The 144,179-nt window shown below is 37.4% G+C and overlaps 1 protein-coding gene and 1 pseudogene across 3 annotated transcripts; one reads left to right on the plus strand and one right to left on the minus strand.

Annotated features, from left to right (window-relative positions):
- Window positions 1-37,747: 37,747 nt before the first annotated feature.
- On the plus strand, window positions 37,748-117,718 carry UACA (uveal autoantigen with coiled-coil domains and ankyrin repeats). 3 transcript variants are annotated; one of them, XM_039856768.1, is made up of 19 exons: window positions 37,749-37,997; window positions 76,476-76,609; window positions 80,578-80,666; window positions 83,698-83,762; window positions 84,576-84,633; window positions 89,675-89,745; window positions 89,849-89,955; window positions 92,142-92,323; window positions 93,473-93,510; window positions 96,308-96,376; window positions 97,432-97,539; window positions 98,082-98,114; window positions 98,627-98,725; window positions 104,512-104,548; window positions 105,398-105,450; window positions 107,183-109,921; window positions 111,574-111,726; window positions 113,582-113,647; window positions 116,017-117,718. In XM_039856768.1, exons 1-19 carry the CDS (start codon window positions 37,917-37,919, stop codon window positions 116,086-116,088), a joined length of 4,254 nt encoding a protein of 1,417 aa, XP_039712702.1. In that variant the 5' UTR covers window positions 37,749-37,916; the 3' UTR covers window positions 116,089-117,718. The 3 variants fall into 3 exon arrangements, with proteins under 3 accessions (XP_039712703.1, XP_039712702.1, XP_039712704.1); XM_039856770.1 differs by lacking the exon at window positions 37,749-37,997 and adding an exon at window positions 73,857-74,352; XM_039856769.1 differs by lacking the exon at window positions 98,082-98,114 and having other exon boundaries at window positions 37,748-37,997.
- Window positions 43,497-43,615, minus strand: LOC120597982 (uncharacterized; annotated as a pseudogene).
- Window positions 117,719-144,179: the final 26,461 nt, after the last annotated feature.

Raw genomic sequence — 144,179 nt, forward strand, 5'->3', positions numbered from 1 at the left:
AGGGAGAGACAAGAAACCAGTTTGCTTTTACAATGTGGCGTCGTCTTATGGTTAGAATTTCCGTGTCTGACTGACTCCAGTGAAGAAAGGACAGGGCTTCTTTCCAATGTGTTTTCTTGGCCTTCTGCCTCAGAATAAACAAATGTGGTGTCTCCAAGCTTTTCAGAGGGTCCCAAACACAGGGTGACCCAATCCAGACCACAGAAGTTTTATTGCCAACTCCCCCCAGCTCACAGCTTGGGCCCTGTTGCTATAAACATAGCACTCAGGAGGCCTGGGCAAGTTTGAACACCTCCTGGAGCTACTTTCTATGCCATCCCAACTTCTCAGGGACAAGTGCGGATTCAACCATGAAGAAGAGAACATCGTGAGAAGGGCTAGCACCTCGGACCTAAGAAAACACTGGAAAATGTGGATGGTAATGGTTGTTGGGAGGCCCGTGAGTCACCACTTGAAGCATCTTCTCATTTAATGCAGAAATGAGATGATACTTGAGTGCCAGTATAGGTCTTTATTCGCCGGACCCTCTTACCAGCAGCAAAAATGCCAACCCAGCAGATAAAAGGCACAGTGTAGTGGTCGCCATGGGACTGTGGACCATCACCCCAGGGGCAGTGTCCCACAGTCAGTGTTGAGACAGAGTGACGTGTGCTGGCCACTCTGGGGCGTCCAGTGCAAGAGAACTGAGAGGACAAAGTCCTCCAGGCTCGGCTAGCCACACAGAGAGCCCCCAGGAGAGGGCGCGTGGCCCTGGGCAGAATGCGTGGCCAGAGATGATGCGCCTGCGCCGTCCTGGCAGGCCTGGGCCACAGAAGGCACAATTGTAGTGTCTGGGGGAGGTCAAGGCTACGCAGACACATTCATGTTCCTGAGAGCGATGGTAGTGTTGGGGAACTTGTCCTGGAGCAGCAGGGCTGGTGTGTCAGCATCTGTGGCTGCTCTGGCGACACCCCGCCCTGCACCCGGTTCTGCTCAGGGGCCCAGGGACAGGATCTGCTGGATGGTCCAGCGCTGGTTGAGGTGCCCAAATCTCCAAGTTCAGTTGACAACATGGCTATACGGACGATTGTCGGGAGAGGGAGAGGGAGAGGGCAAAGGCGAAGAGGAGGAGGAAGGAGAGATTTAAGCCTAAATTCTAAGAATGGTTGACACCTCACTCCCAAGGGGGCTTTTCATTTGGTTCCCAAGATGTTTCTGCACCTCTTTCCTGCTTTGTTTCTCTGCTTCAAAGCCCTGATCACCTTGGTCCTAAGCAAATGTCTCCTCCAGGAAAGGGTTAGGCCTACCCCTGTTGGAATCACTTAGCATGGGGACTGCAGCCAAGCTCTATGGCTTGATTTCAAGTTTCCTTTTGAAAGGAAACCATTTGATACACTTTGCCTGTGCAGTCCTAAAGTCCTTGAGTACACTGAAAACAAAAGGGAGAGTGCTGGCTCAGATATTTAACTCCCTGCCTACACAAACATTGGTAATTACTAAAAACAAAACACTGGAGGAAAAAAAAGCCTGAATATAAAACTTACCTTTAATTGGCACCAGACAAACCAATGGAAGAGTTTGGTTGGTGAGTTCCCCAGAATATTCCACTCATTGCCTCATGTGTTCACCAAAGTCAATGTTCAAATTACTGGGATCAAGATGACACTTGGGAAACAAGAAAAGAAAAGACCTAAACTGGGAGTCAGGAATAGAGTCGAGCCAAGGATCTGAGGTCTCTGTAGCCTTGGGGACATCAATGACTCTGTCCTCTCTCAGAGTCTCAGTTTCTTCATGTGGAACATAAAGGGCGAGGATTTGGCTTGTGTCTCCAAAACCTATTATACCTGGAAAATTTTCATACTGCTTAGACTCTTCAATTTTTATCTCTGGTCTTAAATTTTCACCTCTTCTTTACCACCTATATCTTCATTTATGGGATGTCTCCCTTTGAATATCCTGCTGCTATCCCAAACTAATTAAGTAAAAATTACATCTCTAGATTAGCCCTCTCAGTCACTCACCTTTCTCTTCTCCCCTTTATCTCAATAATGAAGGAATATATGGTGTAATCTAATGACATCATTCCCTTCCTTCTTAAGGGTCACCTCCCTCTATATTTGGGAGAGAAGTGGGGATTGTCACCTTCCCCCCATGTCTGAGGTTTCCTGATCTTTGCCCCTCTGAGTCCTGTTCTCCTCCTGGTGGCTCTGGGTTCTGTGTGTGTCAACTCAACATTAAGAAATCAAATATCCTGCTGCTTCCTGAATCTTGAATGGCCTTCGTACGTGCAGGGGAAGGCAGTTCTCACTTCATAAAACATCACACAAATGTGAATAAATGTATTAGCCTTAAATAAAGGTTGAAAAATTAAAGTAAGAGAGAAAATTTTTAAGTCACCAGTACCATTTTTTTGTGGAAAAACATCCAAGAAATGAAATGGTTCACAGGAAGAGCCTCTTTAGGTGGGTGCTCTCCAGAACCCGATAATGTTCCCATGACCTGCTTCCTTTTGGAGAGACAGCCTCTCTCTCCAAGCCTCCCCACTCTAGAATGGGCATCTCCTCCTGTGTTTGAGAAACTCCACCTCCAGCCTATAGGGACTGGTCTGTCACATGAGGATATCCACTACCCCCACACCCCCATCCAATGCTCAGAAGTTCATTTAGCTGATTCTTCTTTATTCCATCCAGAATAACTCAGCAAATGGTCCAAGATGAACTTGGGCTCCCCAAGTCTTTCAAAGCCAGATAACCTGTGGAGGGCGTGGGGACGTCAGAGCCGGTTCTCTTTAAGGTGTCCCACCAATGTGAATTGAAAATGGACTTCTTTTTCTTTGCAAATATCCATGGGCTAACAGTTAATGCACGCACACACAAACCCCTCCCAAGGACGAACATTAATTCCCAGAGATAGCACAGACTAACTTTAGACCCTGAAAGCGAAAACAAGACAAAATTTTCCCCCACCCAACTTCCTATATTTTTCAAGGCTGCCGCTTGGACTTTTACTTTATTTCCTTTTGGTGACCAGAATATGTTTATTTGCTCAGCTCAGTTCATTTCCCCATCCATTCTACTCAGACTGTGCTCCCTTAGTCTGGACAAGAATAAGAGAAAAGGCCTAACGGTCATATATCCTTTAATAGTAGCTTGTGGAGCTTCTCAAAGACCCCTGGAAACTTGGAAAATACTCCTTGGAATGTGAGAGACAGATGAAATTCTTTGATGATGGGGCCATGCTGCTCCCCAATTTCTGTCTGAGTGTAAGGAGTGAGGAGAGGTGTGTGAATTCGAGAGAGTAATTCTTCTAGTTAAAATAGCAATTAAAAGGGTGATGTCTTACCCAAGCTTACCAATTCTTGCAGCATCTCTCAATGCTGACTGCACATTAGAATCACCTGGAGAACTTTAAAAATACCAATGACTCACGCCTGAACTATTAAATCAGAATCTCTGAGGGTGAAATCTGGGCACTGCTGTTTTTAAAAGCCTGTGGGTGATTCCAGTGTGCAGCCAAGGCTGAGAACCAGTGATGTGTACGGACAGGAAATTACCATCGCTGGAAAAGGTCATATTTTGTTGCACCTGAAACGAATTCTGCAGCCCTGGGCAGCCTCATTCTACTGGGTTCCCTCAGCATTCAACATTCTGGGTGAAATCTCAAATAGAGTGGTGGCTGAGGCTATTGGATGTAGCTGCTGCGGAAGGTGTGGAATGGCGGTTACCTCCAATCCCAGAGGCGGGTTCCGACTATATAGGCAGGCTCTTATTTTTAATGTAAAGAAGTGAAGGCAATATGCCTGACCCTCAACAAGTACAGTACTTTTTGAAATAATGGCGACAACCCCAGAGCACAGATAGGCAGTTACCCTCTTCCACCACAAGATGGCAACACACCAAGCATCACCGTAGAACAAAGTTTTAACTTTGCCAAAATGAGAAAGAATGAACAGTTGAACCTGAAGATTTTATACAACTTTATGTAGCATAGGTAGGTTTTTCTTTTTTGGAGCCGGGGCTCTTTATTCTTTTACATAAGTGAATCAACAAAACTGAAAGTTAAAAATAAAGTGATACATATAGCTCATCTCTCTCCTAGACAGTCAAGCCATTTAATTGACATTTGTGTGTTCGCAGCATCTCAGGAAGGTAGGCCAGGGATGAGCACTAAGCTATTTTATATATAAGGACAATTAGTGGCACCTATTTTGTTGCTCTGCCAAAAAAAATTCTCTGCTAGGAAACATATTTCTAAGTCACACTAGTCCCTAGCTCTTCCTACCCACAATGGGGAGTTTGGGGAAATAACTAATCCATGGAAACACAGAAAGAGTCAGTTATAATAAAATCTCTGAGAACAGCCCCTCTTAATAAAGCTGGCCTTGGCACCAGGGCAAGTGGATCGGATTTCTTGTCCATGTGTTGGGTCCTAGGAACAGAGGCAGAGTGACATCTCATGAGCAGTTTTTGATTGATAGGCTGACATCTAGGCCTATAGTCCCAGTATTTAAAGAGCCTGTATACCCCAGGGAATCAGAGTCCCACCCTGTCTTGGCTGTGTGCTGCCTCTGGGACCGCGGGCACAGGGAGATCAATTGTTACCAGAAGGGCAGGATACCTACCTGGTCATCTGCTCCTGTAGCACCTGAGCTGTCCCCAAGGCCAGTCCCTTGACTCTAGAGGGTGAGGAGGGGGAGAAAGCACACAGGGTGGTGATAGGATGGCCCGATGGTGACTAAAACCTCTCCGAGCCACTTACTTTTCGACTGCTCTCAGGAGAAGGACAAGGTAAGCTGTAGGATTAATAACTATTCAGATTCCAGGCATTGGACTAAATGCTTTCCATAATGACATCCTTTACTCTCATTCAAAGGCAGTGATCTGGGACTAACCCCACCTCCACTCTCTTGGACCCTGGGTCTGTACTGCTGGATGCTGCTGAAGAGGAAATCATAAATTCAGTCTTCAGCATCTCTGAGCTATCCTTTGCCATGTCTCTAGAAAGCACCCTGTCCTTTCCCCATGGTGGCTATTCCGGATCTTAACCACCACTCTCTAATTCCACCCTTACTTCAATTGCCCTCTCAACAGATTGCTTTGCTTCCCAGTGCCAGAGAATATTAAGACCACCTGGCATGAAATCCCTCGACTTCCAGGCTCCTTCCTACAAACTTATTTGTGTCTGCTGCCCCTCAAATCTACCCGCCAATGTTAGAGAGCAGAGGTGTCCCCCTGGTAGACAGACTAGAATCTCCTTACCTGGGTCCTAGATTCCACAGCTTTCAACCCATTTCAGATTTCTCCTGGGTCTTTGCTCTACTAACTTTCATCTCTCTCTCTTTCTGGCTCTTTCTATGTACAAACTCCTTCATCATCGAAAATGAAACAGAACAAAACAAAACCTTCCCTTAACCCTTTGTGAGACCTATAGTAGCACAAGCCTGCCTCAGTTGCCTCAGACCTAAGGGCTCAGCTTCAGATATGGGGCAGGTGTAGAGGCATGAAGGGGATGAGAAAGGGGTAGAAGCCCCTTCCCTTCTTCTTTCCAGTCTGCCCCACTAGTGGTCTGTTACCACTCAGAAGTGAAACAGTGAAAGTAAACCCAGGGCCCCTGCAGCAGTCTGTTGAGCAAATATGACAATGACCTTGAGGTCGAGTCACTGACATCCAAGCTGGCATCAGAGGCTTCCGCAGGCTGCTAAGGCTGTGGGCAGTAAGAACTTCATCCTAGGCTGACCTAGTCCTCACCTTCCGCCAAATTGCACCTTCAGTCTCCAAGACCAAGGTCAGAGTGGACATGAGCCAGGCAAGAATCCTGTCCTTTCTGAGGATGAAACAAGGGCAGGAGCAGCAGCAGAAATAGCACTCACAGGTGAGGGGTGGAAAACATCCGGGCTAAGACCAGAGTGGGCGGCTGAGTGGGCCTGTAGATGAAATGAGTGGCTGGGGTGGGAGGGGTGGATGGGGGGCATTGGGAGGGGGGACCTAGATTAATGTTTATGTCACTCTCCATATTCAAGCTATAGAAAACCTCCACGCTCAGAATCTAGTCTGGGAAATCTTCCAGACTGCCTCAGCCATCACAGTCACGGCCCTCCTGCAGGCCGCAAATGTCCCTCTCAGCAGTTGCTATTACAAGGCGCCGACTCAATGACCTCCTGGGTGCCTACTCAGCAGTTTTCCTAATCATTACAACAAAACAGCATTGTCCGAGCTCATCCTACGGGTCCAGCAATCTGCTAAATATTCTACATAATCCTCTTATTTTATTTGATCATCACCCGCTCCATGAGGTAAGTTTTATTATCGCTACCTCACAGGAGAAACCAAAACTTAGAGAAGTCAAGTCATCGCTCAAGTTTAAGCACCTAGTGAGCAACGGAGCCAGGATTTTAGCCCTGGTCTGTTTGATTCCATGCCCTCTTGATCAAACTGCCTAATGTCTGTGACAAGTATGAGTTTGTTCCAACACACTCAGGAGCAAGAAAAGTTCTATTACTAAAGTGGCAAGCCCTCACTTGCCAGGGTCAGCAGGTTGGCCAGTATCAGCTGTTACCGAGAACCCTATCTTAGCCCAGTTTCCCCCAAAGACAAGAGGGAACACTTATACTATGCTAAAGCTTTATGAGGAAGGGGAGTTAATTCCAGGGCAGTGACAGTGAGAGAAAGGAGAAGTGAGTGAGGCTGGCCAAAATTTACCCCGTGGGACATTTACTCTCTCAAACTTCTGGGTATACCTGGGCCCTCTGGCCCGCCTCAGTGGGTCAAGGTCAGGTTTGACGTAGTGCTCCTCCTATCAGAGCGGGCATAATCAAGGCCATGCCAAAACCAAGTGCTCACCCCCAGGGTGGCTGAGGCAGCTTCTGTGTTAGGAGGAGGTGACAGTGGCAGCAGAGGCTTTCCATTGAGCAGGGCCAGGAAGAGAGCATGGGTGGAGGCAAGTGGGCGCAAGCATGTGTGGCTTTCCTTTTCTTTCAAGATCAAGTCCAAGTTTCTTAGCTTGGCATCCAAGACTGTTCAAGCCTGTTTTTCCAGCCTAGTCCACTGCATCTCCACATCCTCCACCCCATGTCTTTCAGGGTCACCATTAGTCCATGGAGCTCCTACATATGAATGAGAAAAATGCACCACTCTAGCTGGGCACGGCCCTGTGGGCTGAGTTTGGCTGGCAGAACAATGTTTTGGTGTAAATTAAAAAAATAAAACACTCTTTCTTCCTAGTCATTGCTCATGCCAGAGTGCACAGCTGGATTTTGATATGCCCCTTGGCCACCTGTGCCCAGAGGCATGGCCAAGCACACTAAATCCCAGATGGGGAAACAGCCCCAGAGAGGTAGAGGGCCTTACCCAGAGTCAGGACCCAAACAAGGACCCAGTTTCTGACTTGAGTTTAGTTGCTGCCTCCTACTTCACCCCCAAGGCCCAGTTGGGCAGCTGAAAGACTATCCCTCCTCTATCCATATGGAAATAGTTTTTGAAGTTTTCTAGATATATCTGGCATTGACCCCATGTTTTGGCCTGTTCTGGTGCCCGAGGCTGTACCCCAGCTTTCCCTTTCCCACCCTCATGACCTGCAGAGAATCTGCTGCTGGGTCCTTTGCCAGTGACCTCATAGAGAACTGCTGCCTGCTGACTTCCTGTTTTTATATTCTTTCTTCCAATGCTTGTTTTTTCTACTTTGTTGTTCTTTGGTCATTTTTGGTTCTCCTCCCTTGGTCCACCCTGCAAAAATGAAACTTTATTTTTTGTGATTATTTTAAATCCATGTTTAGATAGGGAGATGTTATACCTCTTTTTTCCATTCCTCCTCCTCTTTCTCTCCCTCCTCCTTCCCCATGGTTTATTTCCCAAATGATAGTCTTCAGGTTCCACAGTTTAGAAGAAACAAACTCAAAAAAAGCTGGGTCTGCAAATACCGTGTGAATTCAGGGTTCTGTCTCTACTAGAGCTCTGCCATCTGTTGAATGCTATGGAAGGCTGAAGGGGAGAAATCTGCTAGCTTCCCCACTGTGATATCCTAGGCTTCCTAAAACAAAAGGCACAGTCTCCACTTAAAAACCATGTGGGCTCTCCATTTGTTCAAGATCAAGTCCAAGTCCGAAAGGTGGCCCAGTGCAGCTTTCAAACATAGTTCATTGTTATTTCATCTGCTTCTACCTCCCTATACCCTGCTTCCTTTATTCCAGCCCCGAAATATCTGTCTTGGAAACACCAAGCTCCTTTGTGCCTCCCTACTTTTACATCGGCCGTTTTTCTGCCTGAAATTCATTTCTCTTTCTCTCCCTCAGGAACTCTTACTGGTGAATAATTCAAATGTCACTTCTCATCGATGCCTTCACCAACTCCTCCATGCTGAATGTTACTCTTTCTGTGTTCTTTTGCACTTTTTCCCTCAGTATAAATACAGTGTATTTATATTTACTCTTAATAGTTAAGAACTTCACTTGTGTGCTCTCGTTAGTTGTATTTGACTCACTCGAGCAATGCCTCCTTTTGTATTATTCCAGTCTCCTTCTTCTCCTTCTCTGGATTAGTAACACGTATTTATATTTATCTGCTTTATAGGTGTTTATCTATGGCATATAAATGGCTTTCTCTCCTGTGTATGAATGTTTTGCTAATTGTAGCATTAAAATATGATTAGACCACTAGGACCTGAGGGGCAAGTTCCCTGTGGGGAAGTGTGAACTGAAAAGGTTGGCCACTCTCAATGTGGATCTCTCCCTGGGACGTTGTGGATCACAGAACAGGAAACCAGAACCTGGGGCAAGTGGGAAAGGAAATGCTTGCTGTGTCTTCAGGGCAGTGCTTATCAAAATATAGTTTGTGAAACAACCGCATCAGAATCACCTACGTGAAGGGGGTAGGCTTAAAAATTCAGGTTCCTGGGCCTCAACTTTAGCATTATGAATCCAAGTTTCTGGAGGCAGTCCCAGAAATCTGCTTTTTAATAAACTACCAGGAGATTCTTTTGTACCAGACTTTGAGAACCACTGATCCAGGTACTTCAAGAGCTAGAGTTCATGCCACTGAAACTGTTCTGGTCACTGGCTGTCAAACCTCCTGAATGTCTAATTCAAGGCTGTTGTTCAGGCCTGGTTAGTGTGCTCTCTTTGGTAGTAAGTGACCCATTGGAACAGTGCCTCCTTTTTGAAACTCTTCACTCTCTCCCTCTCCATGACAACCCCTGTTCCTGGCTTATATCCTAACTTTAATCATTCATTTCTATACTTCTTACCTGGCTCCTCTTACTCCAAATGCCCCACACTCTTGGGTGTTCTTCCAGGTCCTGACCTTGGCCTTGTCCTTGACATTCCACACCAGACCTATGGCTTCCACCGCTACAGGCAGACAGATACTGATGGTGTCTAAATTGATGTTTCCTGCACAGATGCTCTCCTTGGCTTCCACCCCATAAATACAGCTCCCTCTTGGAGCTCTCCACTGGGATGGTTTCAAGCATTCCTAATTGTATATTTCTAAAACCATACTGTGTATTTTCTTTCTATATTTCCTATCTTTGTGGAAGGTACCCACTTAAACACTGGACACCTGAGTGTCAACCATTCCTGTCACTTACTAGCTGCGTCACCTTGGGCAAGTTACTTATCTCTCTATACCTCCACTTTCTCACCTAAAATATGAATGTAATGGCAGTACCAGTCTTGCTGGGTTGTGAGGATTAAATGAATTCAGGCATAGAACAGTACCTGACATGGTGGAAGTGCTCAATAAATGCATGCTACTAATAATAATGGTGATGACACTAATAAATACTTAGTAGTTAACAATCATTTTTCTTTCTCCCTCACAGCCCACCCAATAAGCAATCACAATCCATTTTCTCTCTTTAACACTCTTTCTCTGCTATCTGTACCTTCTTCCCTATCACCTCTGCTCAATCTTAGTCAGAACATTCTTATTTCTCCCCTGGACTTGTCCCATCTAGACTCCTGTCTTCTCATTCACCTTTGAGGTTCCTTAAAGGCAGGGCCTATGTGTTATTTCTTTTTGTGTCCTCCAGCACCAATTGAGTGCAAATTATTTAAAGGATAAATAAATAAGTGAAATGATAGATGGATGGATGGATGGATAGGTGATGGAAGGGTGAATGGACAAAATCGATGCAATATGTAGAAATCTTTGAAGGGGTAAATGCCTTAACTCAAGGTGGCAATGGACAGTGAGGAACTTGGAAAAGCAAACCCTAATTAAGTTGGAAATTCCAGAAAGTGCTTCTGAAAAGTAACAATGGCCCAATCAATTACATTAATACATCTGAGGAAGCATGTCTCCCAAAGGAATGAGGTCTGCAGATATTAGAAGAGGAATCAATATCCATAAGTGATCAGTATTCCTTCAGTTCAGTTGATAGAAGGTACTATGGTCCAACAGAGATATTTTATCTGCCTTTCCTGACTCATGTGAAATATTCTCTTCGAACCTTTCCACTTCTCTTCTATCTATTCCATCCTCTTCATGGGAGTGGGCCTTTTTAATGACTAATTTAGTCTGGGGACCAGATAAACGTTGTCGTATCCTTGGAAAGTCCTCACATTTTATTTTGTGTTCAGTACCTCATGAATGTGGTTCTTGTAGCTCTGCCCTCAAGAGCCCAGTAAGTTCTGAATGCATCAACACTGAGTTTCTGGACCTATGAAGCTGATGACCAGATATGTGACCATAGCAAACCCACTTGCGTACTGACCCAGGCAAGCCCGGGTAGCCAACTGGAGTCCCAAGTTGTGGATTTCCTCAGTCATAGAACTGTATTTTCCAATGACATAAATAACGTCTGGGTGAGTTCATTCAAGGAGTCTTGCCTTCAGCATCTCTGTTTCTGGGAAATGTTACCTAATTCATTGGAAAACTCCTTCACCAATTGGACCACTTAACATTATTTTTGATGGTTCTGCTTTCCTTATTTATTGACCTCTGATTGATAATATGCAATAAAGATGGCAAATATAAGGCAGATATATTGCCACTATTCCCCTCTGTGTTCTTTGCAAGCATTGCTAATGAACCATGGCTTTTTTTTCCATTAATTTGGTTTTCAAATTCTTTCAACACAGCCTTCCAGGAAGACACTACCGATCAATTAAAGTTGATAGATGAGAAGTAACATATTTATTATTCCCGATCTAGAGGAGTCTATATATGTTTTTTAAAAAGTAATATCTCAATTATTTATTACTGTTAAACATGCCACCCCCAAATCCAGTGGCTTAACAAATACAATTATATTTTCTCATGATTCTATGGGTCAACAACTTGGGCTGAGCTCAGCTGGACAATTCTTCTGCTGACTTTGTCTGGCACCTGGTGGCTTTATGAGGACTGGAGGATCTAAAATGGCCTCACTCACAGGACTGGTAGTTGGAATCAGCTGTTGACCGAACCACATATCTCCAGTAGGCTGGCTCAGGCTTCTACATGTGGTGTGCTTGTTCTTATGTGCTTTTCAAGCCTCTGCTAATGTCCCATTGGCCAAAGCAAATCATGTGACCAAGCCCAACGTCAATGTGGAAGGGGCTTCACAAGGATGTGGATTCGCAGAAGCATAATTTACTGAGGGCCATTTCTGTAGCAATATACTCCAGGTGTGGTGGTATTTCATTGATCAGAAACTTATTGAATGCCTACTATGAGCCAGATACTGTGCCTGGCACTGAGTATAAAATGGCAAAAGAATTGGGAAGAATTCTGAACACTGGAAAGGCCCTGACTAGATGCAAAGAGGGAAGAATTGAAACCAGTATCTGAGTCATTGGATGAAATAATCCACATATGTGTGTTTGTGTGTGTGTATGTGTGTGTGTACATGTAAGAAGGAAGAAGTGTGTTGAATTACTTATATAATTTCTTCTATTCTCCATTTTATGTATATTTGTACAACTTAGATTGAATGAGTAACTCTACTGTTATCCATTGTGATGTGTCCCTTAAAGCTTTTCTTCAGACTCTAAAAAATTTAAAACAATCACATAAGTGTATTCTTCAAGACCACAAAGAGCTGCTCGAGATTTTTTTCACTTAGAAACCGGGCCAACTCTGAGGCTGAGGCCCATTTTTGCTAACTCTGATATTCTCTCCCTCCCTGCATTCCTGCCGCCCACAACTGCTCCAGTCCAGAGTGAAAGTTCAAAGGCCAAATGCTTATGGTCCAAACAGCCTCTCCAGCAGTGATGGCAAAGAGACAACTCCACTTATGAAAACAAATGATCATTCCTTCTATTTACATAGCTCTTAAGCCTTCTTTTCCAAGCATATTCATATCCTTTCTCTCATCTGGTTGATTATACCCAAAACCTTTCGAGGTGGGCAAGGCAGGTAACGGATTGAGAAACCGAGGCCTGGACAGGGGACGTGACTTTCTCAGTGAGTGACAAGGATTAAAATAAAGCTCCAGCTTCTTGCTTTCAGCTCTCGGCTTGTCCAGTAGATCGCACAGCCATAAATAGGGCTGCATGATGTCCCCCAGTTCTATGAAATCTGCTTTTAAAACCCCTCTGGGGTTTTCTATTCCACACCTTACAGTTCCACTAAGAACCATTTTAAACTTGCTTTACTTTGCATTCGCTTGGGAAGAATGAAGGGAACCATCAAACATTTCCCCAGATGTTGGCTTCTAAATCTTTTGTCGTCTAGAGAAGATAGTGGATTCTCTTTGAAGCTCTAACTTCCAGCCCATAAATGATCCAGTATCCACCTGATGGAAAACAGAGGCCCAGAGGCAATTTCACTGTGAGTACCCAATATACCTCCTCAGAAAAACATGTGATACGGAAAGAAAATTAAAGTTAACATCAAGAGAAGGCTTGGAGAGGATAAGCCACCGCTAGAGAGAAGAATGCAACTGAAGGAAGTCCAGTGTACGAGTGATAGTAGACTCCTTGCCTTCACACTGCTAGAAAGTTTTGGGTGAGATGCAGAATGCACCAGGAACCTCCTTCTCCCTGGCTCATCTTCCTTGAGAGTGTTGATTTTCTGTATCACCACCCTGGAGCACAGGAACCCACTGGAAAGCTGGGATGAGAGCAAATATCCTGATTCTCATAGTTTAGGTCATGGAGAGTGAGAAGTGGTGATGCCACTGCTATCTTACATTCCTTGCTCATGGCAGACCTGACGAACTTTTTGGTTGAGATTGGAAATGGCTTAGAGTCTTTTTTAATATAACCTTTGTGGCATCTACCACCACTTGATTAGACTGGCATGCTGGATAAAATCTCTCTGCCAACTCTACAGTTTTTGGTGACCCAAAGGCCTTGCAGAAAGGAGGCAGAAGTGCAGAATTATTCAGGTATGCATAAGGTGGACGTTCTTAGCTCCTAGGGGTCCACATCTTCTAGGCTTTAAATACAAGGGGTATGGTCAACTCTAAACAAGAGCTTGTTGCTACAAGAGAGGGGACCAAATGCCTTTGACACTGGCCTCAGTACTTCAAAACTTGCCTTGGAGTTTTTCCATGGCATCAACATAGGATCAGTACTGGCAACTCATGTACAAGATTAAAAAACACAAGAACATCAAAAGCCAGCAAAATGAATGCTCTGAATAATGTTGCTAAACAAATTTATCAAATGAGTGAGGAAAACAGCAGAGCAGCTAAAGCAGAAAGGGATAGTAGAGCACCTCTGGTTCGATACCTCTGGTTAACCAGTGAAGAAGCAGGACCAGATTAGGAAAGCAGCTTCCTCAATGCCACACAGCAGAGCTAGAGCCCAGTCTCCTTACTCCCAGGCCAATATTCTTTCTATTTCACTGTACACCCTACCCGCCACCCCCACCCCCTTGGTTCTACATCCTGATTTGTATTCCTCCATAAATCTGTTGTCTGCCCCGGCACCCTTTCCCCATGCAGCCACCTCCTTTCTTAGGGGAAGATTATCAGTATACAGATTCAGTCACTAAGCAGCTTAATTTAAATTGTACTAAAAAGCTCGGTAAGGTATGAAAGGTGAGAAAAATTTCACCCTGCTTTCTAATAAATATGACAATTAGTGTTTCTGTTCCAAGGTCTCTGGATTGTTCTTCAAATTCCCTCAGGGAAGAGATGTTAAGCGAGGAGTAAGCACTGTGTAATAATGGGCTGGCAGATTCTTACAAAACTCAAAAAAACATTTATATCTCAATTCACCTGTCTGTGGCCAGAAGGCAAAAAAGATGGCATAGAGATGTAATGCCCAAGTATGCGAAAGGCAGGTACATACCATCAGGGCTGATGCACATAACACACATTCTAGGAGAATCCCAGATCTGAGGCTCTAGGAGATAAGTAACTCCCACAGATGACTTTGAATTAAGAGCCCTTGCTTTTACAAGAAGTTATATTGTAATTGTGGCCTCCATTTTCACAGCTGGTGTTTCTGTCAGAGGAATCTGGCTAGTCTCTTCTTCATCTTATGCAGTGAAAACAGCATTGCACCTGAGCCAATAGGCCTAGGCTCTGGTTTTCGGTTATCCATTCCCTTGCCCCACCAGCTTTTACTGTTTGTGTAGTACTTTAGGCCAGCCTCTGGATTTCATTTTCCTAACATGTGAAAATCCAGAAGCTGCAAGCAATTTGACTTCTGGGAATGTATGCCCCACGAATAGTTAAGAATTTATGCAAATATTTAGCTGCATGAATGCTCATTACGATGTTGCTATTGATAGAGGAAAAGTCGTAATAACCTAAGGGTCCAGCAACAGGGGACTGGTTAAATAAACTTAGTACTCCAAGTAATAAGGTAACATGCAGGCATTAAAATGATGTTGAGAAATGTATCTACAGCCACAAAAAATGTCAGGTAAAAGAAGGAAAGAAATCACAACAGTATATACAGGATTAAGTCATTTTTGTTGAAAAAGATACATTCGGGTGTTTGTAATATATATTGTATGTATAACGTGCATTACATTATGTGCAATATATTGTATAGGTATAATAATACAAATATATATTTACTTAAGAGGGTATTCTAATTTTCTAACATGGTGTTACTAGTGATTATTTAAAGTAGATGAAATAATGAACATTTTACCGTTTGCTCTTTTTACTTACCTATATTTTCTAATGTTTCTATAATGAACGGTGGTGCTTTTAATAAGAAAAAGCAATAAAATAAACTTTATTTTGAAAAAGAGTGGGGTTGACTGTGATTATCCAAGTTCAATCATGCTGAAGAATTCTGTAAGGAAAAACTGCTCCCTTTAGAACAGAGAGCGGAAGCCTACGCCCTGGGGTGAGAGCTAGGGCAGCAGCTTCTCCCTTTTACTTGGCCGGTGTGAGCTACATAAATATCCTCTTAGCCCAGCTCATGCTCTGGCCTGGAGTTACTCATCTCTAGCTTTCTGGCCTCATTTGGACTCACTCTTCAGACATCATTTAAAAAGAATTTCTGTTTAACCACAGCGCCCACATGAAGAATCCTACTAAAACTTTATTTTAACTAAGTTCTAGCAGACAGATGTCTTAAATTAGCTCCACCAGCCTCAGAGGACACCTCCAAATCCCCAACTTCCAGAGCAGTTGTTGCTGGTGGGCCTGACCAGCTGGGAGAAAAACTCCATTTTATACACACACAATAACTCACTCACTCACTCACTCACTCACTCACTTACTCACTCACTGACTCACTCACTCACGCATGTATATACACACATACACATGCACGCGCACCTACATCCACAGGGTCCAGTCATCAATTGACTACATGTCCCTTCCTCTGCTTGAATTCCCAGTGTGGATTGGAGGCCACAGAAGGACTCAGTCTGACTGAGCTGTGGATAAACCGCACTGTCTCGTTGGACACTCTAACATTCTTACTGCATTTATGGTGGCCTCCACTCTCTCTTTCTTTCCTCTGAATGCTGATTTTTCTTTCCGGTTATCTTTTCCCTCAGACCCATCCAAGGGAAGCTCCCCCACCCCTCTCAGCACTAAGAGACTTTTGCATGGGCTTTGACGTTCACTTGGCTAGCCCCTTGGGGACGCCTTCATGTGCTGTTATTTTTCCTTTTATGTTTAAGGTCCCTTGGGGCCCCCTTGACCCTTGTGGGCTGGTTACACTGGCTCCAGCCTGGACTCCACTGTGTGTGACCACAGCAGTACAGCAGGGTACGGGTGGTGGGAAATGGGGATGGGGGGCTTTCCCGCATTTTTTAAGATAATATAATAAGGTCATGGTTAAGACTAACATGGAAGTATGTTAGAGGAAGCTGGTTTGTGAGACAGATAGAGAAAAACAGCTCCCACTACCCCACCAACCAATGGTGGAATGCTGCTGTCCCCAAGCCCTGCCACTAGGCATGCTCCCGCACTTTAGCTCTGGACCACCCCTCTGCCTGTGACAATGAAGGTCTCCCTTTGATTTCCTGAGTCCCCAGGCTTATTTCCCACAGATTCCCTCTGCTCCCGGCACCTACAGTCTTTCTTTCATTGTGTCCCTGTTTAACCCATGGCAAATCAGAGTCTAACCTCAGCCCTCTGTTGATTTCCAAATAGCACCTCTGCATCATGAGCTCAGTAGCTCCCATGCCTGGCTTCCTGGGCAAGTGCTTGAACTCCTTCCCCGCTACCACACACTGTCTTTCTGACATTTAAGATCTCTCCCACTTCCTGCCTCCACATCTCTTTGCTCTCTCGTTTCTTAATCACAACATTTACATTCACCCCTTTCTCTGAAGGGCAGGCACCTGTTCTTCTTCCTTCAGCTCTCACTCAACTGTGAATGCCTACCATCCATCAGGCAAATCATTCTTCCTGAGCATCAGTTCAAAGGTGAAGGTTTGTGTCACCCTTCCCATCATCTTCCTGGCCCTCACAATATGAGGCTTGAGGGAGCACTTGATACAGGCTTCTAATTTACACCTAGCATTTTGAATCATAATTAGTTGTCTCTCCTCTGGCCAAAAATGAGCTTGGCGAGGGCCAGGAGTCGGTCTTCCATGTCTGTTTCCAGCTCCACTTATTACTTATTTCTTTAACATGAGTTTGAACAGATGTTGAATGAACTTGTGCTGGATGACACTGGAGATAAGACTGAGTAACGCCTAATAGTGGACTGGTTTATAGATTCGTGTCCCCAGTCAAGAGGAAAGCTGAAAAAAAGACTGCATTGGGCAGAAAGGAATTCATCTGAGGTAAGCGGGGTGTGGGTATGATAGGTCAGGAAACACCTTCCAAAAGGGGAGAAGTCCCTGTGAGCTTTCCCCAGGGGCCTGCTTGATGAGGCCTACCCTATCTTACTCTCTGTTCTTCATTCAACACCATTTATCCAGCATTGACTATGTATACAAGGTCCTGAATAGGGAACCTGAGGCACAAATCAAACAGCTTGTCCAAGGTCCCCCAGCTAGTTAGTGGAAGAACTGGAAGACAAACGTGATTCTCACTCCAGAACCCTCACTCTTCATCTTGATGCCAAATGTTTGAGATGAAGGACTTCTAGTTGCTTTATCCAGCCTGTAATCTTTTGGGAATCTGAATTCCTAGCAGCTGGAGTTTGTCAGCCTTTAGAGCAGCAGAGAGAAGGAACAAAACGCGCTCCAAAGTCTCTAGTGGGGTTACCTGTCTAGTTGGTTCCCAGTCTCGGCTGATTCCTGCTGGTGGTGCACAGGCTGGGCATTCGTGGGGACAAGTGCATCTACCTCCAGTTCTTAGGACAAACAATGCAGCAATGCTTGGCTGAAATGTTTGGAAGTGGTGTTAGCAACCCAGACTTGGGTTTCTGAGACTTCCTAGGCAGCTGCTCCCTTGGATCATTCTCCTTCCTCCTGCCACCTGTAGTCTAAATTTAGTGATAACCATGGTAAAGTCACTTTGGCAAGTCACTAAACTATACCATCTCATCAGGGCCACTGTGGGGTTGGGGGGTGGGTTGGGAGCCCCATGATAATTGTCTTGGTACGGTCTCCTGCACTATGGGCTTTAAAAAATGTCTTTCTTTGCCTATATGAATAATATACAATTTGGAAAATGCAGAACATAAAGAAAATAAATAATGTCTGCATTCCCTTCGCTAAGAGGTTTTATTGTTAGTATTTGAATCAAATTTTTTTCTGATAATGATATAATCTTATCAATTAAAAAACAGACAAATATGAGCAACAAAGAATACCAGCATTCAGAAATACCACATTTTAGTGTATTTCTTTTCAATGTTTTTCTATTTACATTTTGTTTACAAAGTTAAAATCATACCACACAACCAATTTTGTATCTCGCTTTCTCCACTTCCCATTTTGCAAAATAAGCAGTCTCCAAGTTGTTATTTTAAACTCTTTAAGACCATTTGTTAACACGATATTTCACTGTTCCCAAAAACCATGACTTACTTAACCATTCCCTTATTCTGGAATGGTTGCTTCTTTTTTTTTTTTTTTTTGCAATTACAAATTACGCAACTTGATGGTGAACATCTTTATGCCTGAATTTTAATGACATTTAGAATTACTTCCCTCAGATAGATTTCTACAAGGAGGGTTATAAGGTAAAAGGCTATGAATATTTTTAAACGTTGTGATCCTTATGCCAAAATGTTTTCCGAAAGAGCTAGGTCATCTTACATGATCTCCCCCCAAAAGTGCAGGGGAGTGAATAGGCAGCATTTTTTGTGTAAGTGGAACAAAGCTCAAAGAAAGACAGACAGAAATTGGATTCACGGGCAAATTTTAGCCTAAAGGGAAAGATCAGAATGGGAGAGAGTGAAGTGTCAGCTCTTACAGGGAACTTTTACAAAAAGATTATGGAAATGAGAGCCTATAAGGACTTCTTCCAGGTAAAATGGGGAAGTCACCAGCTTTTCCTCTGCTTATCTCCTGGGGCAATTCTCTGTCCAATTCTAGGTCAGAGGGCTGAGCAGTGGCACCAGCCAGCTTCCCTGGGGACAGAGAGCTTGCCCTATCACAGTCACCTTCCAAAAAGTAGAAACACACCAGTAGGAAGAGATCTTAAAGATTCTTTGTTCCAACACCTCATTTATCAGATTAAAGCCTAGAAAAATAAAGTGACTTGCTGAAGAAGAGGTTCAGAGCTAGTTTGTGGCAAATCTTAGTCTAATATCCATATTTCCCTCCACGTTTGATGACAAATAAAGACCTTTGCATGTCACTTAAAGTCACAATCCTTGTTACATGATTTCTTGTACACATGTATCCCTCTACACATTTCCTTCATTAAGTTTTGAGGGTATTACTAATGTCACACAGTTGATTATAGTGCTTAGAAGGTATTTTTTTAAAAACCGATAAGTGTCAGAGTTTCTTGACTGATTGGTATATATCACTAAGGTAAATGGTTTCTCAAGTCTTTGCTAAATTTCTGGATGCACTTAAAGGAAGCTAATTAACCTGAGGTCTCCATCCACCTGTGCTCTAATTCATCCATGTACCTTCTGCTCTTGAAGCATCATGGCACGTCATAAAGAGAATTATAGCATGTTGGTATGAGTCTTATGGCCTTTCTCCTTTGATATACATTGAAACACCTGAAATAGGTTGAACTTCAGCTATGACCCTGCTGTTAAGAACTTATTCAATGCTGAATTCAAATCTTATTTCTTTCAAGAAAAAGAACAATCCTTTCACCTGCATAGGCTAAAGTGTTCACTTTCTTTTCTAAATTTCGGTTGTTTATACCAGTGGTTTGAATAACCCTATTTGAGTATGATAATTCTTTTTAACTTAAAAAAATGTTCACGGAACTCACATGACAATAATTGTTCTTTTAGCACTGATTTTAAAAGTTCAGGATGATCAAAAAATAACATGAAATCCTAGCCTTTAAGTGGCTACATATTCTGCCAATCACCATGTAAAATTGAAAAATAAAGTATATGCACCTTCTGGATTGGCTGAGTCATTTTACAGATATAAGGATTTGTGATGCTTAGTACAAATCATGGACTACAAGGGATCCAAAGTCCAAAATTTGCGAACCACTGGCCTATTGCATTTATTTATAATGAATCACAAGCCAAAGGATGTTGCTTGTGTTGTCCCGTAACTCTTCAGGATAGATTATATCCTTCATTTAGATTGAATACTTCCTGAGGACAAGAACTTCCACTTACATGCATTTGAACATCCACAATGCTAATAGTACAATCAATTAAGAACTATTAATTGAGCACTAGCAATGTGCAGGACATTGAACTTGACTCTGTGGAAGATACAAAGTGTAAGATCCAGTTCTTACAGCCTCATTATAGAGACATGACAAATGGATGAATTTGCCTATATATTTGTAGGTAATAAATGAATTGATTAATGGGTTTAAGAATTAATTCTCTGAGAGCAAGGCTTGAGAAATAAAGTAACAAATTACTGGTTAAACCCTATAGGTTACAGAATTAATTATGAAATTAATTGAACAGACCCTAAATGCTGAGACTGCAGGAAAAAAGAGTGTGCTGGTGAGGAGGAAAGCTTTGTAGAGAAAAGCTTTGAGTGTGAACCTGAAAGATGGTTAGAACGTGGCTGCTTCCTTCGGACATGGCAGGGGCTCAGAGAATAACTGAATGAATGCATGCATAAGAAAAGCACTTTGTGCCAGATAGGCACAAAGCGAAATTCTCATTCTTTTAAAGAATAACATATATATATATTTTTTTTTCTGAAACACATAGGAGTCAATTTCTTGAAGGGAGCAGTGAATGAAGAGGGGAGGTGTTTTTTTTATTTTCTACTGAGAGTCTCGAATCCCATAATTTTTTAGAATGTAATTACTGGGGTCCAGAGGTTAGAGTATTGAGGTTCCAATGGTAAAGTGACTTGTCCTGGATTGTAACAACCATTAGTAGCAGAGCTGGGACTTAAACTCTGGGTGCTGGGCTTTAAGTCCAGCATCTTTCCTCTCTGTCTTGCTACCCCTGGAATTTCTTCTCTTTCACTGAACTTGTTAAAACAACTTGTCTAAAATAACTTTGCCTGAGGCTAACTCTTCCCACCACCTTCTTATTCTAATTACAATGCTGGACTGGCCTTTTTTTTTTTTTTTTTTTTTTCTTGCTATATAAGCATGCCCTAATTAGAAATTAGAAGCCACTGCTGGGTGGCTTTAAAGAGACTGTATTGGCACCCACTGTTCCAAAACCATACTTGTAAAAGAAAAACTTAGTTACAAAATCCAAACTGTGGCTTTGTGGAGTGTGATCTTGTGCGCGTGGATGGGTGATAGGGATAGTTCTGGAGAGGCCCTCTCCACTGCCATTAGTTTTCACATACCAGAGAGAGCTGCCTACTCTGGATACCACAAACCAATTAGGCTGAGACCCTTCCAGGAAGTTGCCACCATCTGGGTGGTCTGAAGAGTTGGTTGGTGGGCACTGGGATCCTTCTGGCCAAGGATGCTCAAAGCTCAGAAACCTGAGAGAAAAATTAACTCCAAATTCCTTGGCTGTCTGTGGGCTGAAGTCAAGCTATTGGTACAGCCTGTTCCATTGTGAAGTAACTGGCAAATTCTTTGCCAAGAGGTCTTGGGTTCTCCTAACTGTGGATTTTTTTTTTAATCTCAGTGATAATTTTCTTCATCACTATCAAAGATTCCTGGGCCTTCATGCTTTCTCTTATCTGATCTTCACTAATAAAACCTTGCTCTCAGAGGCTTAATTCATTAATCTATTCACTCGACACCTATCTACTGTTCAGGATTAACATAGTGTTAATTAACTGGGCCGTTATGTGATGTGACTTCTACCTCTGAGTCTACTGCTCCCTAGCTGTGTGACTTGGGCAAGGCATTTACTTCTCAGGTTCCTCTCCTGGTCTCTCTGGTCCAATCTCACTTGCAAAGTGAGAGAGTTGTATGAAATGATCCCCTTGCATTCTATCGGTATTATTCAGGTTTCAAGTAGGAGACAGAAACCACACAGTACTTAGAACAAGAGACATTTAATATAAGGATTTATTAACTAACAACAGAGAACTAGGTATTCAGGGTAAAGTAAACTCTGAAGAACATTGGAATAGCAGATAGAAGGAGCAGCTTAAGGCCTACTCTAGGGCCGAGGCAGAGTACCCAAGGAAGGGACAAATTTAGAGAGTCCGCACCCCCAAGACTGAGATAAAGATCTTACAACTGTAACCCAATGAGTGGAGCAAAAATTCTTTGAGGTGTAACAGGCTGGGGCTGCCACCAGGGTGCTAGAAAAACGTATTGAGAAACTACCTGTGGGAGTACTGCTGAAGCTTACTTGAGGTGAGTGTGCTTCCCACATTGGCCTCTGCCATAGCAAAGCCACAGGAGTAAGAAGAAAAGAAAGCACACCAGACCCAGGAAGAGAATATCCTTTTCCCCTTGTGTCCTGCAGTATCCCTCCAGAACCCTCTGCTGATAGCGCTTAACATCAAGCCATAAGGTAAAGAGAAATGTTTACAGCATCCAGCTTTACTACCACACACTGGAGGTGAGAAGCAATATATCAATAACTGGTACATTAGCATTCTATAATATATGATTCTTCAAGTTATTCAATTTTAACATTAAAATTTAAATAAATATATATGAAATAAATGAATCGCTTGTATTGTACATTGCCTAGACATGATCTTAGCCTATTTTAGTCTTTTGTCAATACTTAATGAATTGCTTCAGAATAAAACCAGCCTAGAGTAGGATGACCTTTGACCTTAAAACTTTAAACATGTCATAATCATGTTTATATATGATTATAAACATCTCTATATTTCATATATAATTAGTTATTAGTACTAACTATGCTCCTTTCTAATGACAGCAAATATCTCAGAGGAGAAATAAGATCAAAAACGAAGTCGTCTCAAACCAGATATTATCAAGAACCAGGAGAGCAACAGAAACTGTGATAAAAGTTTGCAGGAAGGAAAAAGATCCTTAGGCTGAAATGGTCAAAGAAAGATTTGTAATGGCTGCCAGATGTGAGGTGAACATTGAGTAATGGGCAAAATTCATACATTCAAGAACAAAGGAAAGAAACCAAGATGTGGCTTCAGAATGAGAAATGGACTAACTGGTCCTTTGACACCAAATTTGCTAGTCTAAAGTTTGAACTGAGCTAGTCAGTGGCCAAACAGACATGTGATGCACCTAGAGCAGATTCCAGGACAACCAGCATGCAGGACTTCTGAGAGTCACTGGATCCCACAAGGCCATGTTCGAGAAAATAACATTTACAGACCTTCCTATCATTTAGATAAACCCACAGTTCTCATATCAGTGGGTTGAGCTTTTGCAAGTATAAAGGATTTACTGCTATTGTAAACAACTTCTGCTCTGCACATTATTTAATTGAAATATCGAGATACCAAGAACGAAGAGCAAATAGATATCTCAAGTAATTGTGATCAACTGTGCAAATACAGCCTTGCCATGTTGCATGCCTTAAGTTTATTTGCTCTCTCATGAATGAAGATTGGGCAGAGGTGTGGCTTAGAAGTGTTATAAGCAATTGGACAAGTTGTGTGCTGAATGAGGATGACAGTTAGAAGGAAAATGGCTGTTGACCTCTGTCGATATCACTTGCTCTTAATATTTACTGACATTTGACCTCTGTGACTCTAGAATTCTCTGGCCTGTGTTCTAAAAGCTGTCGTTCCTTAGTCTCTGTCTTAGGCTTGGATCACTCTACACACATCCTGGGCCTTCCTGTTCATTCCGAGGGCTCAGATTACCATGTACATATGCTGTAACATCCAACTTTTTAAGTTCATCTCCAGACTGGAATAACATCCTTGCTACTGGATGTGGATGCATTCTAGGCAACTGTAGCTCAACATATGCCAAGCTGAACAAATTTTCTTACCTCCACAAACTTGTTGCTGCTCCTATGTACTCTTTTAGTAAAAGGTAATATTATTTCACCCAGGTGTGCAAGCTAAAGACCAGAAAGTCATCCTTAGCCTCTCACTCTTTCACCTCCCACATCCAAATCAGTCACCAAAGCTTATTTATTATCATGCATCCAAAATCTCTTAAATATATCTCCTAGCTTCCACCCTACTCTAGTCCATGTGCCAGAGCCTCTAACCTGGACTATGATAGCCTCTGAAATGATTTTTAATCACACAAAATTTTACTTTTTAAAAAGTTATATTAAAAAAGATCCTGTCAGATATAGGCTGTGGGAATGTCCTTCTGATTTGGTTTTGGTTTGCATCTGCCAGGGGTGTTGTTTACTTGAGTACAATTTTTAATGCATGTTTCTTGGCTTCAAGGTGCCTAGTCCATGAAATTAGTATAGTTTCAACCCCCCCAAATGATATGAGGACAGCATGCGGTTAAAAGTCCTTAGTGGAGACCTCCTTTGCTCCACCTAAAAACCAGGCTGACTAACACATCTACCCCTGCATCTCTTTACTGGTGAGTGGAGGTATTCCAGTGCATCTTTTCATGGAAGACCCAGCTTGGTGATGGTTTTCCAGTTTCAGGTCTCGGCCTTTTGTGTTTTTCCCCCGAATATTTGCTCAGTATCATACTAGTTACTGTTATTTGTCATTGTAGAAAAGGCTAGCACAACTGGAAAATTTGTAATTTTGTAAAATAAAGTGCAGCCTCATCTGTCGGTTGGATTTTAGATCCTTCCATGTTTATGCTTAACCTTAGTACAAAGTGTGGTAAAGATTTTACTATTTAAAGGTCTTGTTTTCATAAAAGCTGCCATGCTGATGACATCTTAAAGCACATAAATGAAATATGTGATGATATACTGAAATCGAACAAGAAGCAGGGCATTTCTATCAACCCCTCTACACTAAGGAGAGTCTGCTATTCCCTCAGGACCCGTCACTCACACGGCACGACATGGGGCTCTAACACGCAGAATACAAGGGAGGCCACCTGTGCCAGTCCACATATTAAATACTAGTAAAGTTTAATTTCTTTCTTATTTTTTTAGAAAAAAAAAACAAGCAGAAATAAAAATTTCAATATTTTCTTCCCTTTCTTCAAAGGATTATCTTGTGTACTTGAGGCGGTCTCATCCTACTTTGTAGATCACTGCTTTATAGAAGGGTGTTACAGGTTGAGCTGAGTCTCCCAAAAGTATATGTTCAAGTCCTAACTCCTGGTGCCTGTGAATGTGACCTCGTTTGGAAATAAGGTCATTGTAGATGTAGTTAAGATGAGGTCATATTGGGATAGGGTGAGCCCTTAATCCTATACGACTGGTGTCCTTATAAGGAGAGGAGAAGACATGCCCAGAAAAAAAGATGTAGAGACATACAGGGAGATGGCCATGTGATGAGGGAGGCAGAGACTGGAGTTAGGCATCTATAAGCCAAGATTGACAAGAATTGCCAGAAACACCAGAAGCTAGAAGATGCAAGGAAGGATTCTCCCCTAGAGATTTCAGAGAGAATATGCCTTTTGATTTTGAACTTCCAGCCTCCAGAACTGCAAGACTATATTTCTGTTGTTTCTAGCCACAAAGTTTGTGGTACTTGTTATAGCAGCCCTAGAAAACTAATACAAAGGGGGATCCATAGAAAATCAAAGAAAGTTCAGAGAGATAGCAGGAATACCAGTAGGGCAAGGTGACCCAGAAACCTGGGCAGGAGATTGCTCAGAAAGGAGGGTATGGGCAGTGGTTTCAAATGCTTCTGGGAAAGCAGGAGGACAGGAGCAAAGCCACAGGAATGTGCATGGGAGGGTTGGGAGCTGAGAGAGGAAACACACCTTCTGTGAGGGGAAGTAGAGGATGATTTACCTGGATGGGTTGGGTGGGGATGGGCTGTCAAGAGCCCGGAATGCTTATTCCTTCTGCTCTCTTGGGCTTCTCTCTTCTGGCATCTGAATTTCTTCAGCTGTCTTCTGGTTGTTGTAACACTCTCTACATTACTTTCCTTAAGATTTGCTTGTGACACACGTCTGGGTTTCCAGGTTCCCCATCTACATTAGTATCTTTACGCCATACAGGACCAGTCACATTCTCTCTGCCTTGGATGCCTGAAATTATTTCTACCTCATTTGAGTCACCACTTTAGGGCCCTATAAATAAAAGTCTAATAAGTTGTTGCATCTCTATTTAATAACATACTAAGTGGCTGTTGGAAAGATTGACATTGTCATATAAAAAAGCAAAGTGTAGAAAAATTTGTCTTTGGATGCCTCCATTTTTATATAACAGAGTCGTATATACATAGATTTAGATTATGCGTAATCTTGTTAGATTAGACATGAGGAGGGCAAGGAAGATAAACTGACCCTGCTCCCAGAGAGAGAGCCCCACTTTCCTTGAAAGGATCAGATATTATCTGTGCCCAAAGAAGAGATTTCCCCTATAGGAGCTCACTTGGAAGAACAAGTGTACTCATTTATTTATTCATTCAGTCATTCAACAAATATTAACTAAGCAGCTACTTCATGCCCTGGGCTAAGTGCTAGGAATATAGTGAAGAACAAAAGTAAGACAGTTTCTGCTGTCAGAGAGACTACAGTCTTTTAAGGAATTCAGGCTTTTATAATGCAGTATGATAAATGTCAAGGGAAAAATGCATGTTTTATATTCTAAATGATTACTTATCTACATGTTAACCACTGAATGTTATAGGCAGAATAATGACCTGGATAGATGTTCACGTCTTAATCCTCAGAATCTGAATGTGTTACCTCATAGAGCAAAAATATTTTTGCAGATATGATTAAATGAAAGACTTTGAGATTGAGACGTTGTCCTCGATAGTCTGGGTGGGCCCACTGTAATTACACACCTCCTTACAATCAGAGAACCTTTCCTTGTTGATTTCTGAGTTAGAGGGAGATGTGATTATGCAAGCAGGGTCAGAGAGATGCAATGGTGCTGACTTTGAAGATGGAGAAAGGGGCCATAAGTTAAGAAATTAGAAGCCTGACATAGATCTCAGTGGGCTGGAATCAAGGTGTCAGCTAAGCGTTTCTTTGCTTTAAACACTTAGCTGACACCTTGATTCCAGCCCACTGAGATCTATGTCAGGCTTCTAATTTACGGAATTGTGTTGTTTTAAGCCACTAGTTTGTGGTAATTTGTTACAACAGCAATATACTGAGTTATTCTATGTGTGTGTAAAGTTGAGTAAAACATGCTCCCTGTCCTCAAGAAATTCACAATTTACCAAGGGAGAGAGACATATAAACAGTATAATAAAAGTGCTAAGACTGGCATGTATACATGGAGCTATGCATATAAAATTAATTTGGAGACATCAGTTAATCTTTCCAATCTAAGAAAAACTTCTGTTGATTTTATTTTCTCCACCAGCTACTACCCCATTCTCTCAGCCCTCCTTTGCACGACAGCTCCTTGAAGGAATTATCTATTACTATAGTTTCCAATTTTTCTCCTCCAATTTCCTCTTGAAGCCATTGTAGTCAGGCCTTTGTACCTGCTACCCCATCAGCTCGTACCCCATCACCAATGTCATCCACAATGCTAAACCCAATGTTAATTTTTACTCCTCACTGGTACAACTAATTAGTAGCATTGACACAGCTAACCATGCCTTCCTCCTCGATATATTTCCTTCATTTGGTTTTCCTACCAGGCACTACACGGTCCAGATCCCCGGTCCTCTAGTCTCTCAGGTCCTCTCCTCCATCTCTTGCTCTTTTTCATTCTGTTCCAGCCACAGTGGCACTTATCACTCTCTGATCTTTGTCCGTTAGGGATAATGATTAATCTCAAGGAGTTCGAAGAGTGCCTAGAACTTAATAGATACTCAGTAAATATTAATGAATAAGTGAGTAATTTTTCTCAATCACAAGCTCTCATGTTGTTTACTGTTCCTCTTTCAAAATACTGTTTGTTACTTCACTTGTTTTTTGAGATATTTATCTAGAATCTCAATTTCAGACAGCTTTGACTAGATTTTTGTATAATGACAAAAGAATTTGGTGTCCCTATAATGCCAGGAACATCGATATTAAAAAAAAAAAAAAATAGGAGTCGTGTCTGAAAGAAAACTTGATTCCACCCTGGAGTCCTGTTTTGATCCTGGATTCTAACCTATGCTTGTTCTGACAAGTCTCAGAAATGAACCTGAGAAGACATAATTCTGAGTTCACATGACAATCACCCATGACTTTATAAATGCACCATTTGGTGAGTATTCAAAATATTAAATGAATGTGAAACTGGAAGGTCAATGAATCCTTTGTTTAAGATGGCATTAAGCTAAATCTCTGTGCGTGAATTGTTTTCATACAGAAAACTCAGTCATTTACATTGTTGAATAAATCAACACCAACTTCTCAGGCACTTACTTGAGGAAGCTGTATAACTACTGCTTAAGAACATAGGCCTGGAACTACACAGACATATTGAAACACAGGAAGTAACCACTCTAAATCTCTGTAAGTGATTATATCGTATTCACTTTATCTTTTAAATATTTTGGAGAAAAAAAAGAAAATACAAACACCTATTCCTAACCCTAACATAAAATACATTAGAGTCAGTACAGTTGATGGCTGGAGTTCCCTTTTTGTTTCACTTAGTCCATAGGAAGGGGGCTATCATTCAGACCAGCCGAAGTTCCGAGGTCTCAAAACTGTCGTTGCTCGACGTACCCAAGGAAACATGAGGTCTGGTAGTACCAGAAAAAGTCAAACTAGTTTCTTCCTGTGGTATGCTACAGCTCACATATGAGAGCAAATTGATAATTTTTAAAGAATTTTTATGAGCTGGTTGATGTCCCTTTACTAGGTTGAACTCCATGGTGGAAATATTTACAGCAGAGAAATTAGCAATTACTATAAACCAGGCATCCCCACCACTACCGCCCCCCCCCAAAAAAAGCCAGCTCTTAAACACTTTACCAGTATACCAGTGGTTAAGTATTTTCTTTGACACATTTTATGTCAACGAGAGTTTCTAAACTACCATTTTTCAGTTTTGGACTTTCTATCTGAAATACTTTAACTTTCTATAGTGAATTACTTACAGATATAGGTCATTTATATAAGTTTTGCTTTGTAATTTTTATCCTCCATGGGAAAATTATTTACGAACATGAATACCTTATTAAGTTTTGGTTTTACATTTATTTACACAACTTAATTCATAACTACGTGGTGTGATTATTAATTGCTGACTCTCTGTCATTCCCATTTCATGGAAAACTTCATGGTCTCCAATATCAATATAAATTAGCCTTTGTTAACTTCAGCTTCATTATTTATAAAACTAGGATAATAATAATACATGCCACTCATTTAGTTGCTGGGAGTATTAAAAAAAATAAGACATGCAAAGACTTTAGCTCAGTGCTTGGTAATATCTCACTAAATTTTGGTTATTATATAGTAATATTAGCAGTAGTACATTGTGCCATAGGATCCACACACACAAAAGGCAAGACATGGTGGTTTGGTACACAATTATTTTGACCAATCCCTATACAGTTTAGGAACACAAATTGACCAATGCTTGTTGTTTGGTGCTTTAGATAATAGGAGTCCTTGTCTGAGCTGATCCCATTGCTGGTAGAAAGATATAAATTGAGAAATTATCTTCATGCTCTCAGAATAATATTGGAGATTTATTAGGTCAGGCACACCAAGTTGATATTTTAGAGTTGTAAGACTGAAAAATAATAGCTTTTTCATACCTTCTCATTTCTCTTCAAACTTCCTAAAACCCTGTTTCCTCACTGCCCATCTTCCTTTTAACTGATGATTATGATTCTTAATAAAATAGTAGCAATCCAGTTGAGAACTTCTTTTCTTTCCACTATATATACCAACCTAAATGTATCTGTACCTGTATTTTTTGCTTTCTTTCCTGTTACTACAGATGATGGGTCCAAGCTCCTATCTAAGGGATTACATCCCTTTTCATCTGCTCAAAGTGTCCCCTTCTCTGTTCCATCAGTCCTTCCCCTTCTTCTGGATCATTCTCCTCCTAGCTTACAACAAATTTTAACAGCTCACACCTTAAAATAAAAAGACTCCTGACCTCTTGTCGTTTTCCAGCTACTATCTCCATTTCTCTCCTCCCTTTCACACCACATGGTCAGAGTCTCTGCCCCATTAACTTTTGTTCTCTCTTAAACCTACTTTACCCAAACTTCTTTCCCCCAAATTGATGGAAACTATTTTGTTAAGGCTATTCATAACATCCATGATGCCAAACCCAACAGTCACTTCATGCTTCTCCATCTTTCAGCAGTATTTGGTAGGGCTGACCATTGAAAAAACATCCTCTCTTGGCTGCTGCATCACAACACTGGTTTTCTGCTTGCTCTCTAGCCATTCTCTCTTGATTTTCTTTGTTGGTGGTGCTGGCTACTCTGCTTCTTTTCTAAATGTAGTGGTACCAAAATCTGGGCCCTTGGACCTCTTCTTCTATAATAGATCTCATCTGGTCCCATGGCCTTAAATTCCATTTATTTACTCTTGAGTCCCAAATCTGTGTCTCCTGCCCCAACCCTCCAATGAGTTTTACTCTTGCTATTTAGGCCATCTTTTTAATATATCCCACTTGGATGTGCAATGGGAAGTTCAAGCTAGCATAACCAAAATAAAACTCTTGACTTTTCATACAAAACATAGCTGCCATAGTCATCCCCACGCGATAAATGACACCACTGTCCGCTTAGTTGCTCCTCACTTTGTCTCCAATCTAAAAGCAAGTCAGTTCTATTTCTAGACTATGTCCCAATCCAGTTCATGCCCTCCTACTTTCCCTCTTCATCATTTATGACCAATTTTCTCCCCTAAAGCAGAAAGCTCTTTTTAGTATATAAATAAGATCCCATCATGTCCTGCTTAATTAGCTTCCTATTAGAAAATGATCCAAAATGCTTACTTTTGCCCACAGACCCTATTCGTGTTTGTTCCAGCCTGCCTCTCCAAATTCATCTAGCTCATATTCTTCTCCCATTATGCTCCAGCCACACTAGCCTTCTATATGCTCCTATGACATGCCAAGCTGAAACTCTCCCAGAGCTTTTGCATTTGTTGTTTACTCTGCCTGGAGTGTTCTGCCTCCACATCTGTACTTGGCAGGCTCCCTTCTGTTATTTGGACCTTAGTTCAAAGTCTCTTCTCCAGAATGACCTTCCCTGACTACCCAATCTACAGTAGTCTCTTTCTCCCTTGTCCTCTAGCACAATATTCTTTTTATTTTCTTCATGTCCACTATCTGAATTTGTCTTGGTCACTTATTTGTTTGTTTACCTTGTCTTTTCCTTTCCAATAGTCTTAGTGGAATTTAACTCCTTGAGAGCACATCCTTTGACTAGCTTGTTCTTTGCTGTTTTCCCATCATTTGCATATAAATGTATTTACATACAAATTTGCATACAAATGTATTTACATATAAATTATATATTACTTATAATTGTCTAAGACATCATTTGTGACTAACCAACAATTGGTGTATGAATAAACGAACATTCTGGACACCTAACAAAGATATTTCTAAATACTACAATAGTAAATGTAGTTGTAGAAATTGTTCACTGCACTGCTGACTGTCTTATATGTAAAGAAAGCCACAGCCATATGAGAACTTTATCTTACAATGCAGAATCAGGAAAACTTGACGTCTATTGAAAACTTGCTTTGCCTTTCCTTTTCCATTATTAAAGCTGTCACTAAATCCTTTCATTTTTGTTTTACTCTGGCTATTTAGAAGCCAAAAACCAAATTTCAAACTCGAGGACAACAATAGTAGTAAACTAAATTCTCCCTTCCTTGGGCTTCTTCCCTACTTTTGTTATATCAGATATATGATAGTGAAATTTGTTATAAGTCTTTTTGGAGAGAAGTGTGATTTAGACGAAAGCATTTACAGTGTTCACATTCGGGCGTAGGCTGAATAGTGCTGACTTGGAACAATGTAATATTGGACGGGAGCTTTCTGGTTGTGTTTATGTTATAGTGTAAGCAAACTTTACTGTTGTAGGTGATTTGCTGTGATTCACTTTTAGGGATTCCCTGAGGTTACTTTGATTGGAGTTTACTTGCCTAATAGAAGCCCAACCCTCTGGGTGTTAGGGTTTTCAAGTTTATTTGTATTTGTTGGTTTGATGAGTGTTACTTCAGAGTTATGAGCTGAAAAGTTGATGGCTCTTGAAAGTTTATTATTTACTCAGAGATCCATGTCTTAGTAGTGAAAGAAACATGCCTTTTAGTTTAGCTTTAAAATGCCGTGCTTTGATCTTAGGTAAATTCATGGACAACACACTTCTAAGGTTCAAAGGAACTGGTCTTAATTACTATTTAGGTCTAGCGATAATTTTGAAGTTTATGGAGCATAATACATAATGCTTCTCCCTAGCATGGAAAAATTAAAATGTAACCCTCTTGAAGTACAGAATATATTAGTATTTTAATTTATTAGTTATTTTATATATTTTGCTAGTGGCAACAGCACTCATAAAACTATAATAGGAAAAGCACATTTTGATCCATTATTATTGAATATCTTTTGATATCTATACTAAATCGATATAGATGATGCAAAGGATATATATGTGGTAATCCTTGATTATATAATGGTGAACAAATCTCTTCGGACAATTAAAATATGCTTTTAAAACAGGTCTGATGGCTTCTATGCAATGTGGAATAAAAGAATTGTACCTTAATTAAAAATTTTCTCTCAAGCATTATAATTAATGATTACTTAACAATTCAATAAAAAGTTGTATTTTAATTTCTAATGATAATTTAAACATTGGTGTAAGTAGTTTTGAAGAAGGGGCATGGGGAAAATTTTTTCATAATCTGTTCTTTTACAGGAAGCAAAAGTTCGAGTCTTTTGGTAACCAAACCCAAACATATATATTTATCATATATACATCCTGTATGATCCTATGCAAGGAACTAATTTTTAAGATTAACCTTTAAAAATATACATTTTCCCCCACGTTTATATGGGCTCAATTTTTAAAATAAAAACTAGGACTTGCATAAAGATGTATTAATTTGTAAAGATATTTTATGAAAGAATTCCAAATAGTACATTAAAATATATAATGTAAAACATAATCTTATATATATGATATAATAATGGTATATAATACATAATAAACTATGTTTACACATAACTTTTGAGAACATCTACATATTGGTGTATTGCCTGTGACCTTCCTTTCAGCATAACTTAAGCCACATAATAGTCAATAATAGTCAATAGTAATTTTAACTTAAGTGACTGTAAAACCATTGTTAAACATGTATCATAAAGCTGGGGTCATTTATCAAGTGCTATTGAACCTAAGACTTATTCTATCTGCAATGTTCCTTCATTAGGATGAATAGCAAAGAGTGACAAGGAGTAACTGGTGGTATAATAGTCGCATAATTTACTAGTAATTTAATTATTTGGTCAAGAGTATTTTCTAATATCTTGCCAGAATTTAAAAGTTCCCTGGAGATCTGGAAGGAAAAAATGATGAGGACAAGTAAAACTATCATTTAAAACCTACCGAGACAGACTTTATTTGCCACATTTTCAATTGAAAAGCAAGAGACTTTTCTATTCAACTTATCTGACAGTGCGAAGTCCTGAAAGTCTTTTGACTCATTGTTTGTGTATATCTTGGTATCTTGGCTAAGATAAGAAAACTCCAAGGTCCAGGAAAGTTTTTTATGGACTCAGAGGGTTACTGATCCCTGAACCGAATTCCTTACATTTATCTGGGCTCCAGGATGAGTAGCCTGTTTCAAAAGAGGCAATCAAGAGCTTCTGGCTTTGAACCATGCACACTCAGGACCATCAATCTTGTTAAAAAGAAGCCATTGGTATTTCCAGAGCTTTGTGCAATCAAGACTTGATAACAAAGGTTAATTTTCACCAAATAAAACCGGTTGGGTTTTCTTGATGTTAAACATGAATTCAAAGAAATAATTGTGGTTATCTCTACAGCTTTTAGGTGTAAGCTCGATTTTGCCAGGGAAGTCTAGTGTTGTTCTTGACTATGCTCCCCGCTTTTTTGTTCCCTCTTTCACTCATAGGTGTTATAGGTGAATGGCAGTCTGTAAAATGCCAAAGACAGATGGATGGGTGAAAAGGGGCTTTCTTTGGTTGGCTCAAGATTGACTTAGTAGAGTGTGAAACAACCCCGGAGGTGGAGTGGTGAGGAATTAAAGAAGTTTCTGTAAGAGGGAATTGGCATCCGAGAAGTTTTAGTACCGAGTAATCAATAAAACTCACACGAGTGTCTGTGGTTATAAGGAGCAGAAGCTATCTCCTCTTCCCACTTTTCTTCTTCCTACTATAGTTTTACAGGAAGGAGTCACTGGAGAGCTCACTAGAAATGCAGATGGTTTTAACGTTAGTGCCAAAGATGACTTATTCTTTTTAAGCTCTCTTATGCAATATGTTTTAGTTTCGACTGTGGCAGGAGAAGAGGGTGTGAGAACTGCTTCAGGTCTTTCATTCCTGGGGCTGCCATATGAGTTGTGGGTGGGAGTGCCCTTCCTCGTGACCCCGTGGCCACACGTGGCTCTGTCAGCTATCTGCCTTGGCATCTGAGCTGGAAGAGAATGACTGATGTCCTGTGCTCCTCCACAGAATTTTTGCTTGGCTTCGTTGGCCAGGTTAACTGGGGCTGCAAGGAGTAGAGGGAAGCTCTGAAAATAAAGAGGGAAGTCATTGGATACGGAATTCACAATGGAAGCTGGTCTTCTTGTTTGAAATGGGATTGTTTTACATGTTAAATTTCCATTTTGTGTGTTACTTATTTGTTCTCCTCCAAGAAAGGTATTTGTTATTTTGTTGCCATTATCATCGCATGGTTATCAATGAGCATCTCCCGACTTCGCTTTCTTATCTGCTCTGGCTGATCCCCTGGGTATCCTCTGCTTCCCGGGTGTTCCTTCTCACCTGTGTGCACTCACAGAGCTCTACCCAACCTTGGGTACTCTCTCTGTCTGCAAACTTATTTCCCGATCTTTTCCTTCCCTGAATACCACCCTCATCTAGGATCCTCTCATACAATTCAGTAAGTAGTTGTTCTCCAGTTGAATCATATGTTAGCTTTGTTCTCCAGTCTAAAATGACAACTTCCTTGGTAGCGGGAGCCAAGGGATAGAGCTGGTAAAAAGACTAACTTTTACCCTTTTGTATTACTTGTGATTTCTTTACATTGCATATAATTTAAAATGATTTTTAAAAATGCATATCCTTTCTGGTTTCACATACTGCAAAACATAAAAAACAAACTGAAAAATTCTTATAGATTCAGAATGGTAAGAAAAATCCATCAAGGTTTGAAAGCTACTTTTTGTTCTGAAGGGAAGATAAAAATAGATAATACTGATAATAGTTAATAAAACAAAACAAACCTGTCTGGCTGAATGCTAATAATAGTGATTTACTTCATGTAGGGGGCTTCTAGATTAACAAAGAAAAAGCCTTACTGCATATTCAAACCAGTGCTATTTACTTAGCTGCTCTCAAATGGGAATAAGCAGACATCAGCTATCAAGTTTCTAGCTTGGAAAAATCCATAAAGGCCACTGGACACAGACACCATGGGGACATCATGCAGACAGTTCATAAAAATAACTTGTCCAACATTTTTGGAAACTGATGCAAGCTGTACTTGTGGCTCTGCCTGTTTCATTTGCTTTATCCAGTAACAACTGAAAAGAGCCAGTTACCAGGACTATGAGAACTTGAATGCTACAAGAGACACCCAGTATTCACAACAGGGGAATTATCAATCCTGTGTTACATGAGTACAGAAAATAAACAGCCAGAATTCACTCTAATAACCAAAAAAAAAGAATGCATCAATCTATTCAGAAGTATTTCTTGAGCACCTAACACATGCTAAGCATTCTAGAGAATTCAAACATATATTGGTTATTCCTTGGTTTTAAAGAGTCCAAAGTCTAGTAGTGAAGTAATGCTTGTTCAGAACAAATGTGTTAGTATGATATGAGAGGTACAATTTAACCATTTGGAGGATGGAGAGATCACTTTCAGTTGAATGATCAGAGAAGGCTCTATTAGAGAGGAGGGTACTTGGAACAAATGTATGATTAGAAAAAAACCTTTTTATTAAAGTATAACACACACACAGTAGGGTATATATCATAAAGACTACAAGCTAATTTAATTTTCACAAATTGAACACACTAGTTATGTAACCAGTACATAAATCATATGACCATATAGGATAGTATAGAATTCCAGAAGTCACCTTGCGCCCTCTTCCAATCATTCTTGGGAGGAGTAGGATTTTGTTGGATGAACGTAGACAGAAAGAAAATTACTGGAGGTAGGATCAGCATGCATAATGATGTGGAAATTAAAAGGCAAGATTCGTGTTTGAGGAACAGGCTGAAGAGTAATATGCTTAGAGTGTCAGCTGGAGAACAAGGTTGGGTCCACAGAAACTTAAACGCCAGGTGGAGTTAGATTTTATTCATTAACCATTGAAGGTCTTTGAGTAGGAGAGGAATATTTTGTATTTTGATGATGGTTGGTAATTTATTGGTAATGGGGGAGGTAAAACTGGAGGTTGGGTGACTGGTTGGGAGGCTTCTATAATATCCAGGTATAAAATAATTTTGGCTCTGCAGTGGTAGTTAAAGAGAGAGAGAGTAGCTAACCGTTCACAGACACTATAATGAGCCAAGAAAAACTGAATGGCTATAGATCTTGAGGAAGAAGCCAAAAAAAATTTCCTTCTATAGAACTAATCAAGAGAAAATTATTTACTATTTTGTCAAGAGTTAACAGTCTTTGAAAGCTGTCTCTCTTACAGAGTTCTGAAAACTTTCTTACAGTATTTGAATAAAGTATTGAGTTATTCTAAGGAAACTCCAAAGAAAGCAACTAACCTTGCAGATAAAAAGAGTTCTTTGTTTTTTGCATGCTAGAATAAACATTTTGCTGGGAAAAAAATTGACTCTAAGGAAGACTTTTGATGATGTCACGTTAACAGCAAAATATTGTGTTGCTCATGTTTATTCATCCTTCCCTTAAGTTATTCTCATTATCCAGATTTATGGACAAAATGAATTAATTTCATTGTATACTTTTACCTGTAATGTTTCTACAGGAAACAAAATTATTTTGGAAGTAAAGGTCATAATATATTTTTTCTTTAACTACTTCTTATATCACTTTGACCATGTGGATAATTTTTATTAAAGGCAACCCCAGCCCCCGTATTCTATTTCTTTCCCTCCAAAGCAGTGGGTTCTTGACTCAACAAAAAATTACTGAGTACCTAACCTGCGCTTTTACTATAAGGTTTTTCAAAATCTGCTCTTTTCTGTCTGTTTTTCTTACCAGCAACATCTTATTCTTAGAGGAGGTTTGTTTTTGGAGATTTTGATCCATGTGATTGTTTCCAGGTACTGAGGTTTGTGTAGTAAAACATCGGTGGATGGAAGGGAAGTTGCTCTTGAAAGTCTGTGTGTGGAGGTAACCTGGAGTTTTTCTGGTACTCACACACACACACACGCACACCCGCACGCACGCACGCGCGCGCGCGCGCATACACACTACAAGAAAGGAACTTTACTTGGGAAACAGCACGTGGGTGGGAAGAGGAGGGGAGTCCTGGAAGATGAGAGCTGGCCTAGGCTGGACCCCATGCTCTCTGCAGACCTGAGGCCCCACCACTCAGGGAAGCGAGCGCCGGGGGTCTGGAGCCTGGCTCTGGTGTCTCACCACAGCGCAGGTCGCCCACCTCAGCAGCTCCCCGAACTGAAGTTCCAAACTTTTCCTCCAGCGGGGAGAGGAAGGGTGTTATTAAGTTAGAAAGGGAAGTCCCTCCCCCTTCCAGGGTTCCGATTGGCCGGGACCGACCCCACCCTCGCCAGAGCCGCGGACGGATTGGCTGGTGGGGTCGGGGGCCCTACCGAGGCTGGCAGCCGTCGGTCGCCGGGGGCCGCCAGGTGGCAGGTGGGGCCGAGACCGCCGGCACCGCGGTCTGCTCCTCCGCCCGCGCAGCCAGCCCAGACTTTAAGGTTCGCGCGCAGGGCAGTCGCGCCGCGCCCGCCGGGAGCGGGACTGCCCTGACTTGGCCATGAAGAGCCTCAAATCCCGCCTGAGGAGGCAGGATGCACCCGGCCCCGCGTCGTCCGGCTCTGCCCCCGCCGCCAGCGCGGTGAGTCCCGCGGCCCGTGCGCGTCCCGGGCTCCCGGTGCTCCCTTCCCGCGGAGTCTTCCTCTGCTCCGAAGCGGGCGCTCCTTCCTTGGCTTTCCCTCAGCGCGCCGGGCTCGGCGGCCGCGGCGACTCCTCCTCCCTCAGGCCGGGGCTCCGCGTTGGCATGGAGACCCTGGGGACCGTCCCCTCCGCCACCCCCGGGCCTCGCGGGACCCCTGCCACGCCCCTTTCCTCCGGGTCTCCGAGCTCCTGGCGCTTCGGGATCAAATCGCTCCCTCCTCAATCCGGCGTGCCTCGGTTGTCCCCCAGCCCCGACACCTTCCCGGCAAACTCCGGGCTTGTCCCGCTCCCCACGAATGTTCTGTCCCGGCCCAGCTCCGCGGGGGCGACGGCGTGTGTCAGTCAGTCCCCGGGGCTGTGGGCCGGGCTGGAAGTTCGCGCCCTGCGTCCAGGTCGGGGACTCCGGACCTTCTGTGAATCCGAGACTCGGAGCATTGAGCGGTACCGGCCTGGGTAGATGTCTTCTACTGGCCGCTGTTGTCCTGTCACTGGGAAAGTTTGATTTCTCAGTGAGGCAGATGGACGCGGGCATAGCCGGAAGGACAGAGCCCCAGTGGGTAGTAGCCTTGGGAGTGGTGAAATTGGAAAGTTAGTCGCCCTGCTGGGCCGTGTAAGCCTCACCTGTACGACAAACCTGTATCACAGGATCAAGTTTCACCGTGGGGGAGAGACCTCCATTCTGCGTTGATGTGCAGCCCGCCCTCAGTGTGGACGCTAAGTACTCAGGGCCTCTCTTTAGTTGGCAGGAAAACAGAAATCTTGAGAAACACCAGACTGCATATGTTGGGATTTAGATAATTGGCAAGTTAGAAGAATGGCCATAACATCAAATTCTATATTATCGAAATAAACGTTATTTAAACAGTCGAGTCAGAAAGGTAAAGGAGTTGTAACGTTCCAACTGCCCAGTTGCCCATTTGGAGTAATTAAAATGGACCTTTATACTTTTACATAGATTTTACCAAATGATTATATGCTTTTTATGAGAAAAGTGTCTTTCTCCCTATTTCTAGGATGGTTTTCTTGGATCTAAAGGGAATTCTGGTGAAACTAGGCTCTTTAATTCCCAATTAAAAAAAAAAGGATAGTGTCAGATGGCATATTTGATAATTTGATACTGTTTACTAAACCATGAAGTTGTTTTGTAAGGACGTAGAAGGAGAGATTACTTTGTTTCACATTATTTTTTAAAATAATAATTGGAAGAAATGTCATTTACTGATATCAAAGGTCACTAGTTAAGTTAAAGATTCTGCTTTGAAGTACAGGCTGTGTTTTCAGCTTTAAAGTTATACTTTTCTAGATTTCTTCACAATATTTTCCTGTTTGGTTTACACTAAGGATTCACATCCCATTTGGAAGTTAATACACCTTAATTTTATCTTTTTTTTTTTCCTTGAAACGCAGAGTGGTTTTATTGGTATTATCAGCATGCCAGTTTGCATTTTATACATTTGAAACATGAAGTGCTTCTCTCTGAGCTTAAATCTTTAACATATGCTAAACTGAGCATTTTATTATTTTTCCTAAAATAATGGAATAAAAATAAAGAGAAATAGTATAAAAAAGTAGAACCCATCTGCTTAGAAAAAGTGAACATCTCTCAGTTTAAGTTAAATATTATAATAAGTTTTATAAAGTAGTAAATAAAAATAAATGAGTGTGATGACTAATAAAACCAAACTAAGCATTGATAGAATAAAATAAATGTACAGAAGAAAAAGGTTCCTTCTGTTTTTTAATGTATAAACCATAATCCCTGATGTCAGATTTGGTCATATATGTACATATTATTAAGACTGAGCATCTTTTTTTCTTTATGCCTTCAAAAATATTTAAAATTTTGTTTGCTTTCGAATAGATAATATAGCACATGGCTTAATATTTGAAAGAAACAAAAATATTTACAGCAAATAGTCCTCCACCAGAATCCTTCAGCTTCTCTGTCTCCTTTTCTTAGAGGCCACTGGTGTTATCAGTTGCTTGTGTGTTCCTCCAGAGAAAGTTTAGCAAATACAAGCAAATCTAAATATTTCTGCATATTCTTTATAGAAGTGGTTGCATACTGTACTTATTGTTCCATATCTTTTTTAACTGTAAATATCTATACCCATTCAGAGCATCTGCATTCAAATCTTTTGCTATAATATACAATACTGTGATGAATAAGCCTGTATATGTTTCAGGTGTGTGTGTGAACACATGTAGGATCAGTTCCTAAGAGTGGAATTGCTGGGTTAAAGGATACATGCATTTGTAATTTAGTAGAGTTAAATTCCTTCCATGCATCATGTACCCAGTATGTGAGAAATTATTTTTTTCTGCTTTTGTTTGTATAGAGCTTTTGATCTTTTTGAGCCTGATAGGTAAATGTGGTATCTCTGGATAATTTAAATTTGTATTTGTCTTATTATGACTTAAGTTGAGCATCTTTTCATAGTTTTAAGAGTCCCTTGCATGTTCTTTTCTGTGAACAATTTATCCTTTCTATTTTTTTATTGAGTTGTTGATTTTTTCCTATTCATTTGTATATACTTTATGTCAGAGAAATTAGCCCTTTTAATATGAATGTTTTTTCTTAAATGGTTATTTATCGTATGACTTCGTTTATAGTGGCTTTTGCTATGCCACCATACAATTGAATTTATCAATCTTTTATTTTGTGACTTTTAGGTTTACGTTATATCTTAGCCTTTCCACTCTGTATTAAAAGCAAAAAAAAAAAAAAAAAGCCCCCTTTTTTCCCCTTTATTTTTTTCTTTACATTTAAATCTTTGATCCATGTAGAATTATTCTGGTGTAAGGTAAGAGATATACATCTTGCTTTCTTTTTTCTGCCCACTTTCTCCCCATGGCTACCTAATTTGATCTTAAAGCATTCATTCAGTTTTCATGGAAATGATCACAATTTGTTCTGCACAACTTTGATTTGAGAAAAAATTTTAAAATATCTATTTTGTAAATATTTTCATGTATTTATTTAAGCTTTTTATCTGGAGATACATTAGAACTAGACTAAGATATGTAAATATTTTATGATATTATAATATGTGAAATATTAGCATATATAGTATGTGCAATAATTTAGTATATTAGCTTAACATGCTAAATTATAATTATATGCAGATTATGTGCAGAAAAAGTCATTTAAAGTATTTTGAATAAGACCGTGGTTGTAAATATGCCAGTGAGTTTAGAGTTTACTAAGTGGGTGTGTGTTTATACACATATAAATAAATAGTTCACAATTACAAATTATGGGTAAAATACATTTGAAAGTTCTTTACTAATTAAATCTGGAGATAGCTGCATCTTTTAATCATAAAAAAAGACAATTTTTGGTGTTAGATTTATTTTTAATTACTAAATTAGGGCTTCGTATTTCTGAAAGATAATTAAATGACTAAATACTGTTTTAGATCTAGCCAATTATATATGTACAGTCAGTTCCATATACAGTTATGTGTATAATTATAAATACAATGAGAATAATAGGCTTGTTCCAGTTTCATCTACTTCAGATTAGGAAATTTGAGTAATTAAAATTAAGGGACTGTAATTCTAGAACTGGTAGTGGTACTGCAAACTTTGTAAGTACTGCAATATTGTAAGCAGACATTTTGGAAGGGAGTTCCCCTTTAAATTGTACTTATGCTCAACATTTGTAGTTAAGCAGAGTAAATTCTTGCTTTAAAATAATCTCTGTCCTGGGATATTCTGTAGTGATCATTTTTGCTGCCCTTTCTCTAGGCTACTCTTAAAATGTGGCAATGAATTTTACAAATCAGCGACGAAACGTGTTCTAAAACATCTTATTAATGTCTCAGTATTCTGAAAAAATATTGATATTTCTAAAAGAATTTAGAGTTACGGATATAGCAGCTGAAATCTTCAAAAAACTTCTTTTGATTTCCACTAAGAACAAATTTGAGATGTTTAGAAAGTATAAGAGATTAAATATTATTTTGTTTTATTTGTGGTTTTATGAATGAGGGCTTTGTGTTTTCCACTCAGAGATTTGGATTTATTTGAAAAGATAGCAGTGTTATTTTAACAATGATTTGGGGTAATGATAATTAAGGTCATAAATTGTTATATTTAATTTAAACTCCTGGTACTTAATTGAGCACTGTTTACTCATTTTCATTAAAGATGCCAACCTTTAATAAAAATGCTTACTTTAATTAAAACTTATTCAGACAGTTTTCTAGGATTATCCCTGCATTGTATTTCTTGGTGGATCTTGAAGGAAGATCACAGTGAAGAGGCCCTCATTTTATACTTTTGGATTTCAATCCAGCCTCAGTTTTGCTCAGGTCTTCATGCCGATTTGAATTGTTGAATTTTATTATAATATTATAATGTCTTTTGGTGTATAATGAGTCCTACAATTTAAATAATGAGTAGTTAAGGATTTTAATTCTTCTAATAAGAGTGGAACAATGATTGTATGTCTTTATTTATTGTGCATATACATAATTTTCAAATTTAAAGTTATTCAATTTTAAATTTGCTCAGCAGTCGCCTTATTTAGCTTGGAAAACATTTAGAGAACACATAAGGGAGGCTTAAGAATGAATTAATAACAAGGTCATCATTGAAGAATTGGATAATGCTAAATTGGGAACAGAAAATGTGCAAGATGAGCCTGGAATCCTTTGTTAGGCTAGAAAGCAAGAAGACTCTCAAAGACAAGAACTTGGGAGCCAACTTGAGGTGGCTCCCACTTGGCCAATGATTGGACAGTGTGATTACCAGTGAGGATAATATGGCAGTAGACAGACATCTTTAAATTTATGAGTTCATAATAATGATTACCAAAACAAAACAAAACAAAAGAATAAGAAGAAACTTGTTAGGGAACTGATGTATTCTTTAAAGGTCTAGAAAATCAAGAGGAAAAAAGAAGCATCATGTTTTTTCTTGGGGTAATCAAATATTTGATAAGGGAGTTTCTCTTCTATAAAAGCTGTTTGATCCTAGCTGATAGGTGAAGATGGGATGATAGAATTAGTATATCACAGTTTTGCAACTTTGACTTAATGGATCTGGAAATATTTATTAAATATTTATTACTATTAACAGCCTTGACAAAACAACCAAACCTGAAATGAGGCCTCTAATCTAACCATTTTACAGAAAATATAGGGGATGGAGGAATGTGAGGATGCACTCAGCAAAATTCCATTCGTGGGAAACTATAGAAAAAATGGTCTGGTTTCTTCAAAGGTGTATTATAAGAAGGAGAAAAGAAATGGAAGATAAATCTAGAGATTAAAAGATTTAGGAGACGTATTAACCAACTGCAATGGTAGACTTCGTTTAGAACCTGATTATATAACTAAAAAAATAAGTTTATAAGACAATTGAGGAAATGTGAACATTAACTGGATACATGGTAATATTACAGACTAATCATAATAATAATAATTATTATTTACACCTACAGCACCCAGTCTTCCTAGGTAGTCTCCCATCCAAGTACTAACCAGGCCCAACCCTGCTTAGCTTCCGAGATCAGATGAGATCGGGCTTGTTCAGAGTGGCATGGCCGTACATGGGAATTATTATTTTAAAAGATTTAAATGTGACAATAATAGTAATGTGGGCATATTTACAAAGAGTTTTTGTCTTTCAGAGAAACATTTAGAAGTATGCTATTTACAGGTAAAATGATAGGAAGTCTGGGATTTGCTTCAGAGTAATCTGAGTGGGTAGGTAGGAGAAGTAAGTGGGAAGAATAGTTGAGATATAGGATTGGTCATGAGTTAATAATTGTAGCTGGGTGGATCATGATACTATTGCATTTACTTTTGTGATACTTCTGTATGTTGTATATGTTCTAAAATTTCTAAAAGATCAAGCCATTGTCTTCAATACTTTTAAGATTAGTTAACATCCATCACATCATCAGCAAATCAGATTTTAATTAAAAAAAAAAACTTTAGGAGTGCTAGAAATAAAATAACAATAATACAATATGTTAAAAGCCATAATAGTGGTGTATATACATTGCCATGGGAGCATGGAGGGTGGGGTCAGTAAAAGAGGTAGAAAAGCAAAGCTTGAGCCTGGGCCAGAAAGACAGTTTTCAGGGCTTTTCAAGCAAAACCACAGCAAATGCAGTGGTGTGGAGCCATGAAATTACACAGCCCACCGAGAGAGCACCAGGTCTGGAAATAAACTTGGGCATTATGGTGGGGGATGGTGCAGATGAGGTGTAGGCAGGTGAAAGTAAGGAGGTAGAGGGTGGTAGCTTGGAGGATATAGTCAAAGGAAGGTTTTTATTTCTTCTTTGTTTTTCTAACGTGAATTAAAATTTTGAATTCCTTGACAAGTTTAAACCATTGTTTAGAGAGATCTATGACTGAAACTGTGAAGTTTCATCAGAAATTATCCTGTGAGTTAACAAGTTCATCCTTCTTTTCCCTTTCCTGCCAGAATTAGTTAATTGCCAGCAAATGTCGTTCTCTCAGCCCTGTTTAACTTACAGTTGTATCCTTGGTGAAGAAATTTTGATTCAAGTATATTAGATTTAAACATCATAACTCATATATTTGCTCTTTCTTTCATCTCTATCATGTGGAAGCTTTTATTGTCCTGTTAGAGATTATACAAACATTTGTCTGTTCTGACACCATGGGATATAGGAAATTGTTGAAAATTTCTATATTCATAATCTTATTTATGCAAGAGAAGTCAAATAGATTTCTTTAGGGAATATGCCTAAAAATAGATGGTTGAAATGGTACTTGCTGAAATTAGAAATAGAATGATAGGATAGTATATGCATATTACCTCATTTTCTCAAATCATATTTTCTCTTCTAGGCTTGAAAATACAGCAAAAAAAAAAAACAAGAATAAATTCATGTGTTTATAGTCATAAAATAGTTTTGTCTGTTGGACTATTTTTATCAGGAACCCTGAATGTTATTGACAGTTACCAATTTATTTTGAAATGGTATAGTCTCCAAAGTGATGTGCAAAAGAAGAACTGATATAGTTGAGTGACTAAAGCTCTGGCAAAGGATGGGATGTGATGAGCTCTAATTATATAATCGAATCAGACTTGACAAGTCTGATGTACCCTTGAGAGAGAGTAGCTGTATGACTGAACCAGTTAAGATAAATGACTGTCTATTGTTTCAAAACCTTTTCCCTCCATAAAAGTCATGCATGTTCATTGCAGAAAACAAAATATAGTTGAAGAAAAAGAATAAAACAAGTTACCCATAATACTATATCCCATGCCATAAACCACGGGTTATGCTCTTTTTTAAGATTCTATACTGCCCTTTATTCAGTTAGCATTTAATTATATTAATGCCACAGTGAATGATATATGTATAATTTTTTGAATCATATTTGATTGTAATATTCTTTTTTTTTAAAATTATAAATAATTTGAAGGGATTTGAGCAGATTCAAATGTCCCATCAGGAATACTCAGTAAATGCTAGTGAGTTACTTAAAAGGAATTTATAAGAAATTCAAGTGCTGATAGCTAATATTTATTGAATATATATGTCCCAGACATTGTTTAAAGTTCTTCACATTAACTTGGTCCTCACAGCAACCCTAAGAAGTGGGTACTGTTGCCATCATTTTACAGATGAAGTTAAATAATTTACCTGTCCAAGGTGCCATAGCTGATAAATGGAGAGCCAGGTAGCTTGACCTGGAACCCATTTCGTTAACCATTGTGAACTGATATAACTTAAACTTTAAAGCCATATACTTTAAGCCATGTACCGAAAAAATTGGAGGGAGCTGTGTTTGTGAGGAAGGAAGGTCTTTTATTGTTTCTGTTGATTCCTCCTTGTTTGTATTGATCTTTAAGAGCTTTACATCTTTATTTTTGCTACTTGGCCAATTATAGATTAGAGAGTAGTGTGTGTCTCTCACTATAGTAGTGTTTCTATCACCCTCCCTTATATTTCAAACAGTTTTGTGTGGTGTACTTAATTTGTAATAAGGACACATTCAGGTTCATGGCTGTTTTATATTCACTGTAGAGTGTAACTGGTGCTGTAAAAGTCTCTGATTTGTCCCATTATAACTTTTGTCTTGAATTGTACCTTTTTTGGTAATATTGTCCCTTTTGCCTTTTTGCTTCGTGTATATGTGTCGGTTCATCCAGTATATTATCCTATCATCTTTGGTTTTAAATATATAGGAGGATGTTTAGGTGAAGTAAGTCCAGAGAATCTGAATTCCAAATTATCGCTTTACTATCTAGAGGGGTACGTCTGTGTGTGTGCATGTGTGTGTGCTTCTAAAAGGGTATATACTTTTTTGAGGGGGGGAGGTGATAATTTTTTAATATCGAGCTTATTGATATGTCGTCAATGTTTGACTCTACCTCTATAGTAAGGTTTTCCCTTTTAGGTGCACAAATATATATATTTTTTAATCTCAGAGACTTTTGGTTAATTTTTTTTTCTTACCAGATAGTGACATTATTGGAGAGAGAAAAAAGAGGGGGAAGGACATATACATCATGCTTTCTAAACTAAAAAAGCGAGTGTGTAATAATTCTTCCAGCTTCTTTTTGTTATTTCATGGTTTTCTCATCTGCAGGGGACTTATGCTGTGCAGAGGTGGGGGTACTATGAAAACGAGTCTCCAGTGGGGAAGCCTTGTGGGCGAGGTTCTGGTGAGGCCAGCACTCTGATCTTTTCAGCTGTGTATGTGAGGAATAGACCACAAACACTTGCTGATTTAGTTATTTTAATGGGAGGTCTTTTTTAATGAGAGGATTTTTTAATGAGAGATATTTTTTATGATTCAAATCTTTCAAAAAATTAATATTTTTTATTTAAAAAATACTTTATGATATATAAACAACATACATGTCAATGGATAAGTGGACAAATGTGGAAAAAGGAGTGTTTTCTCAACCTTAGAAAAGGCAAACTGTGGGCCAAAGAATGTCCATTCATAGCTCTTGGAGCAGTAGAAAGGGTCTGGGTAATATCTTAGGGTTACAGGGTCAAGCTCTGCAGTCTAGGTGACTTGGGTTTGAATATTGCTGTTCCAGTAACCAGCTTTGTGACCATAGGCAAGTTACTTAAATATACTTGTTTCTCCAATGTTCTTAATATTACTAACTGAAAAACCTCTCTAGGAGTCATTTCATTTTTGTCCTTTATAACCAGATGAACAGCAAGCAATCTTTCCTAATCTTTTCCTTTCCAATTAATACATTCCCTCCTGGGCATTTATATAACCTCTCTTCAAAAGATCATCTGCCGTAGCCTCCTGCTCCAAGGGCGGTAAGTGGTATCTCTATTTTTCATTTATTTAAAAAAAAAAAAAATTTGTTGAGGCCTAGGCTAAGCACTGAGGGATGAGAGGATGAGGAAGATGAGAGGCTCTAAATATTGTGGGGGAAGCTCTGTAAACATAACATAATGTAATCACTGCTGTGATAGAGGAATGTACAAGTTGCTGGTTCATTCTGGCTGAGGAATCAGTGCAAGCTTTTTTTTTTTTTTTTTTTTTTTTTTGCAAGATGAACTGCTGCTGCTGCTTTATGTTAAAATTTAGGTGGGATTCGTATAACACAAAATTGACCATTTTAAAGTGAGCAATTCATCACCCCAAAAGGAAACTCTACCCATTAAGCAGTTGCTTTCTAGCTTCCTTTCTCTAACCCCTGGCAACGACCAATCTGTAGGATGAGTTCTTAATCTGAGGCTAAAAAGAAGTGGGTAGTTGTGATCCAAGAAAGGATGAAGTTCCTTTCAGAAGGAACAGTAAGAACAAAGGCATGCAGCTAAGAAATGTCAGAGTGGGAAGAGGGGGCATTTGGATAGTCAACTCAGCTCCAATGGATCATACAACAGGCAAGGGGACTGACTGGGAGATAGGCAGGGTGGGAGGTTGGGGCTAAATCTTGAGATGGCTTAAAATCTGCCATGTTTTAAGAGTGTTGGACTTTGTCCTGTGTTTCAGAAATGCAGACTCATATGATCAAATGTGTTTTATTATATGGATTACTGTGGTAGCTTTGTTCAGGATGGATTTGAGGAGGTCCGGCCTGGAGGTGGGTAGATCGTTTATGAGGCCACTGCAATAGTGGAAGTAAAAATTAGTGAGGGCCTGAATCATTACAATGCTGGGATGATGGACAGGAGGGCACATGTTAAGAGAAACATGGGTCACCTGAGACCCAGAGAAATTGCGACTTGCTGAAGACACACATAGTCAACAGACAAGTTGTCAGAGCCCTTGCCTGCTGTCCTTGAGTGATTGCCACTAAGCCCCTTGGGTTTGATGTAGTGTTAGGAAAGCGCAGTTCCTGACTGCAGGTAATTCTGTTCTAAGTGAGAGGGAGAACACTGTCTCCATCTTCCAGTGTGCTAGCAGCTGCTTAGTGTTGTTTTAAAGGGCATTAAAATCGATTTGGAGGAATAGGTCAATGTTCTGATGATGGTGGTTGAAAAATACTTTTGAAAGTTTAATTTACTGTGCTAATAATCATTATAATCACAGATTTTTAGCAGGTAACTTGTTTTCTCCAACTTTTTATTATAAAAAATTGAAACACAAAATGAGAAAGCATAGCACAGTGAATTGGGATCTACCTGCTTGTTACTTAGATTCAAAAGTTAACATTCTGCTATATTTGCTCTAGATATGTGTATGTGTGTATACATATGTAAGTATACACATATGTTCACTGGACCTTTTGAAAGTAAGTTGCAGATGTTACATTTTACCTTTAAATACAATAGCTTCCATCACTTAAGAATAAGATGTCTTCTTGTCTATAATATGTGATATTTTAAACTAACTTTCTAGGTGAGGAAACTGAAGCGTTATATAACTTATGAGGATGAAACAGATTTGGAAGAAATAATGTTTTTCAGTTCCCCAGATGGCTGTATCTTACATTGTACATGATAATATTATCTCTCAAATTTCAGTAATAATGTATTATATTACCTTGCTGATTCTTGTCACATCCATGGAACACTGTTAATATCCTTTTTAAGTGACTTACTTTAAAACACTTAAATAGGAATATATTTATTTAGAAAGGAGACTATATGAAAAACAAGAAGAAAAGGGGATCTTAGTGGGCTCTGAGCTGCAGAAATTATCTTTCTGATGAGCATCTCTAAGGAAGGAACAGTAGTATAGGGGTCGAGACAGGTGGCAGAAAGAGGTTGATGAGCAGGTATGTGGCTGCAGGCTGTATGTGAGTACTTGTACTCTGCTGGTTTTGTCACTAGATTGAGCCAGAGACCGGGGCTTTGGAACTCCTACTGGGTATTTTTCTTTTATTTGTCACTCCATGCTCCAGGCCCCCATTGCCGCACGTATCCTTGTTGCAAACTGATATTACATGATCTGGAACCTTAGAAGGAGCTGCCAGTAGACTGTGCAACCCACAGTTGTCTTTGTGCCAGTGAGGTCTGTACATCTGCATGGTGGTATATGGACCACACTCTGAGAGATGCTTAATTTCAGTATTCTGTTACTAAGTAAATACCTTATTTTTGTGGAATGACTGTTTTAAACTTTGTTTTAGAGCTAAGAATTATAATTTATTGAAGTTCTTAATTATTAGCACATAGTCTTTTAGTACTTCATGCTAGGCACTGTATTCCCTAGGAAATGTAAACAAAAATTCAGTGTATATTCAAAATTATTTGAAGTTTATTTTTCTTAATTCCTTTTCTCTAAACTTAAAAATCACCTGGAATTACAAAAAATTTTTCCATCCCAACTGTGTTTTATTCGGCTAACAAAATAACATATATTTCCTCACTAAATTTTCATCATAGAAAAGAGGAATGAATGAAAAAGAGTGTTTTGCAGGCTGTGGAAAACATTACGCTTGTGCATTTGATAAAGAGTTGAAGCTATTGTTAGTGTTTTATATTTATGGCTGCTATGAGCTTCTCATTCCATGGTATCATTCATAACCATCAATGTGCTCTTTCTACTGGTAAATACCAATAGGCAGAATCCTGGCTTATTTTCCTGGGAATAAGTCTTTGGAGTTCTGTTGAAGGACACCATATCTATTGTATATTTGTCATTGTATACGTTGTAATTACTTTCAGCCTAAAAATTTCAGCAAAATTCAATTCCATTAATCACTGACAGACTTCTTTTTTTTTTTTTTGTCGCAACACTTCTGTTGCCTGCCCTCATTTTCTTCGGTCACTCTAGGAACTGTTATCCAGCCTCCTTGAAGACTGCCCCACCTTGGATCCAGTGCCAGCCTATTGACAGGTTGTTGGTAATTTTTAGCACATTGGAGCTGAGATTTAGAAAGAGTTCTCTAAGGGGATGAAGTTCCTAAAGGCTAACAAACATATTTATGGTCTATAATATTTTAGTTAAATTTAACAAATATTTATTTGGTACCTACTATATATGACACTTTCTTTTCTTCACAATGAGAGAGTGTGACTAGAAAATTGCCTCCAAAAGGTGACAGTTTTGCAGAAACATGTTTTGTTTTGTTTTTAGCTAGGAGAAAGTTCAGCTCCCTTTTTAATTAATTTTAAAATTCATATAATTTTATACTCTTTCCAAATTTAAAATAACCTTACATTTCACTTCTTTACATGTTTAAATATTAGATTTTTAGCATTTTAGGGTGGAAAGAACTTTAAAGTTTTCTAGTCTAGTGGCTAGATGACCTTTAAACTTTTTGAGTACAATCCACAGTTAGGAATACATTTCCACTGCGATGCAGACGTGTGATAGGCAGAATTCCAAAAAGCTCCCTCCCATGATTTTCCACCCTAATCGCTAGGATTTTGAATATGATGAGGTAATATGCCCATGATTGTGTTATATTACATGGTAAATGAGATTTTGTGAATGTAATTAAGGTCACAAATCACTTGAGTTAGCCAAAGGGGAGATTGTCCAGGTGGACTTACTCTAATGACCGGAACTCTTTGAAAACAGATTTTTCTCTGGCTCGCACCTCAGTCCTACAGCTGCAGGCAACTGAAGTCTGTCAACCACCTGAATAAGCCTGGAAGTGCATTATTCCCCACACAAGAGCCCAGCCTGGCTAACACCTTGATTTTGGCCTAAGAGAACCTAAGCGAAAAACCCAGTGCACTGCACCTGGATCTCTGACCTACAGAACTGTGAACTAAGTGTTGTTTCTAAGCGTCTTAAGTTTGTAGTAATTTTTTACAGTAATAGAACACTACTACACAAGACTATTTTGCAACTGTATGAAGAAATTCTGTGGAAGAAATGGAAATCTTATAAGTGAAAAAATCAAAATGAAAAATCTAGATATAACCTGTTAATAGTTATATAAAACATTCACATGGTAAAAGACCAGTAGGGGCTATACAAAGATGGTCATAGTTATGAATTATGCAATATTTATTTTCCATTGCTTTATTTTTACAATTAAAATAAATTTATATTAATATAATTTATAATAAACTTATTTGTGTAAAACTAAGAACTTAAATTTATTTGGGAATTTATTACTGGGAGCATGCATATTCATAGTCCTACTAAGACTGTTGGCAAATTTTACACGAAAAACTTATGAATGTTTTTCTGATATTGCTTAATTACTGAATATATCATTAAGATAATTGCTATCAAGAACCTGTAGGTAACAAATTAAAAACCCTACATTCCTTAACATTCACCAATTCACTAATTTGCTGAGGAAATAGCTTTTGCTGTCAGATCTGAGAAGAATGCACAGGCCTGTACATTTTTTGAAAAGAGATTCTCTGTCTAGGAGTGGCTGTTGGAAAGATAGATTTAAAGTTGCTCATGTATGGCCTTTAAAGATATCAAAGGACTTGTGCTTATTATTGTCTTCAAAACACTTGAAGTAATTTACCCTTCTTAAAGAGCTTTATTGCAAGGGGTCCTGTAAGTTAAGCTTTATTAATTAGAGCTTTTCTGTATACCCATTGAGGAAATAGAACAACAGGTTTCTTAATTGCTTAGATCTAATTGCATTCCTGCTGAACTGTTTTGTGTAGGAAAGGGTGAGTCACAAAGAAGGAAGGAACTACACTTAGGACACATTGAAAACACTTTGGGTGTGGTGGTGTGTTTGGGTATATTCTTAAGACAAATGAAGTGTCTCATTTAATGCAATGAGGCTATCATGTAGGATTTTTTTGTTGTTTGTTCTAACCTATAGGATAAACTTTTCCTTTGCCTGCTCCTGACTGCTTAGCATTGAAGATACTTCTTAAAAAGGACCAAAAGTAGGGAAGGAATAGTATTGCATGGTGAAGGTGAAACCCTATTCTGTAGTTATTTTTGTATAAAACTGAATTATTAGAACTAACATTCCTAACCATATAGTATTTTATTGCTTTTCAGTGTTCCTGGATGATAACATTGATTCAGTTTAAATACTGTTAATTGGAAAGATTGACTCAAATGATAACATTTTCATTGAAAGTGTTAATACACACAATTAAAAAATTATAAACTACTTTTAAACACAAGGCCAACTTTATAAAAGGCAGAGTTTTGGAGTCCTAGAATGCCCTTCTTTTCCACTTTCACAACTTAAAAACTTTTAGGTGGTCTAAATGTATATGTATAATGATCCATTCTGCTGGGTTCTCCATTCCCCATTTGGTACATCACTCTAGTAGGCTAGGCAGACCTTGTGGTTCGAGGGGACACAGAGATAATGATGACTAAGGTATAAGTACCGAGGCTTAGTATAGGACAGACCTCGGGGATGCAGATATCTGGGTGCTGTTTTCTGATGTTAAGTACAATTCCTGCTGGACTGGAGGTGGGATTAAAACAGATGATTCTTGCCTCATATTTTGGCTCACTCCCTGGCCTTGAGAATGAGTCCTTCCTTAAATTTGGTGCCCTAAGCACTTCACTGCTCTTATCCTGGTCCAAGCTCTGCTCATTGATGCATCATAGGGTTAGCAAATTACCTCAGTTTATTTTCTTTGAAGGAAAAACTATTATTTTTCACTCAGAGAATCCAGAATAAGGGCCTTTAAGTGGCTTCTTGTATATATGACTTTACTTGGCCAATGCTATCGCAGATTTGTACCTCAGTGTAAGCTAGAGAATATTTATAAAGATTCACAAGATTTCCTATGCATTTGAACTGGTTTGATTTATATATAGAATTTCAGGTAACATAAGTTGTGAAAACAGTTTAAATCAATCAATATTTCATGACTGTGACTGCTAGGTTTTCCGATATGTTTCTTATCTTTTTAATTGCCAATTGCCCAGATAATATTCTGATTTTTTAAAATTAATGCCTTTTACTCCTGTAATTTATTATAGTGGCTTTCTATGGTATGTTTCACATTTATAATTGGTGTTAGAGTGAGAGGTAGAATTGGAAAGTAATTGCCATTGTCATGAAATAGGAAGAGACAGTGATTGGATGTGAACTATACTTTTGAGACAGAGTTTTATATTTGGAGATTGTGAGAGAAACAACATTACTGATTTATTTATTTATTTATTTAAAAATTGACTAATCTGGGCTTTATATTATGCACCACATACCAAATTCTAGAGCCAATAGTATTAATTTAGTTTAACTTTTGACACAATTACCTTCTTTCATATTGACTTCAAAATTTGGTGGTAATATTTTGATTAAATATATAATTATATATTTAGGAAGCAACCTAGGTGTTCATCAATAGATAAATGGCTAAAGAAGTTAGAAGGTATTCTGTAAGTTAACTAAGTCAGACGGAGAAAGACAAATACTGAATTATTTCACTTATATACAGAATCTAAAAAACCAAAACAACTGAATAAAATAAACAGAAACAGACCCATGGATATAGAGAATAAGCTGTTGGTTGCCAAAGGGGAGGGGGTGGGGGGATGGGTGAAAAGAAAAAAATAAAAACATTTTATTTAATATATATTGTTGATTCATTAAAAAAATTTTATAAATTAGCATGAATCTGAGTCTTGAAACTTTGAATTTTTAATATGCCAAGAGTTTGGTATACATCTTACATATCTATAAGTAAAGTTTCCATTTTAGAATCATTTGAACATCCTTTTAAAGTAAAATTAGTTAATAGTAGCAGGAAGAAGACCAAGTTGTCTTTACCTTGATTCATTCCTTTAAAGCAGTGGTTGTCAACTGTGGGTGATTTTGTTCCATAAAAGACGTTTGACAATGTCTGGAGACATTTTTGGTTGTCACAACTTGGAAGGTACTACTGGCATCTAAGGAGTAAAGGCTAGGGATGCTGCTCAATATCCTGCAGTGCACAGGTCAGCCCTTCCACGATAAATATTATCTGGCCCAAAATGTCAATAGTGCCAAGGTTGAGAAACCCTGTGTTAGAGGATTCATAACAAAGTATAGTTGATGTCAACCTTTCTATTTTTCATTATCCTTCATCTTAGGAGAACCAATATTTTAAAATAGTGCTTTTGCCATGTTATATGGTGGATTGATTATAAAAATGGCCCCATTCTTTACTCTTCCTTGTATCCATAGTCTTTTCAATGTGACTTCATTTTCCAGCTTCTTGAATCTAGATTGTATTTGTGCTTTGCTTTGGACAATAGAATGCATTGGAAATGATGTTCAGCCTAGGTCTTTAAGATCTTTCATTCTTCTCTTCTGTCTTAGGAACAAGCCTGCTGATTACCAGTTGCCCCTGTTGCCCCAACTGACAGCTAACCAATCACCAGACATGGGAAAGAAGCCATTCTAGACTAGCCAGACCTCAACCAACTTGGCCATTACCCGTACATGGGCTAAAGCTGAGATGACTCAGTCTGGCCCAGCATAGCAGAACTACCCAGATGACCTGTAGACTCATGAGCAATAATAAACAGTAGCTGTTTTAAGTCACTGTGTTTTGGTTTTGCAGCAATAGAAAATGGATATATTATGACATAGTAATGTGGTTTAGAGGAAATGGACATACCTGCTTTTTCCTCTAAAGAGTTCAGCAGGCCAGTTTTTTGTTGTTTTTGCTTTTTTACAGAACATCCCACAATTTGGGTTTGTTTGATTGCTTCCTAATTATCATGGCAAAAACACTAACTATTTTAGTTAGAGTTTTAAGCAAAGGAGTGACATGATCTGACTTGTGTTTTTAAAAAAATATTCTGACTGCTGTGTGGAGAATAAACTGTAGCAGGAGGACAAGGGTAGAACCAGGGGGACCAATTATAATACTTAAAGATGCAGAAACAGGAAAAAATACATAAACTATAATAGTTCTTTTTGCCATTGACTAATATAAATTGAATTAAAAAATTTCTACTATGATGGAATATTTCATACAATTTATAAATAGGTTGCAGTCTAATTTTATATGCCTTTTGGATAGTAAAGTTCAGAAAAATATTAACTTAAAATTGAACGAACCAATGAGTACTTCTTCTTATTTCTATGTGATATGATATCAAATAATTTTAAAGTAACCTCTTTGTTTTAATTATGTACATTTTCTGGCTGTTATACAATTGTTTAGTAATGAAATGGAGAAACTTTATATTGTGCTTTGTTAAGTATATATTTTAATTTAAATTATGGTAAATTATGGTAAATTTTTCTCTTGAGATTACTGTTCTCTTCTGTAAAGGATAATGCCAGGGAAGAGGAGGGAGACTTTTTATATATTCTTCTCTATACTGTTGGATCTTTCTAAAACCGTGCATATGCATTCAGTTCATAATCTAAAAAAGTAAAATTCAGTCCTTGAACAAAAGCTACCTGTTTTCCTAACCTTCTTGTACCTCAAGCACAACCTTATACTTAAAATGAAAGAGATTTAGAGTTTAAAATGGAAACGAAGAAAGATTCTTCACAGCAGATTTTTTGAGTGGAAAAATGTGCATGGACTAGAGTTGAGCAGTGTATTTGGCAGAGCACTGGCAAGCAACTCATACTCTCTTCATGAGGTTCCTAGAACACAATTGACTCCTGGGCCACCCTCTATCTCTAGACTTTGTGGGGCTCAATTCAGTTGTGGTCCCCATTGTTTCCTGTTAGATTTCCCTTGTAGCCGTTCATATATCTTTTTGACAAATCCTGTTTTTCTGAAGGAAACTGAATGGGTATTTGTTTCTTGCAAGTAAAGAAGTCTGAACAGAACAACATTTGTTGTAGAAAATTTAGAAAAACATGGAAAATATAAAGAATTCAAGTCTTTTTTTAATCTCACATTCCATAGCTGTTAACTGATATTTTCTTCCATTATTTTTCTGAATTTTATTTCTTAAAATTATCATCTTACAACCTTGATTAATATTTGCATGCCTTTTCAGTGTATTGAGCTTCTGTGACTGTATTTCTAGTTCAGGTAAACATTAAAGCTAAGTGAAATGAGAAAATTTGAGAAACCATTTAGTGAAGAAACAATGTACTTTTAAAACATGAATTTTAGGGAGATTTAGTATCATGAAAAGAATAGCAAAGAACATGCTTCTAAGCTAATGAGAAAATCGATACTGTTCACAGTTTTTACAGTTTCTTCTGTGCTGCTCATATATTATATATCTTGTAAAAGTTAGAATTAAAAGTTTTGTTAGAGGAGACCCAATTCTCTGTTGCCAGGGGAAGGCCTTTTGTCACCTTGATAAATTCACCTCAGGCTTGTTTAAGATAAAACTCAATCTTGATTGGATTAGAAGCTGCTGAGTTACACTGAAAGTTCACTGAGGTATTTAATATCATCTTATTCATGTATAATGAGAACTAAATAGCTGACTAGTGGGCTGGATACTTTGTCCAGTCTCTATAGGGAAGCAAGTTTATCGGAAGCTTGCTTGATGAAGCTTGCTTGATTCCCACTAGCATCAGTGGGAATGAATGATACGATTCAAATGTTTAAAGCCATTGTGTTTTGATGACTTGGTTTCCCTGTGATCTTCCTTGGATTGACTATTGCCTTATCCTCAGGGACAAGGAGGTCGGTCTGTGGACATTTTTCTTGGTCAAAAGGAGAGTGCTAAGATTGATTTATCCATATTTACCATGGGAGTGGCCACATATAATGCTGAGGATATACCATTCCTGGACTGGATGATCCCTGAAGGGCCTGATTCTATTATATATGAGATATATTTTAAAACTTAATTTTCTTTAACATAACAAAGGGAGAAATTAATTTTTAATTTTTTTATACATCATAATGCAGCTTGTGGGGAAAAAATGACAGTTGCAGTTTTGGAGTCATAGAATTTGCTAAAAATTTATCAAAGATAAATCTATCAAATCCTATCAGAGATCTGAATCTATGTATTGCAAACCTTGTTGCTTTTTTTGGTTGGGGCTTCCCAGATCTCCTTTTTTTTCTGGTTTAAATGAAAAGAAGAAAAGCTATTTGGAGCCAAAATTTACTACATACTTGGGAATGCTTACTATGTAAAGAATGAATTTAATCTATAAAAAGTTCACACTCTTTAAGGAAATCGTAGGTATGCCTTCGATTAAAATAGTGAGGTATGCGTACTTCTCCAAAGAAACCATGAAGCATACCTTTATAGCTGGTTATTGTTAGCTCTACTAATTCATTTACCATTGACTTCCTTGAAAAGTAAAACTCTGTACTACAATATAAAATAGTAAGTTTCGGTATTCAGTTGAACTGAATATTTAAAACAAATTACACACACATTAAAAACTTTAAAAATTTAAATCAGGAGTGTTAAAAGGACTATCAAATATTTAGGTTTCTGTTTTCTTAAAGATTCTTCTCTCTGACGGGTACAATGCTTTCTGTGAGTGTATGTGTTAAAGATATTTCTGTTTGATTTTCTGTCAGACATTATGAACACCAACTAGCCTGAGAAGCAATACAAAGCAAAATATTTGTAATGTTATTTTACACTTATATAGCCACCTTTTATCTGAAGTAGTCAGGTTTAAAAAGAATTCTTTAATTTCAGTATTTGTCAATTTCAGTTTGTTCAGTCACTCAACAGATACTTAAGTTCCTACTCTACTCCGACAAGTGGCTAGATTGTGAGGATATAGAGTACTCCCTGCCTGCTCTCAAGGAATTTGTAGACAGACAAATTGGGGAGACAAATGTTAGTATTACAATGCTAACACATTTAAAGATAAAGCTGCAGTTCTATGTAATAAGCTGTGTGAAGGAAGGAGAGCTTATACCAGGGGAAGGTCTGACTTGGTCTGTGAAATCAGAGAAAGTTTCCCTGGAAAAGTTGAGCTGAGATCTAAATAGATGAACTATTATTGTTAAGTAACACAGGAAAGGAAGGCTGTGTCCAGTTACCCTGTGAGGGAACTTGGTACTTTTGAAGAACTTCACTGTGAGGAGAGATTGAAGGGCTGGAGAGAGAATATCTGACTTCAAGATTACACTTCAGAGGTCAATAGGGGCCAGACTGTGAAGAATCTTAGAGGTCATGTTAAGGATTTTGATCTTGAGAGCAATAGTGAGTTATTAAGAGTACAAGTACAATAATTTATATTTTAAAAGTTAATCTATTTGAATTTGATAGCTATATAATAATTCTTTAGTAGTTATGCTATCTAACCACACAACTCACCATCTTAGTGGTGGTGTGATAGTAGTAGTAGCAGTAATATTTAACTGCCATTTATTTTGTACTTACTTTGTGCCAATACTTTGGAGTATACTCAAAGTATAAATATATTAATTCTAATTCTTATAACTAATGAGGTAGTTGATATTAGCATCATTTACAGAGAAGAAAACTAAAGCTTGGAAGGATTAAGTAATTTGACTGAGGACTGTAGCAAATAAACGATCAAGCTGGGAATTTATTCCAGGTTTTTCTAATGCCAAATCACTGCTGGCTAATAGGAATTCATTAAAAATTGTCCTCTGTATACTTCCTGGGCAGGTTCTTAAAGATGTTTTTAGTAATGACGAATTAGTGGTTCTCTGACTTTGATTTTTCAAATGGAAATAAATTAAAAAGCTTCTCTTAGTTGCCAGCAGAGGGAGCCAGAAAGATTATTTTAATAAGCTTTGGCATTCTCCAAGTTAGGAATATTCATTCATAAGCAATTCTGTTGAAATCATATTAACAATCATTTATATGAACTGTGTATATAATCTAATATTGATTTAAAAGTAAATGTGTATGTAGGTATTGTAAAGAAGTCTGGAAAGATATATAACAATATAAAGTTATTTTTATCTCAATGGTGGTTCTAGGTTTTATTTTCCTCTTTTTCTCCTATTTTTGAAATACATATTAGTCTTGTCTAATTTTTCTACCACGAATGTGTATTATTTAATAAAAAATAACTTATTTGTAGTTTACATGAGCAGTATAAGGACTATTAAATGGTTTACAAAGTGTTTAAAATGTATCACCCATTATTTTAATGTGTTATTAATTTGCTTGGGAAATATTTTTCATATTGAAAGGTAAATTTAGCTATCGCTTACCTGAATCTTCAAAATTCTGATTTATTGTAGTTAAAATTTAAGAAAATTGATTGATTAGAAATAAAAGCTATATTCTTTTCAATTCTTGGTTGTCACATTAATAAGAACATTTTAGAGTTTAAAAGAAAAAATTCTTTGTGAGTAATGTATTTAATAGGATCCAGACGTAGAACTAAGTTCATGGAATCAGGTTTTTCTTGCATCTATCTCATAGAATTGGTAAATGGTAAAAATTTAAGTTATCGCTTTTATGCAATGATTACTAAATAATTTGTACTTTTTTTTGACAACATGATATAGAAAAAAAGTTTAAAATTAATCTTGAATTTTAATTCTGTCACTTGGTGGCTCTTTAATGTTGGCAAGTTACTGAGCTTTTCTAAGTTTCTTTTTATGTGGAAAATAAAGATAGTAAGTCTTTGGTTTTTATTACAGTAGAGGATTATGTGAAGTCTGTATGAAGTGTTTATTATTAACAATAAAAGTTAAAATACCAGTTTGGACCTTAGTTTTATTCTTGCCAGAATATCACATCCGACAACTAAACTGACCTGACTTATCCTCTGTGGAATCTGTATTTACCCTTAGCCATAGTCACTGTAGAAACGTAGATCCTTCACTAACTGTACTCATCTACAGCCATAGGCATTTCCCACTATATTCAGCAACCAAAATAGTAGCTATGCATCACATAATTCCTCCCATTTTTACCTTTTGTTTCATTTGATGTCTGTAGTAATCAACTTTGCTGCAGAAACAAATAACCCACAGGTCTTGGTGGCTTATAATAATATCCTATTACATGTAGATTTTGGACTGCCTGTACAGAATGGCTCTATTCCACATGTTTTCATTTTAAGACCCAAACTGAAGGAGCAGTCTCTATCTGGACCTGCCATTTGCATGGTAGTGAGAACTCAGAGGGCTGGCTGAAACTTGTGATACCACTTAAAGCTTCTGCTCAGGTGTGGAGTGCTTCATGACTGCCAAATCATGTCACATAGCTAGGCTCAAAGTCAGTGAGGCACAGAGACCAATATTCTTCTCACTGAAGGTACAGGCAAGTTATAAATCAATGGGCAGAGATGTGTAAGCCTCTTCCAAGGATGGAGGTGGTAAATAGTGAATAATAAAGCAATCTACTGCAATCTGTCCTGTTCTCACAAATATTAACTTTCTTCCCTTCTGCATACAAGATGTATTTATCCTTTCCTCAAGGAAATTACCTCAAAATTTCTTTCAATCACATTAGTCTTGAAGCCTAGAACCTTGTTAGATTTTCTGCATCATTTTTGCATATAGATTTTCTTGATCCGCACACCAGTTACCTTCTACCTGCCATCTCTCCAACATACAGTAATGGAGCAGGGATAGGATATCCACAGTAGATATTCCTTTTAAGAATATCTACTGATCCCTAGCAATTGTAAAAATCCTGCTAGGTAAATGTAATGAGGGTTCCTTTTCTTGACACTAGGGGATGTTCCTTGCTTAGACCCTGATTTTGGGAGCTGTGTGTAGCTTCCCAGTCTGTTTTCCATGGCTGCTGGCTGTGCTCTGTGTGGGGTGCTACCTTTAGTATATCATCCTTGTCCGTATTTGAACAGAGTACTTACTGGAGGTAATGCCCTTCTTGGCTGTAGAATGAGGTAAGAGTTGAGCTGCTTTCCTAGCCTGCTTCTTATCTATAGAAATCTGGTGGCTCAAAGATGATTTGGAAGAATAACAGACCCTTAACTCAGGCTGGGGGTGGTTTTGGAAGTTTTTCGTCTTTTTATCTGTTTGATGTAAGTCAGATTTATGCGCATACTGATTACTACATTCTCAGTTGTTCGAGATGTGCCTTTTCTCTAGACGTCTATACAGTTTTCTTGAGCTTATTGGGCTTCTGTGAGACCACATCCTTAGTCTCTTCCTGTGGGGAGTCCCCCTCCAAGTCATTTCGTTCCACCTGAAAGAGTTTTCTGGGTGAAAGGAAAACACTTGTTTCCTTTGCTCACTACTCACTGAATACTTTTGTACTTCAAGTATATGTGGGTTTTTCCATAACAAGTGTGGGTCCCAGGCCTGGCTGGTCCCAGGTCTGGCTGTGATCCAGGCTTGTGGCTAAGAATAGGACCCCGGATTTAGAAAGTTACATTAATGTAGTAGAGCGCTTGCGCCTAACTCATGTAAGCATGATTCAGCTTATGTATCACGTGTGACACTATTGTACTCTGATATATGTGGAACCCATGCAGTCTCCTAGGGCAGAAGCGCATTCCCCACAATAGAACCACTCTCCTCGCAATAGAACTGCGCTCTCCGCGGTAAAGTTGGTGCCTGCCGTTTCATTCTCGTGTCGGCCCCTCCTGTGTTCTTCCTACTGGGCGTCTTATCACCGAAACCTTTCCTTCTGGATCAGCTTGAAGCTGATACTAAGCAATTATCCAGTTTTCTGTGGGCACTGACTTGGTGTTCTACAATTTAACTCAATTCTGACACTACCTAGAGTTAGCTCAGACCCCACAGGTTAGGGGCTCGGTCCCACAGACTGCCTGCCTTTCTTCCACTTCAGACGCCAGTCACAAGTCCCGTCTTTTCACCAAGCTATCTAATTTTTTACACATAACAGTTTTATTTATGACTACATTTTTGTGGTTTTCCGTTTTTCCAATCTCCAATAAGTTTCCTCACTGTCTACCACACAGCTCCAAAGCTTACATCACAAAAATTTTTCATTTTTGGTGGTGGTTGTAGTTTAGGTAGCACCCCACTGGTACCAGTTTCTGTAGTGTTTAGCTTTGTTGTAGTAATTACCTCTGAATTTCAGTGGCTTCTCAAAATAACAAAGTTGTATTTCCTACTGTCTTTATATTGTAGACTGTGAGTCATCTGTAGAAACAGTCTGTGAATCCCCTCCAGAAGAAATAGTCTTTATATGAGATATGCGAGCCTCTTGACAAATACAAAGCAAGAAGGCCAGTCCAAACTTGGTTTGCTGTTTCAAGTTTTTGCTTAGATGTGATGTGCATCACATCCGTTCACACCTGTTGGCCAAAAACATACTGCATGGGTAGTGACTCCCAAATTCATAACCTATAGGGACAGTTCATCCTTCTTCCTATGAGACATGCAGGCACAACCCACATACACACACACACACACACACACAATACACACACACACACATACACACACACATACATACACACAGTTATCTTGCAAGGAAGCAGGGGAGTGAATAATATCAAGTAATAATACAGACCACCACAACTTTCTCACATAGTTTTGGATGTGCACAAAAAAAATCAGAGCATATCTTTTTTAAAATTTAAAGGCATATTACATTAAATGACATTAATATATCTATATATCCATACTTAATGAGAGAGATATAAAGAATTGGCTTATGTGATTTCGGGGGCTGGGAAATCTGAAATTTGTTAAGGCAAATTGTTACTGTCATGTGGCAGAATCGTTTCTTCTCTGGGAATCTTCAGTTTTTGCTCCTAAGGTCTTCAAATAATTGGATGAAGTCTACTCACATTATCAAGGGTCATCTCCTTTACTACAAGTCAGTTGATTTTTAGATATTAATCATCTACAAAATACCTTCATAGCAACATCTAAACTCATGTTTGACTAAACATTTGGGCACCATAGCTGAGTCAAGTTGACACATAAAATTTACTATCACATATACATAGTATTATTTTGCAGATAGTAGAATATGAGTACAGAGAGTACTTTCTAATAGCTCTCATATTAAGATAGCAAACAAATTTGCTTGATCACAGCTAGTAAACTAGGTGTGTTTTGGCTGAAGATAATGGAGCACCTAAAACAAAGGTTGGCGAACTATGGCCCACTGCCTGTTTTTATAAATAAGGATTTGTTGGAACATAGCTATGCTTATTATATATTATTTATGGCTGTTTTCATTCCATAGTGGCAGAGATGAGTAGTTAGGACAGAGATCGCACGACCTGCAGATCCTAAAATATTTACTATCTAGTCCTTTATAGAAAAATATTGCCAACCCTTAAGGAAAACAAAAGGCGCTTGTGGTTCTTGCTCTGTCATGGTTCACTCCTAGTTTAGTGTTTTCATTCAAATATGAATGTATACTGGTTAAACATTACAATAACAATGTTTTATTGTTTTAAAGCCACACTTTTTATTAGATTCATAAACATTAATAATTTAAGTTTTTATTGTACAACCATTCAGATTTTCATTTAGATCCCAAGGTTAGTTTAGTTTTTGTGGATGAAATATATATGAATGTTATTAGTTTTTAAATGAATACTTGCCTATCTTTGGGAATGAAGAGAAAGTACTTTTTCTAGGAAATGTTACCAGCTTCAGATTATTACAATTACATGTTTCGATGTTTGTGTCTATTTTCTTTTAAGGAGGTAAAAGGGTATATTTTTTAAGATAATGGATAAAAATGTTAACTATTTCTCAACTTGATTGTTCTTGAATAATATCTATGAAATTGAATTAGACTACAAAATGTATTTGTTTCCAAACCAAAGAGTACATTACAGCTTTAAGTAGTGGAGATAGTCTAGGCTATGGATTCAGACAGTCCTAGGTCTAAATTTAGTGGCTTAAAACAACAGCTGTTTTATTTGCTGCTAACTCCATGAGTCAGTAATTTGGGCTGGGTTCTGCCGCTTGGTTGTTCTGCTGGTCTTGTCTTGGTTTACTTGGGTGGCTGTCATCATCTAATAGCTCCTTTAAGATGGCCACACTGATATATCTGGCACTTTATGGTAGCTGGCACTACTGGGTGGCTGAGCTCTTTCTTATGATCTTTCATGCTCTAGGAAGCTAGCATGTTCACTCTCTGCCAGCAGCCCAAGAGTGGAAGCCGTAAGGTCTTGAGACCTAGCTTCATATGTCCTATAAGGTCACTTCTGCCACATTAAGGGATGAGGAAATAAATGCCATCTCTTTATAGGAAGCATGGCAAAGTCACATTGCAAAGGGATGAGCTTACAGGAGTGAAAGGAATTATTGGAGGCTGTACAGTCCACCATGGTAAATGCTTAGTTTCTTTATGTCCCATTTGGAAAGTAAAAATAGCAGGATGACTTGAAGAGTTCTTAAAGTTTAGCAATTATCTATATAAAGCACTTAGAAGTATTTCTCAATTCTGAAATTGCATCCTAATTAAATTGCTATGTTTTTTATTATAGACATAAATATGAGAGTATGAATTCTATCTCATTATTAATTTGGCCATCTATTTTTAAATGGAAGACATATATTAAGACCCATTGGAAGAAAATCCTGTGTAAAATATCTGTGGAAAGAGTTATAAATTTGTGTAGAACTATTATTAATTTAATAAAAAGAAAAGCAATTAACTTCTGATGTGTTTACAAAAACATACATTTTCTCAAAACCCTGTTTTTATATACCTATTTCTCATTTCAGATTTTTAAAATATTGGCTTGTAGTGTAAAGTTTGTTATTAGTTTAATTTTCGAAGAGTTTTTTGAGTTCTAACAAACATTTTTGTTTAGCTGATGTTCCTTTTCAAAGCCAAGAAAAAATAGAAAGCCAAAGGAACAAAAATATCTCTTATTTTTCATTGTGATCGAACCCCATCAGAGGCTCTTTTGTAAGTGTATATGTTTTGCTTTGTCAGGAACATAGAATCCTTCCTAAATCTGTCCTGTTTGGAGATATATGTATAGCAGACATGGTTTGCTAAATGTTTGCTAAAACTCAGCAGAGGTATTTTGTTCATTGATGGGTGTAGGGTGGGATGAGAAACATAATAGACCCTCCTTCGTTTTTACCTTTATATTTAAAAATTTTACTCACGACATTTAGGCATTTAAAGAACTCTAATTCGAATACATTTTTCTATAAAATTTTCTAAGGACAAGTTTATATTTATTTTTCTCAAGTAACCAATTGTTTAACATTTTATAGGGGATAGTAAACAAAAATCTTACTTATCCAGCCGGAGAGCTCTTTTCTTCTGTGATACACATTATAATTTATTGTGTTTAAGATCCACGTATATATTTACTTTGGAATTCAATGCTTCTTCTAGTGAGGAAGGGTGAAAATAAGTAATATTATAAAATGACACTTATTAAAATTGGAGAGACAATTTCCTGTCTATATTTTTAATAGACTCTTTTGAGAGTCTAGACAGTTCTAATAAAGGAACAAATACCTGCGCTAGGGAGGAGTAGACAGTCTGGTATTTATACAACAGACTAGAATAGAATCAAACTGGGTAGTTAGGAAGTCTTATCAAAATAGTTATTTCTGAGTCTTTCCGACTCCAGTCCTTTAAAGGTTTTTTCAGATTCCATAGCCACCTTCAGCCCTGAAAATGTTAGATTTATTATTTAAATAATAATAATAGTCATTACTATCTTTTTGACCTTGACGTTTTTATATAGAGAAATGCAATAAAGCAAGAGTAAGCCTGTTATTGTCTCGGTCAGGAAGATGATTGATAGGCTAAAATTTTCCCTTTCCTCTATTTGTTTCATTGAATCCTAACTACATACTTTCAGATCATACAGTGGAAGGCTTGAGAGTGTAAGAGAAGTAGACGGAGATAATTAAATAAGGATAAGGAAAAATCAGAAAGGGAAGAGTTGGGGGTCAGGGAGAAAGAAGCTAGGTGTACAACTTTGATTTTCTTGATTTATTTTAACATTTTATTTTCTTTTTCTATTATGTAAGCTCTTATTTTATTTTATTATATAAAGGAGAGAACTAAATAACCTTTGGACTAAATGGAATGGAGGAAATATTTCAATTATAATCAATCCAGTGAATTGTTAAACAGTTCTTAATTGTGTAGCCTAATCTTCAAGGAATGTTTATGCTTCATAGGTTTTGCTTTCTGCAGTTTGCTAGTTTTCAGTGTGGTAGAGCTTGTCTTAGGTTTAGAGCCTTATCCTGAGGATGTGATAATGAAATTCTATTTTGGGGGATGCTGCTTTTTTTGTGGTGGATTTTTAAATGTATTGCAAAGTTCGTTTAGGTTTCTAGATATGAGATAGGTGACAGAGGTTGTGGTATCTATAATGTTAAGATAATTGATTAATCTTATAAACATTTTAAGGCAAGTTAAGATTCAATTGGTTATTGTTCAATATAAATTTTTGGAAGTGAAAATATAGTACGTTAGGATGAATTATTTTTTACACTAAAGTATCCAAAAGAACCTATGCAAAAGAGTTGCCTTTGTCCCTTAAGTCCTTTTTGAAAAGTATTTATGACATTTCAGTGCCTGCCCTCCCCTGCATCCTCATCTATCTCATTCTGTGATCCCTTGTCCTCATTTGTCAGTTATACTGCCTTTTTTCAAACATGCCAAGCTCCTTTCAGTAGTTATTCCCTCTGAAATATAAATTCTCACAGGCCAGCTCTTTTTATTCAAATTCCATCACCAATATCACCTTCTGAGAACTTTCTGGGTTACCTAACCTAATAGTCTGTCTCCAGCATTCCCATCACATCTCCTTCCCTATTCTCACCTGATAGTTTCTTCTTTTCATTAGTTATTTACCCTGTCTTTTCCCATTAGAACATCAAATTCCATTAAAAAAGAGACTTTGATGTGTTTTTGAGCCTTGATAGTGGTGATGGTTTCACTTATCCCCAAACTCATCGAGGAAAGACTGATTTCTAGGTTTCTGTTTTATACAACTAGATGAATCATGGTATCCATTTGATGTGTTAATGAAACTTGGAATAGGATTCGATTTCAGGAGGAAGAACATGTTTTTAGTTTCGGATATGGAGATACTTTTAAGACACTGAAGAAGAATTGTCAAGAAAATAATTGAATACATGGGCCTGGAGCTTAGAGAAGCCTTAGTTGCAGATGTGTGTGAGTCATTCATGTATAGATTTTAACTGACATGCCGCAAATATTAAGTGCTTTGTAACCCATAAAGAGCTATAAGTAGCGTTTGTAGTTTCCTAATTTGTGATGCTATTTCAAACCTGGTGAGTTTCTACTCATCTTTTAGTAGAGGCTTTGGTCATTTTTTTCTACAAAGCTTTTCTGATTTGCCCTCTTTTGAACTACTTTTATACCTTATATGTAATAATTATTATAGTGTATTATGATTGTGTGCATGTTTATATATATATCTATCTTTTTATATTGTGAGATCAGTTGAAGAAAGCGACTGGGTTTTATTCCTATGAACTGCCTGAGGTCAGGTCTCATATCTGCTTTGTTTTCTGTGGTATATCCAGCACGCAACATGTGGCATGGCACTTATCAAATGATCATACATATTTGAGCACATAGATGCTAAGTAAATTTTTATTGAACAAATAAATTATCTAATCATCTGGCAGTTATTCAGTACTTATTTTGTAAACATAAAAGACAAAACTCTGTTGATGTTCTTTATATTAAGGTTCTTTTATATTAAAGTTCATTCATGGTCTCTGGATTTGTAGAGGGATCAGTGAACCCCCTGCATATAAATGTAAATTTGTCTGAATTTGTGCTCATACAATTTTTAAAAGAGTGTCTCTTGCTTTCATCAGATTCTTAAAAGGGTCCATGACACCCAAATTATTAAGATCTGTGTGAATTAGATACTTTTGTTCAGCATGACTTTTCTTGCTTTTAAACAGTTTTCTATAAAAATTCGCTATCATCTTTTATATTTCTCTTTTGGATAATGTATCAAAAATTGCCTTTGGGCTTATAAAACTGGTCATCAAATCACTGTAGCTGTGATCTCTTGAGTCTACCCCTTAAATATAAGTATGTTATATGGATTTGCATGTCTTTTAAAGTCTACTTGTTAATTTGCATCTGTAAATTTCCTCTCAGGAGATCTTCTATCCCAAACATTTAATAAATTAAGCAATTGTTGGATTCGTTTAGGTTAAAAAAATCTTGATTAGACCTTTTAATTGAAAAGAGATTAGAGGTTAATATACAAAATTTTTAATAATGGGCCTTTCTACATGGTGGAATTGTAAGTCATCTTGATTTTCATGTATAAACTGAATTACAATTTTTCTATACTGAACATGCATTACTTTAAAAAAATTTTTAAATTTTATTTCTGAAAAAGTTATTAATTTGCAATTGATATTAATATGAGAGGGTCATTGTTAAAACTTTTAAGTGATTTTCTTTATGTTGATTTAGAGTTCAGAGTTATCATCCAGTTAAGTCTACCTAGTGAAATAACTGCTTTGTGTTAGAATGTTACATTTTTTCACTAGAAACAGCTGTCTTTTGACTTACCAGAGGTACTTCGGCTTGTTGCATTCTGAGTTTGCTTGAATATCTTTTTAAAACTAGTACAGTGCCCGAGTATAAAAATGTATTTATTATAATATATAGTAAACATTAATGCTCTTTAAAAAACTTAACTGCTTCTTCTAAAATGCTTTCACTTGATATCACAAAGCTTATCTTGTAAGTATATGACTGTGGACTCACCAAGATATGTTGAAATGTTAATAGCTTCATTTTAATCCAGAGAGAATTGAGTGGAAAGAATGTGCTACGTTTCCTGTCGTATTGTGTCGGTGAAGGGCCTTGGTGATAAGCATGTAAATGTAGTTTAAAATTTTATACATCAACCTGGTTTATTGGACCATGTATCAAAAGTGCATGAAATATACAGAAGATGGGAGAATAGTTTAGTATACCGAACCCTGATGAACCTGTAACTCAGATTTAACAGTTATTAACACAAGGCTAATCTTATTTCATTTATACCCTCGTCCACTTGATTGGTTTTAAAAAAAAATTGTTAATAAAATAAGCATGCTGTCGATACTCTGAGAGATTGCATTTCTATTGTTTCATTATTTTTAAAATTTTTAATTGTGGTAAAAATACCTACAATTTGCCATCTTAACCATTTTTAAGTGTACAGTTCAGTAGCGTTAACTATATTCACATTGATGGGCAACAGATAACCAGAATTTTTTCATATTACAAATCTGAAATGCTACATGCATTAAACAACAACTTCCCATTTCCCTCTCCTCCCAGCCCCTGGTAACTACCATTCTACTTTTTGTTTCTATGAATTTGACTTTTTTAGATACCTCTTGTAAGTAGAATCAGGCAATATTTGTTTGGGACTGGTTTACTTCACTTTGTGTAATGTCCTCAACATGTATCCATATCGTAACATGTGATGGAATTTCCTTTCTTTTTTTATGGCTGAATAATATTCCTTCTATTTCTTCTATATACCATATTTTGTTTATCCATTCATCCACCCACAGACATTTGGATTGCTTTCACTTCTTGGTTATTGTGAAAATGCTGCTCCAAACATAGGTCGCAAATATCTCTTTGAGACCCTGCTTTCAGTTCTTTCAGATATATACCCAAAAGATGGATTGCTGGGTAATATGGTAGTTTTATTTTTTATTTTTGAGGAACTGCCATCCTGTTTTCCATAGTGGTTACACCATTTTTCATTCCTACCAAAAGTTCATTAGTGTTCTGATTTCTCTATATCTTTGCCAACACTTATTATTTTCTGTTTTTTTTTTATAGTAGCCATTCTAATGGGTGTGAAGTGATATCTCATTATGATTTTTATTTGCATTTCTCTAATGATTAATAATGTCGAGCATCTTTTTATATGCTTGTTTGTTATTTGGATGTTGTCTTTGGAGAAATGTCTATTCAAGTCCTTTGCCCATTTTTTTAAATTGGGTTATTCGTTTCTTTGTTACTGAATTATAGGAGTTCTTTATATAGTCTGCATATTACCCTTTTATCAGTTATATAATTTGCAAATATTTTCTCCCATTCCATAGTTTGCCTTTTTACCCTCTTAATTGTAGCCTTTGATGTATAGAGATTTTTAAGTTTGATGTAGTACCATTTGTCTATTTATGCTTTTGCCGTCTTTGATTTTGGTATCATATCTAAGAAATCATCATCAAATCCAATGTCATGAAGCTCTTCCCTGTATTTCAATTTAATAATTTTATAATTGGGTCTTAAATTTGATCTTTAATCATTTTGAATTGATTTTTGTATATGGTATAAGATAACTTCACTCTCCTGCATGTGTATATCCAGATTCTCTAGCACCATGTGTTGAAGAGACTGTCCTTTCTCTGTTGAGTGGTCTTAGCACTTTTGTCAAAGATCATTTGACCATACATTTGATTGTCTTATCTCTGTGCTCTTTATTCTGTTTCATCTATGTATCTGTCTTTATGCCAGTACCACAGTGTCTTGATTACTGTGGCTTTGTAATATCTTGAAATCAGAAAGTGTGAGACCACCTACTTTGTTTTTCCATTTCGAGATTATTTGGCTATTTGGGTTCCCTTGAGATTCAATATGAATTTTAGGATGGATTTTTTTTTTATTTCTGCAAAAAATGGAAAATGGAATTTTGATAGAGATTATGTTGAATTTGTAGATTTCTTTGGGTAGTATTGACATCTTGACAATATTAAGTCCTACACTCCGTAAACACAGGATGTCTGTCCCTTTATTTGTGTCTTCTATAATTTCCTTAGGCAGTGGTTTGTAGCTTTCATCGTATAAGTCTTTCACCTCCTTGGTTAGGTTAATACCTAATTATTGCATTATTTTTGATGCTTCTGTAAGTGAAATTGCTTTCTTTTGTTTTTGATCATTCATTCTTAGCATATAGAAACAATTTTTGTGTGTTGATTTTATATCCTACAACTTTGCTGAATTTATTAGTTCTAACTTTTTTTTTTTTCTTGTGGAATTTTTAGGGTTTTTTACATATAAGATCAGGTTATCTGCAAAGAGATAATTGTATTTCCTTTTCAATTTGGATGCCTTTTATTTCTTTTTCTTGCCTAACTACTCGGCTAGGACTTAGTATGTTGAATAAAAATGGCTAAAGTGGGCATCCTTATCTTGTTCATAATTTTTAGACAAAAAGCTTTGAGTCTTTCGCTATTGAATATGACTTTAGCTGTGTGTTTTTCATATATAGCCTTTATTATGTTGAGGTGATTTTCTTCTATTTTTAGTTTGTTGAGTGTTTTTTATCATGAAAGATGTTGAATCTTGTCTTATGCTTTTGTGTATCAATTGAAAGGATCATATGATTTTTGTTCCTAATTCATTAATGTGGTATATTACATTGCGATTTTTATATGTCGAGCCATCCCTGCATTCCAGGAATAAATCCCACTTGGTCATGATGTATAATAGTTTTAATGTGCTATTGAATTCATTATTTTGAAGCAAATATCGGACAGGCAGTAAGGCTAACAAACAGGTAAACATGTGATACATTGGCAGATACTGATAAGTATTTTGAAGAAAAGTAAAACGGCAGGAAGACAAAGAGTGAGGCTGGGGCTGTTTAGATACAGAGGTTTAAGAAGGCTTCTGAAGAAGTGACATTTGAGAAGAATCTGAGTGAAGGTAAGGAAAGAAGCTTACAGACACAGGGGACAGTGAAAGTGGGGACTTACCTAGAGCTCTTGGGAAATACCTGAAAAGGAAAGTGTGAGAGTAGGAATAGGAGCTTAAGTCACAGAGGCTAGGGAGGCTCAGGACATCCGCAGTGTAGGAGAGCACGTAAATCCTGTCTCCTGAGCCGTAGTTAGCACAGACAGCTCCTTATATGGCTTTTAATACTCATTACAGATTTCCCCTTTTCTTTTTATTTCCTTTGCCTTTGCTGTCCTGTTTCTAGAAAGAATGTGCTTACTTTGTTAACCAAAGGACAGAGCCTAAGTTCTATCCCAGATTTCCTCTAAAGAAGGATAAAATATAGTGGGTGGAGTCTCTAGGTCCAGCCAAGAATCTATTATGATGTTTAATGTGATTTGTGGGGAAAAAAATTGTTTCAGAAATAATACGTTATGGTGTATAACCTTATATATTTTATTTTATTTTATTTTATTTCATTACTTTTTTAAACATGAATATTTTATTATTATAGAAATCAAGATTTGTTTAGGAAAAGGATCTTTCTATTGATAAAGGAAACCCATTGGGATTAGAGTAATTTAGAGAAACAAGATATCATCTATCTGATTTACAGAAATTGATCAAAATTTTACGTATACCATGAACACTTACCAGTCAAAATATAAAGAGTTGTATTGACCAATCCATTTCCGGTTCTGTATCTATACTCCTTCCATTACATATCATCAAAATAAACCAACTCTTATTAACAACAAAACAAAATAAAACAATGAAGCATTATCCAAACTGATGAGAAGTCCTAACTTTCCAATACAAATTTCATTCACAATTTAACACTTGAATTATTACTTAGTTCTACTCCTAGAAATGTAGCAATACTGGATGACTGGCGAAGCTTGGATCCATTAGAAAGCTTAACCTTATATATTTTATAATTAGAATATGTGCCTAACATTTTAAATTTAAATAGTAGGAAATGGGTTTCTTGATGAAGTTCCTAACAATTTTTAACTGGCAGCACGATCTATAGTATAGCAGTTATCTCCTTCCTATAAACACTTGTGTTGGAATGTTTTGCATTCACATAAAACACTTTTCCCAAATCTGTCTTGGGAGGAAGTGTAAATTACTGTAATGTTGTTGTGGTAACTAGAAAATAAAAAACATCCTGGAGCCTGCAGATGTTTGTTAATGTCCTTGATAATGTAAAGAACGTTGATACAAGTGTGTTAACTGTAGAGAATATGGAGAAGTTGTCTGCTTTGCCCCCAAATGGAATTTTATTTATAGTCTGTCTCACTGTTTAATACACATTTGCCTCTTTTAGTATTTAATCAGTTTTTTAAAAAATCCCTGAATCCTGATAATATGTTTTTCCACTGATAAAATATTTACTTGTCATATCAGGCAGGGTGCTAAACTTGGAAATTAAGAGTACTGAGTTAAATTTAAAATTTGTTGAAAAGTATTCATCATAATGCAGTCTATTTAATGTCTTGGCAGTGCCTCTGGCTCTTCTCATTTAACATGTTAGGAGACAGACTGGCAGCAGTTGTAAACTGAAACCTGGTTGTGTGCAGAAGGAGACAGATAGGGGTAGGAAGGAAAATGGAGAAAATTTGAAAGTGTTACTGTCTATGTGTGTTTCCTTAAATTAAAGTATGACACATTTGCTTAAAAAAGAATTTTATATTCTGTTTATCAAGGCTATTATAAGGTCATGATGGATGATCCTAAGACTGAAACTAGTTTTAAATGTTGTTTTGTGGAATAACCAAATTTGTCTCTTAACAATATCATCATAATGTCATGTAGGTTGTTTTGATATAATAAGCGTAGTTTACAATATGTTTAAGTCATTGGTCCCCCAGTAGACCTGAAATTTATTACTCAGAGGGGAAGCATGCATTTACAGTATATTCTTAGCTGCTGCTTTCTATCACTCAGCTGTCAAGTCCTATGGAATCTAAAATAGAACCCGGCCAATGAGAGACAGCCTCCACACTGTTTACGGATGATTTGGAGGTAGACAGTTTTATCATACACTGCAGTGTCTGTGTTGCAGTGTTGAGGCAGCAGGATGCAGAGTGCAGTTCCAGTTTTCCACAGGAGTCCCTGCAAGGGATAGCTTTGAACGACAGCTTCTAAAGAATAAGAAATAGGAGGAGTTACAGTACCTGACTTGGGGCTGCTGTTAATCAAGTTCTGCACAGCAAAGAAGATAATTTTCAAGCGTTATGAAGGCGGAGAAGGATCCCGACGATGAAGAAAATGTCGTTAGAGATCCGAGCTAAGTCTAGCACAGCATGAGGATTGTAGAACAGGAAGAGTTGTAAAGAGACGGACAGGGTCCCTGGTTAGGAGTTTGCGAGCTTGCTTTGTGAGCTTGCTTTGTGAGCTAAAGAGATTTGTAACTTAATGCGAAATAGTTTGCTGTTAGCAACAAGAAACTAAATCCTGTCTATGATGAACTGTTGGTTTTCTTGTGCTTCTAAGAACAGAGTAGGTATCCCTGTCGACCAGGGTAACAAAAGATTGTGTTAGGCTTTCTGAACTGTATTCTTTTAAAATGTACTGCTGTTTTATTCATTTGGGGTTCTTTGTCTTATTAGGTTCTTTCTGACTTATCTGGTTAACAGCTAATGGGTTTAGTGTAAAAATAAAAGTTCTTGTTTCTTTTTCCAGGTTTAAAAAGCACATAATAGAATCTTAATAATTGAGCAGTATTTCTGTTAACTGACAGTGTAGCAAAATGGAAACCCCAGGCTGGTGAAGTAGAGGTGAAATCTTTTTAAAAGCCTTACTTTCAGATTTTATCATTTTTAGTGTTTTGAATAGCTCCTTTCTCCACCAGTAAGTTTACTTAGAAAGAAAGTCGAGATTGTTTTAACTGCAAGGATAAATTAATCAATTTAGAGCAAGTATTTGTGTGCTAAACATGACTTAATCCCTTAGGCATTTGAAAACACAAAGTCTCTTAAGCCTACATCTACCACTCTTCAATTTAGAGTCAGTAAACTGTTCTGTTATAAAGCTAAAGAAAGGGGATGCCTAAAATGTAGTTTAGACTTTGAGCCAATAAGTAGGTCTGTCTCAGCTCATAGTTGTCAGTTTGAACTTTAAAGGTAGAAGGAAGTGAGTTCATCTCTAAATTTGATGAATTTAGAGACAATTCTGAACTCTGTCTAGGTAGGGACTTGAACCAGATTCCAATGAAATATTACATTTCAGGAGTGGGTTAAAATTTTAATGTATTTATTTTTTTCATATTTAATTTTCATATTTTTCACTTCACCTATTTAATGAATACATTGCTTATTTAGCTGGAAAAATTGGTGATTTTTTTTTTTTGCTTTATATATAGTGGATATAAAATAATTATATTGATCTAACATTTAAACTATATGCTTCATATAAGTGATTCATTTTTTTCTCCCCAGAGATTTGTTGTGGTATTTGTGGAATTACTTTCTAAGTTGAATGAAAAATATGTACATCTTTTTTGTTGTTCTAGAAATAATACTGGGCTTAATATATAATTTAGCAATAAGCTCATTGTATAATATTTTAAAAGTCTAAAACCTTACTTGTTTCAATAGTGTATATTTTAGTTCTGGGTTCTACATTTGTGCTTATTAAAAGATACAAGTTATTGGCTTCACAGAATCTTTTCCTCCAATATATTTCCTCCAATCAAAGCTAAAGATAACCTTGATACAATTAAAACTTAGTTTTAAAATTGCCTTTGTTCTTTTAAATACATGTGCACTGAATTTTCGCTAAAATTAAAAATCTTTTTTAACAAAAGCAATATAAGTTGAATGTAAAAAAGAAAATGAAAGTCACCTGTAATCCCATTATCTTAGAGTTTTTAAGTAGTTAATACTTAAGTCTTTTTAAAGTTTTTTTCTATGTAGAAATTTCTTCTTATCCTACTAATAAGCATAATGATGGATTGCTTTCTCTATTGAGTGTCTGAATTTGTGTGTGTGTGTGTGTGTGTGTGTGTGTGTGTGTGTGTGTGTGTGTGTGTGTGTGTAGTTTGTTTCCATAAAAATATTCAACAATACCTTTTAAATAAGTTGAGGAAGGGTTTTAAAAATATGTACAGAATTCCACTACATCTGAGGGTTTTGGGAGATATGTGATCAGAGCCAAATCTGAAAGCATGAGTTAGAAAATAGGAAAAGTACACTGATTTTGGAAAGCATGAGAAGTCATGGTCGGGCTTGGCCGCTTAAGTCAATTAATGTTCCTGGAGCTTTGACTTTTCTCATCTGTTAAATAGAGATGATAATTTTAGTTTACTAGGGTTGTTTGAGTAATTCATGCCTGGCACAGGGTAAGTGTTCAGCAGTTATTCATTTCCTTCATTTCTGAAGTAAACAGCAGAGAACATGAGAAACATGCTTTTTCTCAGAAGTATGATTTAAAATATTTTTTGTGTATCATGTGTTTTGAAAAGGTTCTTTTTGGCAAGTTAGCACAGCAGGGAGAAGGAAATTTGGGATGCAGTTGAAAACTGAGTGATGTCTTATGCGTACTCTTTTCCTTCCTTCTTTAGAAAGTCTTACTAGTATAGTGTATATAGTATACATATTCACTTCTTTTTTTCATTTTTGTAGCATGCAGCAGATTGGAACAAATATGATGACCGATTGATGAAAGCAGCAGAAAGGGGAGATGTAGAAAAAGTGTCCTCAATCCTTGCTAAAAAGGGGGTGAATCCAGGCAAACTAGATGTGGAAGGCAGATCTGCGTAAGTATTACTGATAATTACCTAAAGGGAATTTGGGTAGACCCTTGGAATACAAATGAAGTTTGTGAATTGTGATTATCAACTTTTTATTTTAAAAAGTCTTTATCAAAACTCACACTATAGAATCACTTTCAATTTGAAAGATTTCCAAGCTAGAGAAAATACTGAAGTACTACCAGTGGTCTAGTTCTTTAGGCCCTGTGGCAAACCACAGCTAGTGTTATTTGGTGCATTTCATTTATAAGCTTTTTCATATTCCTTATATTTAGTCCTTGCTGTGGCCCTCTAAAAGAAGTAGGAAAAGTTTTACAGACATTAAATAACTTGGCCAAATGTCATGAAACATCACAGAGCTGGGATGTGAAACCAAGTTTTCTGTCTTAGAAGAGTTCTGTAAATTACACTTTGTTTTTCTTTCAACCCCCAAGCCATTGGTTTATTTAGGTAAATGAAAATTAAATTTAATTTAAATGACAATGTTTAGATCTAAAAGGGATACAGGATAACTTGTGTAGCTTAAGGAGATACAGTACAGGTAGTGATCCTCCCCTTTTGATTTTGTGTTACTGAGGACTACTGTCTTGTTTACAAGCTGTCTTTTCTCCCACTCCTCCCCAGTCTTCATTACCTCCCTTCCTGTTCATGGTGGGCAGCAGTGTATTAAAGGGTAAGATCTAGGTCCTTTACTATCATCTATAGATACAGCAGTTAAAACCATATCTGGGAAACATTCCAAAGTTAGAGGTGAAAAGTCTCATTTCCTAAAATTCCTCTATCTTATGCTCGTATGAGTATAACTAAAACCAGATATTAAATATACAGATGAATATTAAGAAGCAAATAATTAATGTTTAATGTAGGTCACTACCTTAGAATGCTTAGATATTAAGAATAGTAAAAAGAGCAAAGCATGACTTAAAAATTAAGTAGTTGTTAAGAACAGTAAGTTTGAAAAATTCCAGTGTCTATATACTGTTTTGATTTTATCAAGTAGGCAATTTGATAGCTACAGAAACATTGGTTATTTTGAGTTCCGCTCCTTTTGCTAAATTTTAAGCCATGTATTGGGCTCACAGTATAAATAGTGAACATTTAAGATCTAAAAGTGTTTGTTTTTTTCATGTTTCTTTTTTCCCAAACACCAAGATATTAAAAGATGAAGAGAATCTTCTTTGGGATGAAAATATTCAATGAAACCTTTTTTATTCAGTTCTGCCCATCCACACTTTTAGTGTTTTGACTGAATGTTTGCTTGAGTTTTTGTTCAGATTTTCTAAATCAAAAGTTTAATTTTGAGTGAAATTAATTGTATTAGTGGTCAGATTATAAAAATCTAGTGTAATTTGATGAACTGTGAACTTTAGTTTGTAAAATATTTGAGTAGTATTTGAGTCTTTGAGGTTTTCACTGTAGGAAGTAGAATTCTTTCTAGAATTTATAAGATAAAATATTTTCCTTTTATTACTCATATACAAACTGTATTCTTCCTTAATTAAAGCATTTTCTATTTAGTCAAATATATGACGTTACAAATATATTTTTTGTATTGTCTGTAATTATGAAAATAATTTTATTTTAGATGATTTTTGGTGGTGGGGGGGGTAATTTTGAAAGTTAAGACAAAAGTAATATGTGCTCCTTGAGCTCAATCCACGTTTGAAAATGAAATATTTGAAGCCTGGCCATAGTCACAGCAAGGATATGTTTTCTTCCTGTCCACCTCTCTCTTAGGGTGCAGTCCTTTGCCAACGCAAAGTGGAGCAGATTTATCAAGAAACCCCCATCACCTAGAGAGCTGTAGATCCCAATTCCTCTCTCCCCATCTCCTCAGGCTATCAGAAGTGCTGTTCAGCCTCCCAGTTGTTATCTCTGGAATCAGCCATTGCTCCTAGCCCCAAATGGCCACAAACACTAAGCTCACCTCATCTGTCCTTCCCTGCATCCAGCCTCTTAATTTTTCACTATCTAGTTAGCTCACTGATACCTTCAAATATATGTCTTATATTCTATGCAGCTTTTCTAGTTGTCCTCAGAGGTAGAAATTGTCCACTTTACCTGGATTTCCTGTTATGGGAGTAGAAATACTTGTCTTGTTTAAAAAAAGAAAACTTATTGACTTTCTTTTTAATGCAAAAGAGCATTTCTATATGGAAGTTTTTCAAATTTCCTTTAGAACTCTTGGCATATAGTTCAGTAGTTGATACATCTTTTTTCTGAAGTACATCTATTTATGGCACACCGGCATTAATAATGCATTGTAGATTTGCTGTGACTTCTGCCCTTTAATTCATCATTGATATAATTTGATTTGTTTTGGAGAAAGAAGTCTTCCAGATTTTGTGAGCTAAGAAATGAAAACAAGCAAACAAAATATGGTATCTTCAAGGTTTGGGGGAGATGAAATACTTTTGCCTGAAGGAAATTATCATTCCTCGAAAGGTTCTAGTGGTACATTGCATAGTATAATTACCCTCTTCAGTGTTGCAGAGAGGTTGATACCCTCAGACTTAGAGCAATTTACTCTAAGGAGAACTCATCTGACTCTTAAGAATACTATATTTCTTTTATCAGAAATATCTCTTTCTAATTCAAATTGCACACAAATCTGCTTTGCTTTACTTAGTTGTACTTGGTTTCTAGTTTTCATTTATATCAGTTATAATACTAATAGAGATGCATGACTGAGTGTTATAATATCTGGAAATGAATATGTAAGCTATTTCTGGATTTTGTCTCTAAGCATTCAGTTATTCAAATATTTGAGGGTCCAGAACTTAAATTGGTTCTGCAAATATAATAGGAAACAAAACAGACAAAAATCCTTGTTTTCATGGTATTTATAGTTGAGAGGGAAGAGATTGATAGACTATAAAGAAAATAAACCCTTAATTTATAATAGTTCTACATAAAATAATAAAGGTAGGGATGAGGGAACTAGGGAATGAGGAAACATAAAATGTTTAAATGATATGGTCAGGGAAGTTAGGGTGTGATACAGAGTGTGTCTGTATCTAGGCACCTTGCAGAGCACATCCTTTATGTCTTGGCACCTTCACAGTGGTTATCGTACTTGTATTTGTTTAGGGCCTTGGTTCTATTTCAACCTGAGTTCAACTTGGTCACTTGTATTTACCTACTAGTTTGGATGTGGTTGAATATAGTCACTGTCAGTTCTTATTGCACACAAAATATTTTTGTAAATGTTTGTTGATTAATAAAGTGTTAGATGATCAAAGAAACAGTGGGATATTTTATCTTGAATTTGGAATACTTGATGCTTAAAGTTTAAGAGGGCTTTACTCACCTTATTAGGAAATTTGTTTAATTATGCCTATTTAAGTGAAACTTCAACCAGTCATACAGGTCTATGAGCAAAAGGAAGAATTAGGTGATGGTCATTGGTACTTTTGGGGAAGGAGATGATGCCAGTTCCTCTATGGGTTTCAAGTGTAGCTTAGTTTGTTGTCTTGAAGGCTTTTCTATGCCAGATTTAATTTGATAATTCTAAAGAGTAATAGTGTTTTGATCTGTCTTTGACTTTAGCATTCTGCTGTAATTTTGCTTTGGCAGTTTCAGTATATTTGAAACTAAGCAAAATAGATATTCTTTATATCACCAGCTGCTAGAAAATTTTCAGTGTATTTATTAAGCTCCAAAAACCAGTGCCTTTGCTATTGAAACAATAAACTATAGAGTTAATGATACATAGTATAAATTTTCTATTATTACGATTATTGAATATGAAAATATTCCATTGGTTCTAAGAAGATATTTCTAGAAAATATTGGCCCCTTACGTACATTTAGGTTAAAATGAGTTTATCAGTCATTTGGAATACATTCTTGTATTAAATATATGGGTGCTCCAGCCTTTAAAACATGTGTATGTGTGTCCGTTGAATAAAGGATAACGTTAGGGGTAACATTTGGTAGTTTCCATGGCATAACAAATGTTTTCTTTTTGTTTAGCTTCCATGTTGTGGCGTCAAAGGGAAATCTTGAATGTTTGAATGCCATCCTTATACACGGTGTTGATATTACAACCAGCGACACTGCAGGTATGTTTGCCTCCATAGTCGATGACAAAATAGGAGGAGGATACAAGCTTTGTCCACTGCTAAAGTTTTTCATCAGAACTAAAAGTGATTTAAAAAGAGAAATCTTTTATTTTCTGTTTTTAAGTAGCTGAGAAAGTTTTACTTCTGAGGTATTGTCGGAGAGAGGTCAAGTTCTGGAAACTTAGTAGAAAGGATTACTGAACTAACCAGCAGTTGGATTCTCGGATTTTGGAGTCAGAACTCATATAAATTCTCGGATTTTGAAGAACCATTAGAGGCCGTTTAGTTTATACTCACGTACTACTCAGTGTATGAATCTCTATGTTGTGAGGTCATTCGACATTTGGTTGGACTTTTTTTTTGTAATGGGGAACTAACTGCCTCATGACAACATTACCAATAAAGATCATAAAAATAGCTGACACATAACACGTAAGTGCTCTACACATACTTAATCCTTTTATCCTTGCATCAACCCAATGAGGCTGTGAGACACTGAGCAGTTAAGTAGCTCATCTAGGGTCTTTCATCAGATGAATCGTGGTCAGTGTGTGTTCTTAACCATCATGTCTCACAAGGAAATGTGTTCTGTGTCAGTTAACTATATTTATAAAAAAATATTTCTTGTGGACAGTTTAAGTCAATCTCTTACCACGTTTTCTGCTTAAACTTAGTCATACCTGTGTGTCTTTTAAAATCTTACAGCATAAGTTTGTGTGCACATTGCAAGATAGACCTTTAATTTAAGTATTTGATTATAGCTGTTTTCTTCAAAGAGTATGTTAGCTTTCTGTTCATCAGGATAACCTTTCTCAGTTCTCTGGGACTCTTGACATCTTATTTCTCTGTGGTTCTACTTTGTTACTCAGTTAAATAGAAGGTGACCAAGAATAGAGAATTTTTTTAAACAACTTTGATATTTTATCCTCTGACTCCATGTGTGGACAAATACATTACTGTTAACCAGTGCTGTGTTTAGAAATTGAAGGGGAAGAGAGGGAGCGAGAGATCAAAATTGAGTTGATGAGGATAATTTTTACCTAAAGATATATTGTATTCTAAACTGAAGACCAAACTATCTGCCAGGGAACAAAAGAATGTACTGTTACTTATATATACATTCATTGATGTGGAGAAATATTTGTTTTTGGAAAATTTGGACGTATCTGTTTAGAACTCTTTAAAACCTTTTTAAATTTATTGTGCTGATTCTAATTCAAACTAGTATCTTTCTCTCTGTGTGTTCTTTCTGCTCTGGACATTTTTGCCTAGTGGTCGACCTAGTGACTTTTGCCCTCCCTCCTTCCGTGCAGATCAAACTCAAATGCTTTCCAAGCTCAGCAGACATTTCATATACTGCATTCCAACATAGCCTGCTTATTTAACCTTGTCATTTTTTTTTTTTTGCTGTTGTTTAGTCACACTTTTATTTGTTTTGTTTTATTGTTTGTCCTCTTCTAAGGACAAGGACCTTCTCTCATTTGTTATATTGTCTGTTATAATCTAGATGTGGATATTTGATAAAAATTTGATAAAAAAAACTTTGTGTTTTTTAGTAGAATTCTTTTAGTTGCTAGCAATATGAAAGTATATTGAAAATAGCCAGATTTCAAGTTAGTGTGATTTTGAGGTATTTGTGACCTAGGTCTTACTAGGTATGCACCTTTGGTATAATTTACGGTGGTAAGATTTAGATCTGATGTTTCCTTGATTTTTTACTGCCCTGTCTCAAGTGGCTGATTTTGAATTTGGCTTAGGAAGTACCTGACCTGACATTTTTATGTGACCAAGTTCCTATGGCATTTTGTTGAATACCAGGGACTCTCACTACTGTCCCTATTCCCACCATCCTACTTCATACTCTCTCTTATTTCCCATGCAAATGAGTTATTTTAGGCACTTTTCACAATGTAAAATGTTTGTAGGAAACTTTTCCATGAACAGTAGTAGCAAGTTGAAATTTGAAATTATCACTCTGATTTATTGTAATAAGAAAACTTTAGATGTAGATGAAGGTCTTGTATCTTTCCCTGTTTAAAGACCTGGACTCGCTGCTTTTTGTTCTGAAACCTAGTTAGTCAGCTACACAAAAGTAATCAGACCTAGGAAAACTTACCCACTTATCTGAACTCATATAAAACTGAATGAGAGTTGAAAGCCAATTTATTCATTCATCCAAGATGAGTAGAACATAAATGCCTTCTTTTCTAGCAAAAAGGTCAACTTGTGAAGTCATATTATATTTTTTAAGAAGTTTGTGAAGGTAGAGAGAAATTAAAAACACTGAAGATTGGAAGCAATTGGAAGCTGGAATAGCCTGGTGAAATCCTTACATCTTCACCAACCAAGAGAGATATATGTGTAAAAAAATATAATTAGGAGAAATAGTGTTTAGAGGTAGAATGTTCTCTGCAAATTTATGTTTTCAGTATTCAGAGTTAAGCTTTCAGATTATCTGGTACCCTCTTCCCTGCCCTCCTCCTTGTCATTTCCTTTACAATTGCACATTTTAATGTATATAGTTGAACAAGTCTATTTCCAGAGACACAGCCTCTTAGTGAGCTTTGAATTTTAGTTGAAGCATAGAAATTAATTAGAGAGTACCCTTTCTTTTACTTATATCTCTTAATTTCCTCCATTTTAGTATCCACACTGCCTGTTTGGAAGTGTTTTGAGAACTCTGTGAATCTTTCCCTTCTTTCCCCGTTCTTTTTCTCTTTCTCTCCCTCCCTTTCTTCTTTGCTATGCCAGTATTTAATTACTTACTGTGTTTCAAGCACTGCTCTAAGTATTGAGAATACAGGGCAAATAAGACAGAGTTCCTGCTCTTTATGCATTTGTATGTTTAACTTTTCTTCCCACCTTCATTGTTTTGGTGTGTATATTATGTTATTAAAATATCAACCCATATGAAATGTCTTAGAAACTGAAAGCATGCTTACAAATTAAGTATCCTGTCAACTAATTCTGAAAAAAATGAATGACATTTCTATGGAAAATTCATGTCTATTTTAAATTATTTCTTTCATAGGAAGAAATCCTCTTCACCTGGCTGCAAAATATGGACATGCATTGTGCCTACAAAAACTTCTACAGGTAGTAAAAGTGGTTAATATTTTCGTTCTATTACTTTGGTTTTATTACTTTGACTGCAAACAACACATGTGTTTTTAATGTGTTTTTGGAATTTGAGATCAAAGAAAATAGTAGATTAACTATTATCTTACATAATATTTTTTCCATCATTTGTAAAAGAATGTGAACAATAAAGAGCAAAAACTCTGAGGGAAGTGAGTTGCATAACTCAGTGTATTAAAAATAAATAACAAAGACATGACCTTCCTGTTGACATTAGCTGGAGATTGGAATTTTCTGTTGTCTGGTATAGGACATAAGATAAGATAAAGTGATACAGCATAGAATCTAAGTATTTCTATATAAATGTCAGTAACTTACACTATGTAATATTAACCATTAATATGTGTAATCAGGCAGCCACAAAATTCTACGAACAAGTGGGCTGAATTTTCAGTTAAAGGGTCCAGTCATACATTTCCATAAACATTTTCCCACTAAGTATAACAGCAGAACTCATTTGTTTTTCTGATTCAGTTGTTCAAGATTTAACTCCTGCTGGAAAAAAAAAAAGTCAAACAATAACATATTTTTTATATCCCACTCTATTGTAACGTACCATATGTTTTCCTGTTTGGTGAAATATTATTAAATTTACAGTGTAACATTATTATATTTGTTTCATGTCAAAATATTTAGTGGTTTGTGTAGTATCCTTTGTTTTTTTTAATAAATGGAATATTTTAAGATTAAATAACAGCTGTTCATTTGAATTTAGATGTTTAATTTAAAAATAAAACTCTTCTAGATCACTAAGTTTCTTTGTTTTAACAGTACAATTGTCCCACTGAACATGCAGACCAACAGGGAAGAACCGCACTTCATGATGCTGGTAAGCAAAAGTTTCACTTGGACATAAACAGGTATTTGTTAAAATGGCTAGATATTTAAATTAATATCAAAGTTTAGCATGCATATATTTGTATAATTCATGGAGAAAGAATATTACAATTTCTTTTACTCAAATTTGAAATTTTTTAGATCGTACAGTTTTACAAGATTTATTCAGCCAATATTTACCAGGCAGTTTGCTAGATGATAAAGTCAAAAGATGAATAAACCATAATCCTGCTCTCAAGGAGCTCTTAAGCATGGAGGGAAAGGGACGGGAAGAGGAGAGAGGAGGAGCGGGAGGGAGAGGCAGAGGGAATTGACAGGAGAAATGGGAAAAAGACTTTTCTCTTTCTTGAAAACTACATTTACCTAATTAACATGTCTCAATCTCATTTTTTTCATCTTCAAAATGAAGTTAATACTACTCTCATAAGTGGTTATAATTAAATCATAAATAGTGCCTAGCATGTAATAAGTTCTTAATTAAGGGAGGAAGTGGCTGGTTTAGAGGTATCAATGCTGAATTTCATATCACTGTAATGTGCTATATTTTAAAAAAATCTATACTAATAATTTCATAGATTTTATTATTCATACTTGTGTATCTAAATTTATCTGTATTATTCTTTAGGTCTCTTAAAATACTTAGAGAAAAGTTAGATATTAAGTATTTTTGAAATGTAACATAGTCTGATCTCTAGCCTGACTCTTCAGACGTTCCCACCTTTTACTAGAAGGCCAGAGGAAGGAAAAAATATTAGCCTTCTCTTTTCACATATATGGAATATCTACAGTAGATTAAAGTAGTATGAGTTAAAAACGCATTATACTTCAAATTTCCTTTAAACTTTTATACCTTAATTTTTTTGTTTTTCTTTTTACATTTCATATGCTTTTATAATAATTTAATTTTTACACAGTGCATTTTTAAAATTTTTGTGTAGAATGGTATTATTTGGAAAGCATTTTCACATTATCGTTTGAGCCTCACAGTGACCCCTGTGAGTTACTATAGATTTTATTTTTCATGATAATTTTGTATTACTAATAAAAACGTAAGTGCACATTCATAAGTGATGTATTTATCACATTTGCACAGTTATGGAATCATCAAGGCAAATTTTCAAAATAAATTTAAAAATCATTAAAAAATACAGTTTATATTCGTAATGATAATTTGCTGTGCTTGATGGAATTTTAAAAATTATTTTGCTGCTTACTGAAGGATGAATGTGTCTCATGATGTTTTTGTTCTACCATCTTTTTCTAGTTTTTTAAAAAAATTAATCCAATGTTATTAATAATCACGTTTTAACAATTATTTTTAACTATTTATTATGGAAAATTTCAAACATACATGAAGTCAGAATATTACATTAAAACACCTGTACCTTTCACCCAGCTTAGACAATTGTCAACATATGGCCAATTTTGATTGATGTCTACTACCACCCATTACTCTCCCACTCCACCGGCATATTTTAAATCAAATCCAAGGCATCATAGAATTTTATCCATAAACAATTCAGTTTGTGTCTCTAAAAGGTAATGATTCTATTTTGTAACCTAAGCGTAATACCATTATCACAATTAGTGCACTTGAAAATATTTTCAATGTTTTCTAGTCGATGTGCAGTTTTCCCATTTTTTTATTTTATGCTTTTTTGAGATGTAATTATATACGAAAACTTCACATAATTATTATATAATTAGTGTAGACTTTAAAATATATGACATAATAAATATAAAATATAATAAGAAGATAGATTTCATGTTAAGTATTTTTACCACGCAGAAAAAAACAACCAAACACACACACATATACACATACACGTTTAGTACCTTGACTGTGGTGATGATATCACAGTGTATGCGTGTGTGCATTTAAAACTGGCACAACTTAATTAATTGAAATTTTAATATTTATTCAGTAAGTGTATGGGCAAAGTTAGAATAAGACTAAGTTGATGTGATAAAAGAACTCCAAAGTCAGCTGCTTATAAAAAAATTGTTGAGTGGTAGAGGTTGACAGGTGACTCAAGGTCATTCATGAACTGAATTCTTTCCATCTTGTTCCTCTACTTGCCTCTGAGTATCTTTGTCAACTACGTGGTTGAAGCAGGATTGTAGTCACATCCAGCTACTGGGAAGGGGAAAGAGAGCAGATTTGGAAGTGGTAGATAGCCCTGTACTCATAGTCTACTGACAAAAGCAAAGTCAATTGGCTCTATTTATCTGCAAGAGAGGCTCAGAAATGTAGTCTCTAGGTGACTAGTCATGGTCAAGCTGTTACACTATAGAAAGAAAAACCAGATTTTGGTAACAAATTGCATTTTCTGTTACAGTTCACCCCTCTGGAGTTCCAGGTATTCCTGCAGCCTCTACTTTCCACACGTAGAACCTGTTACCCCCACTACCCCAAGGAAGAGGATATATAAGACAGCCCAGTTATTGCAGCTTGCTGAAAGTCTAGGTTTCCAGGGCAATGTGCAGTTTTCTGGTTTTAATTCTGATGCAGCTCTTCATGGTCCAGAATTCTATAAACTCAAAGAGAAGAGATCTGCTCCTCACAATTTATGGTGATGGAGCAAGAACAGGATAAGTGAAAAGAGAGAACTGGGAAACACACAGCAGTTATTAGTCGCTAGGTATAAAATGCTATTGAGAAAAACTTACAAAGACTTCCTCTGGAGGTCTTGGATTAAATTTCTTGGTTAGCTCCTCTGAATGCCTCTCTCATTCTGTTTTCTGGGAGAAATTCCTTACACATTGTCCTCTGTGGGCCCTAGCTCTGCCTTCTGAGATATTTTTGTCCATTGTCCCCCAAGGTCACAGATAAATTGGATGTTGGAGAGTGTGCCCTCTGTAGAGACAGCTTAAGGCCTGGAACAATCATGAGTATTAGCCTACTGGGCTTTCGGATGGTACAATTCCATCCAAACCTTGGTAGATTTTTGGTCTCTTTGTTGCCAGCACCATGCATATGCATGAACCATTTCCAAAGTTATTTTCTGGACGTAGAGTTCTTAAACTCTCTTCTATTTCTTGTCTTTACTTCTAGACTCGTGATTCTACCTCATTTAATGGCCGCTACCGCAAAGCCATCTGAAATAATAGTCTTAAGTGAGAATATAATATCCTTAATCTGATGTTTAGATCTTTTTTTTTTTCTTTATTGCGAGGTGTTTGAGAAAAGTTGTGACCAGCATTAGTTTTATAGCTTGCTATTCGATGTACACAATTGGCCTTTCCACACCTGTGAGGTCACAAATATCTAGACATTCTCTATTTCTTTCCATCTGTGTTCATAAATTCGCTAATTCTTCCTTGTCCTGATCTCTGTCTTATAATACTGTACTAAAAGCAGTAAGCAGCTGCCAATATGCACTAAAATTTTGGCTTTTTTCTATCGTTTCACTAGAAAGTCTCCATAGTCACATGGGGTACCTTCTAAGTTATGACAGATGAGATAGCTCTATCAAATGTTTTGCCATAGCATGAGAAGAACAACAAGATTTCTGGCCTGAAAAATGTTTACTTACCACCTAGTAACCAACAACTAAATCAGTGCCATGTAATTTAGGTATTTGTGATAGCAGCACCTGAATCCTGATAGCAGTATTTGTCTTAGTTAGGGATAGGCTAGGCTCCTGTGACAAAAACACCGTAAAATAACATTGGCTTAAAAAAACCCACAGCATTAATTTCTTTCATATCACACCCCCGATGTTCAGATTGGCTTGTGCCATATGGTCATTCAGGCATCCAGATTTCTTCCATTTTGCAGTTCTACCATTGCCTAGGGCATGTCCTCATCTTTAAGGCTGAAGCTGATAGCAGGCACCTGTGTTTTTCTGCTAACAGGAAGGGAAAAGATTGTGCAGCAATGTATAACCACTCTTTTAAGACCTAGACTCAGAAGTTAGAGGTTCCATTAGCATGATCTAACTCATGTGGTCATGCCCACATATCAGAGTCCCTGGGAACTGTGGTCTCTAGGTGAGCTACCATGCGCCCAGCACAATTTTACTACCATGGAAAAAAGCAATCAGAGTTTGGTGAACAGCTGACACTCTCCATCATAGCACCTTTAATAGTGACTTATTTGTTCAGTATATCAACTCTCTGGAATTTATTATGCTTTACATTTTTTCACGCTTATTTTTAATTGGGCCTGAATGCTTGTTAATTTTATAGCTTCTGAATTAATGTATTCAGTTTCAGGTTATCTTTTTTTTTTTTAAAGATTATGTATTTTATATAAAAGACTTGCTGGATTAAAGACATCAGAAATGAATATTTACTTGATTTTCTAATGCGTATTTGGTTTTATTCTATTGAATTTCATACACAAAAAAAGAGTGCTGACTTTGTCAATACTTTTTTGTGCTGATAATTTAGTACCAATTCATAAGCTTAAAAAACATTACAGGGAGTCTAAACCCAATCTTATTTTATGAATTTGACAGTAATTTTTTTCTTAATACAAATATGAGCTCTAGTGTTGGTCAGAGAAGAAGCATCATGAGATTTTCTGTTTTAGCAAAATGACCATGTTTTGCAGCAAGGGCAGACATTGCAATCATTGCTTTGAAAAGGAAATATGAATTGTATGAGTCGTATTTCATTTACTGTGGCTCTTCTATTTAAAAAGTGAACTTGATTCTTTAAAAAAAACCCTGAGCTAACACTTCAAGGATCCAGTCAGTTCTGGCCATATTTAAAAACATACTATAAGTAGAAAATTTAAGTTTTATTCTTATTATTTGTGTTTACTCTTAGAATAGCAATCTATTTTTGTTTTCTACAGAATGATAATATTCGTTGGTTCTAACAAATTATGCAAAATATATGAAACAATCTTGTCTAATCCATTTTCAGTTAGAAAATTGATGCTTATTATGCTAAACTGAGAGTGAAGGATGTGAAGCTTGGCAGTTTAGAAATTGAAGAACTTAGGCCTTATATGGACCTAGCAAAACATCACATGTCTTAACAACAGATGTTCACCATTTATCATTTTCCTTTGTTCCTCAAAGCGATGGCAGACTGTCCTTCATGCATACAGCTGCTTTGTGACCATGGGGCCTCAGTGAATGCCAAAGATGTAGTAAGTCAGTTTATAGTCATTATCATTTCAACTCATGTGTTCTGACTTTTATGTTTTGGAAGATTTGTTGTCTTAATGCTGTTTTATTTTTCTTGTTGCTTAGGATGGGCGTACACCACTTGTTCTGGCTACTCAGATGTGTAGGCCAACAATATGTCAACTGCTGATAGATAGAGGAGCGGATATTAATTCCAGAGACAAGCAAAACAGGTAATTCTTTTATCACAGCTCCCCACACACCAGCTGGATGCACGGTGATTCTGAAACTCTGCTGCTATGACTTGGCCTTTCTATCCGTTTCAATTCTCTCCTTCCTTAGAATTATTTTTTTCAGAGTCTGCTGCAGAAAGAAGGAGAGGGACATAGGAAGAAAATCACAGGGAAAATACAGAATACAAGCAGCGATTAGAGCCTGTATTTGAGTCAAAGAACTGAAAAAAGAGGATTACATCCCAGTTATTTTAAGCTTTAAAAATATTTAATGAAATGGGCTCAAATAAGATATGAAGGAGAAGAATAAAAAATCACATGTACAGTCCACTTCTTCGTTAGTGAGGTTTTTGAGAGTAAAGTGGTACTTGGGTGTCCTGGAGCTTGACATATTTCAGTACAGATTTTCTCAAGGTTTTTTCTCTCTTAACCCTGCCTGGGCACAGTGCCACCTCTTTCTCTGAAACTGGTTCATTCTCTACCCTAAGATTCTTAGTTTATTTTTGCTTCTGTATTTGATGTTATTTTAGTTGATGTATAGTAATGATTTCTATTTATAATTCTCCCTTTCCCCTTTTCTTGGTCTAGCGTATTACAGTGCTTGCTATATTATAATTCTGATGTTTATAGTCACAAAGTTTCTGACAACAAAATATCTGAAATATATCCTCTCTACTATTGAAGCATTACAATAATTTATAACAAGTCTCTGGGATTTTATAGATGATTATGACTGAAGTTATTGGTTTCTTTTGACTTAATTTTATTTTTCTAAGCATGTATCCTATTGTTTGTAGTTCATCGGCAGTAGAGAAACATAATAAAATAATCTTTAGATGTCAAATTTAATAGCTCTAATTGTTTTTATTGTTCAGGCATCTCAGAGAAGGAAATTCTTAAGCAATTAAATCATTGATGTGATTATTAAGAAAGTAGCTTTTTTGATATTACTTTGTTTTTGAAAATATAATCTGATTCTAAGCATAACTAAGAGAATTTGATTTAAAAATAAGTTTTATTATCAGAGAGGGATGATCTGGTTGATTTGCATATAATGCCTTATTTTTTTTAATAGATTTTATATTTTTCCAAGCATGTTTGTCTTTGTTTTTCATTGGAACTTCACACACACACACACACACACACACACACACACACACACACACACACACACTAAACCAATGAGGTACAGCAATGTGTATTATATAGACTAGATAGCAGACGGTTTTAAAAATAGAAATCTTAGGTTCTGACACTCCGTATTTAAGTTTCTTTTTTTTCTGTCCTATCTTTAGCATTTTTTCCCCTTATAACAAAAACATTGGTAATGCCTGTTATATATAAAATTGTATACTGGCATCTACTGGAGAGCATAAAAAAGAAATAGAACATACATAGCAGAGTAAAGGCAAAAATCAGTTTCCTTATGAAATCTAAAATTCACAATTGAAGACCGAGTTGGTTAAGTCACTTCATTTCATTAGGTGTCGATTTCAGCAATAAAAATAGAGAAGTGAACAAAATAATTTCCAGGATCCTTCTAAATTTCTGTGATGACTTAATTGTTTTGTTGCATTATTACAATTTGCCCATATACTGTTAAATGTTTAAGTGCTGGTGATTCTATCATGGCTGAATGAACCATGATAATGGAGTTAATCGAGGAATCATGTTTTGAGGAGGCAAGTTTTAAAATGAAGTGTGACGATGAAAAGATCTCCAGTAAGATGAAGCAAGGCTCTTCTAAGAAGAGAAATTGGCATCAGGGATCTGATTCTTGTTTTGTTTGGAGTAGAAGGGATTGATTGGGGAGATTGTATGATGTAGTTCAGTTCATGAAGGGATTGGGTTTATTGTTGTATGTTTTGACAGTCAGTTTTGGAAGATTTTTGTGGTAATTTACTTGTAGGACATAGTAGGACTGGACTAAAGGAAGCTATAGTAGAAGTAGCAAACGTATATAATATATAAATGTTTAGCTCTGCAAAGTATGACACAAAGCAAGTGTTTTTATAAATGCAGTGAAGTTAAAATATAAGATAAAAATATAGAGTAAAATCTGAATTTGTAACAAGTATGACTTTTAAAGTAATATTTGCTCTCTAAAAACGGGGGCTCGGGAAGATTTCTGAAGTATTTTCTTTGATGTTTCTCAAGGTCTTTTATTCTAACCCCTTCCCTTTTAGAACTGCTCTTATGCTAGGCTGTGAGTATGGTTGCAAAGATGCTGTAGAAGTCTTAATTAAAAATGGTGCTGATGTAAGCTTGCTGGATGCCCTTGGCCATGATAGTTCTTACTATGCAAGAATTGGTGACAATTTGGACATTCTAACCTTATTGAAGACTGCATCGGAAAATACCAGCAAAGGTACCAACAGTTTTTTAACTAGCAAAGTCCAGGTTAATAAGGAGCTGCTTTTTAAGATTTAGATGGTAGAACTACAATTTGTAAGAAGTACAACATTCCTTATTGAGAAATAGTGTTGATTAGTCTCCCTCTATACCATGGCTTTGCATATTTACATTGTAGTCACTTGTTTTGAGGCAGTGTGTTTTCCATATGTTGTCTAGTTTCTCAGTAAACCCTATGATACTGAGGAGTGATTTAAGAACTGAGGACAAAGAGTCAAATCAGGTGTTTTACTAATATATATTGTTTTCGATGAAGAGGGATGAAGCTTTTAACTTTTATACTTATAGTTTTAAAGAAAGAATCATTGTTCAAACCCACGTATAAAATATTTAACCAGTATTTATTGAATACCTGAGCCAGATATTTTTCTATGTTTATTGAAGAGAAATTGAAAAATACAGAAAAGCACAACAAATAAAACTAGTCACTGATCCTACTACTGAGGAGCCTCTGTTAACATTTTGAGGAATATCCTTCCACTCTTCTTTTGCATAAAAATTGAGCTCACCTGGAGTGAGCTGTAGATTACTTTTTGTTTATTATCTTCTGAAGAGTTTTTTCTCATAAATACTTTTTCTATGGTATGATTTTTGTTGATGCATAGAATTCCATTTTTTTAAATAAAAATTTTCTACAGGTGTCATTTAAGTTGTTTGCAGTTTTTACTAATAGAAATAACAATTTAGCGATTGTCCTAATGCATAAATATTTCAGCATATTTTTATTATACCCTTTGGATCAATTTCTAAAGTTGAATCTTGGGGTTTCAGGGTGTGCACATTTCTTTAAGCTTTTGATACAAATTGACAAATTGCCTTCCAATTTAAGAGTGTTTTAAGCATTGCATTTTTCACCTGTCTCCCCTCCCTAACTTTGAATATTATCTACCTAGATGATGTCATAGCAAAAAAAAAAAAAACTTTGCAAATTTGATAGGCAAAAATGGTATTTCACTGTTATTTTAACTGTAAAATAGTAAGCTTTAAAGGAAACTTTAAGATTTACTTTTTTAAAATTGACCCAGTTATATAGTTAGAGAATTCATATCTACCCAAGTTAACCTGCTGTTTCACTATTCCTGTGTCTCCTCTCTTTAATCTTCAGGAAGAGAACTTTGGAAGAAAGGACCATCTTTACAACAGGTAGATCTTAATTTTAATTAAAAAATGAGATATTATGCAATTTAAGTAAAGTAGAAGTCTTTTAAAATGGTGCTTAGTAAAAGTGGTTAATAATTATACATAACTGTTTTGAGTTTAAATGTATGCTCTTCTCTCTCTTCTGTTAATCATGACAATGTAGAACCTAATCTAAAGATCCTGAGGCTTTATCTACATACTATCACTCAGCTTGGGACAAGCTGGGACAATAGATCTTAATTACAATAAATGTATCCAATGGAAAATAAATAGCCTCCTGAGTGCCGGCGTTGAACATCCAACCCTTTTAAGTACAAGATATCGCACCTTGTTGGGATTCTTAAATGATGAATTTTAGCCTGGCAGATCATAGATAGTTTTTTCTCCTATTCTGCCTTAATTACAGAGCCAAATATTTACTATCATAGGAAAATTCTTCCAATGCAATAAGAAATGAACAATTCAAAACTGATTATATATTGTGATTTCAACACCACTGTCAACATTTTGATTTTTTTTTGCTCCGTGTTTATTTAATGAGGACTTTTCTTTAAAAAAAAAAAAAAATACATGAAATAATTCATACTTTGCTTTAATTTTATTATCAAATTGCTATTTAAACCTGGTTTTGTGTCCCTTTTTTAGTAAATGTCTTATCATTTTCCCCAGTCTCTTTGAGTTCAAGTTAATTGGGCTTGGTTTATGGCACCACTCTACCCATTTGCTCAAAAGCTAGTGTAGGCATCTTTCCTCTTCTACTGGCTGTTTCCTTCCAGGCTTTCAGCTTTTCAGGAACCTGAGCACTTCCAAACCCTGAAGAGAAAGTAATCAGGTACCTTCTGAGCAATTCTGATCATCATTCTGCATCATTTCTCCACCTTTCACCTGAATCTAAAAGCTATATTAAAGCATGTGTTCCTTTTTAATCCATCAGAATTAAGTAATACATTCATGCATGGGTCACGTCTGCTGTCACTTTTCTTTTCCATCTGGAGCAACTGTTTCAACCTTCTCTCCTCTTCCTCAGATAACCTAAGTGGCGGTAGAGTTAAATAAAATGTACACTGTTACATCCATACCAGTCACATAGAATCAGAGATAAATGATTTCTGAAATATACAGATATTTAAAGAATTATTGATTATTAATTTAGGAATGATATTCTGCTTAGTGTCCTGGGAGTTATCTAAAAGAATACATGGAGTTAATATTCTGCTAGGAACAATAAAACTAATTTGTTTCCATTATTTATCAAATACATTAAAATATATTCTATAAAAGGATTTTTTCCTAGTACTAAGGGACATAGAATTCCTATTATTGAGAAGAGTACAGTATAGTTTTAAAAAATAATTTGCTTAAGAGATAGCTGTAGAGCACCTACCAAATGCCAATCACTGTTCTAAGCGCTGGGAATATCATAGTGCTTAAAGTTTCTCACTCATGGAACTAACTTCCAGCCTAGTGAGACAGATGACCGATAGGTAAATTAGTATTTAGTATCATAGCAGATGCTGTGAAGAGCAACGGAACAGGAATAGGAGATGAAGGAGAGAGTGGAAAGTTGTTTTAGATTGTCCCATCAGCAAAGGCCTCTCCCAGGAAGTGACATTTGAGTACAAGAGGAAATGAAGAGGGAGCCAGATAGCTCTGCGGAAGAGGGACGGGCAAATACCAAGCCCCTGTGAGGGAGTGTGTTCCACATGTTCGTAGGGCAATAGAAGGCCAGAGTGACAGGAATGATGCACACATAATGGAGCAGGAGAATCGTTGGGCAAGTAAGTAGGTGCCAGGTTATGAAGGACCCAGTAAGGAATAAAAGTGGTATGATGAGAGTGGTCAGATTCCATGTGAAAAACAGTCCTTTGGTAGAAAGAATGAGACTAGAAACATAGTTTGGGCCAAACTATGATAGAGAGTATTTTGTTAATGGGAACTTGTCCTTCTAATTCTAAATCCAAATTCATTAGAATGATAGTTTAAACAGTTGATTAAGCAAAACTCAACAAATAATACAAAACATAAATTATCTTGGAGAATTAAAACATTTTTTTAGCTCTCAAAAAGGAAGAAATAGCTTTCTAAATTATTGTATAGATTTAAAGCTCAATTTGGATTAAAAAGGAGGTTATTGGCTCTCGTTTAATAACTGTGTTTATATTAAAACAAATCTCTAAACTGGAATAAGGTTTCAAAGCAGTAAGTGTATAAAAACAGAACATGTACCCAACCAAGTCATTTAGAGATTTTTTTTAATATAGCTAAAGTCAGAGGATTATGTGTCTCTTACTTACCACACCCTTTGATATTTTATTTCATTAGTGCTCAGAGAAAGAAATTTCCACATTTTTTCCACATTTTCCAAATTATTTCCATAATTTCCATGTTTTCTTTCAGCATTAGTGTAATTCCCCTTCCTGTTTTTAAAGAGTAAATTCTTCTTTTGGGGATGGTTGATGATGCTTTATAGCACAATTTTAGTTTTGCGTCTAAGTACAGAATCTCTTTTTCAAAATTTGATGTCTTTGGTTAAACTAAATCCTTAACAATAAGGATTTTAAATTGTGTTTTTTAAAATATTTAAAATAAATTATACTTGATTTATTTAAAACCTGTTATCCTTAAAGATGCTTCTCATTTGGAGTTTTAAGTGGAAACACTGCCACCTTGTGTTATGTACAGCAAAATTCAATGTTGGGTAAGCTGAAAATCACTAATTGGGTTTATTGCCTATTGAGGAAAATGTATGTTTCTGTATTCTCATATTTGCTAACATGTATTCTCTTTTGTTTTCTCAAAGCGCAATTTGCCACACACGCTAGATGAAGTAAATATGAAGTCAAATCAGAGGGAGCATCAAAACATTCAGGTAAAAAAGAAAAAAATTGATACCTTCCTTTGCAAAGAATTCTATGTTGTTTGTAGTGGGGTGTGCGGGAAAGAGAAGTAACAAAACGGTGGGAGAAGTGAGTGGGGAGAAGGAAGGGTGGCTTATGTATTGTGATTCTATTTTCTTGTCTAATTCCTTCTAAAAGAATTACCTTTTGATATGAATGTTTGGGTCAATATTATCTTACAGAAAGTATTTTTTAAATATGTATTAGGAAGCAAATAATTTGACTTTATATAACTTTCTGTTGATTTAAATGTGTTTGTTTCGGGCTGTAAATCATAAATTTCTGTTCATTTTAGATAATTATAGTGATAAAATGATGGTCATTAATGTAAATAAAATCTGAAATATTTTTCTCAAAGTATTTTTTATTTTGATAAAGGAATAATATTGTTAACCACATAGTACTTTTTACCTTTTATGTTCATCAAAGTATTGAAAAAATAATTATAATGTGAATTATGTTGGAGGAAGATCTCATAATAATAGAGTTTATCTTATGACTGAAATACCATTAAAATGTAAATTGTATAGCTGTTTCCATATGTTAAAATAAAGTTCTTTTATTTGGGTCTTCATAATTTACTATATAGTAGTAAAAAAGTGAACTACCTAGGCTTAAATTGGATCCTTAAATGTTTTTTTTTTCAGAGCACTGAAATGATGATTAATTTAAGAAAAGCGTTAGAATGAATGGTCTCAAACTTAAGAAGTTTTAAGCAAAATTTAAATTGACATTCTTCTGCTATTTTCTATTTCCAGATGATGCTTTTACTTTTTATTAGAATCATGGTTTGCTGTCTTGTATATAACTGTATTCATTAAATATCATAAGACTACAATTTCCTATATTATTTCTCACCTATGGATTTAAATCATTTGAATGTTGTTGAAATTACTGTATCTTTATATTTAAGGCTCTTTTATATGTGTATTTATCTGTATATGATAGCAAACTGCTTTTTAAATTTTCTTCCATAAGAATTGCTCTTTTAAGGTTGGCCTAGCACCTGTTGTCTTTACTATTTAAGGATCTAGAGGTTGAAAATGAAGATTTGAAAGAGAGGTTGAGAAAAATTCAGCAAGAACAGAGAATATTATTGGATAAAGTCAATGGTTTACAACTACAGCTAAATGAGGTAAATCATCATAGTAAAAAAAAAAAAAATTTAAACCATTTTACTACCAGTAATCACCATTAATAACAAATTGTTAATGATCATCTGTCACTTCAAGTTATGGCCCTAAGGTGGAAAGGAGATAAAATCAGGTCATTGCCCCAGAGGAGAGTTTATCTTAGTGGGACCTTTACATGAAACTCCTAATATGTGATGTAAGAAGAGAGAATACTGTTAGTATGTAGTAATAAGGAAGGACTGAACTATAGTTGGGACTATGAGATTGGAGAGGAAGGAGTAGACAAAAGATGTAAGGAGGAAGAGCAAGTAGAAGTTACTGTTGATGGGTTCTCAGAGAAATCAAAAGTGCTTCTGAACCTGGGGAGAGGGATGAATGACAACTCGGACAACAGAATCAATAGTAGGATATAGACATTTTCTGCTCATATCCTGGTCCCCAATCTTAATGACATGTGTGAGTCTTTTTAAAAGATACTTACCAAGCCCAAGTCTTTTAAAATAAACTTTCAAAAGTGAAAATATATTTCTTCTTTTAAATTTAGGAAGTAATGGTTGCTGATGATCTGGAAAGTGAGGTAGGATGACACATTTTACTTTAAAGCTGTGAAATGTTGTATAGATTGAAGATGACATTGCAGTAGAGGTTTAAGTCTTGAATTAAGATGGAGACCAGGATTCTATTTCTGGTTATCACTCAAAGAGAAAAACAAAACCTACATGTGACTATAAAGTATGTTTTGAATATAGTGGTATGGGTTATGAGAGGCATTTGTTTTTATTGCGTCCGAATGTCTCATTTTTTGCGAAGCTTTTCATGAAAAAATGTAAAATTCTAAACATCATAAAGAAAATATAGGAAAACTATGATTTAAAACAAAATTTGAATTTTTCGCAATATTGTTTTATAATATATTTTATTTGTATATATGTAGAAATTTTCAATTCTACTAATAGTTGAAAATCCACCAGTCTAGCGAATTCATTAACTGCAGTCCTCAAAGTAATTCTAAGTCACATTTTCTAAAATACATTTTTAACCCAATTTCAAGCACAGTGTGAATTTGTTCTGTATTCCTTTCCATTTCAGAAAGAAAAGCTGAAGTCCCTTTTGGCAGCTAAAGAAAAGCAACATGAAGAAAGCTTAAGAACTATTGAGGCTCTGAAAAATAGATATAAATATTTTGAGGTATAGAAAACTTAACTAAATTATTTCATGTAACTCATAATGCATGATGGTGAAGGGCTGGAGTCGGACTTGAATTTGTTATTATCACTCTCTCCTTCATAGTTTAAATAAATTGACCTTATGCCGTTTATTTAAAATTTCTCAGCTTGCCGCATTTTTTTGGTAAAGTTAGAATGACTGACAGAATTGTTGTAAAAGTTAAATGAGATCATGCAGTTGACTAGCATGTAACTGACATTTAGTTTAAGTTCCAGTTTCTCCTTCTCAACTTTTTCTCTTTGTCCATCCTTACCTTTTTAAATTTTTATATTTTTTACCGTAAATGTCCAATGATTATGATGGCAGTAATAACAAAGCATCTTACAATGAATAGAAGTGTTGCTAGAATTATCTCAGAAAGAATTTTGGGCATATATGGTGAAGAGTTGGGTGTTAGTAAGGTTCAGATTATATACTCATCTTTTTTGGACGAATTAGCTTTTAGTTTTCTCAAAGCCATATTTTTTTTTAACTTTTTATTGATATACAATATACATTAAAAAGTACACCTGCTAAAGTGTATAAGTTGAAGAATTTTCACAAATTGAACATACCCAGATCAGTACATTATCAGTACCCAGAAGCCTCCTCACATTTGCTTCCTGTCAGTACCCACTCTCTCCACACCAGAGGTGACCACTCTCCTGACTTTTAACTGATAGATTCATTTTGCAAGGCCATGATATACATTTTATAAATCATCACTGAGGATCATCGAAAAGGTTGGCTTATTCAGCATGAATCTTTCATTTTTATTGGGGAATATAACTTCAGAGTATACAACAAAAGTAACTTTCTTCTTTGTAAATAAAGAAAAAAATATATGTGGCTATGAAGAGGAATGTAAAGACATGGCTGAATCTCACAGATAATAATGTTGCATGAAAGAAATCAGACACGAAGAGTATATACTGCATGATTCCAGTTTTTATGAAGTTCAGAATCAGACAGAATTAATCTATGGTGATGGAGGTCAGAATAAAGGGCACCCTTTGGTGAGGGGCTACTGACTAGGATGCGGCAGATGAAGCTTCCGATGGTGCTGGAAATGTATGTCTTGGTCTGGGTTGTAGTCACGCAGGGTATACATATGCAAAAATTCATTGCACTGTACACTTAGTATTTGTGTACTTTATTGCAGGTGACTTATGCCTCGATATATTTAAAAGAATAAAATGAAAGTTGTGATTTATATGATTGAATTCTGAAGATTATTCAGAAACACAGTTTTATAAGCTAAAAAATGATCTAGTATGATGGCTTCTATAATTTTCTCAGCTGAAGACATTTTAGGGTTAGTAGTGAACTTAGTAATAGCTAAGATTTTCATAGTACCTACATGTGCCAGAAACCATGCTGTGCATTTTACATGCATTTAATAAACACATCATCTCCACAATGGTAGGTGTTATTATTATTCCCACTTTATAAGTGAAGAGACTGAGGCAGAGTGGTCGACCTATGAGGGGTTTATAAATAATAAGTGGCAGAGCCAGAGCTTGACCCAGACAGTCTTGCTCCTTTGTGCTCTTAACTACAATACTAGTTTTACACTCAGACTAGCATGAATGAGAAAATGCAGACATATATATGGGCCCTTTGAAGTATTCTTCAAAGTTTTACACCTATAATTGGACACTATTTATGTATTACCTTTCTTCTAATAGTAGACTCTGGTGTCTTAAGGATAAAATGTTTTTCTGTAGCTTTAGACAAACTTAGAGTCAAGTCTGTAACTTTTAATGAGGTTTTAATGAACTGTAGAAAAATAACTTTTTTTATAAAAATAATACATATATTTATTTTAGGAAAATTAGAAAATATAGTTAAACTAAAAGCAGAAATTAAGCATACCTGTAATCTCAGCACTTTTAGCACCTGACTGATACCCTTTCAGCCCTTTTCTTTGTGCATAACTTGTGTTACATACACGTTCAACAGGTGGGAATATTATACATCCTGTTTTGTAGCTTTTTCACTCAATGTAATGGGTTCTTTTTGCCCCGGTGGTGCATATTCATTATGATGAATTTTTATACTAGAAATGATTTTTTACTTCTAAAAAGAAAATTATAGGGCCCACTTTATATGTGACCCAATATTTATGAAAGCAGCCATTAAAAACTAAAAATTTATCATTTACGAATGTTGAATATTCACAATAGTATTATCTCACATGCTTAAGAATGTCATAAACTGCCAACAGAATTGCTTGCTGTGTAATGTGTACTACTTTATATATAGGCATATCACTTATATTTATAGAAAAAATATGGGAAAATTTAGATACTTTAGCATGAGGCTAATTTTATTACAACTAAAGTATTTGTTTTTATTTGTGTAATCGAGGAAAGGTAATAAGCCCAAACTAAGTTTTTTTTTCTTTTTACATTGCACAATTCAATGTGTTTTTTTTTCAGTTATAGTTGACATACAATAGTATACCAGTTTCAATTGTATAGCGTAGTGATCAGAGATCCACATAACTCGCAAAGTGATCATCCCACTAAATCTAGTACCTCTCTTCCCCTTTACATATTTATTACTACATTATTAACCATCTTCCCCGTGCTACACTCTACATCTCCAAGTCTATTTCCCAACTATCCCTTTGTACTTCTTAATCCCTTTGCCTTTTTTTTTTCATCCCCAAGCCCCCTCCCATCTAATAGCCCTCAAAATATTCTCTGTATCTATGAGTTTATTTCTGCTTTTGTTGTTGTGGTTGATTTTGTTCTTTAGATTCCACACATACGTGAAATCATGCAATACTTGTCTTTCTCTATCTGACCTATTTCATTTTGCATAATATCCCATAGGTCCATCAAAGCGATATCTTTTTCTATCCCCTTCCTTTCAGTCTGTGTATGTCTTTCAATCTGAAGTGAGTCTCTTGTAGGCAACATATTTAGGGATCTTGTTTCCTTATCCATTCAGCCACTCTATCTTTTGGTTGGAGCACTTAATTCTTTTCTATTTGAGGGACTTGTTGATAGGAATGTTTTTATTACCATTCTTTTTTCCTGTTTTTGATACATATTTTTTCTTCTTAAAGAAGTCCCTACAACCTCTCCTGTAATACTGGCTTGATGTTGATAAATTCCCTTAGCTTATTTTTGTCTGGGAAGCTCTTTATCTGTTCTTTGACTCCAAATGATAGCTTTGCTGGATAAAGGCTTCTTGATTGTAGATCCTGGGTTTTCATCACATCAAATATTTTGTACCAAGCCCTTCTGTCCTACGTAGTTTCTTTTGAGAAATCAACTGCCAATCTTATGTGTTCTCCCTTGTAGGTAACTGCTTTTCTCTTGCTGCTTTTAAGATTCTCTCTTTGTATTTAACCTTTGGCATTTTAATTTTAATGTGTCTTGGTGTGAGCCTCTTTGGGTTCCTCTTTTTTGGGACTGAGCTTCCTGGGGTTGTATGTCTATTTCCTTCACCAGGTTGGGGAAGTTTTCCATCATTATTTCTTCAAATGTCTTGTTTTTTATTCCAATACCCCTATGACACAGATATTTTACATTTAATAGTGTCCCATAGGCTCCTTAAATTATTATTATAGTCTTGGCTTCTTTTTTTCTTGCTATTCTGAGTGTCCTTGGCTTTCCCATCTTCTCTGTAGGTCATTAGATCCTCTTCTTTATTCATTCTTATTCCATTTAATATGCTTTTCATCTCAGATAATGTGTTCTTCATTTCTGACTGGTTCCTTTTTATAATTTCCATTTGAATTTTTATGTTTTTTATCTCTTCGTTAAAGTTCTCGCTGAATTCATCTACAGTTCCCCTAAGTTCATTGAGCATCTTTATAACCAGTGTTTTTAACTCTGCATCTGTTAGATTGCTTGACTCCATTATTCCTGGATCTCTGTTCTGTTCTCTCCTATGGTTTCTGCTTCTTTGTCTTCCCATTTTGGCTGTCTTTCTGTGTCTGTTTCTATGGACTAAGCAAAGCTCTTAAGTCTCCTAGTTTTATTAATGCGGCTTTGTGAAGTAGGTGACCAGCGGCACAGTCCTGAGAGGGGTTCAGCTGCAGGCCAAGTTTAGCCCCAGCCTGTACCCCTCCAGGATCACCTGTTAAAATTCAGCAAGCAATCCACTGATGCTGTGCTTGTGGTTGCCTCAAAAAGGCCACATCAGAAACTGAGGCCAGCTGCCACCAGTGTGAGTCTAGGTGCTGCTCAGCAAGGGGCACCTGACTCGCCAAGGATACGTTTGGATGTGGCTTGGTTGGGGCTGTGAGTTGGGGGAAGCAGAGTTTCAGGGAATCCTCTGGGCGGAGTGACCTCTGTTATCCAGTTTGATGATGTCTTAGTTATGGCAGTGCTGAGTTTGCACATTGGGAGGGGGAGGGCTCAACAGAGAAATAATGGATACCTCTGGCACTTCTGTACTGAGCGGTTCTGGCCTTGGCCCTCACTCCAGCAACTCAGTGTCTCCCTGTAAGTCCCTGGTGCCCCCTACACAGGCAACTGGCACTGGTGCTCAGAGCGAGCAGGTGTGTCACCATGAAAGTCTGCTCGCGGACACGGCCCTTTACAAGGCGTCTGCAACTGCTACTGCTATGGCCTTTGTCCCACTCAGCCGCTCGGGACCAGGCAGCCTCGTGTCCTTGCCCCATCCTACTTCTCACCATTGCAGGGTGATTTCTTATTTCTCTCCCTAGTTGTATGGCTTGTTCATCTAGATCTCAGGTGATTTTCCTTGCTGTTTGCTTCTTATTTCTGTCACAACTTTGATTTGGTCGCCAGAGGGATGAACAGAGCCTCTATCATTTATGCCATTTTTTTCCCCACTAAGTTTTTTGAAACTCATCTGTGCATAGGCCTGTCTCCCACCCATACGTATATAAGTTCATTTAGTAGCTATTGCAAACTCTAGTATTAAATAGAACAAAGAGCTTAACTAAGTTTACAGACATTTTTCCATACTTTGGGGCAGTAAGGATTAGTGGAGGTGGCATTAAATTGATTATAGAACCATGGACCATTTGTATTATGGTCACTCATATCCAAGTTTGACACATTGCTGTTAGTACTTGTATACACAGATATATAAACATGAACTACATCTGCATATTTTTACTCTTGGAGGTATAATATTTTAATTTGTATTTTAGATTCTTTGTATTTGGCTTACTTGGAATAAGGAGCAATCCAAATATATTTTGATTCAGAATAAAGTTTTTCTGTTATTCTCCTTTTACCTGACTGATACACTGATGAGTTTATTACTGAGTATGTCTTTGCCTCAGTTTCATTCTCTGTCTCCTTTTACCCTCAAAAATAATGGGTATTCTGTAAATTCTGAAATAAGATGTCACGCTAATATTCCATAGTCAGTAAGGTAGGGTCTCTGCTCCCAACAGAGGTAAAATAGAATGATGAGAATGTGGCATTTCTTTCCGTTTGAGGAAAAGAAGCAGCAAAGAGTATGCATTGAAAGGTATTTCGGTTCATTTGGAGCTCACTGTTTTTTCTTTTTAGCAATAAAGCTTTTCTTGGAAACTCTTGGCTACTTTTATAAAAATGCTTAGTGAAGTAGGTTATTCCCAACTGATCTCTCTAATTGTTTCTGGTGCTGTGTCTTTTTTGGGGTTCAAGTAGAATAATTAATACCATAAGAAACAAGGAATATTGAAAATGTGGTTTTAATGACTGAATCATTTAGAGCTAAAATAAATACAGAATATAACAAAATAAAGCAGTAGTCACCTAAAATGTTTTAATTTATACTTCTGATTTCAGAGTGATCATTTAGGACCAGGAAGTAATTTCAGTAACCGTAAGTATAAAGATATAAATTATTATTATAGTTCACTCAGTTTAAGCAAAGAAGAATGTTTATGTCCATTTGTTTTATCTAACTGTATACGATAATCCTGTTACTAAACTTCACCCTACTATTTGTGTGTTATACCTCAACACATGAAACTAAAAAGAAGTTAAGATGACTACTATAGTCTCTAACATAAAATGTGATAATCACTGAGGCTCTGATTTTTCTTAGCATCTATTTTTTAAATTGTATATTGGATGAATTACCAAGTTTGCCTTGTTGGTTAGTAGGCATCATCTTGTGGTATTTGGAACTTGTTTTTTGTGGAAAGAAACATAAAAATAGTTTTCTGATTTGGAGAAATCTTTGCATATAGTCTCAATGCAGGTAAGCATTTTAAAATTAGAAGTTCCATAAGCAATTACTTATTTTAAGATTACATATAATTAATCTTATTCTTCATTTTCTCCATTTTTAAATATCTATTTTTTTTTTTTGCTTCTCATTGAATACTAAATTACTCTCTAGTTAAGTACAATAGTAATATTTATCCTGTAAATGGTAAAGAACATCATTTTTATTTTGACTGGTTGTAAGACACATTTTATAATAATCATGTAGCTTATTTAGTCTAACAGTCTTAGATATTTCTAAAAATGAACTTATTATGTATTTAGAAGAATATAGATACTTCCCTTATGTATATAGAAATAATAAGGAAAACTGTGGATATTTTAGAGCAAGGATGCTTCTGTTTTGTTGGAATAATAAAGGAGAGATAATAACACCAAATTAATGCTTAGCCTACTTTGGTATGGATATTTAAGTTGATATCATTTGTTTGAATTTATTTAGGAAAAGAAGATATGCTTCTTAAACAAGGTCAAATGTACATGACAGACTCACAGGTAATAGTATTTTTTAATAAAAAATTATATAAAAAACATTTGTGTTCTTATCAAGAATATATATATATCGAATATAGTTTTTATTATCGAAGAAAAGTTGGTCTTTTGTTCTTGAGTTTAATAAAAGCAGATATTGCTGTTTCTGGTGCCCCCTAGAGTGTTTTTGATGACAGTGGCTTAAATAAGAGATTTAAATTACAATTTTATGGTCTTTATAGTAAGCTTCTATTGCAGCACATGGCCAACTCTTCATATTTGCCCATAAAAAGATGAAGGCAGGTATGAATAATTAAAAAGCCATTTGTTTTGGCTTTGAAATATATTTTTGCTTTTATATTTATGCTTTCAAATATATATCCTGTGTTTTAGAAATTCACCTCAAAATAAAGAAAGCTTCCAAGAGGCAATGTTGTCTGCTCCTTGCTTTTAGTTAGTAGGAACAAGGTATACATTTCTAGTACCGCCTGTGGACTGCAGAACTGATAAATATTTGGGATTTAAAGGCCTTTTTACACACCTTTATCTGTAGGCAGAGTGAATTAGTGTACACGATATATAAGATCACTTTAAGCTGGACATTTCTGAAATTCTAAGCTGAGAGAATGGATATCAATCAACTGAATAATATTTAAGAAAATTAGATAAATATTTGCTCAAAATAAAACAAGTATGGAAATTGTGAAGCTATGTAAGTGATTTGTTGGTAAATTATAGTAGTTGTAGTCTAAAGATAATTGGTAAGTTGAAAGATAATAGAAACATACTGGACTGGGAAATTACTCAGTGTTAATTTTCTTCTTTTTGATTCAGGGTAAGGCAGTGTAGATTTAACTGAAGAATATTAAAACCTACCTATTAAAATAATGAGATGTTCATAGCACATAGCTTTTATCAATGAATTAGTACTTCTAAAGACCCTTATTGTAATAGACTGTATGAGGAAAAATATAGTTAAATTTAGTCTTTCATAATTACATGTTCTGATATTTATGAACTATTTCGTTGAGTTTAATTATACTTCTTTTTGTCAGCACTTAATAGAGAGAACAAGATGTCAATCAAATTTTGTAGTAAGATTATATGCTAAATTCTAATTCATCCTTTTATTCGAGAGAAGAAAACTCAATTCTTTTTTTTTTTTTTTGCGAGTTGATTAACATCATTCTCTTGACTGCTCTCATACTAGCAAGGTTTATCCTGGTGCTATGACTTAAGGAATATTACATTGGTGTTAACAATGAAGGTACTCAGAAGTCATGTATTTTATTAGAAATTAAATAATATATCATTCTGTGGAACTATTTGCAGATTTTAAATTGTAGTACTTTTTCCTCAAGAGTTCTAATGGCTTTCTTTAGAATTCGAAGTTCTAAGCACATTTTGTGCTTAAAACATAGAAATAATAAATGATTGAGTTGATATTCTTGTGTGGGGTAGGTAGCGTGAATGCGGACAGAAAGAGAAAATAGTCTCCAGAGGCCACAACTATTTTTTTTGTTCTGCCAGAAATACACTTATGAACAGACTTTCAAAATTTCACTGCTTAAGTATGTACTGAGGAAATCATACTCAGAACTGTTTTTCTTACTTCAAAAATCAGGACTCTTTTTTTTCCAGAATACTAGTCTGAGAATCCTTTGACTGCTGATGATGTGGAAACTTTAAGTTTAGCAAATACGTATGTGTCTTCTTCAGGCTTTTGCAACTGATATTTTTTTCCTCCCCTTTTCAGTGTACTCCCACAGGTATGCCAGCTCATATGCAAAGCAGATCTATGTTAAGACCACTGGAGCTATCCATACCCAATCAAACCTCATATTCTGAAAATGAAATTTTAAAGAGAGAGTTAGAAGCAATGAGAACTTTCTGCGAGTCAGCAAAACAAGACCGACTTAAGCTCCAGAATGAACTGGCTCACAAGGTGGCAGAATGCAAAGCTTTAGCATTAGAATGTGAAAGGGTCAAGGAGGATTCAGATGAACAGATAAAGCAATTAGAAGATGCATTAAAAGATGTGCAGAAGAGAATGTATGAGTCAGAAGGCAAAGTTAAACAAATGCAGACACATTTTCTTGCTCTTAAAGAGCATCTAACAAGTGAAGCAGCTACAGGGAATCACAGACTAACGGAGGAACTGAAGGATCAGTTGAAAGACATGAAAGCAAAATATGAAGGTGCGTCAGCAGAAGTGGGAAAATTAAGAAACCAAATTAAACAAAATGAAATATTAGTAGAAGAGTTTAAGCGGGAAGAAGGCAAGATGATAGAAGAAAATAAGCGACTACAGAAGGAATTCGGTATGTGTGAAATGGAGCGAGAGAAGAACGGGAGAAAGGCCACAGAGATGGAAGGCCAGTTAAAAGAATTGTTAGCAAAGTTAGCCATTTCCATTCCAGCAGAAAAATTTGAAAACATGAAGAGCTTGTTATCAAATGAAGTAAATGAGAAGGCAAAAAAATTAGTCGAGATGGAAAGAGAATATGAAAAATCACTTAGTGAAATTAGACAGTTAAAGAGAGAACTTGAGAATTTTAAGGCTAAGCTTGCTCAGCATATCAAACCAGAGGAACATGAGCAGCTCAAGAGCAGATTAGAGCAAAAATCAGGAGAACTTGGGAAGAAGATCACTGAGTTAACTTCGAAAAATCAGACATTACAAAAGGAAATTGAAAAGGTTTCTCTGGATAATAAACTCCTCAAGCAGCAAACACATAACTTAACAATTGAAATGAAAAATCATTACATTCCTTTAAAAGTAAGCGAAGAAATGAAGAAGTCACATGGTGTAATTGTCGATGATTTGAATAAAAAGCTTTTAGATATAACACAAAAATATACAGAAAAGAAGTTGGAAATGGAGAAATTGCTGATGGAAAATGACAATTTAAGTAAGAATGTTAGCCGCTTGGAAACTGTGTTCATACCTCCTGAGAAACATGAAAAAGAGATAATGGCTCTGAAATCCAACATTATTGAACTTAAGAAACAGCTTTCTGAACTTAATAAAAAATGTGGCGAAGACCAAGAAAAAATATATTCACTCACGTCTGAAAACACTAACTTGAAAAAGACTATTAGTAACCAGTATGTGCCAATTAAAACCCACGAAGACATTAAAACTGCCCTGAGTAGCACATTAGATAAAACTAATAGAGAATTATTAGATGTGAAGAAAAAACTTGAAGATGTAAATCAAGAATTTGTAAAAATAAAAGATGAGAATGACATATTAAAAAGAAACCTAGAAAACACTCAGAACCAAATAAAAGCTGAGTACATCAGCCTGAGAGAGCACGAGGAAAAGATGAGTGCTGTCAGTGAGAGCATGAGAAAGGTGCAAGATAATAGTGCTGAAATGTTGGCTAACTACAAGAAAGGCCAAGAAGAGATTGTGACACTGCATGCTGAAATTGAAGCCCAGAAAAAGGAACTTGACACAATACAAGAATGCATTAAACTAAAATATGCTCCAATTGTCAGCTTTGAAGAGTGTGAGAGAAAATTTAAAGCAGTAGAGAAAGAACTAAAAGAACAGTTATCAGAGCAGGCACAAAAGTATAATGCCAGGGAAGAGGAAGCCAAGAAGTGCAAACAAGAGAATGACAAGTTAAAGAAGGAGATTTTCACTCTTCAGAAGGATTTAAAGGATAAGAATGTTGTCATTGAGAATTCTCATGAAGTGGAAAGAGCACTAAGCAGAAAAAAAGAAGAGCTGAACAGACAGTTAAAAGACCTGTTACAGAAATACACAGAAGTAAAGAATGAGAAGGAGAAGCTCGCAGAAGAAAACGCCAAACAGACTTCTGACATCCTCACGGCACAAACACTCTTGCAAAAGCAGTATGTTCCATCGGAACAGGTAGAGGCCCTGAAAAAATCTCTTAATGGCGCAATTGAGAATCTGAAGGAAGAACTGAAGAATAAGCAGAGGTGTTATGAGAAAGAGCAGCAGACAGTGGCCAGACTGCATCAGACGATAGAGAACCAAAAGAATTCTTCCGTGCCCCTGGCAGAGCATTTGCAGATGAAGGAAGCATTTGCGAAAGAAGTCGGAATCATAAAAGCTAGCTTGAAAGCAAAGGAAGAAGAAAGCCAAAACAAAACTGAAGAAGTCTCCAAACTCCAGTCAGAGGTTCAGAATAGTAAACAAGCATTAAAAAAATTAGAGACGAGAGAGGTAGTTGATTTGTCTAAATATAAAGCAACTAAGAGTGATTTGGAGACACAGATTTCCAACTTAAATGAAAAATTGGCCACTCTGAATAGAAAGTATGAAGAAGTATGTGAGGAAGTTTTACATGCCAAAAAGAAGGAACTGTCTGCAAAAGATGAGAAGGAACTACTACATTTCAGCATCGAGCAAGAAATCAAGGATCAGCAGGAGCGATGTGATAAGTCCTTATCGACAATCACAGAGTTACAGAGAAGGATACAGGAATCTGCTAAGCAAATCGAAGCAAAGGATAATAAGGTAGGCCCCGTGGTCCACGTGGCTTTGCATCAGAAACTGCATAGCAGAACAGGGCTCTTCCCCAGAGCATCCTACAGACTTGTTTACAAAGTGACCATTAAATGCCACCTTTCCATTTGACTACTGGTATACGGGAAAAAATTCAAAAATTTTGAAATTCAAAAAAAGAATAGTCACAAAATCAAAAGCATTTTGTGTTTTGTTTCCTCAGCTGGTACAGCTAAAAATTGAGAAACACGGAGATGCAAGGTTCACTTACCTCATAAGCGAATGGTCCAAATCCAGTGGGTTTTAGGGTACCTGAAGAATGGTGAGGGAGGGGAGGAAAAAGCTATGTTTCTGGGCTGCAAGAAACCAAGGACGCTGGGGAGCACTCAGCCACACCAGTACAACGAGCCCTCCGATTCACTGTACATTCTGTCCACATATCTTTCTACAGACTGGTCCCCTCTCCCAGAATGTCCTGCCTCTCCTTTCTACTGAGTTAAATCCTATAACATTCCTTAACGCCCACTCAAAACTTGTCCTCCTTGCTGAAGTCTTCCTTTTGCAATCTAGCCCGCAGTAAGCAGTTCCTCTTCCAAAATGCATGTTTTATTTTGGCTTTGCTATCTATTTAAAATATACGTATTACGGTGTCAGAATTAATGTGGTTGATCTTCCCAACCAGTTTTTAAGAGAAAAATCATAACTTATATTTTCTTCTTATCATTAATTTACAGAATAGGTGCTCAGCAATATTTTTGGAAATGGGAGTTGCATAAAGTGTATATACTGTGAAGATGAGAAATCGGGGAGATTGAGTGCAATTTTATGAGCCCAACAAATAATTGTTGAATGCCTGACATACCAGGTGCTATGGTCAGTGCTGGGGATTCAGCGACGAGTAAAAATAGACACAGACCCAGCCCTCCTTAGTGTAGAGGTCCAAGTGCAAACCTGACAACTCTGCTCGGATGACCCAGAATTGAAATACTCTTAGCTTGTTTGGAAGGTGGTTGTGAATCTAATAATATATCCTTATAATAGCAAGTTATTAGTAGCTACTTATAGTTGTTGCATTAATTGAGCATATACTTATTACCAGACATATATTTGTAATTGCATTATATTTTCTTAACTATGAAAGATTTTTCCCCTTAAACTGATAATGAAATCAGTTTAGAATCAGTTAGAAAAGGAAAGGAAATCAAGCAAGCTCACACAGATAAAAAACGTCAGCTCTATGTAATTTAAAATCTTGCTCTTTACACTACTCTAAACAGCCTCCTGATTTTTTTCCCCCTCTTTTAGACAAAGTAGTGTAAAATCATACATTCTTGAAAGGAACAGGCACATAAGTTAATTCTAGATGTACAGGAGCCATGCTCTTTTACTTTTCAGACTTTGTTGGAGAGAATCCCCTCTTCCTGGAAGATAGCCTGTATAATTCCATAGACACTTATGTATTATCTAAAAATAAGAAGACTGGAGTCACACTCAAATCTTAGGGTGTATACCATATTCATTCTTAATTTGGTAATGCTTTTGTAAGGAATTTACTGAGGAATTTAATTCAAGAAATTAAATATAGTATATATTGTGTAAAGATGTTCGTTGTAAATGAATAAGTGAGTAATGTTTCTCCCATAACTTTTTTCTTTTTTTATAAGATAACTGAATTGCTTAATGATGTAGAAAGACTAAAACAGGCGCTCAATGGCCTTTCACAACTCACCTACACAAGCGGGAGTCCCAGCAAGAGACAGAGCCAAATGATTGACACTCTGCAGCACCAAGTGAAGTCCCTGCAGCAGCAGCTGGCTGTGAGTATCCTGGACCTGCAGGCTATGTGCTGATATGTGCAGGGTCACATTAACTTGTTTGTTTATAAAAGCTTGTTTAGAAATCGAATCGATTTGTGGCTGTGTTCAGATCTAAGGATGTAATCATTTTGCTAAAAGTTACTTACACTGGTGGTATAATATATGCCAGACACTACACTAAACATTTTACATACTTTAAGCTTTATCTTCATTACAATCCTACAAGGTTTTTATTCCAAACCCAATTTAACATTCCATGTTAAGGAAACAAAGATGAAAATGCTTGATGCCTGGGGTCAAAAAGCTAGGATCTATTTCTGGGACTGGCTGACTCCAAACCTGGTATCTTTCCAACTGTAGCACATGCTCTAAATTATTGATCCACTTAATTAAAGAAATTTTTTTAAATAATCTTTTATCTTTACTCATAAAGATAGGCATTCCTTTGGTTTTATACCTTATATCATTATATATTAAAAGAAAACATCTGGATATGTATAGATACCCATAGGTACCTATATCCATATAGATAACTATGTGGAGATCTTTTATATATTAAAGAAAGCATCTGGATTTAGAAGCTGAAGATGGGAGCTCAGTTCTAAGTCCTGCCACTTAAGTTACACAAAACATTCCCCTTAACACTTGGCTTTTTTATCCATAAAATAGGATAAGAACTGATTACTTTGTTTTTTTAATTGAATGAGCTAATATAACGTACATGGACATGCTAAATAAAACAAGCCCAATAAAATGTAAATTGTTGCTAATATTTTCTTATTCTATAATAATTGCATATGAGCTATTTTTGAATAGAAGTTATTTTTTTAAAGTGTTCACTATTGGCCTATAGATTAATGATGACAAATTGCTGATTTGGATCTTATCAAAAAAATATGGTAGTCCCTTTAATAAGCAGAAATATTTGTTTATTATGTTCATGACACTGTGCTGTCAGGGACAAAGAGAGTATACAGTTCTTGTCCCCAAGGAGTTCTGGGTAGTTAGAGAAGCAGACTATAGATCCATCAAAAGTAAAATAACAAGTCAAAAAATACCAAATATAGAATTGCGAATATAGTCCCCAATTCTAAATGATACCAGTAATCTGTATTATCTTACTTTTAGATAATATAGATTACTGGTATGGTAGGAGCTAGTTTCAAAGAGGAAGGGAATACCTGGCCTGAATTTGTAAGATAGATGGTGTTTTGATAAATGAAAGGAAAATAGAGAATCTCTCAGGCAGAAGCAGTCTGTGGAGCAAGGCATGGAGATAGAATGCAAGTGGTGTGCCCCCGGGGCAGTAAAAGGCCAATCTGCCTGGCTAGTAGTGGGAGCTGTATTTGCAGCCAAATTGTGGAAGCTGTTGAGAACCAAGCTATGAGTTTGGATTCTCTCTTATGTGCAACAAAGTATCACCCAAGGTTTTTAAGCCAAAAGCGATATGAGGAAAAGGCTGTCTCAAACTCAGGAACGTGATAAGGAATGAGGACTGGAGATGGGGACAAGATGGGGAGCTTTTGCAATAATCCAAAGCTTAAGTCGGTAAGTGTCTGGATAATTTCATAGCTTTAGAATGGGAACTAAGGCAGTCCTTTCATTTGACCCAAGATAAGTAGAATTGCTTGCACTATGAATGTTCCCATACGGTCATGAGTTCATGCTATTGTTGTGCTATGAGTTTTGCATCTGGTGGGTCCAAGGTAGTTTGTTACAAGGAGCAGCAGGAGGAGCACTTCAATAATACTGCCGTTTTGTAGCCTCAAGCCCAAGGACAGCAGGTCATAAGCCTACATGTGTTTGAAAACATTAATGCTGATATTCTGATCTGTCCATCTTTCCACATTTCCAGGATGCTGACAGAGAGCACCAAGAAGTAATTGCAATTTATCGGACACACCTTCTTAGTGCTGCACAGGTGAAGAACTGTTTCTCCTTTGGGAATGATATTGTTTTAGAGGAAATAATTTTTCATGTTCAAGTAAATTTATGGTAAAGTCATGTTTAAAGTACTTGTACCCCATATGCTTATTTAAAAATAATTGTGTTTCTTTTAATCATGGCTTGCATATCTCCCAGAGAAATTTACAAAGCTATATGGCAACATAACATCTTAAATTTAGTGTTATCTCCATCTGCTTGTCACTCATTTTATAGACAGTTTGGCAACATATGATGGCAGCACACGTTAATAGTATTGCTAGCTAGAGATAACGCCTTGACAGCCACATGTGGCTGTCAGCTAAAAGAAGAGAGTGGAAAAGACTTCACTGTTCCTTGGTAGCTCAGGAGTATTTCTTTGAAATGTAGACAATACTGTAAAAGTATGAAAATGACCAGGTGTGCATAGAACTATAATAATTTAAGGAAAGAATTTAGTTCTGTTAGGAGATTATCCATAATATTTATGTATTAAGCCTTATGACTCAGTGAAGCATAAGTTTAAAATCCCCTTCTTTGGTGTAATGAGAAAGCTATTTTTAAAAATCAATCACATCAAGAATATGTTTAACATATGAAGGATACTATACTTGATGCTCTGTAGAAACCTTATGATCAGCATCTCTAAAATTCTCCGAATAGGTTTTTCGGGAAGATGTACTAAAAGAGACAATGTTAGAATGGCAGGTGAGGTATAATAGGATTGTTTAGGATTTTAGATGTGTCGGGTTACATGGTTAAAAAACAAAACAAAACATAGGTGTCGAGAGAAAACTTCAAAGAAAGGTCATTTTTAAAAAGAACTAGGTAAAATAATAAAAGGGAAGAAACTTTATGACATTGAATTCTAAAATAAAAAGCCTGCTTGTTCTGCAAGAGATGAAGGGGAAACCAATGGAAAAGAATGAATAGTATGATAAAAGAAAGTATCTTTGGCTACTTTTTTTTTTTTTTTGAAAGGGTAGAAGATAAGACAGGACTTAAAAGTATATTGCAATTATTAGAGAAGACGATTGAGGGACAGCAGAATGAGAAGTTTAGGAGGGGAAATAGTAGAAAAGTATAGCTATGTATTAGAGAGAAGAACTCACTCAGATCTGATATTGGCCAAGGGAGGAAGAGTGTGCTCTCGCCAAAAGACGCTGCAAACTAATAAGCCGTTCAGCTTTGTATAATGTACACTTCTGAAATTTGAAATTATTTTCTACTGACTCCTAATGAAACATAACAAAAGCAACTGGCATCTGAAATAGTCTTGCCTTCTGGCATCATAAAGTTAACTAAGAAATTCAGTTTAGTCAACTATGGCTTAATGTTTGCAATTTAAACATCCTACTGTTATAGAAACATTTCCGAAGCAAAACTTTTTGTATTAATAGGAAATGTTATGCTGAAACCTATTTAAGTGCTGCAGCAAAGAAAAAGAGGAATGGAGCGCTGTAATATGGTGATATTGATGTGCATTTAGTCAACCCCTTGTCATCTTTTAAGTTTTAAGTGTTTCTTTCTAAATATGAATGGCTAACGTTTGTAATGGGGGAAATGCAAATAAACAAGGAGGTACCATTTTTCATTTACGGGATTGGCAAATATTAAACAAGGTGGTAGTCTATAGCATTGCCCAGGGCATCGTGAGAAATGGGCAGTTATACCCTTTTGGTGGAAGTATAAATTGTTACTATAATCTCTGTAGAGGGAAATTTTATAGTACTTAGCAAAATTAAAAATTGAGACTGCTTTTTTGACCCAGCAATTTCTTTTCTAGGAATCTGCTCAGAAAGATTGGAAATAACTTAAAATGCCTATCATTGGGGAAATGGGCAAAGAAATTATGATGCATCCATACAGTGGGATATTATACAGTAATTTAAAATAGGGAAATAACTTGGAAAAAATATCTATGACACTAGCTGACAAGGCAAGCTGCAAAATAATGTATGTAATTCTATTCATATAAAATATAAATACGGGGATTTTTTTCATTAATTGTTTTTCTAATTAGAAAACCCTCTCAGCAGGAGCAAAAAAAATTTCATTGTATTACTTTACTCATTTATAACTTATGTTGTTCCTTATCATCCGAGCTGTTGCAAATGGAAGACAAAGAAGTTTGTCCATCTGTTTTCTGATAATAGATGTTAAGAGCAACTGGTGTGCATGACTTTTAAACTGACTTTCTTTATTTCCGTGATAGAGCTCTATTCCATTTTCCAATAAATCCTTTGGAATATAACCAAGATGGTGAGGATTTTGTAATTAGACCATATTAGGAAGACCTTTGTCTTTAGAATTTTTGTATAAGTGAAGATGACATAAAATATTTCCTTCTTTCTTCTTTGTCTCAAGGGTCACATGGATGAAGATGTCCAGGCAGCCTTACTCCAGATCATACAAATGCGACAGGGGCTTGTGTGTTAATGGTCAGTGCTGACCGGCCAATGTCTGCTTTACCTGCTGGTGCTGAGCATTCTCTTGAAACTGCATGGCCTTTCTGGGCTTTACTGTGCTAGTGTAATTGAAACAAAATATATTTGTTCCATCAGTAGGTTTTTTAAATTAGACGAGTATGTTACTGAGTTTTTCAATATCTATTCAAATCGTACGGTCTATGTATGTTAATTTTACAGTTAGGCAAACAGCATGACACTTTGCCTTGGATTGGTTATATATTTTTAAACCATCGAGTCCCTAATAAAACATGAGCCATCTGAGTGGGGTCGAAGAGGGGTTAAGCTGAAAAAATTGTTGAAAGATTTCTTTCAGAGAAATTAATTTGGTTGGTGGCCACTTTTAAGTGGATCAAAAGATCTTTCAGATCTTCAGTCTGAGCCATGAGACCTGATGCGGTTTCAAGGAATGCGCTATAACTTGGCTGGCCAAGTTTCGTTTTTATTGAAGTGACTTAATGAGTGCCTTCGACTTCTTTTGGAGGTACAGATTTTTTTTTCTTCTTACGTTAGTAACTTTTATGCCTTTTTAAGTAAATTTCTTTTCATAATGGTTTGCAGTGCTAAATTACATTTAGATTAAGAACAGGCCAGTGTGGAATTTATCAGGAATTTATAACAAAATCGCCTCATCATCTCTACAACAGTATCTTAATTTTCACTTGTGGTAACTTCTTGCCACAGTATTTAGAGACGTATGATGATAAATGGTATGGTAGATTTTTTAAAGTGTCAAAAATTTTAGACTTTTTTAGCAATTACTTTGACATTTGCTACTACAGTAACCAAGCATTCATTATACATGCATCCTCCAAATGTTTTGTATTTATTTATAGGCAAATTGCACTAATGAGATTAAGAATGTGAAATGCAATTTTCTTGCAAAATTAGCAAGAGGGAATTGGTTTTAGAAAACAGATCTTTAAGGTTTTAGACAAAAGTGCAATAATATAGTAAACTAAGAATATAGGTAGCAAGAAATAATAAAATTGGACATGTTTCTAGTAAATACTTTATTGTAACCAACTATTTTTATTAACTACATCTCATTAAGGACAGTTTATATGTTTTATTATTTTTATTAATTTTTTTTTGCCATTTAGATCGACAATTACTTATTTGACCATTAGCAAATAAATTGAACAAATGACTCATTTCTGCTAAGTTTTTCTTAATTGCATAATGTGCCTTAGCAATAATCTTTGAGCATCCTGACCAGACTTTTGATCCCATTTCTATATAATAACAAGGATGCAGGGCCATCAGAATAGCTTTTCTCACCAAGAAAGAAGCCATCGTATTCCTTCAGTGTATAAACAACAGTGAAAAGTCAGAATTGGATTTATTCTCAATTCTTTTGGTAGATATATACAGTTTACATAAGCAATATTTGAATTCTTGAATATTTATGTTTAATGTTCTTCCACAGCATGAGTTCTGTTTCATGGGTGTTTTAGGTCACCTACGGAAGCTCTGGAGTAGAGAAAGTTCTCAACTGAATACTCACATTTCAGTGCTGTATTTTCCGTATTCGGGTGGGAAGGGAACCTTATGTGTATTTTATTTTGTCTTCAACCATCAATAAAATGTTTTCTGTGGAATATTGCTTTGAACATCTTTGTAAAAAATATACAAGGTAAACTCATCAATTTGTTATCTTTGGAGAATTTGGTGTAAAGAACTCTGGGATTCAAAGTACAGATGGCAACATCCATCTTCGGTTACTATGTAGAGTGCAATATCAAGAAACCTCGAACTCATCCCATTGTCTCATTCACTCGCCCTTTGATATCAAAGCCAGAGACTACATTTACAACACTGAAGGCTAAAGCTTTTTAGGTAGCAAACAGGCAGAACATAAATAATGGGTGATACTGGTCTCTTTGCTGTCGTGTGTTCAGAAAGACGATGAGGTCTGAACTTCTGGCCAAGGGGAAGGAAGATGGGTTGTTGTCTAAGATGCTCTGAGACAATCACTGAGCTCCTGTTGGAGAGCAGTGTGTTGTTGAAAGCTTTATCACTATTCTATTGTTTAGTCTTTTTCTTATCACTCCTGTTTCATCGGAAACGCTCATTCGTTTCGACAGGTCAGTATTATAAAGAACTATAACCATAAAATCAAATATTCATGCAATAAACATCTTAAAGTTTCATATCACAGTGACATCATTCAGTATACCTGTGCTGTTCTAAAATTCCAAATGAATTTAGCTAATCTTTTTTATGGGTTGTTTTTTATTTAAACCTTTTCTCTTGATCCCAAACAATGATACACAGCTTAAATTTTTGTTATTCTTAATACATTGGATCACTGATGCTTAAAAAATCTTGCAGCATTAGAACGTGAGCACACCCGCCCCACCCCCCCAATCCAGTGTTACCAGGTGTCCTCTAGCAGGGACCTAAAACCTGTTCTACACATGCTTCTTCCCTGCCTGAGTGGTTCTCGTTCTCTCCAGTCACTTGTTTCAAAGTAAAACAGGGAAGAGTTTCAAATGAATTGTTGTTCTCCACAATGACTAAATGTATCATTGCCCGCTTACGCTCATGTGGAACATTAGCTAGCAGTGGTTACAAGCTTCTCTTGAAGTCTGCTCCACCACAGTGAAGAAAATGACTTCATACTGCCTCTTTGTTTTCCTTATCACTGGATTCTGCAACCTTGTGGTGATCTTTTTTTCCTCTTGCATGTTCTGTGCATCAAAGTAATAGCAGTACCTCTGGCACCAAGATAAAGATTAAAAGAGGATTGCCTGTGATGAGCATGCAAAGTATGGTTGCACATGTCTGGCAGAGAAAAAGAACCTGGACCTTTTTCCTGGCTGCTAAATGTTGTGAATAATTTTCAGAAAGATAAAAAAGTGGCACCATAAAATATGTCATGTGCAAAATACAAATGGAAAATAGGCATCCCTGCTCTCATTTCATTCAATGATGTCCCTGGCTAAAGCGGATCTGTGACTTTGTTGTTGGAAATTTTTCCCCATGTTTTTGGCCTTGGCTATTTGAAACAAGGCTGTGACCAGCCTCTCCAGGTAAATATTTACCTGTTTCTTAGCATGGCTTCTGTTTCCTATTGCATATAGGGGCCTTTGGCTCACAAGAGTCATGCATGCAGAGATTAAAAAAAAAAAAAAATGAAGCTTCACCAGAGATGGCATTCCAGTCAGACTCCCTGGGCAGTGAAAGCACTGTGCCTTCAGCATAACTGGGCATGCGGCGTCACTTATGCATTGCAGGGCATTTTCATTATTTATGCCTGCATGAACAAACATTGATGATGAATGAATTCAACCAAAGAGGTAAGGTTACAAAAATGTCATATGTAAATGAAAAGAGCTAAGACTCGTGAGCGTTGCTTACTCAATTTTGTGTGTGTGTATGTGTGTATCTACAGATATATACATATGTATTCCATTCAGTGAAATAGAAGACATCAATAAAAATAATGCCCCTTCTAACTGATATTTGCATCAAATTGTTGTGCTTAATGGGCCTGACTTTTATATTATATTTTAAACAGGTTTACAAGGTTTTTTTGGAGGTAGTAGTCCTGGGAATATTCTGAATTCAGGAAAGAGTTTAGAGAGGTTATTGCCTTCTTAATAATTTAGAGCTTCTATCGCTCTGCCAAGTCAGAAGATTAACATTTAATAGAAAAAAATTATATCTCTATAATTCAGTCACGGCCATTAGATCAGATGGATTTTACATTAAGTGAAAAAGATGTCAAGCATTTAAGGACCATTAAACTACAGGACTCTTTTATTGGATTTTAAGGCCTCCAAGCCCAGGTCCTGCTGCGAAGAGTATTTATTTTACATATGCAGAATGCATTAAGGGTGTGAAAAGGGCATACATTTTAAAAGAAAATAGGCCATGAAAAAGTGTGATTTTCCACATTGTGAGCAGCTGCCATACAGATTCAATCTTATTTTATAATAATTAGTTTTATGTATCATTAAGTAGCTTTCTTACAGGCTAGAAGAATATGGTGAAGGCCATTTTAAAAGTTGTACCTGCAGGAAATCCAAGTAGCTGGGTACCCTCTCTTGATATTTTGAGAAACCACTTTTCTAATAGTTTGCAGATTGCTCTATATTGTAAAGAATTTGCATTTGAAAATGCCTTCTCCAGTGGTCCTTAAAGACCTGGGTGGGGGAAGACCTAGAGAGGAGAAGCTACTTCTAATAAGTGTGTATTTATTTCTAGTGATATCCACATGATCAAGGAAGGACTGGAACGTCTGCACCATCCTGTTTATTAAGCGTTCGTAACACGCTTTATGTTGTTGCTGTTAAAAGATGACAGGCAATATCTTAATTCATATAAACTTTTCTTACTATTTACACCATGTCCCCTGTCCCATTCCTACCTCCAAAATCTGGGGACAATGTTTTACATAGTATGAAAGCAAATAGACTCAGGGAGCATGTGGGAAAGAATGGAGTTAATGTAATTTGTAACTTTTTTCCCTACAATGTCCAAAGAAAGTGGTTTTCTTTCTTGCTATTCTAGGCTGTTTTTAATTGCCTCTGACTAAAGTGGCACCTTATGGGCTGCTTCAGAAATTCTCCTCAGGATTTAAAAATGAAGCCAGTTCATAGCTGCTAAAAATCTGTTGAGCCAAAATAAAAATGACTGATGCTCAAACTTTTTGTTGTTGCTATAAACACTGTCTCACTTACAGGAGTTGCAAGTTCCCATATATGCACAATTTTAAACTCTTCTTTGTACAAATGGAGAGAGATGATTCAGGGCTGCTAGCACAAGTCTTGAGAATTGAAGTACATCTGCCTCAATCAAAGGGGAGCTGCTCCCTTGAGCTCTGAGGCTTTTTTATTTTTTCAAAGTGAATTGTTCCAGTTGGCCTTAATCCCTAAGCAATATAGCTCCTTTAAAACCATCTTTATTCATTCACACCAATTGACACTTTAAGAAATCCCACCAGCTACTGTTCGTCTACGTCTAAATATATCTGTTAGAGTCAAAAGCATTTAAGAGGATTTGCAGTCTGTGATTATCCGAAATACTATTCATTGTCAATATTTTTGGTGTGCCGTAGCCAGTCTTGTTATTAAAATGTACATAGCCTCTTAATGGCAGCAAAGCCCAAATACATCACAGCAATGGGGATGACCTGAGGAAGGTTTTTTCCCAACTTCATGCTACCATGCTGGCACAGCCTGTTGTGTGGTTGTGAACATCAGAAAGACTTCCTTAATAAGCTCTTGCTCTCCTTCCAGACCCTTTTGGGCGATCTCGCCCTCTGTGTTGTCTAAGTAGGGAGCAGTTACCAGGACAACAGAGAATTTGAGGCAGATTTCATTATGATCTGACATCTAACGAGAATAAAGAGCTCGTGCCTTGAATTTACACTCTAGGTTCCCAAGCAAATGTCAATATGCATATTTATTTTTGTATTTTTGCCCTACCTTGTTGCAAAAAGGGTTTTAAGGTAGCCTTTAATTTTGTCCTTAATATTGGCGAGGAAAAGGGGGAAGGTAAATACTAAAAGGACAGGAAAAATAAGCAGCAGCTTGGGATGCAGAAAACATGCTGTGAGCACCATAATATCCTGCTTATTTTTCTGCAGCTGACCTCAATTTGACAACTACATACGTGAGGCATGGCAACCATTAGGAAGAGCACGGTTACTCCCGGATCTGAAGCCAGCCAGCCTTTCTCTGTGGGTCTAGCATATCATCTGGTACACTTCTTACACTGGAGTGTGCACTCTATGGGGCACGTGTCATGGCATGTACACGGTGTATCTTCCTAAGTGCTTCTGTGGGACTTGATGGTAAGAAACTTAAGCTATTTTTTAAATAACATTTTTTTTTATTTCAGACTAATTTGTAGTAGCCTATGAGATGATTGACCAGAGTAATAATAGTTCACATTTTGGATCCATTTGGGTTCATGAGGAAGAATTCTTTTTTATCTCTTACTTTATTCTTGGTCCACAGATAGTTCAAATAAATTTCTAAAGTAGATGTCTGTCTTTAGTTTCTGCCTTCCTTTCTCTTTTTGCATTTGTTTCCTGTGTCCCTTCAGGCCTCCTACGCTACCCCAAATCTCTCATTTTTGTACCCCCTTATACAGGCCTGCTGCATATTCCTCTTTTCCCTCATCTCCCTCACCTTCAATCCAGGATAGGAAATGATGTGGCATTCTGAAGCAGGAATTAAAAAGCAGTTGACCAAATTAATTCACACCAGTTGTAAATTATAACATGTTAACGATTACTAATTTTCATTTTAAAAAAGCTTATTTAACCCCCAATAATTATTAATCATCAGAGAATCTTAGGGAGAATAATAAAATTAAAGGAAAAATCATATTTTAAGGGGAGAAGATAATTTACAACAAACGGAGGCATCATTTCTTTCTGACTTAGGAGCTTGTCATCTGTCTCCAAGGGCCCTAACACTCACTTCACCCCTAGCAGCCAGGAAGAAAAATATGGTTAACTCTATTTTATCCAATATTCTACTCAGGCTCTGTTAATAAGCACATCAGCACATCTACAGCATGATAACAGTTAGAGTTTGTGGTGTTGCTGAGGATCCCCAAGTCATCAAAGGTCTTGACAGGACTTGTGAATTCTCAAAGGCAAAGTAAATTAACTTCAATACATGCGCTTATTTATAAGAAATCTGCATACACCAGAACACTCCATTCCCTGCCCACATTTAAGAACAGAGTTTTTCATAATGAACCCACAACTTACAGGCTCCCCCAATCTCTGCCTATTTATCTAAGATTGTCTTTTATTTTTCCATAAGCAATATAAATGGGCTCATGCAGTATGTGAAGGTGAATATATTTTTGAACTCTATATATCAATTCAGTCAACTCTTTTACTCTAGATGTTTTCATTTGCTATATTGTTCATACATTTACCTATTCACGTGGAAGTGTCTGGGCTGGGGCAGCCACTGAGGGAGCGATTCAAAGTTTTCTAATAACTATGTATAGTGCCAAGTGGGTACTAGACTAATCAGGGGAATCAGTTCATGAATTGTATAAATGTCTAACCACTATGCTGTATACCTGAAACTAATGTATAAAAAAGTCAACCCTAATCGAAAACTAAAAGAAAATTTTTTTAAAGTTAAAAAAATTTTTTTTATAATATTCTTAAAATGACAGAATGATGGAGAACAGGTTTATGGTTGCCAAGGGTTAAGTTGGGGGAAGGGAGTGGGTGTAGCTATGAGAGAATAGCACAAAAGAGATCTTTGTGGTGATGGAATAGTTCTGTATCTTGATTGCCACGGAGGTTACATATTTACATGAATATGCACATGTGATAACATGACCTAGCACTGTACACACACATCGTGTCAATATCAAGTTCTCGATTTTAATAATTTACTATTTATATAAAGCATAATAATTGGAGGAAACTAGGTAAACAGTATGAAGGACCTCTGTAGTATCTTCAGAATTTTCAGTGACTCTATAATTATTTCAAATTTTAAAAAATGATAAAAATAAATTCACCTCGTTCAGAAAAATAAGGAATGACTTAGAGAAATATATATATACAAGGTAACAGTAATTATTTTAGAAAATTGAGGGTTAAGATAAAATTGGAGTAAAGGCCTCATATTATAACTAACCTTGGGTTGCACAGTCGGCTCTGAGCTTCCTAAAGGCGAAAGAAAAACACGATTCTGTTAAGGTTTCTATGTTTGCCCCTGAGCTACATCTCTAATCCAGAAGATAGCACCTTCAGAATCCGAGTGGATCAGAGAGCTTTTTCCGTTATTTTATGTGACAGTGAAAACATTGAACAGCAGCCCACGTCAGTCCTCTTTCTTCTGAGCATGTGTTTGGGTGCGTTCAAGAGCTTGGTCTGCCCAACTTATGCCTTGGCTATGTGGTCAGCAGGAAAAGCCAGTGCCCATGGTGGAAAAACTAGCACAGTGAATTTCCAAAGTGCAAAGCTTGCTGAGATCCTTCTGAAATGGCACTGTGCAGAAGAGATTAGTGTCTTGGGGTGTGAGTGGGGCGGAAATTAACTTTAAGTTAAGTGAGGGGATGTCTTTTAGTGATCAGTGCATTCAGTTAGAAGCTGTGACTTGCCTTTCTATAGAAAGCCTCTTTGTCTTACTGAGCAGTGTGTGTGTGTGTGCATGAACCCGCGCATGTGTGTAATTGCATTAGATACTATCTGTGGACCCTCTCAGACACATTTAATGATGAGAATTCATTAAGTTTTGTGAGATGTATAGCTGTGAGCAAGATTCGGTCCTGATGATTGGTGTGACCTCAGATAAATAACCTCAGTGTCTAGACCTGAATAGAAAGAGAGATGCTTTGATTATTACAAAATTACTTACTAGCCCGAAAGTTTTATGAGGTTCTATTCCTGGAATGATTGTTGGTTTGTTGTTGGCATTTGGACCAATTGTGTTCTTACTCTTTACTCTGCATTATGAATTTTGGGGTTGCTTTTACTGACATTAAGTTTGGTTGAGATATATGTGTGCTTACATGCATGTCCATGACCCCCTCACCTCTGGTGTGATGCAGTTAGTCTTTGCTTAGTGTGTTAACATAGCTAGGAAGAAATACAAAGGAGAATCAAGCCACTGTGTATATAAGAGCTTGTCTCTTGCCTCTACAATAGTGGCTGGAAGACAAGCCGTGTGAAAGAAGAGATTAAAGGCAGAGAATTCAAAGAGCTCACCAAGAAAGTAGCAAATTGATGCTGGAAGTGGATTCATTTGAAAGGATTTCATAGTTGTTCAAAGTGACTCATCATTTCATTTCAACCCACTGTGTGCCCAGAACTCTTAGTGGGTATCCCTACTTCCTGGAGCACTAGTCCAAAAGGTAGAATGAGACTCTGCTATTTCTCTTTAGAAATTATTTATGTAATATCGACCAAAAATTTTAATTACAAGAAGAGTTGTCTGATTTAAGAAGAAAAGTAGCTCATCGAAAAAAATATTAGGAAGCTCATGGAATCACTGGAAAGATGGAAAGACGAAGTTTGAAGGGCTATGTAGCCAAACCGTTTGGCAGAACTGATCCCATGGAGGTGCCATGTTATTATCACCTAGTGCAAGATCCTAGGCGGGTTTGCATCCTGGCTGCACCTAATTGTGCTACCTACCCATGATGGAGGCTGGGAAAGTGAGTATTGGGCATCGCCAGCACTGCCTATACTGAGACTCATAAGGGAGAAATTTCCCAATGATAGAAATGGACTCGAATTCAAAACCAAAAATCAAACAAACAAAATATGCTTGTCCACTAACTTCCCTTTGATGTCCATGACCATACAACTCTTGTAATGCTATAAATAAGTTCCTCCAAAAATTCAAGTCATGTATTATGTGAATGTATCATTGTGAAACAAATTAAATAACTGGGTGAGACATCACAGCTAGCAGGATGGCAGTTCTGAGAGTCCCATTGCATGCCTCATTTGTGTCCAGGTTCCAGCTGCATTATGGCACCATTTAGGACAGCTGTCAGCTCCAGCTGAAATATCAAGGGACTGATTCTGGATTCTGTGTGGGATGGGATTTTGGTACAATTGCAGTGATTCTAAAGCTCTCCTATATGGTTGGTTCCCATTTCATTTTCCTCATCTGGAGTAAACCCTCCATTTCTCTACAATAAGGGGTTGCCTTCTGTTTCCCTGCTCAGCTTCATCCACCTTCCATATTCCTCAACCCTGCTTCAGAAGCAGAAGATAAATTAAGCCTGCCTCCATTTGAGAACAGAGCTTCGGCAGAGGACAGAGACGATTACTAATTGTGCTATATCCAAGTGTGTGTTATGAGGTAGTATGTTATTGTGGGATTTTACCATATCAATAATATTCCTTCTTTCCATATTTTTGCTTCAAAAGCAAAATAAAATGTAACTCCCTCTGCCTTAACCATCGCATAATAAAAAATGCATTCACCCATTTCTCGAAGGGAGACAACCCAGTGTATTGTAAAAGCGATAACCAATTCCAGGTCCATGTCCAGGTCCAGGGTCTCCTCTGAGGTGTCCTTCTCCTTCAGGTCTGTCACATTCTTTCTCACAATTCTCTGATCTGGCCTAGAGATTAAATTGTAAAGTTAACTACCGCAAGAATGAGGGACAATGACAAGAAAGACGAGGAAAATTAGTCAAAACCTATAAATATATAAATAGAATAAAGAAAGTGTGGGTAGCTCCTCTAGTCTTAGATTTTGCAACCGGATCCAAGGCCAGAATTGGTATTTGTGACTTTTATCTTCCACAGGATTGAAGATCTCCTTGGCCTCAGTCATAACCTCACCTGGATTATTTAACCAGGAAATGTGACCCAAACCTAAATTTCTGAGGTATCTGAGCCCTCAATGACCTTTCTTTCTATGGAATTGTTTCTCAGTGGTGTGCTGGATCTGTCTTGTACTGGCTTGTCGGGAAGGATTAGTAAATTTTCAGCAATGCTTTGGGCCATTTGTTTAAAACAGCCATTATTAAAAATCAAATTATATAAACTCATAATTAAATAAATTATATTAAAAACAATGTAATAAATACCCCAAACTCATCACTTTCTAATTATTTGACTATTATCTTTTTGAAATTATTTATATCTTTAAAATATAAGATAGAAATATCACGTCCACATGTAGTAATGTCGCACTGATAGTTTGAGATTGAACATTGCAGGAGTTTTTACTCTAAGGAAATGGGCAAACACTACAATTGAGTACCACCAGCTACAGTCTCCATTTATCTTTTACCACTGATCATTGCAGTGTCAAGAGAAGTCCCAGAGGATTTTTTTTAGGTTCCCTCTATTTTCTTCTCTTCGTATATTATGTAGTAGCCATGTTACGGCACCACAGTAACATGAAGAGGTAACATGGCCAAGTTTTTGAAATGGCCAAGTATTTGAAACCATTGTTTTATCTCCTGATGAAAGAATTCTTCTCTCAAGGCTAAAATCTTTAAACCAAAAGAACCCTGAGTTGTAGGGATGGGAGGGAAAAATGTGAGTATAATAAGGAGCAAGCACTTCCACGTCCACTGCTTGGTTCCTGGCAAATGCTTTGGTTTCTGGTTCAAGGCATACGTTGTATGCTGTAGGTCGCTCAGCACTCTAACATCAAAGATGTTATCTTTCCAGTGGTGCTGTAACTTACGTTTTCAATAGGCGATTACACCCTTCTCAAAGGCCAGCTGTCTCTGGGGGTTTGGTACATTGGTACATGGTAAAAACTAATGAGCGAAGACCATCAACCAGTTTTTTAATATTGCAGAACGACGGGTTCCTTAGATGCAAGGTTATCTTTGATACCAAGTCTGTGTAGAAGGTGAGTCCACAAAGGGTCATGTTGGCAGAAGCATCACAGGAGCGGAAAGCAAATCCACATGTGTTTCAGTGAGATCAAAGCACCACCTCTCCATATGGTTGGTACTGTACAAAGTTTCAGGTGGGTTGCTGCTGGCAAGTTGACACCACGAGGTCAAGAATTTAGGGATCAGAGCTTTTCTCTCTTTCTTTCAGCTGATCATTGCCCTTAGAAGGAACCACCAATCCAGTCTTTGAACTAGTCAGACTTTTCATACTATTCTCAGATAGTGGCTTCCGTGACCTTCTGAATGAAAACCAAGTTCCTTGGCCTGGCTGTTCTTGTTTGGAGCCCCATCTGCCTCTCCAGCTTTATGTTCCAACAACTCTTTCTTACAGCACCTCAGCCCCAATCAGACTAAGCTCCTCACCATACTAAGTACTTTCTTCCCCAAGCCTCTGCCCAAGCCCCTCTGCCTCCCACACTTTTTGCACTTGATCTTTTTTGTCTGCAGACACAGCTTTTCACGTGTCCTCTGCCTTGGTCCTTTAAGGCTTTGTCTCTTGTCCCCTTCCCCCAAAGGAAATGGAGCTTTTCTCAGGCACTCACATGTCACTCATACAGACCATCCTATACAACAGGCCTAAGAGGAAAAAAAAATGTGTGTAGAATGAATAACAGGCAAGTGTCTGTTGGAGTTACTGTGTCTTATTTGAATGCAGACAGCGCAGTGACAGTAGCAAAACATCATGGAGCCAATGAGGAGGTGGGGTGGTGCCTGGGGGCTCTGCCTATGGGACTCGGGGAGTGTGGAGGACACTGTGCCCCCTATAATTGAATGAGACAGGAGTCTGCCTCACTCTGCCAAGGCCCAGCTGCTAATCAAAAGCCTGCCTTGAGGCCTGTTCAGGACACACCTCAGGGAGAAACCACAAAGTCACTTGGCCTTTGAAGGCTTCTAGGGAAGGGGCTGCATAATGAAGATTCACACTTCCCAAGGATGGTGTAAGTGTTCTCTCTCTGCAGTCATAAGAAATGTGAGTAATAACGTAACAGGTTTGTATGAGTAGCAATAGAATCTCAGAGGCACAAGAGATCCCATCTTTTTTGAACGTTGCCAGTGGTGGGCAACTCACTGCCAGTCTGATTCATTGGAGGACAGCTCCTGGCACAAAGAAAGCTCTTTCCTTATTTTGACCTGAAATCAGCCTTCCTGTGACTTCCCCTTAATGATCCTGAGTCTAAAAAATAGGTGGCTGGAAATGGCATTTGCTATTTTTTCTTTGACAGCCACATTTCATTATTGATTCTTATTGGGCTTATTACCTGGGAAAGCCTCTAGGACTATTTTCAGATGCAATTAAATCAGGCCTCTCATAGTGTTAATAGGCAGATAACTGAGAATGAAGTATGAGACTGTAAGTAAACCTATTAAATGTTGTCACGTTGGTTTTGGTCTGTCCTTTCCCAATTTGTCCCAGCATTGTGCTAGAGGTGTTGCAAGTAGGCAGGAGATGGCAGGAAAGAGCCAGGTATTACCACCGTGGCCCCCAGGACTGTGAAGATGTGGAGGCCTGGAAACTAGCTTGATGGGAACTGGGGCAGAACTGGCCCTTGGGAGAGTGTGAGGTTGCACATAAACCCAGAAAAAGATATTCAGAAGAGGAGAGTTTGCAGGTACTGAGCGTGGATGGACTGCAGGGGAAGCAAAATCAGGCTGGTAGGAAAGGACTCCTGAGCCCCAGGTGGGAAATGCAGCCTTAGGTATCACCAAAGCCAGTCTCAGACCTAAGGGGCTGGGGAGAGGGCAGTGGGCAAATAAATCATGTAACCTACGTGTGATGAGATATTCTGTCTCGATGACAAAGGGTGTTTGCAAAGAGTTTTAATGTCAGAAAAATGTTTTTAAGTTGAAACTGAAAATCCTGCCGTTGGTCCCAATTATGAAGTAAAGATCTGTTCTGTATGCATGTGTGCTATATATGTATATGAATGGATGTCCTGAGCATACATTCTGTATTGAAAGAAAAATTAATCAAAAAGTTAACATTGCTTATAGTCTCCAAATCTGCCTTGGCGAACATATGCTACCTCTACAATTAGAAATTACAGTGACTGTTTTCAGAATTTCCATTTTCCAAGAACTAGGGCAGTACGGTGATAGGTTCCTTGCTTAATTCTTGGAAATCTGAACTGACTCCTTTTAAGGCAGTTATCCATGTGGTTTGTGCATTCATTTGTCCTTCATTTGTTTATTAAACACTTAGCATGGGCCAGGCACTCTGGTGGCATGGGTGAATATTGTGCTATTGTTGCTACTATGATGGCCACCTGTTGTGTCGCAGGGCTCAGGATAAATTTCTGCACAACATACAGTAAGGGTTGAAGAGTAGACTTTATTGAAAGAAACATGCAAGATGAAGATCAGCAGGAAAAGCCATGAGGCCCCCATCTTTTCAACATCCCATGCAGAGGCATGCTGGACTTTTTTTTCCAATGGAGAGAGGCTAGAGGAGTGGTCCAGGAAAGCAGTCACCTTACTTGTGGGGATCCGAGGTGCTCCTGGTTCCATAAGAAGCTGTGAATAGGAGGTCCCAACAACCCAGAGCAAGCTACTGGGGTTGTTTTCTCATGATTCTCCTCCCCTGCAACTCTTTAATTTCCCCCACTCCCACTTCCACTCTGACCTATGGATGTTGCCGTTTCCCCTTAAGAACTGGATCTCTGAAGGCGGGGTGTCTCCTCCCACACGCTCGCGACGTGCATACGGGGTCCAGGGCCCGGTGCACCTGGGGTATGGTCTGTAGCTCCACCTGGGGCACGAATCCAGGACCTTCTGCGTATAAAACAGACATACTAACCACTACACTATGGAGCCATCCCTTGGGATTCTCCTTTTACCCTGCAGACACCGTTCTTCTTAAAAAGCTCATAGCATCCTAGGAAGATGGACAAGTATCCAGAAAATCACAGTGTTTTTAGGTGTTTTTACTGGTGTTTTTAGGCCTACCACCATAGAACCACCCAGATACTGTCATGGCTCATCACTTTGAGCCTCCCAAGAGTTTTTTAATTTTGTCATTCCTGAATTTGCTATCCCTCACAGCTTTGTGACTTTGGCACAGTTGACAGATGTTCCTAGTGTCTTCATCCCAGTCGCCCAAAGAGCAGGCTATCAGGAGGGGCCTCAGGGCTGATGGATCAGTGGACACTCCACGGGATCAGCAAGGCATGAACCTGAAGTGCTATCAGCTTACCTCACCTTCCTTAGCCCTGTGGGAATCCAGACCTGCCCCAGGCTTCTAACCTTCCCAACAACCCATGTAAGCAAATTGCCTCCAGGCACCGTGACCTCCAATGCCTTCCCTCTCTCCATGCTCGCTGCCACTCCACCAGCTCGGGCCTTCCTCTCTGGCCTAAACAACCATGGTTTCCTGGCTGGTCCCCTAGATTCTAATTTCTTTCTCCTCCTACCCATCTTTCATTCTAGAACCAGCATCATCTTTTAAATAGACCTCTGACTAGAATATTCATCAATTAAAAAGGAACAAACTGCTGACTCATGCTTCCATATGATGAACCTCAAAACACAATGCTGAGTGAAAGAAGCTGGAAGCAAAAAGACCACATATTGTATGATTCCATTTATATGAAATGTCTAGAAATGGCAACTACATGGAGACAGAAAGCAGAATAGTGGTTGCCTGGGGCTGGTGCTAGGAATGGAGATTGACTACAGATGCACACGTGGGATGCTTTGGAATGATAGAAATGTTCTAAAACTGGATTATGATAACAGTTACACAACCCTGTAAATTTACTAAAAATTATGGCATTGCATACTTAAAAAATATGGCACATGTATAAGGCGAAGAGAGGGGTTGGTGAGTGTGGTCATGAGAGTGTTTCAGTGTGTTCCAGAAGGTTCCAGTATATTCCACTATCTTTTGGTGTGAGGTAATCATGGTGGACTTATGAATGAGATTAATCTTATATTAATTCTTTACATGAGGGAAGAATTTTTTAACCGAAGAGATAATATATTCTTAATTTTAAAAGATTGATCTGATCATGTTACTACTGTCTGCTTAACAACTTTCTTGAACTCTGTGTCTATATGGCAGAGCCAAGGGGTCTTCCCATGGCATCCAGTGCCCTCCCACCCTGTCTCCAGCTATTCCTTCTTAAGAACCCTGCACTCCAGTCGCACCGGGTTGCTTGTGGTGTCCCCAGCACGGAGGAACATTGAATGCCTCTATTCACCCTTCATCTCTACCTGCGTCCTGGCCAAACATCCGTTCATCTTTCAAAGCCCAGCTCGCATGACTTAGAGGGATTGGTGGTGGTTCTTATCTCTATTCTCGTACCTCCTCCATTAGATCACATTTCATACTAATGTGGCCACTTGTCTCTGTCTCTCGTACTGGAGTATGAGCTCTCAAGTGAAGAGACTGTGTCTTTTTCATCTGTGCATTCCCAGGGCACATAGTGGGTGCTCAATAGCTCACTCATTTACTCAACGGTCATCCAGTTAGAGCCCGGTTTCTCAGCCTTGGCACTACTGACATTTTGGAACACAAAAGTCCTCTGTTGTGGGGGGATGTCCTGTGCATTGTAGGAAGTTAAGCAGCACCCTCAGCCACAACCTACTACATATCAGCGGCATACACACACATACCCCAACTCTGATAACCAAAAATCGTCTCCTGACTTTGCCAAATGTCCTGGGGTGAGAACCACAGATTTAGAGCCTGCTCTGTACTTAGGATCGCCATTAACTTTCTTGGAAAACATGTTGGGACCAAGGACAAAGCCCTGCAGCACACTCCTAGTTACTACTTTCCTAGCTGCTGTCATGACTGAGATTGCTAGTCGGCCACACGGTGCAGGCGCAGGTGCAGGCGCAGACTCACTGGCTCGCAGGCATCCACCAGCCTAATAATCCTGTCAAGCCCCAAAGCCAACTGGTGCTTTTAGCTGGGTGTTGTCCTCTCTTAACTCTATTTGTTTTCATTGTTTGTGTTCTAAAGCATTCTCTTGACAGGAAAGACAGAAGTAAAATGGTTCTGCTTTCTCCCTGTCACTGGTAAACAGCCCACTCTGCCACAAACACTGGCTTGTCCATTCCACCCTCTCCATTTCATTAACAAAGTCACTCCTTTTGCCTCTGGGGATATTCACAAGCTGCAGCTCGTTCTGGGGTTTGGCCTCTCAACACCTGTCTTACGGCTGAGGTGGGAGCCTTTGTTCTCTGCCTTGCCACGGCTACTCCTTCTGCTCCTGTCCTTTTAAACACCTGTTTTCCTTCCCCTCCTTCAGAGTGCATCCTGGGAAGTCCTTGTGTTTCTGTACTTGTTTCTGAGGAATGAGTTATTTGTATTTTCTCAGAATTTTAAAAATCCTCCCATCCTTCTTGAGCCATCTTCCTCTTCCTAGAGTTCCCAGCTCTCCCTTTCTTGAAATCTACTTCCGAACTATAAATAACACTCCTTTTAATATTAAATATTTATATACTCGTAGAGGCATATTCAAACACAGACGGACTCCAAAGCCTGTAGGGTTAGTCACCCTACTATTGTGTTTCCAGGTTTTCAGATTTACTTTCTTGGTTATCACATTATCTTAGTTTAAGTCCCTCCAGACACAAAACCTGGGAGAAGGAAGCTGGGTTTTTTGGAAAGTGACCCAGGAAACATTGTAGGGGAGTGGAGAAGTGAAGCAAGAAAGGAAGGAAGCTCAGGGAGTATGTTGTCATTTGAGTTACCACTGTGGGCAACGAAAGCTGAATCCCAAAAGGGAGAGGGGAGGCCCTGGAGAGCACACCACATACGGGAAAGAAAGCTGGATGTGATTCGCCAAGTCCCCATCCTCGGTGGTGTGGGTGCTTCTGGAGGCATTTGCTCTGCCTCTCTGGGGACCTCGCGCGCTCTCTGGAGCTCACGGGAGACAGAGGATATGGGTGCACACCTAGTCCATATCCATATTCTGATTTTATGATCATGTTCTTAGTCTCCTTTCTCTTCCACTTCAGCAGCCAGTTCTTCGCTGGCCAGAGTTAAGTCCGCAGAAGCAATTGTTCTTGTGCTTCCACAATCCGACTGATTAAATTGTCAACAAGGATGGGACTCAGCATTAGGGGCATGGAGAACAGAGCTCCCCTGGATGTTTGGGGATTCTCACTGGCCCTGCGCCTGCTTCTGTGCCCATGTGGTGACGTTAGTTAGCAAAGTCTCACCATTTCTTCCCTCTGAGCTAGCGGGGAGAAAGGTGTGTGGTAAACGTAGGAGTCCTGCTGCTCCCTGCTCCTCACACTTTAGAGGGACCAAGAGGCTTTTGGGCTCCTTTGCCTTGCATGGAAGCACACTGCAGGAAACCACAGTTCCATATGGGTGTTGTTGGCCCACCTGTGCTCACTTCCCCTTGTTAGAAGGAGTTGCACTGTGCCCCATCCCCAACAAGGGCCCTGCCCCTATGACCAGGGCTGGCGTCCCAGCCTGGGACGACGGTGAGGCCCTGTGTGGACACCTGCTATTTTTTTTGCAAAGACTTTTCTTTGTAGAATGAAGTGTCCCTTCTCCATTCCATCTGTCCCCTGTTGGGAGGTAAAAATGGCTCTACCCACCCCAAACCAAGGCGGTCACATGACTGGGCTCAGCCTATCAGAACGCTCAGCCCAGGGATTAGTTGCAGGTGTGAACACCCAAGCAAGGCCACTCAGAGTTCTTTCCTGAATATGCACATGCAGAAATTTGGAGAGGGAAAAACACCTTTCCACCCCCCATCCAGGGTTGCTGAGAGATAACTAGAGATGCCTATGATGGATGAATGTGGTCGCCAGCCTCTCCTCACTCTTCGACCCTTGTTTTCACAGCTTTGAAAACATCAATGACTGTGGGTGATAGCAGTGTAGTTTGTGGTGGGAGTTGTAATTTGGATGTCTATTCCAGCAGCAGTGGGCAGTAACCAGAGCGGATGCACCATGAAAAGCATTTAAGAGCTGGGGACCAGATATTCACTTAGAAACACGAGTGGATCTTAAAACCATAGCCTTGAGGGCCCACAGAATAAAATTAAATACAAAATACAAATGGAAGTAGTTAGACAAGATAGTCTCCAAGTTTCCTTTCAGTCCTGTGTTTGTATCAGGCAGTGAGAATTAGAGGTTAGAAAATGAAACTTCTGATCTTGGTGGTCTATTCACCAAGCCTCCGCCCTTAGCTGGTTGTGAGCTGCTTCCCCAGGCATTATTAGCTCTGGGTCTTCCAGGTGCCCTGCCCGGGTCTCCTGCAAAGTCTCCTCGAGGTGCTCACAGCAGAGGGGACTTGGTTTCAAATCCCAGATTTGACATGTGCTAACTGTGGGTGCCTTGGGCGCGCCACATAACGTCTCTGTCCCTCGGTTATCTAACCTGAGAAACAAGGACGCGAATCCTCAGAGAGCACATTGGGCAGGGCTTGGCTCATGGTACAAACTCAGGAATGATGGGCAATTCTCTTTCTCTGTGGGTTGGCAACGTTTTTCTGGGGTGGAAAATTCCATCTCATGGCCAGAATATCGAGGCTCTGCCAATGTGAAGGGGCCCAGTGGAGACCAGAGCTCTAGAGATCGTCCTAAAAGGAAGTGGTGCCTTCCGCCACCCAACCACTGCCGCTGGGTGTCCTCCAGGCTCCCATGGCCCTGGATTGACCACACGTCTGAGGCAGGGCACTCACCACGGTGGGTTGCGGCTGTGCCGTCTGTAGTCCAGATCCATCTTCCAGAGCAGCTCTTCCTTCCCCTTGAGAGCACTTCTTTCCTGAAGCTTGTCTCATTCAAGATCTCAGGCTGCAGCCCTCTTTTCCTTTCGTCTTGTCATCCCTCCAGCTGTCAGTCTAGCAACATAGCTCAGATAACATGTGACTGAGTCACTGTGATGTGCCGAGCATGTGGCTCTGTGTGATGCTGTGCTCTCCTCACTAGGTGCATTGGACACAGGCCTGTGTCCAATGCACCTAGTGAGACAGACACCTTTACCTGTGTGCAGAGTGCTGGGATGGGGGAGCAGAGGTGCCATGGGGACGTGAGGGAGACACCTGACACACTTAGGGTGGACTCTGGGGCTCCGGAAGGCTCCAGGAGCAAAGCATTAGCTGAATAGTGAGTAGAGGGAAATGAGAGAGGCAGGAAAGGGAGATCTACAAGGTAGAGTGTATAAGCAGGTGGAATAGCTTGTGTGGCAGCCCAGAGGCAAGAGAGCGCATGAAGCTCCCAAGGGCCAAGGAGAAAAGTGAAGGGATAAGTGGCCAGGCCATGTGCTGGGGCAAAGCTGTGCTTGGTCTGGGAAGCCCTGTCGAGAGGGTGGGGTTTGGTTTTGAGATGACGGGGCTCAGGGAAGAGCATTAAGCAGGAGAGTCTCATAGGCAGATTTCTGTTTTAGAAAGAGAGCTGTGGCTGCTGTGGATACACTGGTTTTCAGGTGGAAAGGGTCAAAAGGAGGAAATCTGGTCAGGAGGCTGTGTTGGTCGTCCAGGTAAGAGCTGCACCAGGATCGGGGAGGGAGGGAGAGGCTGGACAAACAGGTTGGGGAATGGTGAGGAGGTACACTGGGAGAAAGAGGTGTCCTGGCATCTTGCTTTGTCTTCTCAGTGATGGGAAGCATGGAAGGAAACTAGATTCTCGGGGAAGGCAAGCATGGTAAAACATTGGTGCGCATTGTGAGAGTCACCCAGATCTCCTTTCTGCGAAGGCCTGTTCCTAGCTACAGGGAGTGCTGTGGACAGACAGCCTCCAGGAGTCAGCCCTTTCGAGTGTATGAAGTCCTGAACATCTTGGCCCACCTCAGGATGTCTCTAAAGAGCCATTCAAGCTTAAACACTCCTGCGACGTAGGCTGAGGCTCTTTTTGGACCATCTCCCTCTGCCCTCTCCTGCTGTCTTCCCCTCCCTTCCACTGGTGTCTATTCTCCTTAGTAAATTTCCTGCTCAATAAAATTTATTGAGAGTCTGCTTCCTGGTGGCCCCCAAATGAATCACATTCTTGCGTTCACACCCTTTTGCGGTGACATGCAGAGGTGAGATCTGGCTCCCCATCCTTTGAACCTGAGATGGCCTCACATCTTATCTTACTTTTACCAAAAGAATGTGTAGAAATGACTTTCTGGGACTTCCGAGTCCAGGCCCAAATGGACTTGCAGTTTCACTTTTGCCCACAGAACCCATCTTCCATGAAATCACGTCCAGGCTGTCCTGCTGGAGGAAGGCTGTGTGGAGGAGAACGGAGGTGCCTAGCCAACAGCCAGCACCATGGCACCGGACACATGAGTGAAGCTGCCTTGGATGCTCCAACCCTAGTCAGGCCACCCCAACCAATACAATGTGTTGCAGAGAAAAGCTTTCGACACTGTGCCACCCAAATTCTGTCCCATAGAATTGTGGGTAATAAAATAATTATTGTTTTAAGCCTCTCTTTTTGGGTAGTTTGTGATTCAGCAATAGGTAAGTGAAACAGCATGACTACACCACCAGGAAATGTCATGCCTTGTGATCCAGCAGAGTTGCTACCCATACATTGAAAAACCTTGGAGGGGATGACCTTCCTGCCAGCTACCACGGGGTTAAATTCAGCTCTTGTTTTCCCAGGATGAGGTTCTGTTTTGTTCTCCCTGAGCCCATCAGTGCTCATCTCATCTCTACTCCTGGAACAGGGAGATGCCAGCACTATTACTTCGTAAGCCCATGTCTGTAGAGAGAAGAGACTCGCTGCCAAAGGAGCAAATGAGGCCCAGCCTTCCGCAGAGACATCCATTGTCCTGTGCTGCTCCAGGCAGAATCCCAGCAAATAATTCCCTTCTGTGAGAGCTGGCTCAAAATGCTTCATCTTCACAAGCTCGTTATTCATCTGATTATTTTCATGCCATCCCAGTGGGGAATAAAAGCCTTCAATAAATCACACAGTTGCTGCAGATTATACTAAATAACCTGGGCAGAGTACTGGCTCGCCATTCGCTCTGACCGCAAGGGCCAGGGCCACTCATAGACAGCACTCCTCCAGGGCCGAAGAACGCAAGCCCTGCTGTCACCCCGGACGTGGATCCACCTCCCCACTGCCCTTGATATCTTTAGTGTGATTAAAAATCCATGAGCACAGGAACCCTGGACTTGTCAGAAGGCCCGGGTTCAGCCTCTGCATTAGCTGTGTAATATTGGCCGGGCTGGCTGGCCTCTCTGAAGTATTGGGCTCCTCATCTGTGAAATATCCAGAAATCCTTGTTGTGAAAACTAAATGAGAAAATGAATGTAAAATTTGCACACCAAAAAGTACCATATATGCACGTTGGTGGCATCATTATGGTCATTATTTCAGAGTAACTGTAACGTGTCAAGAGCACCCTGGGACTGATGTACTAGATTGGATGCTGACATGCCATGAGCAATCGTATACGATTTCTTAACTTTAGTTCCTCATGTTTCAAATGGACCCAGTAGAATTTGCTCCATCAATTTCATAGACCTATTGTGACTGTGAGGCTCCAGTCAAATAACAGTTGGGGAAGCCAGGCCTTTGGCAAAGCATTAAGTCGTACAAACACAGGATGCTTTACTGAACCATTCTCTTTCTAAACGCTGTTGTTTGGGAGGTTGTTTGCTTGTTTGTTTGTTTGCCAACCTTCCTATCTCTCTGGTTTTCAGTATTATTGAGATTTTTTTACCAATACTTCCTAAAATAATTAAGAAAATTTTGGCCAGTTGTTTTTTTTTTTCAGAAAGAAAAAAACCATTATTGAGTACTCACTATATTTCAAGCTTTCCAATGTGTTAGCTCCTTAAACAGCCTTTAAGATAATGTCATTTGTCTGTTTTCACAAGGGAGGGAATTGGGGCTCACAGAGACCAAGTGTCTGCTCAAAGTCACAGAGCTGGAATTTGGCCTCAGTTCTGTCTTTCAAATCACACTGGAGACTCCTAACTACTGTTTTTCTCTTTAGAGATGCTCTCAACTTACCCACAGTTTCGCTGCCCCCTCCACACTTTTGACCTTTCTTATCACAATTAAGACTTTTTTAGTAAGATTAATTTATGGATTCAAGTGGTATATGAATTTGCTTTTAGTCCAAGCATTAAGAGTGACAAAAATATAATAAGCTGATTCATGAAATGGAAAAGCTTTCCCACGGATGCATTATATCCATGTGCCTTGACACCATGGAACCACTCAGTAGAGCCACAGTCTCTCTATGGAGTGTATGAGAATACAAGAATGTTTTATTTTTAAACAAAGGATGAATCGATCATGTCAGGAAGAGAATTGGCTTGCATATTTACTGGGCTCAAGGGAGCCTAAAAAGTAGCACCCTCTTATTCTACCCTAGTTTCTGAATGTACTGAGAAATAAGGCACGAGAATAAGGCAGATAAATACCAAAATAGCTCCTTTATTAATGGTAAACTTGATATTTGGTATTTTTAATCCTGAACTTCAGATCTCCATAGATGTTCCCATCCAGAAATGTTGGCTTGGGGACTTGTGCTCTTGGAAGAGTGTAACAGAAGGTGTGCTTCCTTAGGACAACCTGGAAAGGGCAGAAGAAACTGAACTGTGCACGCTCAATTTTTCTTTTCTCCTTTCTAACTCACCAATTTGAGTGAGGACAAAAGTGTTACAAAGAATTTGCCCCTCCATGTAGAATGAGACATGAATGGGGAACAAGCCTCCCCTCCTAATAATAACACTGAGGTTTGAGGAAAACTGTAAGACTTGCTAAAGCATTGTAGAATTTTCTAGAAAATATATTGTTGAAGAGGAAGGCAGTCCAAAATGAGTCTCTTAAGTTGATATAACAGAAATCGAGGAATAGAAGAAGAATAAAGAGTGAAATTTCTCCTTCCTCAGAAATTATGACTTAATAAATATTAAAGACATTCTTGTAAACTGAAAAGCAGTTGAAATAGAAGATACCAATTTTTAGCTCCTCTTGGAAGACTAAATATTATTTCAAAATAAAATAAAGGAGAATTGGCCTAGGCTCGATTCTCAAAGTTGTACTAGGAGAAGAAAATACTTTGACCCAAACTTTGTTTAACTCATGTTTCAAGAGCTCCCACCTTTCTGCCTAAAGGCAGGACAAATTCTTCTTTTGATGGAGACAAACTTCACCAGCCCAGAAAGGGCACCAGAGAAGTCTGCAAACAAACCTAACTTTGTTAGTCCACCACCCACCCATATACCTTCCCAGTTTTCCACTCTTATAAGCCTAAAATTGCTTTCCTTTTTCCTGTCATTTCTCTACAAATTTATTGTTTCGTTGTTGTAGTTGTTGAAGATGCTATAGAAACCGAAATTCTAAGCAACAATCACTTCGAGTTACTTTTCTCCTGTGTGGTGTATGCTATATGAGTTAATAAGCTGTTATTCTTCTCTTGTTAAAAAACAAACAGATAAAAAGACATGGACCAGTCTATGTCATGCAGAAAAATTTCACCAAGAGAATTGATGGTGTAGCTTTTATGCTAAATGATTAATTTTGTCTGAATATTTGTAAAAACTGTGACACCCGGTAATGAAGAACTAGGCAATTTGGATTAGCTCTTCTACTTATATCACAATAAAAAAGAAAAAAAGAAAGAAAGACAAAATATTATTTCATAAACTTCTTGAAGACTCTAGTCAGCTAATATGATGGTAAAGAGGATTGGGGGAGAACAGAAACCTGGAGATGTGAATTCAGAATTTGGGGCTTTTAGAGTATGTTCTCTGGCCAAAATTGAATTAAATTAGAAATCAATAATGATAAAGCATCAAGAAAAGTCTATATATTTGAAAATAAACAATTTAGTTTTATATAATCTATGAGTCAAAGAAGAAGTCCTAAGAAAATTTAAAATGTTTCAGACTCCATGATATAAAAATACATCTAAATCTGTGGATTTACCTAAACCAGTGTTTAGAGGGAAATATATAACTTTCAATGCCTAACATTAGAAAAGATAAAAGATCCAAAACTAATGCCCAAGGTAACCTTTTAAAAATCTAGGGGAAAAAAACAAACAAACAAAAACAAACAAAAGAGCAAAGCAAACCCAAAATAAGTATAATGAAAAAAAAGAAAGATAAAAACACAAATAAATATAGAAAAGATCAAATAATACATAAATTAACAAGGCCAAAAGTTATTTCCTTAAAAAGATGAACAGAATTGGTAAATTCTTATCTAGACTGATGTTGAAAACATAGCAAAGACAAATGACCAATATCAAGAATAAATGGACAGACGTCATCAGCATGGGAGCATGAGAGTACCTCTGGGTCTTTACAACAAGTTGAACAGCTGTAATTCAATAAAGGGTTCCCTGCTCAACACACAAACACGTCTGAGAGATCTGGACATTGAAACATCTGAAGGTGAGCATAGCACAGTGAACAGGGGAGATAGGATGGGAGGGAAGGACAGAGATGGAAGCCATACAGAGTCTGACATTCAGCTAAGCCCCAGAGGACAGGATAGCAGTGAAGGGTGTGTGGGGGGCAAACCCCACTGGGCAAACTGCCAGGTCAGAGATAGCAATTAGGCCTGGGTGGCTGGCCCACATCGAGGCTGGCCCCAGATCAAAGACAGAGAAGTGGTACAAAGGGTTGCAGCTTTCCACATTTTACCAGCAGCAGACAAAGGTTCTGCAGATGTGAGAACCTACCTGCCCCATCCTCCTGTGGCCCCCCCAGCAGAAAAATCCTCCTTACTCAGCAGATCACAAAAGGGCTGAAAAAAACTTTCCAGTATAAGTTGTCTGTACTCATTGTAGCTAAACCCACTAGAGAGAAGAGTCGTGGACTCATGAACTCATTCCTCCCCGCACACCCCTCACCCATCCATCATGGCACAGCCTGGTAGAAGCGGCCAGGTCAACTCAGACAGAGTGGCTCTACTGGCAACATCTGGCTACAGAAGGGCAGTGCCAGGAACACACAGAGCGAGAGACCAGTAGCCCACCACTTCCAATTCACAGAAGTGGTGCCCCGAGACTGAGACAGCTCTGTTGTAAAGGAGATGCCCACCTCCTCAGGGAATAGTAGACATTTTTCATGGCCAAGGTAACATGGCCCCACAGAGATCCTAAAAGCTTCAGTGGTGCAAGTAAGAGAAATAAAAACTTGCACTCAGGGCCACTTATTGGAAAACAAAAGAAAGACCTATATTAATCAACTTTCTATACAGTAAAGTGTCAAATACTTTAAAAAAAGGAAGAAGAAGGGGAGGAGAAGGAGAAGGAAGAAGAAGAGGAGGAGGAGGAGGGACAGAAGAAGAAGAAGAGGAGGAGGAGGGGGGAGGAGGGGAGGAAGGGGAGGGTCAGAGGAAGAGGAAGGGGGAGGAGGAGGGAAGAGGAGAAGAAGATTTCATTTCTACAAATGCCCAGGCGGAGAAACAATCCATCAAACACAATGAATAATTAAGGTAACAAAATAATTCAGAAAGAAAATAAAAGGTCTCCAGAAAATAAATTTAAAGACATGGAAGATCATGATTTAAATGACAGAGAATTCAAGATTACAGTTCTGAAAAAAATTCAACAAGATAAAAGAAAACTCAAAAAAGCAGTTCAATAAGTTGAGAAATAAAATCAATAAACGAAAGTAGTACTTCGTCAAAGATATTGAAACTATGAAAAAGAAACAAATAGAAATTCTGGAACTAAAAAATTCAATAAATGAGGTAAAAAATGAACAAGTGATGTTAGAAAATAGAGCAGGTCAGATGGAAGAAAGAATTAGTGATATTGAAAATAGAAATCTAAAAATGACTCAGGTAAAATAAGAGAGAGAATTGAAAGTAAAAAGAAAAAAGAAAGAAAGAACTCTATGAGAACTATCTAACTCCATTAGAAAGAATGATATAAGAATAATAGGAATACCAGAAGAAGAACGAGAGGAGGGAACAGCCGTATTCAAACAAATAATTAACAAGAACTTCTCAAACCTATGGAAATAACTGGATCCTTGAATCCAAGAAGCTAACAGAACACCTAATTGACTCAATCCAAAAAGGCCTTTCCCAAGGCACATCATGTTAAAAATGTCAAAAGTTAATGACAAAGAAAGAATTCTTAAGGCAGCCAGGGTAAAGGAGACAGTACCCTATACAGGAAACCCCATTAGACTATCATCGGACTTTTCAGCAGAAATTATAGAAGCTAAGAGAGAGTACAATAAAACATTCAAATTATTGAATGAGAGAAATCACCAGTCAAGAATAATATATCCAGCAAAGTTATCCTTTAGATATGAAGGAAAAATAAAGCCTTTTCCGGACATCAGAAGCTGAGGGAATTTACTGCCACGAGGCTTGCATTATAAGAAATGCTCAAAGGTGCATTTCTACCTGAAAAAAAAAATATATATATATATAAAAGGATACAAAACTGTTATAAGATGAGTAACAGACAGACAGAAGCAAGAAATTTTAACCCTTGTTCAGAACAGTGTATCAAACATTTAAATATAACATAAAAGTTAAAGGAGGTAAAACCTTTTTTTTTAAAGAGAAGACAATAGCTACTGCAATTTAGAAATGAACTCAGCATAAAAAAGATAATTGTGACAATAAAAACATAAAAGAGGAGGAAAAAGACTGAACTTGTACAGGTGAATGCAGATAGGAAGCAATCATAAGAAAAAGGACTATTGTACATATGAAACTTTCTTTTTCATAAACCTAATGGTAACCACATACGCAAAAAAATCTAGAATCGAGACACATAACATAAAAAAAAGGAAAGAGAGGGGAATATCACAGAATACCACCAAACTAAAATGACAGACATAAACATAAGGGTAAAGAAATAAAAAAAACACAACTACCAGAAAACAAAAGATAAAATGACTATAGGAAATTCTCATATATCAAAAATTACCCCAAATGTAAATGGGCTGAACTCACCAATTAAAAGGCACAGAGTAGTGGGATGGATCAAAAAACAAAACCCAACTATATGTTGCACTTAGGAGACACATCTCAGCTGCAAAAGTAAACATAGATACAAAGGGGTAAATCATACTTCAACAAATGGCATCCAGAGAAAAGTGGGTGTAGCCATACTTACATCAGACAAAATGGACACTTTTCCCAAGAAGACATACAAATAGCCAATGGTTATATGAAAAGATGCTCAAAGTCACTGGGAAAATGAAAATCAAAATCACAATGAGATACCACTTTGTATCTGTTAGAATGGCTGTTATCAACAAGACAAGAAATGGCTAGTGTTGGACAGGATGTGGAGCAAAAGAATTTATATACACTGCTGGTGGGAATGCAAATTGGTGCAGGCACTATGGAAAACAGTATGGAGGTTCCTCAAAAATTTAAAAATAGAGCTATTATATGACCCAGCAATCCCTCTTCTGGGTATCTACCCTCAAAATTTGATAACTTTTATTCCTAAGGACTTATGTACCCCTATGTTGATTGCAGCATTATACACAGTATCCAAGACATGGACACAACCTAAGTATTCTTTCATGGGTGACTGGATAAAGAAAAAATAGTACATATCTACAGTGGAATACTACTTAGACATAAGAAAGAATGAAACACTGTCATTTGCAAGAATATGAATAAATCTTGAGAATATCATGCTAAGTGAAATAAGTCAGACAGGAAAGGACAAGAACCATATGATTTCACTCATATGTGGGAAACAAAACATAAAGCAACGAGTGAACAAACAAAAACAAACAAACAAACTCAAGGACACAGACAACAGAATGGCAGTCACCAGAGGACATGTGGGGTG

Source organism: Pteropus medius, unplaced genomic scaffold (genome assembly GCF_902729225.1).
Source record: "Pteropus medius unplaced genomic scaffold, Ma_sr-lr_union100, whole genome shotgun sequence".
NCBI classification, from domain to species: Eukaryota; Metazoa; Chordata; class Mammalia; order Chiroptera; family Pteropodidae; genus Pteropus; species Pteropus medius.

What these genes read in the sequence shown, in the direction of transcription:
- UACA (XM_039856768.1), top strand. Translation starts at nt 37,917, where the DNA reads ATGAAGAGCCTCAAATCCCGCCTGAGGAGGCAGGATGCACCCGGCCCC. An exon ending in ATAGATATAAATATTTTGAG is followed by an intron (nt 98,726 to 104,511) that starts GTATAGAAAACT and finishes TTCTGATTTCAG; the next exon opens with AGTGATCATTTAGGACCAGG. An exon ending in TGTACATGACAGACTCACAG is followed by an intron (nt 105,451 to 107,182) that starts GTAATAGTATTT and finishes TCCCCTTTTCAG; the next exon opens with TGTACTCCCACAGGTATGCC.